Source organism: Condylostylus longicornis, unplaced genomic scaffold (assembly GCF_029603195.1).
Source record: "Condylostylus longicornis isolate FDR11 unplaced genomic scaffold, ASM2960319v2 ptg000048l, whole genome shotgun sequence".
Classification (NCBI taxonomy): Eukaryota; Metazoa; Arthropoda; class Insecta; order Diptera; family Dolichopodidae; genus Condylostylus; species Condylostylus longicornis.
Window position 1 is genome coordinate 10,264,122 of NW_026578017.1, and position 144,179 is coordinate 10,408,300.

At 25.4% G+C, this 144,179-nt stretch overlaps 1 protein-coding gene across 1 annotated transcript; it reads right to left on the minus strand.

Annotated features, from left to right (window-relative positions):
* Nucleotides 1-8,103: 8,103 nt before the first annotated feature.
* LOC129610908 (putative mediator of RNA polymerase II transcription subunit 26) lies at nt 8,104-78,680 on the minus strand. Its single transcript, XM_055523706.1, has 5 exons — nt 78,219-78,680; nt 19,425-19,885; nt 9,502-9,740; nt 8,866-9,410; nt 8,104-8,790 (listed from the first exon to the last, which is right to left on the minus strand). Exons 1-5 carry the CDS (start codon nt 78,310-78,312, stop codon nt 8,384-8,386), a joined length of 1,746 nt encoding a protein of 581 aa, XP_055379681.1. The 5' UTR covers nt 78,313-78,680; the 3' UTR covers nt 8,104-8,383.
* Nucleotides 78,681-144,179: the final 65,499 nt, after the last annotated feature.

Genomic DNA, 144,179 nt, shown 5'->3' on the forward strand with positions numbered 1-144,179 from the left:
ACCTATACTAAATCATTAGTTAATTAATATCACACTATAATAATATGAATATCTACTTAATAATTTTATACAAAATATAGGAAATTATATTATAAAATATAGTTTCCTTTTTATAATTTTCATTTTTTTTTTCAAATTTTTATAAAAAACAAATTTAAATATTAAACAGTAATTAAATAATTACAATCTCATACATAAATAGAATCAATAAATAAAATCAAATAAAATTTTCCTTAATTATTTTTAACATTTTTATATTTTGGTAAAAGAATTAAGAAAATAAAATCTCTTTCATTAACAACTACAAACAAGCAAACAACAACAAAAAAAAACATTGAATATTTTATTAAAACATCAAAGAAACGAGCATAAAATTTAAAGAAAAAATACAAAAACTAAAAAACTTTTTTCTAAAAATCTAAATACAAAAAAAAAAAAATAATGAAGAATTTTCTGTTATAATATTTTCATTTTTATAAATAAATTTAATTAATAAAACTATTTATAGAGAAAAAAAAGCAACACATAAGAAAGTGAAATTCAATAAAACTAAAACCCTTTTTATTATAAATGTATAATTATAATTTTTTTACACCATTTTACCCTATTAAATCATATAATAAATAAAATAATTAAAAAAGTTAAGGAAAAAGAATGCCGTTTAGAACTGAAACTATTTAATAAAAAATTTATATTTCTTAAATAATATCAAAACCTAAAAAAAAAACAAAAAAAAAAATCATTTTATCAAAAATATTGAAAAATTTGAACAAGAATATTTAAAAAAAAAATAAAGTTTATTGTATAAAATTTATATATAAAAATTATATATAAAAGAAAAAGAAAAACACGCCCAAGTCTTATGAAACAATTTTTGTATAAAAAAAATGAAAAAAAAAGTAAATAAAATAAAACTATAAACGATTTAAAAACAAAAAATACAAAAAAAAATTTTTTTTTTTTAAATCAGTTATGAAAGGATAAAACATTTAAAATTAAAAAAAAAAAATCACAAAGTTTATTAGCAAACAACAAAAAAATTTCTAGAAAAAAAAATTAATTTAATTAATAATTTCTAATTTCTAAAAACATGAAAACCAAACACATAAACTCTTTTTTCTTAAAATGCAATTTGACTTTTTCAAGAAAAACAATAAAAAAAAAATCGTAAAATATTTTTTTATAAAAATCATTTTTTTTTACAACTTTGCATTAAATTCTCAGATATCTACATAGTACTTACATACTGATAATATAAAAAGGGACCGATTACTCTGTTACTTAAAATTTTTAATCCTGTAAACACGATTTCATTCACTTCATTAATGAATTAATTTAAAAAAAAAAATTTGAATTAATTTAATTAAATTGAAATTTTGCTCTTCCCCAATTCGAAATCACATACTTATGTCAAATTTAAATGTATTTTTATTCGAGAAATAAATAATTGCGCTAAATGGTAAAGTTTTAAAAATAAAATAATTAAATAAAATATTGCAAAATGTATTTTAATTATGAGACAATGTAAGAAGTTTTGACAAACCTTTGTTTCAAAGTTTTGATCATGGCACATTTTGTATTCAAGACGGAATTTGTTTTAAAATAATTACTGTTTTGTAAGCAATTAATCGTTCTAACTTCTAAAAATAAACAAATGTGTCATAATAAGTTTAAAAAACCCGAAAACGTCTTTTACTCCTTACCAAAGTCGAATTTTGTACTCGTAAAGTATTCTATACAGTTACTGCAAATTTTAAATACCTATATTTCAAATGAAATAAGTTTTAAATTTCAAACTCATATTAAGGTGCTTTTAATTTTCTTGAACTCTTCCGCTTTTATATACTAAATACTTTCCTAAAACAGTATGAGGTCTCTGCGTTTAAAATTTCATTAAATTCACAAATATTTATCTAAAATAAAATTTCAATTATTTAAAAACAAAAAATTACACTTTTTTACTTTTAAAATAAGAACAATATAAGAAATATAAATAACTTTGTATAAGCAAAAAAAAAATGAAAAAAAAAATTATTTCATTTTATTTTTATATTAAAATCTAAATAGAAAATCTAATTAAGGACAAATTATTGCATTATTATATAATTAAATAAAAATAATAAAAAAAAAATACAATTGAAAACTTGGTAAGTTTTTACAGTTTTTCTTTCTTTGTATGTATTGTACGCAAGCTACTTAATTAAAAGAAAAACATTCAAATATAATTTAGAAAAATTTATGAAAGAAAAAATTACAAATGAAAAATAAAATAAAATAAAATAAAAATTTTATTTAATTATAATTTTGTTTCTTTTTTTTTCTATTTTTGTCATTTTAAATAAGTATAAATAATGTTTAATAGCTTTTATAAATAAAAATATTAAAGAAAAAATAAAAATTAAATCAAATCAAGTAATAAATTAAATTTTAATAATGATTTTAGAATCGCTTTTATAGCTAAATTAAAAATATATAAATGTACATATATACAGGTTATATATAAATATATTTAAAATAAAATAGAAAAAAAATTAACGGCATTAAAAAAAAAATTACATAAATAAAATTTTTGTGAGAAGAGAAATGTATAAATTTAGACCGTCCGCTTTTAAATTAATTTGCGCGAAATTTTACAGAATTGTTGTCTTTCTTTTTAATTTTTTTTTTTTTTAAATATAAATATTAAATGCAATCATGTAATAAAAATTTATTAATAAAAAAAAAAAAGCAAAAATATTAAAATAATTGTAATGCCTCTTTAAAACGAAGGTTTCTTACAGCCATCTTTCATAAAAAAAAATCAAAAATAAAGATTCAAGAATTTATTCTTGCTTTTCCAATATATGTACGCTTTTTTATGTGCATAAGACGTTTAAGAAGAACACAACATTATAATTCTACAATCAAAATTTCTATTCTATTAGTAATGCAATAAGATTTAATATCACCTTCTCCTATAAATATGCAATAAATTTATTGTCAGATAAGAAATGAATAGAATATTTTGAGTGAAGGTGCAAAATACCTTTAACATTAATATTGTTATTTAATATTACTTTGTCTTTCTAATCTTCCTTAACTTTATACTATTGCATTCATTACATTCATTATTGGGAAAAGAAACTGCATTTTATTCAAATATAGAATAAAAATTATGAAAAATCTATATTTCAAATCGATAAAGTTTTTAATAAAAAAATGTACTCACAAAAATTTTTAACAATAAATAAAATATTTAAATTTTTTATATGAACAATGGCTGTAAAAATTATTTAAAAAACAAAAATTTTAGCATTTAATTGACACACACCCACATACACACATAGATACACAAACAAGCATTTTAAAGTTTCAACCAACAAAACAAAATATTTTAACTTATAAAATTTCTTTTGCTTGAATTTGCTGCTACTATTCAATAAAGATATAAAAATTATCATTAAGTGGTCTATATACAAATACATTATATATAATTTAAGAATGTAAATCTTCAAGATCTTTATCACATTATGAGAAAACATTAAAAATGAATTTTTATTTAATAATTTTTTCAATAATATCCTAATAAAATATATTTTATATTATCAAGTGCAGTTCCTTATTGCGACCATAGCTTTTACAAATCCCATTTAGTTACGAAAAATTATAATTCTGGTGCAGCATGGATACTTAAACTCTGTTAAAATATGTAGATTCATATTAAGTGTTGAATAAACTACTGTCGTAATGAGGTGCATTTTTTTTTTGTAAATATCCGTGATATTCGATATAATTTGTGTTTCTTAAATTTTTCCCTATTTTACTTAATAAAAAAGGATTAATATAATTAAATGCAAGACAATTTGGTAACCTAAAATTCATTTGTTCAAATATAACAAAAAGCGAAAAAGTTATTTCATGGTTGATTGAAAGAAGATTATCTTGAAGAACCTACGTTATATTATTAAAGATATATGCAACCCAATTAAACAAATTGGTATTAATATTAATTATCTGTATATTGATTGTCAATAATAATTTTTTCAATATTAAAATTATTATTAAAAATAAAAATGCTTACAATATTAAAAAATTTTAAATAACCAAAAACAATAGTTTTTAAACTATTTTGAACAAAATTTCAATTTGTATTAAAACAATTTAACAATTTCCAGGAAAAACAAAATTGCAGGAAAATATTTAAAAAGGAAAACATAATTAAAATCTTTATAATTAATAAGAAAAAAGCAAAAATAGAATACAATAGTAATGATGAAAATATGTTTAGAAAAATAAATGTTTAGAAATTTACCCTTCCCTTCTCCAATATATTGAAAGGATAAAAATTTATAAAAATATTCAAAATAAAATGAAACAAAAATGCTAACTATAAAATTTTAAAAAATTTACAATTGAGAAACTAAAAATTAAAAAAAAGAAACCAACTACGGTTTTCCTTCAACGAATTGTTCAAGTATAATTTTTAAAAACTCTATTTAATTTTCAAGGCAACTGTGAGGCAAGCTGAATTATAAAAGGATTTTGTAATTTTTAATATGGTGAATTCATTTTGAAAATTTTATGCTGAAATGTTGCGTTTTCTATTGAATGAAGGATTATTTAATTAAAAGTGCTATTATAGGCCTATATTATTTTAAATAGTTAAAATTTTTATTATTTTGTATTGATTACTTGAGCTACCAATCATACTTAGTTTACAAATTTTTCTTGAGCACTTCTTAAATCAATCCATAATCAATCACAATGTTTAAAAATTCTCATCCTTTATCAACATAATCAATCCTTTAAATTTTGATCTTAACCAGAAAAATATTGTGTGTGCCTCACAGTTTCTATATAATATTTAAACAAATTTATACATGTGTATATATATTTGTATATACCTGTAGTATTATTCTTGAACATCCTTCAAAAAAAAAAAAAATACTAAAAAAAACACGAACAAAGTATTGTGTGATATGTGATTGTCTTCTTAGAAATAAAAATAAAGTAAATTGAATTAAAAATAAAAATATTTACATAGAATAATGTTGATAAAAAAAAATAAAATTAATTAATTGTTGTACTGAAAGCTTTCATTTAATTCTATAAAAAACAAAAATTAGAAAGTTATTAAAACAAAAAAAAAATCGAAAACTGTTTTTAAATGAAAATTTTTTTTCTTTCTGTTAACTTTATTCTAGATTCTAAAAAAAAACTTTTGTTATCCTTTTAATAAATTCACAAACATTATTAAATTTATTACTGCATATAATAACAAAAAAAAAAAAAAAAACAAAATATAAAAAATAAAATTTTAACCAGCGTGCTATTTTCATTGTTTTATCCTCAATCAAAAATTTTAATTAAAAAAAAAAACAAAAAAATTAAATAAAGAAAAAACCAAAAATTTTGTAACAAAGAAAAAATATAAAATAAATAAAAAAGTATATTTACATAATAATACCGTTAATTGTATATTAAATTTAAATTCTTTAAAGAAAAAAAGAAAAAAAAATAACAAATCCAAAAATTGTTAATGTCGAACAGTTTTTCGATAACAGTATCTAAATAGAACACACTGATAAAGAAATATATAAAAAATAGGAAAAAATTAAAAAAAAAATAAAAATAATTAATAAAATTGGCAAAAAGAAAAATTAATAGATAACAAATGAAATTCACTTTATATAAAAAATATAAAGAACAAAAAAAAAAATAAATGTATGCAAACCCAATAAACAAAAAAAAAAAAAAATAATTTCAAAAAAAAAAATTTAAAATTGCTATAAAAAATTGTATGAATCCCCTAAATGGTGTGAAATAAAGAAAAAAATGAAAAATTTATTTAATGCGTTTCTTTTTCTAGTCCTTGTTATATTAATTGCTTATCCTATAAGGATACATGTGAATATAGAACAATGATTACCATCGAATATTGGGTATTTTGGAAAGTACAATTCCAAATAGATTCAAGGTAAGGTGTAGGCTGCTTATACTTTATTACTTTAGGCTGCTTATACATAACGTACACCATTTTTGGCAATTTATTTTTTGTGTGAAAAAAATGTATTCCAAAACTCACACCCATATTTTTTCACACTAACCATTTTTATGTGATACGTTATTATAACAATATGTATACATTACAGTTTTCAGAATATAATCAATTTCTATCACATTATGTGGTGCACTTTAGAAAATAAAAAGGATTATTCTACAACATAAAAAATCTAGAAAAATTGGTGCATATAATTTCTTAAGAAATTAAATAAGTACTCGTATATCTGTTGCAATACAAATTCTAAATCAAATTACATAAGTTCAATATTATACAAATTTTAAATTTGATTAATTAACATATAATAACAAGTAACCTACAAGCTTAATCTAATCCAAATAGCAGTATAGTATAGTAGATGTGAAAATAAATCGTAATGGAAAACAAATATGACTACTTACACTTAATAAAGAATTACCTTAATTTTTAAGTATTACAATCAAGATTCATCTTATAGACCGAATTTTGTTAAATTTAATATGATATAGGCATTAGTTAATTTGTCATTATATTAGTTTGTTAAAATATAGACAATCAAGTAATAAAATACGGAGACAATAGGTCACACATTTTTATTTTATTAGAACGAAAAATAAATAATTAAAAAATTTTACTACTTACATATTTCTCGTTTAACATATTTAAAATTCCTTTAAATGCCATGTATGTCAAATTATTATGAAGGTTATATGAATTATTAAAATTATAGAAAATGAATTATACAAAAACACAAATTTTTTTTATTATGCATTATTTATTTAAATTTGTTCTGCTTTATTTTTCATAAATGTTTTATATAATTTAATTCTGTTTTTATTTTTTACAATTCTTTATTAGCAATATAGATAGTAATCGTATGTGATTAATTCAATTCACTTTCATTATGTCTTTATAATTTTAACAATGGCTTATATTTAGAATAAAATTATTATTTTTTTTTTCTAATATCTTAAATAAAATTAAAAACAAAAATATTAATGATATACATATTAATATTTAAAATTAAAACCAAAAAAAAATAAAAAAGTGATTTAAATTATTTTATAAAATTTTATCTGTTTTTAAAATACAATAATATTTTTTCACTTTAATTTTTTTTTTAATTGTAAAATATTAATAATTTAAATTAATTAACATTATTATCATTTATATTATATTTTATATTGCAAATTTTATATTTATTACATAATAATTATATTAAACTAGCTTTATCAGTAATATTTTAATTTCTACAAAAAAATACTCATAATTAACGCATTTTTTCTCTCACACTCATATTGTTTTTTATCCTAAAATTAATTTACAAAACAAACGACAACACTATATAATTTTTAGTATCACATTCAACTTCTGAACAACAACGACATGAAAAGGAGGGCATCGTCTCGATCATTTTTTTATCGATCTATGTATATGTATATATATAAAAAAATTATTACGTAGGCACAAAATTATTAAATTTTACATTAAATAAAATAATATAAACATTAATATATATGTGTATATGCGTATGTGTATGTATATTTATTATAATATTAGTTAGTTTATTAATTATTGTTGGTTTGTTAAATATTTCTTATTGTTTCAAGCTTATTTTGTTTTTGGCTTATTAAAAAATTAATTCAAAAATTTACCATGTAGGTAAAAACTTCTGTAATATCTTTATCACCTCACTTTATATTGCGATTAATTAATTTTTGAATGGCTCTTTGCAAGTGAAACAATAAAAATTAACAAATTAATAATTAAATTTTCAGTCAGTAATATTAAAGAATATACATATAAAATAAACATATACACGCATATATATACATGCAATGGAATTTGCTTAAGTTTGAAATAGTGGTTTAATCTAGAAAATTTCAAAAGAAATGTAGCTTGTATAACAATTTCAAAAATCCTACAAATTTACTATTGATAATTTTTAATTTGTTAAAACACTATTCGATTTGAACCAGAAAAAAAAAATACTACATACAAATTTTATTCTCCAATTTCCTTTAATTCTAAATTGAATTGAATTTTTTTTTACAATCCTTAAGCAAATCCAAACTCTACATATTTTTAATATAAGAATAAAATTGTGTCTTTTTTTTTATTATCAAATCATTTAAAATATTTTTACGTTTTTTTTGTTATTTAATTATAAAATTTATTAAATTTGTAAATTAAACATAAAATGTTAAATAATTAAATTGAAATAGAACTTCCTTTTTAATGATGATATTAATAATAATTAATCGTAATAATAATTAGTATAAAACTTATACAATACAGTAGACTATAACTTTGTAAAAAAAAATATGAAAAGTACAACTAAAAATACAAAATTAAAATAAAATTCTAACTGGAGGAAGCTGGCGTCAGGTCACTTGTTGTATTATTATTACTATTATTACTATTATTATTGGAACGTGCACCACCTGGTACTACAACTACAACTGGAACTGTTACTAATGAATCATTTCTAATACCAGTTGTAATTGTAAGTGATGGCGGTGGTGGTGGTGGTGCTGCAGTTGATGTTTGTAATTGTGATGATGATTCAATTCCAGATGTTGTTGCTGCTTTTTGATTTGGAAATAATACTGAATATGCTGGTGGCGGATCTAATTCATCATAGTTTGGTGGTGTTATATTATTTTGATTACGTGATGGTTGTACATCTGTTGAATCTTGAATTGATGGACTACCAACAATTGTACTAGCAGTAATATGAGATTCATTTTTATTATTACGGCAACAACATTCTACAAATTAAAAATATTACATATTACATACAATATTTGTATACAAATTTATAATTTTTAATATTAAAAATTTACCCCATAATCCACATATTAATAATGCACCACCACATAAAAGCATTCCTAACATTAAATAACCCCATGGTCCATATTTTGATAAATCACCAGTTAATGTACTTTTTGATGAATTTTTTCTTGTTGTTGTTGTTGAAGTTGTTGTTACTGTAGATTTTTTATCCTTATCATTATCACTACTATTTGTATTAAATTCATTTTCACCGTTTTGATGAAATGGTCTATTTTCATTTAATATTAGAGGTCTACCATCATGATATTCTTTTTCTGTACCATCATCGTCAAATGTATCACCGAATTCAGATGATGGAGATGATGCTCCAGTTGAAAATGATGTTGAAATATCACCGAATGCATGATGCATCCATAACATTAACTGTTGCTCCCATTCATTGTCAAATATTACCGTTGATGATGGTAATATTGGTGTTGAATGTAATTTTTCACACATTTTTTTATCTTCGTCATCATCATATAAATTACCATTTGGGCAATGTCGTATATTATCACAGATTAAATCTTTTGATATGCAAAATAAGGGAGCGCCACTAAAAAATTTTATATATTTTTTGTAATATTAGTTTTTTTTATTTAAAAATAAAAGTGAATTTTATATAAATTTAAAGATTAAAAATTTACCCTAATGTTAAACAAGGAAATTTATTTAATTTATTGCATCCATCTCCTTTACCCAAAGCGGTTATCATTAATTTCGAATGTATTGAATTAAGATTATGCTCCCAATGAATTTTAATATGACCTTCAAAAAATTTTACTGGCCAATTTATTTCATTACCATTATTCGCTTCATCTCTTTCCATTTCACAAGGATCAATTTGCCAAAGCGCTTGTTGATAGTTGTAATCGTTATTGCTATACTGTAAAGAAAAATAATTTAAATAATATATTAGTAAACGATACAAATTTTTATTTAAAGAGTTAAAAAATTTCTCTGAAAAACTTATTTTGATCATAGTTAAAAGAAGAAGTAAGTGGTTTATAAGTTTTAATTCGTTTCTGACTTTGCTTTAGCATGTTAAAAATTTGTTAGTAATATGTTTAAAAAGTAAGAAAGAAATTTTAATAAAATATGTTCTTAATTTTTTTCCATCTCATCGAAAAATGTAATATCAATATTCGTTCATTCACAAGTGATTTCCAAAAGCTAGAACTTTTCTATAAAATCACGTACTTTGCAAGTCACTTACAACTACAAATGAATACATTTCATTCATAAAACGGCATTAATATTAAATTGAGTTCAAGAGCATTTTAGAATTTTAAAGCACAACAAGATGAGCGTTAAGTTTATTTTTTGTAATTAAATATTCCAAAATATTTTGACAAAAAGCTCGCAGAGTAAATATGTTACACAAGAAGCAAATTTTTGTTTTTTTTCCGGCATGAAAATGTACAGTATTTATTACACGTTATAATAACAAGTTGCCATAAAACAGTTCCATAATATTAATTATACATAAATTGTCTACGTTTTCATATTTACTTAAATTTCACAGACTGTATTTCGTTTGTTTTTACCTAGATAGGTAAATAATTACTTTTAAAGTACGTATACATACACAAACGTAAGAAGGTAAATATACATGAGTACACTTTTGGAATTATTTACCATAATATACAAACAACAGTTTTAATAGTAAATTCAGTAAATTGAAAACTGAAACCATTTTCCAAGTAGTGAACTATGAAATTAAATAAAAATGTATGTATGTATGGTTGTATACGCATTTTGAACAAATATTTAATATTCAACAATTTTTTTTAGTAAATATTTTTTAATTTTTCATGCTTTAAATTTTGAAAGAAGAAAACAAGCTTAATTGTTTGTTTCAAATTGAAAAACATAAACGATCGCTATTATAGCAATCGGTCAAATTTTGTGTGCAAGAAAATTTAAATGAGGTCAAATAGAAGTAAGATAAAAATTCTTGTGTATTTGTTTTCAAAAAAATTTTTTTTACTAATTTTATGGTGCGTACTTGCACAGTCTACAAACATAATTATTACTTTTATCACTCTTTAAAAAGTAATTGTTGTTTAACATCAATTGATATTGAAACAACGGCGTTCTTTTAAATTTAAGAATAATGAAAATTTGTTTTTTTTATTGGTTTTTTAATACCAGAGAAATTATATAATAAACTGAACAATTATGAATATGTATAAGTGATATTATTTCCATATGTATATTAATATGCCCTTTCTGATGATAAAATAAAACAAGTAGAAACGTTTCAGTCGGTATAAACCGATTGAATTATACCCTGCACCTTTCATTGTTGTATAAAGCAATTTCTTGAATCTGTGAAACTATTTTATAGAAGCTTCACGAATATGTCTGAAGCTGATACCTTTATTAGTTTTTGAAATATTTAAAATAAATTCGTTGAGTTCGTTCTTGGCACAAAAGACACAACTCGAGAAAGTTTGGTGTCGATTCCATTATTCGTTTTCAAGTAATTGTGCGATCGGAAGAACGGAAGGACATGTCTAAATCAGTCAGAATTTTACGCTGAGCAAGAATATTATATATATGTCCATACCGCAGATGACTCCTTCAAGTAGTTACAAACTCCATACTAAAGTTAATATGCCCTTCACGAAGTTGCAGGCTATAAAAATGCAATAAACATAAAATGGAGAATATACTTACAGGAAAAATTCTCAAATAAATTATGTGGACAATATTATTCATTATATACAGGGATTTTATTCCGAATTTCGAACTGGTTGGTTAAATTTCCAAAATGGGTGTCAAATCTCAATAGTTTCTGAAACACAAGGATTTTAAGAAAATTTCCTCATGTCGCTCAAGTTTTTGTTCTTATATCTTCTTTCCAAAAGAGATGAATGCCTTAAACAAACAACTTTTAGAGCTAAAAATGATATATCAAAAATATTTGCTTATTTACACGTTCTTTCGCATGATAACACATAAGCATTATTGAGTTTTAGATTTTAAATAAATGTAATATTAAGTGCTAGACTTAAGTATATTTCAAAGAAATTTTTAATAAATTTTTGTCGCACATTCCGAGATTGTTAATTTTGACAAAAACACCCTTACAGAGATACGAGTATTTGTCTAAATATTTTTAATTTTATTATTAAATGAAAATTTTCAATTACATATTCATGTACATACATATTTGTGGATTTATATACAATGTGTACACCAAATTATTTCATTAAAGAAGAAAGGCTGCAATTAATAAACAAATTTTTGTCAAAATTTGTTTGAGAATGTGCTGAAAATTTATTGGAAATGTTGGGAAACTTTTTTTTTTAAATTTGTGAAAAATAAGGTTTTTTTGAGAATATAATCTGGTTGTTGTACACAAAGGCATTGCAAATTGCCCGTATTATTAAAAAAAAAACCGATAATTATTTTCTTTACTCATTGAAATTTTTAACCTCCAGCCAATTAATGACAAAAAACAAAACCATTATTACCATTAACGCATCACTTAAAACACATCTGGTAAAATTTACAGTAGACACTTAATTAGATTTGAATAAATCTCGCTTTTATTTTTATATAATATGTATTTGCTTTTTTATTTTATTTAAGTGCAATTTGAACGCGTAATAAAATCAAAATAATTTTCATTATTATTCAAGAAACGATATTGAATTAATTACCGATTTATTTTATTTTTTATTTTATAATAATAAAATACGAAAATTTTATGATTTAATTCAAAACGGTTAACATTATTACACACACATATTTACAAATGTATATTGGGTTTAAAATCAACAACATGTTGGTTTTCTTTTTTGCGCTTTTTACGTTCAATGACCTAAAAGCAGCAAGAATACACAAATAAATCAAATTATTACAAATTATTTTTCTTTTTTATTTATTTATTGGCATTAATAATCAAAAATATTTTATAAAAGAATTTAAATTCAAAATTTTGATTAACAATATAAAGTTTGAATTCTGTTTACAGTTTGAAAACAGTGAGGAATATGAATAAAGATTCGCTTCAATAGATACTAAAAATTACAAAATATAGAAGAAAATTAAAATTCTTTTTTACACCTGCTCAATAACCATTTCAAAGAACTGCATATTGGGAAAAATTTTCTTTACAATTTAATCGTCCCTTGAAAATTTTCGATCACGGGTTTTTAGTTGTTAACTGGTCAAGAACAAATTTATATTAAACAGAATCTGCAGTTTACATTTGATTAATTTTATTTTAATGTGATGTAGAAGACGAAAACAATAATATTAAATTCTCCTAGGTATGCTTATTGATCTTATAGACGCTCAACATTAGAAAATTATAATCCTACGAAGAATTCCACTCGCAGATTCCTACGAATTATGAACTTAGCTACGATGTAGGCTTTTGATTGATAACAAATTCTTTCGTAGAGATTAGAGATTATGAATCAACAATGGTAACAGCTTTTTTCGGAGTGTCGAAATCAGTATTTTATTTCAAATAAGTTTAAATGTTGCAAAAGTGAAAAAAATTTTGTTTGAAAAAATAAAAATTCATTTGCCTTCATATTTAGCCTTAGAGAAAGAAAACAGAAAATTTTTAACTTCAGAGAAAAACGCAAAACTACTATTCTCTTTGAATTTCTTTGAACGTAATTTATGCTTAGTCTATTACGAATATTTTGATCAGAATTTTAGTAATTCGGAATTGATAACATTACATTCGTATAATTTTCCGAGTTTCAGGGCTACGAACGAAATTCATGATAGGGCTGAATATGTTCACTTCCGTAAACATAATCGTAAATGATTCAGAATATTCGGTACTTATTATCTTACATTTATTAAACTATATTTAGCTGAAAGCTAGACTAGTAATTCGAAGTAGATATCAAAAATTCAAAATAATTTCTTTAGCACAATATAAAGCTTTCGATCTTTATATAATTAAATTGATAAAATTAATTTTATAATAAAAATAAAATCTTAGATCTTTCATATTTCTATATCACTTAGATCTTTCATATCATTTACCCCAGCTTTAATAATAGAAAATAATTCTACAATGAAAATTATAGTTAACAACAATTTTAAATGTTACATAAAACTCAAATATAAACCATTAAAATAATAATGGCTACATCCCTTGTTAATGACTAAATAAAAATTGTTTTTATTTAGTTCAGGGTTAACAAAAAAAGTGACTTCGTCCTAAATAAAAAAAATTTACCTAAACTTATTTCACTGTAAACAAACACGAAATCTTCTCTATAGACGATAATATTAAAACTGCAACATTTTTTTATAATCTTAAACATAATTTTAATATTTCCAAAAGTAATCCATCACTAAATCTCGAAAACAAAGTAAATCTTTTTGAAAATATTAGATCACATCTTAAATTAGATATTCAGTTTTAATAAATTTGCTTAATTCAAATGGAATTCCATAATTTCATACTTTATATTTAAATCCAAAAAGAGCTACAAAACTGTCGGAGTTATTTAAATTCATGAATTAATTTGAAACGTGGCAAATAATTCGTGATTTAAATTTAAAAGAAAAAATATTGTACAATTTTGTTATTTTGACGTTTGAAAACATTGCAAAGTCTTAGAGTACTACCATACATAAACAAATTATCTACAGAATGAGATCGACATTGAAATTTAAATTATGTGAATGAAATTTTAACAAAACTTATAGATGCTTATATAATCATATTATGATTTTTTAGATTTTAATTTCTTTTCTAAATATTTTTTTAATAAAATGCCTAAGTTTTACTGAAGTGTTTAGTAACTAAAAATCAAATAATTTTTACACAAATTTTAAAAGTAAAATTGAAATGAATTGAATGAAAGGTTTTTTAACCTAATCAGATATTAATTTCAGAACTCTATCAACTTCGGAAGCGTGTATAATACATATAATGTTGCAGGTTTTCACATTCAGAAATGTGAGCAAGATGTTCAGTGTTAGTAATGTTTTAACACTAAAATAAATGGAAAATTCGACATTTTTTTCAAACTACGTATTAAAAAATTAAATACACCTTTTTAGAGGAGCCAACAATAAAATCCAATATATTCCTAAAACCAACTTTCCAAGCTTTTGCTTAAATTGTGTTTATTGATAATATTCATTGTGTTTCGCCCTAACCTTTAAAAATTTATTAGAAGGAAATAAGTTCTTGTAAACATAAAAGGACGATCTAAAAATTCGCCTAAACTCTTTGAAATTAAATAATTAGGCTGAAATGTATTTAAATTACATAAAATGCTGAAGTAATTTCTATAATTTCAAGAGAAAGAAATAAATCTGTCGTCTACATTTAACAAAATGTTATAGATGGTATTTTAATCTATAAGAAATTGAACTTTGCGTTATGCGTACAAATTTCTGCTAATTAAATTAAAATTTTTAAAATTTTTTTAATTTTCTGTTATTTTTTTATTCAGAATCAAATTGATTCTTAAAACTTATTCGAAAATATAAAGAGTCAAGGAACAAAAGAAGAAAACAAATCCTAAAAAAAGAAGACAAGAATAGAATGAAATCCGTACAAGAGAACAAAGCAAATTTTATTCAAATTTATAAATTTGGCAGTGGAATTTTTAATATTCGTATTTTTACAACAAAAAAATAACAAAACTAAATATTTAATAGCACTAGAATTTAAAATTTTAGTCACGTTGATTTTAATTTAATTTTTTTTTGTTTTCATTATTATAATTTTTTTTTTGTTCACTTTATTTTTGTAATATTCAAACTTTTTATTTTATAATTGATTGGGTGACGTTTAAATTTTTAATGTGTCGCGTGTATGTCGTGCGCGTATTTACACACAAAAATGACAGATAATGATAAATCATGAATTAAATTTAAAATATTTACGAAAAATTTACAAATTTTTAAAACAAGAATAATGTGGGTGTGTGTATATGTAGAAATTGTGTAAATGGGAAAGTAAAATGATTGTTAAATATACCTACTTTAGTTAAACCAATAATTTTTGGAATGTAATTATATACGAATTATTTTGTTTCAGTAAAGAAGAACATGTGTCACACTAATGGGATGATATTATAATATTGTTTTTACATTTAGAATGAGGGTGGAAAATGAATGTAACATTTCGCATAAATGCCGTATATCGCGATATATAACGGAAACTGCGCTATGCGTATGCTCATAAATAAATGAAATAGCGAATTTAGCATATGAAGAACGCGGTTAAATCAAATATTATCATAATCATAAATAAGTTACATCTTGAATAAAATGTTACAAATTACAACTAATTACTTACAATAATTTCGTAAAATTTTGAAACCCTAATGTCAAATTGTTCTTGGTAATTAAACATATCTTACTCGTATGATAGATTTAATAATCAAGAAGCGGGATAAACAACAGAGCAGATTTCTTTTAATACAGGAAATTAACAGATGTTTTAAAAAAAACTCTTCTCTCTTCATGTTCATAACCTATTCTATTTTCAATTTTTAGGAAACTTCTTTACTCATGATTCAAAGTTATATAATAATGAAGAAAAAGTATGCAAAGAATAGAAGCATAAATAGCGAAAACAAGTTCAATGTTTATTCAAAAAGAATGCAATTAATGTTTTAAGTTTTTAGGTCTACATCATTTTTTTTCTGTTATAAATTAGCAAAACTCTCATTTTAAATCTAATTTTTAAATTTAAATTGATTCTGAATAAATCGAAAACAAGAGAAAGTTTATAAAAGTCAAAATTCAAATACCTTAAAGTTGGTAGTCTTAAACAATATAATTACTTTCTTAACAGTTTTAAAATTAAATTACCGGCATGTAAAACAGACTATTAATACCATGATTTTGTGGTAAAACTGAAGCTGATGTAATCGAAAATATTCATTTTGTATTCAGATTTTCTGTTTTATTTCATTATTATTGTTTTGAGTTTCAGTTAATTGCATTTTAAATGATAAAATAAATAATAATGTCTACCAAAAATTTTCAACAAGTCTCCCATTGTTTCATATATTTTGAAAATCGGAATTTTTTAAATTAAAAAAAGAAAATTAAACAATTAAGTTCTTAATTAGAGGGTTATTACAACATTTTATTGTTTTATGATTTTTCAAATTCAAACCTGTAATTGTATAATATTCCTAAATGTATTATTAAATTTTGATTAGTTATAGTACCTAATATACCATTATTATACTGTCATTGTATAATTTGGGAAAATTTACTTTCACAAATGTTTAATGTTTTAGCAGTCATGTAACTTTATAAATCTAATATCTAAATGTGAGAAAATAAATTCATTTGATTTGAAATTTGCGAAATTAAATTTTTCATACATACATATGTAGCTATTTCTGTTTCAATTTAACATAAATATTATTAAGAATCTATTTTAAATTGGCTAACATTCCGCACACAAAAATTCAGTAAAGCATGTGCGTGGATGAAAAAGACATTGCTCATCAAATGAATCATATTTTATTTGAAGCCATCCAAAAATAATGTATTTATGGGGGATTTCAGACAATAATATTGTTTTAATGAACAACTTATTATAGGCAACAGCAAAACATTCTTTCGTGATCGTTCATAATTCAATTAAAAAAACGTGGTGTGGCCGAGGACACGATTTCCACCTATAATTCGTTGTAATAAAATATATTTTTTTTATTGATGTGATAAATCGACGAAACAAGAAGTAGAAAAACGGCTGTTTGTCAAAATGAGGCATGATTCTTTCTTTTTCGCATTTTGAATTTTTAACTTAGCCCGAAATCATAGAAAATTCCACCAAATTGCAAAATTACTCACAATTCATAATTATATTATGACAATTTTTATTTGTCTTTTAAGGTATTATAACTCATCTCACTTTTCACCCATCAAATTTCATTATAGGTTTATTTAGTTAACCATTTAGAGCTGACAGGTATAGTATGTGACATATCATTGAGAAAGTATTTCCAAGGTATTTGATATATGGTGACTCATATTGTATGTCCATATACCAAATACCATAACATTGCTGCTTTATACCTGTGTCTACTAATGCGGAGGTATACAATAGTATGAAGCAGCGCACTTTGGTACGAGACACCCTGTTTATTAGTGCTTTACTAAAATTTTATGTATGTATGCATGCATTGCTTTACTGTACTATAACTGCCAACTCTCTCTAACAAATTTTTGTGCGACTAATTTGTTGTTATTTAACTCTTACCATATACCTTAAACTAAATTTAGATTTGCTTTTCATTGTTGAAAATTCGAAATAACAACAATAATATTAAAAATATTTATTTACCTCACTATATTTTTAATTTTTAACTAAACGAAAATATTAAATGCGATTTCATTTAATTTTCCATAAACATTGAAAATGAAAGTTCCTTAAAAACAAAATTTTTTAGTTATCTTATCATGAATTAAATTTACTCCATAAATACCTACTGCTGAATTGAAATCAACACTGTTTATGATAAGCGTATAATTTGTTATTCGTCTTTCAAGTATAGAGGATGCAAAATTACAATTTAAAATTTCAGATTTCTAGAAAGTGTAAGTGAAGTGAATTAATTTAAAATTTTATAGCAAAGCATAATCACATCACACTTTATTGCTAACAAGGTATATTGTGTAACTTTTTTGTTGAAATACTCGATTAGATTTTCTATACTAATTCAAGTTGTCAAATTCGTATACAATCAAAAATATTTCAAATTAATTATACTATATAATCAAAGTTATTAACTAAAATTGTTCTTCGCTGAGTAACGAGACTACAATGGGAGAAAATTCGAAAATTAATTTAAACTCAATGTAAAAATGTGTATGAAAGTACATATGTATGTAAAAATATTTTATAAAGGAGAAATAATTATTAATTTATTTTCTTATATTCAATACACAAAAAAAAAACAAAAAAACTTAAGAAAGAGCAATAATTTCAAAGGTTAATGAAACCATCCATTGTCAATGTAATGAACGGTGTGCGTTATCAATGTTCGAAATCAAAAGAATTTCGAATTTTTTTTCGATACGCTCTAAATCGTAGATTCATTAGTAATCAAAATTATTACCACCTTTTGTCATAACTATAGCTTTTGTCATAATATAAAAGTAATAAAATTTTATAATCAGAAAAATAAGGAAATCCCAGTAAATGTTGTAAGCATTTTCGTGAGCTGTAAATTTCTTTTACAACACAAAAATTTTCTCTTTATTATCAGACATGTCTAGGATTATTGCAAAATTTAATACATATGCATGTTAAAATAGTTTGTTAATATTTTATTTAATAATAAAAAACAGACCATGAAAAATTTTTGTATAGAGAGGGATCAATTTTTTGACATTGCAGTATTTTAAACTTGTACAAGAATATCAAATCATGGGAATTATTAAATATTGGGAATATAAATAGGAATTATTATTCAATTTAAGCACTTTTATCTAATAAAAGTAATTTCTTTCATAAAAGACTGAGTTAGATTAATTTTAATGCACACATTGTTAAAAAACAATTCGAAATCGCGAAAAAAATTATAATTATAAAAAAAATACTTACAATGGTTAAAGGACAACTTTTCGTTGTATTAAATTGATTTTTATTTTGATGAGTACTACTACTTAATCCATGATATCTATTTAGAGTATGTTGATCACCAGCAGTATTTTTAAATGTCATTGATTTACTACCATGATTTCGTTGACTATTTATTATTATATCGCTATTAATATTACTAGTGCTGCCACTATTACCGTTATTACCGGTAATGCTACTACTGCTGCTGCTGCTACTACTGCTAACACTATAAAATTTATTTTTAGCTATTATCAGTCGTATTATAAATCCATGAGATTCTGATGTTGTAAAATTTCTTTCACAAAATTTTTTTCTCATCATTGAACTTGATCGTAATTCTAAAAAGAAACTTGATTGTCTACCATCACTTTCTACAAAACGTTCATTATTTGTTTCATTATAACATAATGACTCGAAATATTGATTAGATGATGAAACTACACCTAAAATTAAAAAACAAAAAAATAAAAAATTAATAAAAATTAATTCAAAATTATAAGCTTTAATTCTTTTAATAATATTTTAATTAAATTCTAAATATATTCTAGAAGATGACTAGACAATTTAGAAAGCGAGCTTAATATAAAATATCATAATTATCAAATTCTAACATTTATAGCATTACCAAACTATGACAAAGCTTAATTTACGATTTTAATGTATTTTGTTTTAGATTGTCATTAGCAGATTACAAACATAGTAGAATAAAATCTTATAAAAGCTATAAACTTTCAAGATCCATATAACTATCTAAGTTTCTAGTTACGAAAGTCTATAAGTATTTCTTGAAAATTTATATTGAAAAATAATTGATTACCACATAAAATTAAAAAGTAGAAATAGTTAAACCCTTAACAATTATTCTTACAGATTTAGTTTCTCCCATTAAAATAAAATTGGAACCAATTTTTCATACATACGAAAATACATATGTATACGAGTATTATGTTAACTCATTTACTTAACCATTAATCTCTATTCATCCTAAATGTAGGCAATTAGTTAATAGAGAAATATATAGGTAATAAAAGAATTTAATAAATGTAATGGGATATTTTTAAGAGCAGCTGTTTCACTTGTTCAATTGAAAAGTGCTACTTTACGAACCATAGGCTGGATTCAACTTCATTAATAATATAAGTAACATAAGAATATGTACGAGTAAACGAGAAAAATTTAAAAAAAAGAAGCCTAAAATCGTGAATTTTCTATGTAATGTAAGTATGGTCTGACTAAATAATAAAGTCTTAATATCTTTAACAAAATCAAAGAATCCAAAAACATTGTAATGAGCCTATTGTTCTACATACATGAGCAAATACCTAAATATCTAAATATTCAATCATAAAATGTGGTACAATATACTTAAACTATATTTAGATTTATATATATATGAATAAGAGTGTAATTTTTTGTTAAAATGTAAGCATACCAATTTTCTCATACATACATAATATATATAATTATACATATATATTTACCACAGATACATTGACACATTAATATAGTTTTATTCTTTGAAATTTTATTTTATGCCTAAAAATTACATTTCATTAAATTAACTTAATCAGAGAGTTAATAACCCATATTATTATTTGTTCATTAGTTTAATACTAACCCATATTACAATATATCTGATTTACATGCATACATAATATGTATATAAATTCCTTTATATATACATATGTACATATGCAATCTATGTTTTGTATTACATTATAAGGAAAAATTTCAATGATAAAATTGCTGGAAGTGTTAATGTTTCCCCGTTGAAATATAATAAATTCTTGTAATGCTTGCCTATTATATAAAATTATGTGAAAATTATTTCGGCACTATTTTAAAATAAAATGAGTACGTGCGTATATTCAGTTTCATACAGAATAATTTTGATATTAAATTTCATGCATGTATAGTGCTACACATATATAAGTAGTAGGAACAGAAATTTAATAAAATACAATTATGTATTTATTTTTATATATTATTAATCTTCGCCTCTACATGCATAATAAAAACATGTTGTACAATATTATGTAAAACATTGACATTTTTATCGCGTATATGATAATTAATTGAATGAAAATTTAATATAATTTTCATCCTTATATATTTAACTATTAATTATTATTATATAATAAAAGTTATTCAATGAGCTATATAGCAATATGTGAATTAAAATGTACAACTCTAATAAAATGAGTTAGGGGAGATAAGAAGTAATGCATATTATTATACGATTACCAACACTAGTAGTTATTCCGGGGTAATTGAAAGTAGGTTGTACGTTGGGCACTACTTTGTATAAGAATCTTCTATATTTCGTAATGTTGTATTATATCCCAAGTTTTTTACGTTTAGGTTTAGAGAATGTTTGGTGCTCTTAACTGAAACGCTATAAATCTAAATTTGCATATAAGGACAACGTATAATGAAAAAGAATATTGAAAATAAGGGATTTGTAATTAATATTTCAGCCCTATATATAATTAAAAACTAAAATTAAGTTTAAAATTCGCATACACTAAATCAATAGAAAAAAATTATTTGGTAGTCCTTTCCCAAAAAAATATATATTTGAACATACATTAGATTGCTTGTTCTTCTACACAAAAACTTATATAACTTTTTTTCTCAAAATTGAGCCTTGCACACATTTAGTACATATAGTACATTTCTAATTAAGTTTAACTCATGGAGCTTCAATATTTTTTAAGACAAATTTTTTTTTATTATTAAAGGTACATTGATAATATGGCGCAGCTATTAAAAAAGCTCAAAAAATTTTAGTATTTTACTTGAAACTTGTAATTTTAAATTTACATTGCAAATACGGCGACAAAATTTAAATGAGTTTTTATTAATCATTGTCACATCTCCAAGATTTCAGCACAGCAGTTTAAGTAATTTTTGACGAACAACTGCTGACCACGTGCACAAATTAATTAAAAATGTATGAAAAACTAAAATTCTTCCATTAACTAAAATGAGCAATTGTTGACAAAAATTTATTAATTTTAACTATATCAGCTTTTGTCTTATCACTGCAATGATGAAAATAACATGTGTTAAATCAATTCAGAATTCAATAATACATACACTCATCCACCATTATTTTCCTACTGTTACAAACTGGTTGTAAGTTTGTTTTACCTTCTGAACATATCTCATAAGGGTATAGAACAATTACATATAAAAAGTATTTGGATTTGTAAATTAAATAGTCTCATGTTCTTCAGAATTTCAATATAATTATATACTTTCATATAGACTTACAAAACATAAATCATTGCTTAATACAGAATTAACATGGTTCTATGACAATGTACTTATATAATTCTATGCAACAATTATATAAGTATACGAACAAAAAAAAACACAATGTAATCTGCAGAAGGTCTTCTATATATTCGCTTTGTTTTTTTTAAAGGTTATATTTTCTAAAATGAAAACTATAACATTATTAGAAACTTAATGGAATGAATAAAATATCAAAAATTTATCAATTAAACTCAAAGCAATCAATCTCTCTACTCCCTCTTCTATTCAGTTCGCAATTATTACTATTCCATATTTCATAAAATATTTTCTGATGATTTATAAACCATAAAAGTATACAAAAAACCTTAAATAAAAAAAATTAACTGATTTTAGATTACAAAAATTAATAAAAAAAAATTTTTTGTTTATTGCATTATTAACAGAAAATTTTGAATTGCCTAAAAACTCCTAAAATGTATTTTCAGAACATTGTGTGTAAATGTAATTGCAAAAGAGAAACAATAAAATCAGTAAGGTCAAATCTAACCAAAAAAAAAAAAAACATAAAAAAAAACATTTTGGTTAATCTTCGAATTCAACTATTAATAATAATTTTTCAAATCAAAAATAAATTAATTTCAATAGACGCGCCACAGTCGCACAGCATAATACGAGTAGCAACTTACATTTTTATTTAACCGAGTAATAATTACATTCATTTTAATTAATAAACCATTTTAAAAAATTTATACAATTGATTTTCATAAATGTTAACCCATGTCATGATCGTTATTACTTATCGTATGAAAATAATAAAGAATATTTGATTTATTAAAATTTTAAACTAAAATTAAATTCTTTATTAGAAATTTTCTACATTAAATGCAAAATTAACCTTTTCAATTAATCTTTTTGACAAGTTTTTCTTAAATAATTACTCACATTCATTTACTTGTACCTACATAAACATAAAAAAAATACTATAATAAAGTTGGGTCAAACCAATGGTTTGTAAGGAAGCACTTTTCCCTTTTCCTAGTGAAAATACTGATTATGAAAGCTATCTGCTTTCACAATCTTATTTTAATTAGTTTTATCATATTTATTAGCTTATTTTAATTAGTTTTATCTTATTTTAGCTTATTTTAAATACGTCTACAGAAATATGTTTCTAGTAAAGACCAATTCGAGAATATAATTTCGGCTTTTTATCTTCAAGAGTGTAGAAGTTTTGTAAGCAGCCAAACGGACAAACGAACGGGCGGACGAATAAGCACTTTTTTCAAGATTTTTTTGGAAAATGCTATAAAGGTATAAATAAAATATTTTGTACTACTTATATGAAAAAATTAATTAAAAAAATTAATTTTAAATTAAAAAAGCCAAAATTATGAATAAAATAAACAGAGTAATTTTTTTTCATTTTTGCTCTCTTATCTTTCAATATTTTCTAAATAAAATTTATTGTTAAGACAATAACCTTTTAAGGAGATGATTGTGTCAACATTTTAAACAAAAGCGCAAAAAAGTATACACTTTATTATTTTTAAATTTGACTTTATTCGTGACCTTATATTAAATTTATTTTTGTATTCATAATTATTAATTATATATGAAAATATTGCAATGTTTTTTGAAAATTTTGAAATAAAAAAGTAATAATAATATTAAAAGTGAAATAAAATTGAAAGTTAAAACAAAAAAAAAATAAGAGTAAAATTCCATAATTGTAATAAATATGAAATTATATGGGCTTAATTATTATAAGTGAATTGGAGTTCGATTACAATTTAGTACAGAATTGATAACACACCAATATTGAGGTCTTATTTTGAGAAATTTTAATAATATGTTTTTTGTAAATATTTTAAAAACTTTATGTAAGAACACAAATTATTTGTATGATTCTTTCTATTTGTAATAACAATATCAAACTTTTTGAGATATATTGTAGATTACAGAATTGAGCGATGTTGCACTATGACCTAAAAGATCTATTGTGGCCACACCACGAGCTGTGAAACTCAGTGTCGCACCGCTGTTACTTTTTAAGATAAATACCACTATTGTTTAGTATTAGCATGACTCACTTCCCAGAAAAAACCGTATTGTATAGCAAAGGGGTTCTTTAACTGATAATTTTGTTCTATTATTTTCTATATTTTTGAGGTGCTATAATTAAACGTTTATATACATATACGCACATACAAACATAACATGCAACTTTTAAAAATGTTTTCCTCAAACAATCAAAAACGCTCTTATCTAATATCAATAATAGTTATCATTTATAATTGAAACTTTGATTAAATTTCCTGTTAATTTCGAATTATTTATAGAATTCGGAAAATTTTTAAGTCCTATACTTGGAATTGAACTCAAATTTTAATTAAATTTTTTCATTATTATAAAAATAATACAATTATTTAGAAATTAATATAAATTTAATATTTGAGTGGTTATAGTAAATTATGGACGTCGAATAGTCTTGGGCTTTGCTCACAAGATTAATTTTGATTAATTTCAAATGTAATTGATTATTATAGGCCACAATAACTCATTTGGTATTGTTAAACGAACGATCATTTCTTGAACTCATCTATGGTATTTGATACAAAAAATCTATTTAAAATAAAGTGCTTGCTTATTAAAAGCATTAAAATGAATAAAAATTTAAAATAAAATTTTATAAATTTCCGGGACGTGCAATTTTTACAAAAACACACCACCAAGTTCTTTTTTTTTTAATATTTCAATTATAACATTAAATTATTTGCTAATCATATTCTATTTTAAGAAATTAAATTTTCAAATACTTCTATATTTTCTTCCCTTTAAAAATTCAAATTATTTGTAATTATACACGAAAATTAGGTTAAACAAAATCTTTCGTAAAGAAAAAATTATTCTTTTTGCCTTTCTGTCTCACATTAACCAAATATTTTAACATTTTAACAACAAAATTAATAAGTGTAAATTAAAAAACAAGAACGTAAGAGGTAAACGATGTTTTAAATTGATTTTACATACAAAAACGAAAAAAAAAACAAGTAAAAACGTTTCAGTCGGTATAAACCGATTGAATTATACCCTGCACCTTTCGTTATTGTGTAGCAATTACTTGAACCTCTAAAATCATTCTATAGAAACTTCACGGACATGTCTGACCTATAATTGGACATCCGACTGCCAAGTTTCATGAATCTGTCCTTATAATTTTTCCAAATATTTAAAATTAGCTTTTGGAGTTGTATGGTAAGTACCTGAACCTGCCAAGCAATGCCACCAAAACTTCAGAAATATATGTGACCTATTACTCAACATACAACTGCCAAGTTTCATGAATCTGCCTTTATTATTTTTCCAAATATGTAAAATAAGCTTTTGGAGTTGTATGGCAAGTACCTGAACCTATCAAGCAATTCCATCAAAACTTCACAAATATATCTGATCTATAATCGGACACACAACTGCCAAGTTTCATGGATCTGACTTTATTATTTTTCCAAATATTAAGAATAAGCTTTAAGACTTGCATGGGAGCTACTCGAACCTGTCAAGCAATCCCATTAAAACTTTAGAAATATGTCTGACCTATAATTGGACACACGACTGCCAAGTCTCATGAATCTGACTTTATTATTTTTCCAAATTTTTAAAATAAGCTTTTAGACTTGTATGGGGGCTACTCGAACCTGTCAAGCAATTCCACTAAAACTTCAGAAATATATCTGACTTATAACTCGACACAAAACTGCCAAGTTTCATGAATCTGACTTTATTATTTTTCCAAATATTTAAAATTAGCTTCTGGAGTTGTATGGCAGGTACCCGAACCTGTCAAGCAATTCCTATAAAACTTCACAAATATATCTGATCTATAATCGGACATCCAACTGCCAAGTTTCATGAATCTGACTTTATTATTTTCCCAAATATTTAAAATTAGCTTCTGGAGTTGTATGGCAGGTACCCGAACCTGTAAAGCAATTCCTCTAAAACTTCAGAAGTATATTTGACCTATAATTGGACACATGACTGCCAAGTTTCATGAATCTGACTTTATTATTTTGCCGAATATAAAAAATTTGCTGTTGGAGTTGTATGGCAGCCACCCGAACCGGTGCAGCTATCCCATTATAATTTCTAGAGCATGTGTAGAATATAATTGGACACATGTATACAAAATTTTATATTTATAGCTTTATTAGTTTTTGAAATATTTAAAATAAACTCTTTGAGTTGTATGGCAGCTACCCGAACCCGTTGTCCGAATTAGTCCAATAACAATAGGGCTCGTCCTTGGCACAAAAGAAAAAACTTGTGAAAGTTTGGTGTCGATTGCATTATTCGTTTTTGAGTTATCGTGCGATCGGACGGACGGACGGACGGACGGACGGACGGACGGACGGACGGACGGACAGACGGACATGTCTAAATCGACACAGAATTTTACGCTGAGCAAGAATATATATATATGTCCATACCGCAGATGACTCCTTCAAGTAGTTACAAACTCCATACCAAAGTTAATATACCCTTCACGAAGTGCAGGGTATAACAAGAAATTCATAAAAAAATTATAAAACTGGCTGAACACTTTTTATAAGTAAAAAAAAAATTTTCTCACGTTTTTTATATTTTATACGTTCATTAAAAAAATTTCGTCGCATTTATGTGTATATTATGTATGTACATAAGTACGTCGTCATGAGTAAATAGCTTAAATTAAGAAAAAAAATTAGAAACGATATTCTAATTCATCTGCTAAAATATGAAAATAAATAGAGTTGTTCGTGTCAACTCTATGGTATCTGAAAGAGTTTTGATATTTTTAAAAATACAGTTTCAGGTTAGAAATCTCAAGTTTTCACAGCTTTATGTGCAGATCAGATGTAGATGCTCAAAAACTTTGCATTTCTAGCCTTAAGAGCTGCAAATCCAAAAACCTATAATATTGTCGGAATCATTCTGCTCTTGGCTCTATAATCTTTTTGAAAAGTGATCCTGAGCTCATTTGCTCAAAATTTTAAATATATGAATTTAATGGGATCAGAAAAATTAGCCTAAAAAATTTAGATTATTTTTTTACTTTTTCGAAATTTGAAAATAACTTAATGCTTTAAAACGATTTTTCGTGCTCAATTTGATCACCTCAGAAAAGATAAAATTGAACAGCGAAAATGACAAAGTACTTTGCATCCACAACTATGATAAAGTGCAACGATTGCAAACTCTCTTTCCATGCAAAATATGTTATTTATGTTTGTTTACAGGTATTTAACTTTGTACAGTAATTCTCGTCGATAAATTACGGAGTAACAAATATTATAATACTTTCTGAAGTCAATTCATATTTATACAGCTAATTTGAATCTTCCTCTTTCTAGTATCGGAATAATGAATTATAAACCTACGTGTATTTTGAATAAACTCTTATAATATTTTTGTCAGTGTGCTTAGAATTTTAATTAAAAATAAAATCGCAATAATTTTACAATATGAATAACATAAATATAAATTAGAAAACGTGTTAGACAATTAGAAAAGTTATTTTTGAAACAAAAACAAAAGTGTTTTGATTCTAATTTGTTCATAAATATTTGCAGTTGATAAGCAGTTAATAATATGGGAATTAATTAAAAATATTTTGTTTCAAAAATTAAAAAGATGAATTGTTGAACGTTTTCATTGTATTTTTTCAGTTTCTCTCTCTTTATCACGATTTCCTCTCACTGAGTGAGTAAATATCCATATTCTTATCCACTGAGTGAGTAAATATCTTCTAGTAAGAATTTTACTATATTGTTTGCAAATGTAAAGTGTTTTTTTTTTATTAAGCAGCTATCCCGCTTTTTTAAAAATATGTAAAACGTTGACAATGTTTTTAATTACTTTGTTCTGGAAAGTGAAAAGTCTAGTTGGTAATTTTTAAATTTTTAATTCATATAAATGAAATGATGGTATATGTAGTTGGACAAGGAGAACTTAAATTTGAGTGTGACAAAGATAAGTAGAGAACAAAGCGTTAATTCAATATTTAATAGAAAAAATTTTCTCTACACAAAAACGGTTTTATTTATCAAAACGTTAACACCTAACAAATGTTTTTCGTAACTAATATTTATATATATATACATACATACATATACAAAAAATTGGCCCCTTAACGATAATTAAATCAGAAATCTTAAATCTGATTAAAACTAGGCTAATTATTTACTATTCTCATTTAATAATTTTTTAAAATTGCTTTCTTTAAATTGATAACTTGGCCAAAATAAAAAAAATAATCTAAAATATTTTAAGCTTTGGCATACTTTCTTTCTTGGAAATTTACTTTCTTCTTTATCATTTTTTTTTAATCTGAATTTTTATAATAATGTTTTAAATTATACTAGATTCTTTTAATATAAATACAATTTTCACTTTTACTTATTTATCAATTTCAGTGTATCGTTTCGCTTGATCTTCACTAATTTCCAGCTTTGTTTTATTCACATAATTCAAATAAAATTAACTGCTTTTAATATTTTTCAAAAACATCATTATCAGGGGCGCTTTCTATAACCATTGAATTTGATATTTCTTATAGCTGAATCAAAGTTATTACTTGGACTAAGTATATGAGTTCATATTATACAACATCCAAACAAAACAAATAGATCAAAATTTAATTGAATGTCCGCAAACAATTTGACTCGATTCCGAAACATTATAATAAATTTCTTACACAAAACAAAATTATTTATAACTTTTTCTTTCACCTTAACGATTAATACAAAATTTTAGTTAAAATTAACTACAAATGACTGATGAAACTTCCATAGTTTCGCTATTTCTATTGTTCTACATTATTATTATACACATTCCTATTTAAATGTGAATTTATTTTCCAACATACGTGAACAAAGAATAACAACTCTGAGCTTAGCCTATATAAAATATTTTAGGTTTTCTAAAAATAATAGAAAAATTTTGACTATCAATTGAATTTTGTAACTACTCCGAGTTTCTAATTTCCTAACTAATTCGATAATGACACGTACTTAGCTACACTTTGACATACATATGAGTATATGAAGTATATGCGGAATCCTCTGTCATAAAAAAGAATAAATTCAATTATATACGCATGAATTTTAAGTGACACCTCATAATAAGCACCTAAACACCTTGAAATTTCAAAAAAATTATAATTTCAATTGTGTACTTAACTATCAGATAGATTTATATCTAAAATAATTATAATATATTACGAATAATGAATATTATTATTGAATTTGCCGCCATTTCTTCATAAAAAATAAAAGTTGAAAGGCACTTATAAATTTTATTAATTAATTATAATCGCCTTTTGTAATTTTTTATGCGTCTGCATGATATTTACATGCGTTTCATAAAGTATATCTAATAATTATGGCATAATAGGAATTAATTCTTGTTAATTACTTTATAATTTCTTTCTGTTAACGCACAATATAAAATTAAGTACGTACTATAATAACGTAATTAATATTTTACAATACCACGAACTATATGTAATGTATAATAAAGGTGATGAAATTAGAATTTATTTTCTAGAAAGGTTCTTTATAAATAATGAATTAAAAAGCTCTCAAGAATACGTCTGAATATTAAAATTATTGAATGTATTTACTTTAAAAACAAAATAATTATAAGAAGATGATCGTTAATAAGTTAGTTAGTTAGCATACGACATGCCGATGAAGTCACGTTAATAGCTATGACAATAATATGCAGGACCTGTAACAACTAGTAAACGCGATAAACACACATAGCAAAACGAATAATGTAAAAATGAACAACTTATCCTATAGCGATGCGAAGATATTAATAGATGATTTACCCGTAGAAAGGATGTCCAGTTTTAAATATCTCGGATGTTAGTTGAACCAAAACTAGGACGACGACATAGAAATAAAATTTCGCATAGAAATGGCTAGGGCAACATTCATCAAATATAAAAAACTTTTTACCAATAGGAATATACAACTAGATTAGCGTCTACGTTTCGTAATGTGCTATGTTCGGTCTGTATTATTATATGGGGCAGAAATAAAGTAGCTGAAAACGAAACATTAAAATAAATTAGAAGATTTTGAAATGTGGATCTATAGAAGAATCCTAAAAAGATCCTGGAATCCACAAATTTCAAATGAAGAAGTTCTAAACAAAATACAGACGAAACATGAACTCCTTTCTAAGATAAAAGTCAGCTTACTTTCGTCATATTATGTGTGGGAACAAGTATGAATTACTTCAATTAATTGTGCAAAGTAAAATTGAAGACAGATGTGGCGTCAGAAGAAAGCAGATATTATGATTACAAAATATTCGAAATTACAGATTTATTAACATTAGAGATCAATATACAGAAATAATTCCTAACATCATTTGGATATACAAAACACTATTAAGAAACATTGCTTAACACTTTCACCCAGCTGTGGATTACAGCAAAAAAAGAAGGATAAGTTGACTCAGACTCAATTGGTATGTTTTTAGTATGGCCGCTAATAGCCATTCATTTGGCTAAAAATGAATACATACTAAATACATTAAGTAGAGTAAATCTTATAATTTTTTATTTTTTGAAAAAATTCTTAGATTCTATGGAAGAGGTCTTCTTATCAACAAAAACTTTCGATGCAATTAAAAAATAAAATTTCTTTATAAATGCGATTCTATTGTCAATTATTCTTTCACCGAGTTCATAAGATTTTTTGACTACATTTTTATTTTAATTTATTATTAAGTACTTGTATTCGACCATAAATCAAATAAAGTCAAATAAAAATTCATTCATTGCAAAAAAAAACATTTTTTTCTGTTTTTTTCCTATATATGCATGACATAATTCTTATTCTAACAGCGAAATAATCTATCTATGTATGTGCATGTACATTAATTAATAATAACTAACATTTTCGTTTAATAAATTTAATTAAAAAATTTTTTAACCTTATAACATTTAAAATTTGCACATTTAGCAAAATTAGCATATTTTCAGATTAAAATTAAAATATTTAAAATAAAAGTGCGATGTAAAATTTGCATTTTAAGACGTGCTCTAACATTTCAAAGTATCTATAACTTTATAAAGTAACTACGTTTTGAAATTCTTTTGTCATCTATACAATTTATTTATGCATAAACTAATTTAAAATGTGCATGTTGTTTATTTTTACAGTTTCTGTTTGGAATTTAATCATTTTAATGATCGTTAATTCTTTGTTAATTAATCATGAAATTATGATAATTTGAAATGTTTTTAAAAATTCGAGATTAGAGTTTTGTACATGCAAATAAACAATTATCGAAAACCGTAATTAAATGTAAAATAAAATAATTTTAATGAGTCTATAAATTTGCATTGCCTTATATTTTAAAAATTTAAAAATTATTTGAAATGAGATTGTTTAAGATTTTACTTAATTATCGAATATTCAATTATATAAATCATTGTTTTCAAACTTCGGTTGTAATTTGGAAATTCGAATCTAATAATTTAAGAAAATCAAAAATAGTGCTTGAAGAGTCGTTTCTTCTAAGTCTGCAAAATTTGACATAAAACTAAGAATTTAATACAGCAAGAAGTCAATTATAAATAAATAACTTTATGTTGTAATGTTTTTAACAATTACGTTCCTCACTAAAATTGCAGCCGTAATAGTTTTGAAATTGGGCAACATTCATACGATTCCGGTCCTTTTATTAAAAATTTTAATAAGAATTTATCACGTAGGGGTGTGAACTTTGTATGCCTACCTAGTCGAAATTTGAATATTTATTATACATTTATGAAAAGAAAATTATTCAATAGCTTCTATTGAGTTTCATGTTGTAAACATGAAATGAAAACTTTTGCAAATACCTGCTTTGATTTATGAAATTTCCTTAATCATTATTTCTTTAGCCAAAATGACAATAAAGTAAAAAATCCCATTTATTGTTTCAATATTTTCAATTTTCACGTTCATCTTCATAATTAATTGCAACATATTTCATTTTACTATCATTAATTTCAATTAAGTATTCTTTACTATACATAATATTATAAAGCTATAATATTTCTGTATATAAAATTCTCTAACATTTTTAAATGTTTATAAGAAACAAAGTATACTTACAATATTCTTAATTGCATCGAATTAAATAAAAAGAAAAAAATAAATAACTAAAAAGAAATATTAAAGTACTCACATAACGTAACATATTTAACATCCGCCCCCAGCTCCCAGCCTTCTTCCACCCATTCCACATTATTTCATACACAATAATATTCATAGAGATTTTAGTAAATGCAAGTGGGTACAATAATTTAATTTTTTGTGAATAAAATTTTGTGTTCAAAAACAAAAAAAAGAGCAGAAATTTTCATCTTAGAGTTTTCTTTTTTTCTTGTTATTCTTGTTGTTTTTTATGTGTTTAATAATTCAATTTAGCAAAGGTCAGGATTCATTCAGTACATTCCCACTATTTATATTTAACTATTATATTGTATAAGAATTATATTTATATCAATATATGAATTCTCTCCCATACTTACATACATTAAGGCTTATGATTTATTTATAAATATTTTAAGAATCAATAAATATACAATAAAGTTATTTCGAAACGATGTGTGAAGGTCAATTACACACTTTATATATAAATAAATAATATTGAACAATATATTCACTTAAACATACATATTATATACAATGTAAATAATAATATACATGTATTCACAAGAGAATATGGCTAGACAAGAGGAACATAGGAGCAGTTTATAGTTATGTATACTATTACTTGATTTCGAATTTTATTTTAGTAAAAATTATAAAGAATTTTCAATAAAAACATAGCTGGTTACGTAAATATAAGAAGTTAAATAATAAACTCTTGTACAATTTCTAAATAAAACAAAAGTGTTTTTAATAGTCAGGCTAATAACAATAATAATAAAAATAATATTAATGAACTTTTTATGAATTGTTTAATTAAATAATGACGAAATAAATAATTTTTGACATATGTGGTTAACTAACCGTATAATCTTTACTATACTCTTGTAGTAGGTATCATAGTGCTAAAAATGTAGATATAAGCATACTTATTAGTATAACAAAATACAATATGAATAGGTGCTTATTGCTTGATTTCAAAAATAAAGTAAGTATTTGAAAAAGTTTCAGGAAGCTTAAGAATAATTGAGGAAAATTAAATAAAAATTTTCAATGAAAATTTCATATTAATTTTTGATATACAAACATAAATTTACTATAAATGTAGTACTTATTGTGTACAAATAATTTAAAAATTTAGAAAAATCTGTAATAGCACCTTTTATTAAAAATTAATTTTTGGCAAAAATATGCTAATAACTAAGTACATTTTACAGTAATTCTTAAATGTAATAAAAAATGTTGGGTCAAACAAATGGTTTTGTAATGTAGCACTTTTCCCTTCAACAAGTGAAAGTACTGCTTTTAAAAACAATCTGGCTATGTACTACATTATTTATTTCATTCATACACGAATATTTTTAAAAAATTGCATACGTTTAGGATGAGCAATACAAGCAATCATTGAAATAAAACAAAAAAAAATTGAAAAAGGCGTTAACATAATGCTCGAATTTAAGGGTTAATTGTGTGAGTTAAGAAAAATAGTTATATTTTTTTAAAGCAGGGCATTTACTGTTAGCTTTCTGCATTTATAGAAGATTAGAGAAGCTTGCAGTTTCGGAAATATAAGGTGCTAAAAATTCAAATTTTCCAAATTTCAAGAGGCGATAACTTGAGAAAGTTTGGAGGTGGAAAAAAATTTCTCCTAATGAAATAAACTACTTATCTAAACATCTAAAAACTTTTTAAATTTCAGGCTCCTAAAACACATGGTATTCAGGGGGTGTTCTTGAACAAAACTATAATACCAATACAAAATATCAAATTGTTTACTAATTTGCATTCATAGTTCATATAACAGTTTGAATAAACTATATAATTTGTAAGAGTACAAGATTTATTTAGGGTTAAAACAATATTTTGAACGTTGATGCACTTTTATGATGTACCTTAAAGCTTAAGAGCAAATTTAATTTATTTTCCATATGCTATTATGAATATGTAGATATTTATATAAATGTACAATAAACATTATTTAAACTGATTGTTTGAATTTTTCTAAATATTTAAATTACTAAAATATTTCTTTTGAAAGAATCAAATTTACAGTGCCATAATGATACAAACTGTAAGCCCATGTTATAATATTTTATTAAATTTGATATTTACATACGTGTAACTTTAATTTACATGTAACATGCTAATTTGTATTAGAAAAAAAAATATGAACTTTTAAAAAATTTAATTGAATTAATTTAGAACAAAAAAAGTTTTCAAATGTGAACTCAAAAATTTACAAACATGCACTAAATCTAAGTCGAAATTTATGTTAATTTATCTTGTGTTTTCATGTTCTTGATAACGTTTATCACTAAAGTTAATGAAAGTTGATAAGAGTTCCAGCCTAATATATACCTAATTAAATTTGTTAATAACTTAGCTTATTTAATTAGTAATCAACTACAGCAGCCTTATTGGCCGAATAGTTTTGGAGATATAATCAAATTGTTTTTGAGTTTGTACAGCGCCTATGAAATTTATGAATTCGACAAATCTTATATATTTTTCAATGAAAAACTAAAATACTCCACTTTGAAGATTTTGAATTGAAATCGAAGTACATATTCTTAAAGTGCTATTGCAGCTACTCAAACCACTGTCCCTATTTCGCTCAAATCAAATAGAACTCTGAGATTTAGCAATATAAAAAATTCCTATACAAATTTTTATTACTTTCAGATTCCAATCCAAAATATGAATTTGCAACAATCTATACGATCATTTTTTCCATTAGGGTATCATTAAGCATTCTAGCAAAATAAATAGTTCGTATATCCTATAGAACTTGTTATTTTAAATAAATTTTATGATTATTTCAATGAATGATTCTGAACAGTAATAACAAAATTTTGTGTCATCCTAAAAATAGTATTAAGATGAAAAATAAGTAATTTATAAAATAACTAAAATAAAAAAAACTTGTTATGATTTAAATCTATGATTAACCTGAATATTTTTAATGTGTTAATGATGTATGTACACATACGTATATGATGTATTTACAGTCATAACAAAAGTATTCAGGTAACATTTAAAATTCAAAATAATACTAGTAACAGAACCGCAGCTTAAACCTATAAAGTTTAATTTTTATAAATTAAATTAACATTTAGAATTTTATTAGATTTACACAGTATTTGTTAATTTTAATTTTACTGATTACCGGTATTAAAAAGGTCATCAACATACTCGTGGAAGATAACTTTATATACTCATATTCGTATGTGTGTTCTAATTATTAATGTAATGCTGTATATGTACATCACATATAATATTTATGTATATACTTAAGTGTTATATAATAAAAATCGCAATTTTATAAATCATATTTTAACATTTTATAGTTTTAAACTAATGAACCTTACTTTGAAATTACTTACTAATTGAAAAGCTATTTTACAAAATATATATATAAACGCTATTGAACTTTAAAACTTGATAATTATACATACATTGTACCGAATATATTATTATAAGCTGACGTATAACTGCAGGTACACATTACTTATTTCTTTAACGTATATTGCAGTTATATATACAGGATGTGTGAGACTTGATGGTACTATCGAAGCATGGTGATTGAATGAGTTCAGACCTCCTTCTCAAGTTTTAAGAATTCAATGTCCAATTTTTATATTATTCTTATAATTTGGAAAATAAGACATGCAATCATTTTAGTGTACTCATTTTAAATCTTATTCTCCATTGAACAACTTGAATGTTGTTCAATGCGAAAACAATAACGGCAATTTACAAATGTATTTACATAGTCAGTCTACATAATATATGTATATATTTTACATTTATAATATTGTTACGTAAAAGTTTTATACTGTTTCATTTTCTATCGAGCAATTGTAATTTATTGATTGAATAACGACTATTTCAGCCTAAATTAAAAATCAAAAATTCATAAAAATTAATACCGATTTATACTGTTATATTGCATATTTTTAAAAACTCTATTTTATTATCAATTTTTGCATTTATATATTAAATGAATTGAGTATAAAACATTTAGCTGAATTTAGTTATTGTACACTCTTTTGAAATGTTTTATACTCTTCAAAATTACGAAGCAAATTAATAACAAACATATACCTTTGCATAAAGGAAGTAATCGTGATATAAATCTTGCTAATATATATAAGTAGCTTATTCTTAAACGTTTTGTTTTTATAGAATGGTCAAAAATGTATTGCATATTCATTAGATTATTTTTTTGTAGTATAACTTACGTTTCGCATGTTATTATTTTACAGAATTTTGTTTATGAACATCTCTTACGTATTAATTACTTGAATTAGTGCAATTAGTATACATATATGTACATATAATTATGTTGTTCTACATAATATGCATGTTATTTCGCTATAGGTATACTTAGTTAGTAAACAAATAAGTTTTAAAATATAGATATGACATGAAACTGTTAAAAACACCCGGTTTCCTTAAAAAAATACAATATTCAAACCACATAAAATTTTACCACAATTCATTTTATTTGTTTTTTTTTTTTTGCAATATTATTTTCCTGCAATTCGAACAAAATGAATTTGACCTGTCATTTCGAAATGATATCGTATTTTAATAAATTTTATTAAATATAATTTATGATGCTCGGAATCCTTAATTGACAGGTCTATTGTATATTCAAATTATTATTTTTACATAAGATGTCACTTAAAAAATTTATATTTCGCTGACATGTGTGTATATCAATCAAAATTACTCTTTAATTTATTACCGTAATTTTATAAAATTTAAGGTAGATTTAAGGTTTTCAAAGGAGTAAATTATCACAAATATGACTAGCTAAAATTAAAATCACACAATTTATTATGAGTACTTATAACTTAAAGAAAAATTGAGTTCTATTGCAACTGTGACATTTGTAACTATATTTCTTAAAAAATTTAAAGAATTTTCACGAGCCTTAAAAATTAAGGAAAAAATAAAAATTGACGAAGCTGTAAAACGACAAAGTTATGAGGTCAACAAACAATTTTTTTCAATTTTTAATTACTTATCTCTGAATTATTCTCACAAACACTCACACTTAGTTTGATCGATTCAATATTGATCTATGACCGTTCTTACGTGTACAAAAAGATTTAACTTTCGGGCCCCACTTTTCAGTTTTACAAGTGGATTAGTAGTACTTAATACAATTTGAAGTATCTGTTTTGCGTAAACACAACTAATTAAGTATATTTTCAACAAGTCTATGGGTTTGTGCAAACTTTAAAAAATTTTCCATATTTAAACATATAAACATGTTAATATGCAAACTAATATGAAAATAAACTGAATTTATATTCACATACATACATACTGATTGCCGGTAATTAAACAATAAATATTATTGTGTGTTTGCCTCTATGTATATATATTTTTTTAGAATTAAAGTTCAATTGAACAAACAATATTAATTAGGTAAAACATGTGCTGTATAATTACAAACAAATAGCATATAAAAAAAAATTAATAAAAAAATATGACAAAATTTAGTTCATGTCACAAAACTTTTATTTGGAACACAAGACAACAATTATTCAATTTTTATTAATTAAAAATATTATTCAGAATTTTACACATTTTATTCAAAAAATTAATTTTGTACGTCAAACTTGCGAGAGAATTCTGGTTTACAACAACCATAGCTATCAAAAATGTAGCAGCTATATTAGTGCTACATTATTCTTAAAAATAATAATAGTAATTAATTTTCATTTTATATATTCACGTTCATTTATTATTCACAACTGAATACTATAACTGATTTAAATTAGTGATTTTTAAATAATTTGGGTTTAAAACTGAAAGAAAAATATATTGTTAATTTGCATATCCCTCACAACTGAATTGACAAATCAATTATTGTTATTTACTTCTTTAATAAAAATTTAGGTAAATATTACAAGTATTACAAGGTTTAAGGTGATCCTATTCGAACAGTCTAATCCTGAGCCATTTTTTACATGTTTCAGTTTTCATCTAAAAATTAAGTCTTTAATATTACTCTCAATGCTGTAACCAAAAGTTCTCAATTACATTCTTAATTAATACTTTTTCTAAGTATAATAATTTGAAGGCTTTGCCCGAGTATTAGTTTAAGTAAAGGCGCTAAATGTAGATTTAATATTTAACGTTTTTATTCTTCGAATTAGTTTTTGGAAGATGCTCCAAAATACTAAATTAGTTTTCAATAATTATTTTAAATTGAGAATATTTAAGAAACTTTTATTTACTACTAATAATTTTATAAGCTTGCTTAACTGCATTCTATACTTAGAAATTAATTAGTATTACTAATTTAAGACAGACACCATTTACTTTTAAACAATTTTTTAAACCACATACAACCAAAATTATATTTTGGTTAATTTTTAGCATAAATTTCACATTTATAAATAAAAATTTTTAAAAACAAATCTAAATTTAAAAAAGCGTAAACAAAATTATACAAAATACAATTATAAAATTATTGAACTGGTTTCTAATTTACTCATTTCTATGCCCATATTTTAAGCTTTCAGTAATAAAAAAATTTTAATTGATTAGCTTGATTTCGCCAATTATTGCATAGGCTTTGAGTATTTTTTCATTTATGTATGTATGTTAAGAGAAAACCTGTATTCAACTTTTAATTGCAAATTAAAATCTAAACTAATTTAATATTATAGAATTACAGCTGATTTTATGTTTACGCACGTATCTAACTTTGTTTTTAAAATAAACAATTTTAATTACTTCATTAGTACATCTATTTAACTGACTTAAAAAGATAAGATACATTTTTTTTATTAACAAAAGAGTAATTATAGAAAAGTAAATAAGCATTGCTGAAGAGAAAATATTTTCATTCATAAAAAATGAACGCAATTCATTTTCTTACTTTTGTTTTTATTTTAGACAAAACTCATTCATAAATAGATTTGCAGTACTTTTAAATGTAAGTAGGTTCAGTTTTCTTTTGGCAAAAATTTTCTTAAATAGCAATTATAATAATTTGCTTATATTTAGGGAGTTGGTAAAATACGCACTATTTTTCTAATATTTTTTTGTTTGCAATATAAAATATTGAAAACTTCTCTTACTTTATTAGAAATTTAAATCTAATTTAGAAACAAAGATAAAAGTTTTAACATTGTCTTCAGAAAGAAAAAAATTTTAATTTTAAAAGTTTAGCATAAGCATAAATAATTTTAGAAAATCATTTTCAACTAATAAAGAAAAATAAAAAACTTAAAGTCAGTATACAAGTTGTTCTGGAAAATCATAGGGATAAAATATAGAAATAAGTTTTAAGAAAATTATATAGGGATGGACAAGAATCAGAAGAGAATTCTCAGTGGGGGCTTGTCAGGTTACTTGAGTTTTAGGAGACACCTCACCAGACTGGGCCTGGAAAGTTAAGACAGTTTTAGGTTATGTGAGGAAGATAGGGAGACTTCAGTACACCTTCTGGGAGAGTGTTTTAATCTCGTTCGTAGGAGAAAGAAAATATTGGGGAACTTTACTCTAACGGCGGCGGAGTTGCGGTTTTCAGCGCCTCACAAATTGCTCGAATACATCAAAGCTGCGAATCGCGAGCGGGCGCCGTAGGGCCATGCCCCGCACTCAGGGAAAGGTAAAACAAAATCATCACGGTGCACTATTACCCCAATTTTTCAAATCTACAATCTACAAGTACATATAAGTTAGTTTTGGAGTTTAATCATTAACTTTACTAACACTTACTTAATTTAACACTAGCTTAACCAATATGAATAGAAATGGTTACGCATGCACATCGCTTAGATTAGAACTAGTGTTTTAATTCAAAACCCCTCTAACTTATTTTATTTCATTAAAAAAGTCTATATTTCTTTCTGTGATCCTTTATGTAGACGCTTATACCTTCTTGCTTGCAATCTCCATCATTTTGCGAATTGAATTTCTTAATTGTAATTTTCTTTAAGATTCGAATGTCATCAGTTTTATCTGGATACACCTAAATAAGGCATAACTCGATATTTAAATTTTCTCAGACTGATTGTTTTAAAGCAACAGCACATAAAAGCTACTGCATTTAAAAAGTTGGATATGTATTTCAAAAGTATATTATAAAATTTTTAATTCACATTAATTGAAACATTATATTAAGAGGATCCAGGTAATTTCTATCGATTCCTCTTAGTATATAAGCGCATTTTTGATATAGCGCAGCACTTTAAAGCGAAATTCTAAATTCCACATGATTCCGACGAAATTTTTTCATTACACTAAAAATGTTTTATAAATAGATTCAATTGTTCTTTGCCACAACACACAAATTAGTTTCTTTAGTTCTAGTAAAACGCTCTCCGGAAATACCAGAATTCTAATATTTTGCTAAATTCGTTAAATTTAGTAAGCAAAGCTATTTTCAGCAAACAATCTTTTCTTTAACTTTATCACTGCAAATTATCAACAATCTATAAATAAATATTTTTGAATGTGCTCATTCAACATAATTACAGTGACTACATCATACCTATTTGAAGAAAAATAATAATTAAATTAAATTATTGTTTCAAATAAGTCAATTATGTCATGATAGCAATTGAAGATTACCGTTGCCTCGATAAAATTACATTAATAAGCAAAGATTTCAAGATCAAATACAAAAGAGAAGAGTAAAATAAAAAAAAAAAAAAAAAAATTATAAACTTATAATATGTCAAATAAGTAATTAGTCAACGTCAAAAAGAAAAAACAATAATTAAGTAGGTTAAATCATAATGCAATGTCATGGAACTATTAATTATGAATATTATAATGATACTCGTATCATAAAACTTACAATATTAATATTTATGTGCACACACATATTTACACTATTTTACAAATGTTGCAGTGTATAACATACTCGTATAGTCACTGTATTTTTATTTTAATTGAGTGAAAGATGAAAAATGACAAGAATTTTGTACATAATTAAAACTTCTATATAACTAAGTTCTATACACATACATATTGTATTGCATAATTATTAAGTAATTTTATGGTTTAAGCCGTTGTTGTTGAGATTATTACTGATTATATATATACTTATGCTATTGATAACCATTTACTTAGTAAATAAAAATTATTGTTTTACTGGTGTATTGCAAAACGAAATACTTATAAACAATAAGTATTATAGTGTTCCTACTACATAATCTGTACAAAGTTGAAAAGAATAATACAGTAGAGTCAGAATATTTGGATATAAAAATTATTAGATATTTCGAATAATTGCTTTCTATAGCCATATAGCTTCCTAATAGGTAAGAACAATAAAGCTTTATAATAAGGTTTTATTTAATTTTTCCTAAGAAAATACAAAGTTTAATTACAACTATATACAGCTTAATACTATAATATGGTTGATTTTATCAAATTCTAAATAGCATAACCAATTTCTAACCTAATTTTTGTCAGTCCATTATATTTTACCTACATACCCACACTGGTTGAATGCAAGTTCAAAATTTTCAAAAGTAATGCTCATTATTTAAGAAAATTTTAACTTTTTTATAAAGATTTAGTGTTCTTACCCGTAGCTCTCACAGGAAGTTTGCATAAAAGTATGTAATACGATATATGTATAAAACTTTTTGAAACATTGCACAACATAGTTCGAATTTGATTTTCACTGCATATATAAAATATAATCGTATTTAAATTCATATATACTTTTTTAATTAGTTTCTACTCAATGTCAAATCCTGAGCTCGGTTTTAAATAAATGAAACCTAACAGATGTCGTGTAAGAGTTCGTATAGCTCATATCCATATGTGGGTCAAGGACGTAATAATGCGGTAAAGTTGAAGTTTAAATTCTAAGCTAGTTTTAGCCACATCTCCAGCACAACCTAGGTTGGTATTGAAGATTTATTTAAAAAGAAGAGTTGCACAGCGGATTTTCCTGATAGTCTTGCACAAAATCAAATCCATAAGTGAAAATCCATAAGTGTAAAGTAAATATTTACGTACGCATTATGACCAAATTGTTATTTGTTCTTGCGCTTATTTACAAATTTTAACATTGTATGTAATTTTAAAAATTATTTAAAAAATTAAATTTTGTACTTAAAGAAATTTTATTAAAACTTTAATTTTAAGTGAAATCAATCATGCAACAAATATAACTATGTTGCAATAAAAATTGGATGAAATAAAAATACAAAATTAGTTTTATTTTAATTCATTAAACTCATTCTCTGCTTAACTACTCACTTATGTTTCCATTTCTATGATTTTAAATTTTAAATAATATTACATGTACATTGTGTTTATGTTAATGTGAGTATGAATATACGACTACACGTGCACATGTAAGTTTTTATATGTTATTTTCATATACTGTGTAGGTTACCATCCTTTCATTGTTAGAAAAAAAATTATATGATATTCACTAAATAACAATTGGTGACAAGTGAGTTCAAAAATTTTTGTTTGCATCTATACGTACTATACGCCTATACGTGCTTTAATCTTGAAACATTTAAAAATTTAGGACAACAAACTCTCTATTCCGTGTCGAATATAAATATCAATAATTGCCAAGAAACGCAATAACTTTATTCAAATAAAATCATCTTTCAAAAATCAACATCGAGATACAAATAACCTGCAAGCAACATACAAGTAAGTACAGTTTTTATCGCAGAAAAATCATAAATAAATTTTTTAACAACTTGTGTTGTATAGATAATAAGGTAACCCTAGGCATTATGTTAGTGATTGTATGTGGTACACATTTGAATCAGTGGCGTTCTTCCATTATATTTAAGGAATACTTCTAGTACCTGAGCAATATCGAATAGCATGATCACGTATATGTACACACACAGTTACTTGCCGAAATGACAATATTACTTTTGAAGAAGAGTTCATGTTGGCAAATTTGAGATATAATGCTAGATATTCATATTTTTGGAATAAAATACAATTGAGCACAGTCTTTGAAGTATAATACATAATAATTATAAATTATTTATAGCAAAAATTTCTACAATTTCGATTAGACGTTTGCTAAAATTTATTAAATTGTTTAAGTAGTATCATGATTCTATCAATAAAATTAGACAGCTGTGGAAAAAGAAAGGGAGTAAAATTAATTAACCATCAAGACAGAGAACTGGTGTATATAGTATTCAAGTGAGAGGTATACTTGCACACAATTAAATTTTAAAATTTCATAAAACACGTCACTGAGTTCTGTATAACAGACTAAGCAATGCTTTTTTCTGTTGATAAAAATAATAATCTGATATCTTTACATTATGTACCTACATATATGTATATGTAAAATATGTATGTAGGTACAAATCAGTTTTTGTGTACGTAGCTACATGTATGCAATGCTTGTTACATGAGATAATGTGACAAGAACAGCTTTCAAAAACAATATAATGATTCGAAAATATTATTGTAAGTATGTACAAATGTAAATTAACGTGTATATATATATATATGCGCCAAAGATTTTTTTAACTATTATTTTAAAGTTAAAAACTTTTTAGACCAAGGTTTCACCTTGAATGAGGTTTCGTATTATGTAATTTAGTCATTTAATATAATATACAAATTATAAATGTACAACAATGTGTATATGTATACACATAATATGCTTACAATAAAATATCACCGGGCACAAAATATTATATAGGGGCAATATCGTTTATTGTTTAAGTCAAGCTAATGGTTTCTACTTGTTTTATTTTATTTGTTTGACTATGATTCAAACACAGAAAAAAAAGTTTTTTTACGAGTAGCATTGTCAAAAATTGTTTTTTTTATTTTATTTTCGTCTACTTATATCCGATTTTTGATTTCTGTTATACTTTTCCTATATTATGTTTATTGAACAAGAATAAGTACGTCATGTAATCATTATTTTGTTAATGAAATTTTGAAATACACTATATGAAATCGTAATGGTAATCGTGGGTGGTGATATCAAATTTACAATTTTTAGATTTTATTTAAAGATTTCGAATGCATGTTATTCAAATTTTAATTATTTAATTTTAAAAAGAGGGAAGAAAGAATTAAATTTAATATTTTTTGATAATTGTAAGGGTATTTTCGCTATACTGGTTTGAAATCGAAAGTAATTGTATCCTTCGAATTGTTGTAAACGTCAATGTAAGGTGCTATAGATATTTTATAGAATAAAAACTAATTGTTTATAGTTTGGCCTTTATAAGTGATTTATTGAATTAAAGTATCTTTGATTCAATATTTTTATGTATTAAAATTTAATTTCAACGTTAATCTCATATACATGCAATAATAATTGTTACAGTTATTAACCTTGAGCTATTCAATATTTCAAAATATTTCGTCAATATTTAGGCAAAGTTATTGTGAAGTGGCGAAATTTGAAACATTTGATTACTGTGTAGAGTGGATGTGAAAAATGTTATCTTTTATGTAATTCTGTATGTATACGTATATCTTTTAAGAAATTCTTAAAACGGTAAGTTCCCTTATATTATAAACAAAACTACAAATGTAAAAACTCTGTTTTTAGTAAATATCTTGATATATGTACTTATCAGAAATGGTTGCGAAAATTAGCTGAAACTTAGTACTTTTTCTCATCACTTCACACACATTTTCACTAAAGGCAAAGGCGATCCCCTCAAGCCCACCTACACACATCGAATAGGATTGAAGCTGCTACCGAGACCTTTTCAACGAATTGTCTCCCAGCTTATTAGAATTAGTCCATTATTAACACTTTAAGAATCGGATTGAATAGAGCTTCTTCTAAAACATTTCCGGTTAATTATAATAAAAAAAAAATTAGAAAAATTTTTTGAATACAGTTTTCAACTTTAAACGGCCCTTCGCTTTAAATCAAATTTTTCATTCTTCATTTTAATTTTTACGCCATATTTATTTTTTTTTTAAATTTTCTTTTTAGCATAACAATAATTTTTTAGTTAATCGTTTGCTACCTTTTCAATTAACAACATAACTATTTCCCCCCCAAAAAAATTTATTCAATATTTTAATATTTCTTTCAATTTATAATCGATTTTAACAATTTTTTTAAGGTGTGTGAGTTTTTCCGTGCGTTTCAAAACGTTTTTAGTACGAGTACAGTCTATGAAAATAATCTCAATTTTTTCTTTTCCAGAGCTAGTCAGGCAAGAAGAATAAGCAAGTAAATAATATAAACTTTATATATGTATATATAACATATATATGTATGTCTGTATATAAAATATGAGAAATAACACAAAATAAACTCACTTTTACCATAAATTTATTTTCTTCACTGTTAATTTAAAAAACACATTTTTTGTTTTTGTGTAAAGAAATTATTATTTATAAAATTTCGTGCCCTTATTGCATACAAATAAAATAGTTAGAAAAGGCTACGATAAGATATTAAAAGATAAAATGCTGAATATATTTTTTTCAAATAATAATTAAGTAATTGAAGTCAACTGACGGAAATATATTAGGGCTTTACTGCTATATCTCAAAAAATATAATATGGAAAATAATTATAATGATCTTTGAAATACCTGGAAATTTCATAATTTCGGACTACCTGATATCAAAAGTTGCACAATTCTACATTATTGTAAAACTTAAATTCGGAATTCTATTTAATGTAATAGTTTATATTATAATTTGAAACTCACAGTTCCCATGAAATATTTTTTATAAAACTAAGAAATGTTAAAAAAAACTTCATAAATTGTTCAAGGCAATCGCTAGCAAACTTTTGTGTGTTATGGACTATGTGAGTATGAGTATATGAGCCACTATCTTTATCTATTATCTATGATTGAGTTCTTAAATTTTTTTGAAAAATTTTAATAGTCGCAATCGAATATATTTTTTTTCTTACAAGCAGAATAATGGGCAACATTTCGAAGTTGAATGGGTCGAACTTTGCCGACGGCCGCTTTAAGATATGTGCAAATGCATTTCTGTTCAAAACCTTCAAATTACTTTTTTATTTCCACTTATTTCTGGAAATTATTATTATTTTAATTATTTAACGAACCAGAGCTCTTCTATAAATGCTAATGTTTCCAATATTAAAATTTAGAAATTCCATGGAAGAAACCTGATTCAAATCAACATTATAAACTTAAAACAAGGTTTCAAATTTATACTATAAACTTTTTTGAATAGGTGATAAAAATAAGAAAAATAAGAATAAATATGTAATAAATTACGAAAAATGTTTTCTTAACTTTACCTCTAAGTTAACTATATGGGTACGTATATTATTTTACGGTTCTAAATAATTGAATAAACAGCAAACAAAGGTAGTAACCATTTTTTTCTCACCAACTTTTTTGATAACAATATTCAATTGATGTGAGGTGTAGAAAATAACCTAAATATTAAAATTCACTGTAAATTTTCATAATAGGTTCAAAATTTAATTTAATTCCGTGTTAATATTTTGTTTACTTTCTCAGTTTACAGATTTTGTGTAACTAACTATATTTTTTTTTAGAAAGTGATTATTCTTGGGTAAAAATTATATACTTACTGATATATAATTTGACATTTAAACTCATCTTTATAAAATTTGTGCAAAATACAATGAAAAGAAATTTTACAAATTTGAATACCTTTTACATGCTCCAATAATTTTAGTTTCCCGGTGATCTTTATAATAATCTCAGTAAAGTCTTATAAATTTTGTAATATCTACAGTCAGTTTAAGTTGAATTAAAAATGTCTCAAACTTTTTAATAATGAATTGTATATTGACAAGAATTTGTAAGCTTGAGGTGACACAAAAATGTAAAGTTTATTTTTTCAATTTTATTTAGAATATAATCAAGTATGTATGTTGTATAAGTCCTCACATTAAATAAAATATCCCGTATATATTTCCTATAGATCAAAAATGTACCATTTTAAATAAAATGTTAGAATAATTGCATAAATTACAAAATTGTGTGTTCTTTCATTTATTTAACCCTTAACCCCAATTAACAAAATGTAGATTTTCTGAATTTTATAACCGGACAGTTTGTAATCATTTTACCCATTATAATGTCATTTTATCTTTCATAATTTTTGAGGCTTCTTCAAAGTTAAGGTCTTAAAACAAAAATTTTATTTAAATAACTTTCAAAAGTGTAGAAGCTTTAGCAATTTGAATTAGCAATGTTAAAAACTATTACCATAAGTACACTATTTCAATTGGTAAGAAACTAAGAATACTTTTTTTTCAATTATAAAATCTGTAATAAGTTGAAATCAGACTGCAACCATTATAACGTTCTAAATTTTTTTTTACCATTTTTATTTTCTTTTTAAAATATACATAATTTGGGTTTCTACTAATTTTGAGATGGTCGACTTGTTTTTACTTTCATGGTAATATCAAAATAATTTCATGTAATACAATATCTAAAATTTGGAACAAGAAAACAAAGTAAATCAGCAAAAATACTACAGAAACTTATACGAAATATGCATGTTCATGTTTTTCCAACAAAGAATGATGAAAAAAGAATAATTACTTAGCTCTAATTTGCTTTTTCCCATTTCATTTCATTCATCATTAAAAAGTAATAATTTTTTTTAATGACTTTCAACCGGAACTTTAATACTAATAAACAAATGCGACTAGGACAGAAATACAAACATATAATCGAAATGAAAGAAAAGTTTTTTAAAAACAAAATTTCCCTGAATTTTGATAATAATCATAAATGCATAAGTACACAATACAAGGTAAAGGTGCGATAATTTGCTTACATTTCACACAAATTTCTCTCTAAAAATAGCAGTTAAAAAATACTGTCGGCAATTATCAAAATAATTAAATAATAAATATTTCACTACATGACATGGTGCAAGTTCGTACATTCATAAAAATTTGCATCATAAGTATGATGGAAACTAGATTTAAGCCTAACAATTTTTTGGAATGAATGTTACTTATTTTGTTAATACATATGTAAGTTGGAGAGCAAGTGTAAATTGTTCAGGAAGTACGAATAATTTAATTGCATTTAAAAGCAAATTTGCCTAAACTAGAGTCAGTTAAAGTTAGTAATTACCTATGTTTGCGTCTTTTATCAATACATATACATATGTACATAAAATAAATTACCGTACTTACTGTAAAAATGTAAAACTTTATTCAAGAAATACATACATATACATGTATACATCCAAAGTGATGCTGGTTAACACCTTAATGCTAATGCGACTTAAAATTAATGTGCTCAGAAATTATAATTAAAATAAATGTCAATTAAACTAGGCTTAAACATTTAGAATGCTTCTCTAACTGATGATAAATTAAAAACATACAAGTAAATATAGCTAAATTTTTAGAACTTTGATATTTCAGTTTAAGAAAATAACGTCGGCGTGTAATAAATTAAATGTTTTAGTAGTCAGGAAGTTTCCTATAAGAACATACAATCTGGTTTGCATTGGTTATTAATAGTATATTAATAAGAACTACATTCAAAATTTTTAATATATGTAAAATTATACTTAAAATATGCAAGTAATATAGTGTACAATAAAACCTTTAAGACAATCTATTCTCTAAAAGAAAAGGGCAAGTTCTTCTGCTACATCGGCATTTTCCATAGAACGGGCACGATCAGATCAAGATTCAAATTGGAAGTAGTAAAACAAATTTTTATACTTTTTTTCTCTGATTTAAATCTCTAATAGAAAGTTTTTATCTTTTTCAACATTGCGTTTTTTTAAGCTAAAAGAAAAAGCAATTCGAGAATTTTTTTTATATCTTTCTAACAGAATTATTTCAAAAAATTTTTTTATAATTTTTTATTGCTCTCTTGCTCAATAGATTTTTCTCTTTTTTTCCATTTTAATGTCAACTTTTACTGTTATTATAATAAAATTAAATTGTTCAGTCTACTAAACTGACTTTAATTGGTGAAATTTTAATTTTTTTTAGTTCTGTACCAAATAAGTAACTGTATTATACACAGTATGTCAAAGTCTCATCTTTATTATGTATTTAAAATATAAAATTTCTTTCATATGTAACGTTTACAAATAATAGTTTTAAAAAGTGACAAAGCTTATTCATTTTGATGCTATAAAAACTCATTTAGCTTATTGAATATAATTTTCGACATACTCACATAAAGAGCAAAAGTGAAAAATTAAAAAACACCAATCTGTTTCGAATCAATACTCAACAAAAAAGCACATTTTTAACACATTATGAAAACATAATTTTATTCTATAGAATAATTATTACAAAATGACTATATTTTGGAAATTAAATTGTGTTTGTAATTGAAATTTTGATATTTTGTGAAAAGAAATTAAAATTTTTTCTATATCTATAGTAGATTTGCCGTTCACAAAAACTGGAATTATGAAAAGCACATTTTTTCAATTATGATTTTTTTTTAATGTGCTAATAAATCAAGACCAATTAGTGTTCCACTGTGAATTTATTTTAATTTTTGTTTTTTAAGTTGTATTTTAATTGAACTTATGATAATGTTAACGACGATTACTATGATGATGATTATTATTACTCACAATAATTTTCAAAACCACTTCATACAAATAACTTTACATAATATGTGTATGTGTGCATATACACGGATGGCACAGTTTAATTTTCGGGTTAAAAGGTTTCCTCATTTTTTCTTATTTTTGCGTTTTTTTAATATATAAAATATTACGATTAAGGCAAAAAAAAAAAAACAAATTATCTTTTGAAACAGAAGTGAAAGTTTCAAATAAAACTACTGAAATAAAATTAAAATCTCCTCTTATGTGAAAAAAAAAATAATTTAATATTGAATTGAAAACTCTGATTTATTTTTATACGTAAATATTATACGAGTAATCCTTGAGTATTTCTGTATGGATCATTGAAATTTATTGGAAAAAATTTCCCACTAGACGCCAACGCAAACAAAAATTTTCTTTTCTTCTTCGTCTGTGTTGTAAATTGATTTTTAATCAAGAGAATAAGCAAATACAAAATAAAAGTTATTGGTTATATTTAATGTAAGATTAAAATTAATTTTTGGTCATTTTTATATTATTAAGTTCATTTTAAATTTTTATTTTATATTAAGTATATGGAGGCTTTATTCTGTGGCTGGTTGACAATACATTAATATTAATTATTAATATTATTCAAGAATATTGCGAAAATTTAATTTTAATTTAATGACCGGCAAAGAATATTTAATATACTTAATAATATGCAGTCAAAGGTTGAAGTTATTTTAAAATTATTAATTGCGCATATCAATAAGAAGCTTTCACTAGAAAAAAACAGTTAAATTGTAAGGCCACGGAAACTCCATTAGGGAACCACAAAAATTTTAATTAAAAATAATTTTGGTTTCTTATTTGAACTACAGCAAATACAATACAGACAACACTGTATTTCACTTACTTATAAAAATTTATTACATCCAAAATAAGTTCAATATAGGATTTTAGTAAATTCTATGACATTTTGTCTGATAAATGGAAAATTTACAACTTCTTGTTTACAACTCTGTCAGTAATTGAACAAAAGCACTACAATTTTTAACTTGTCAACTACAAGAATGCTTTTATCATATTAGTTAGACTATAAAACTTTCAAACTATTCAGGGAAAAACATTGAAATTTTGGACAAAAGCAACAAGTTTACTAATATGGCCGACATTCTTAAAAAATTTAAGTCGGAATTGTTTGGACTTTGGACTTTCAAATTTCACGAATTCTTAAAAGTTTTATTTTGACATTTTGATTAAGTAAATAAGTAAATACTTTGTAAACCATATCAACTTAGAATTTTGAACTTTGAGGGTTGAGAATTGATAAAATTTAAATTTTTCTATTTTACTATTTAGGCCAAAATAGTATTAAAAATCCATTTAAAACCAAAAAGTTTAAGGCTTAAACAAAAGGATTTATAAATTAAACTTACATTTTTTTATAGTGTACATTTTACCAACAATAAACTGGAATGTAATGTCGGACAACCAATTATCAAAGACTTTTTTTTATAATAAATCTTTTCTATATTATGAACATATTCTAACTCTATACAACAGACCAGTACCAAATCCATAAATAAAAATCAATTGAAATCGAAAAAATATTGCAAATATTTCAACTGTACTAATTTTAATCTCAATGTAGGCATCTCTTTTATAAATTATAAAACTTACATAGACATTATTTAATTGAAGCCCTTAAAAGATCAAAAGTTATATTGCTACAAAATCCATCAGAATTATTCATTTTACTCATACTCAATATTAAATTTAAATAAGTAATAATAAAATAAATAAAAAATAATCGTCAATTCAATTAGATTTGATTCAATCTTAATAGTAAAACCACAAATTAATTCAATAATGAAGAAAAAGAAAAAAAACAAAACAAATTATTGTGACATAATTGATCGGATATCGTAGCAATACCGTACCGTACCCCAGTATTTTTTTTGAGAATAATAGAAAATTTTCTGTTGTTTTAGATTTTTTCTTTCAATATTTTTTTTTTTTTAGTAATAGACTAACCTAACCTAAGGTCAAATTGATCAAACTTCAAATAAGTAAAATGACATTACTCTATATGTATAGTTATACAAGCAATATATTTGTATATATACGTACACAATATCACACGAATAAATCAATATAATGATAAAAAATATAAAACAAATCAGTAGTGGCAAACCTATGATTAGTTTGGCGTATATTTCATATGCAGAAATTTGTTTTGTAAGATCCGTCTTATACGCATAAGGGAGAGAACGTATGATACAAAATCAACAGGATTTAATGAACAAGAAATGTATAAATAAACTTATTAAAGATAGCTCTTTAAAATTCTTATGCAAACTTATTAAAAAAGCTCTTTAAATTTCTCATTTCTCATACATATTCGATACATCTCTCAAAAAGGTTTTCCACCACTATCTCAAATACCCATATAAGTATATATACAAATAATATGGTATTTATAGGCAAAAGTAATTCATTTATTTATCACTGGGTGGCCGTTATCACAAATAATTTTTATTCGATTTCATAATAAAAATTTCAAATTTGATTTTAACTAAATTACTTTTATAAAAAAAAAATAATATTGTGATTATACGAACAATTTCAATTGATACTTAAGTATTTGAGAAACTTACGTACTTATATAAACATTCAAACACATATTATACATGTACATATACATACATATATACAAATTCATTTGTAGTGGGCAGTAGCAAATTGATATATTTATATACCCAAAATATGACAAAAATTATAGTCATTTATAATTTACAGTATCTTAATAATAACGCTATTGGGGTTATCAATAAATTATGAGCGCCATAAATGAGTGCGAAATATTTTAGACATTTTTGTTAAAACTTATTAGAAATACACATAAGAGGAAATAAAAGTGGACATATATATATGTATGTATGTAAGTATAAATGTACTAAATGCGAACGTGCAAACAAAAATTGAGGAGAAAGTTTTGCAATTATAATATGGCCCGGTATTTAACTAAATATAGTATTAATTTTATTTATCTGTATTATGCCAATAAATATTCAAATTTATTAACTAGTAAAATAATTTGAAAACATAATTTATAACTACTAATTTCGGTACTTTTTTTTATTACATAAAAATGAGTAATAAATGAATGAGTAGGTAAACGTAATTTAACTGTACTTAATGTAAATAGCATACATACATCGAACTGAAATGAAATTAAATAATAAAATGTTCTTATTTCGGCATTATAGGCGCAAGTAATTAATGCAGTTATATTTCAATATTTCTATAGTATAAGTAGATATATTACTTTCTCATCTTCTAATATACATGTATGTACATATATGTACACAGTGTACATTGTCAGTTTTAATTTTTGATTTGGATTCCAATTCTTAAGCATTAAGTTTCAAATTTAACGCTAAGTAATCAAACTTTTTATTAAACTATAAAATCAGGTTAGGATAGGTTTAGATTAACGTGACTAAATAGCCTACGCTCTTAAGTTAACCAATTCGCAATATTCCGCAAAACTCAAAGAGTTGCTGCCTTCTCCTCAACGTTAAGCCTCAAGAGCAGCGTCTTCAGAGTTCTTATTCCAACAAATATAGATTATTTGACATCTTCATTTCATGTATAATTTAGTAGATTTGAAGTAAATATATTATGCTAACAATTTTTCGTTAAAGCATTTAATGACTGAATATACTTTAGCTAAAGTTGATTTTGTAGTAATATGGGCTAATCATTTCCTAATATGGCCTTGACCCCTAGACATATATTACAAAGTCCAAAAATATTTATATTTATGGAAATTATTTAGAATAACAAAACATTTTTATGAAATCATACACAAAATTTGAAATAAGAAAAAAAAATATTTTCTCATTTTTCGGCAACAATTCAATAAATTTTAACTAACTTTTCAATGGAACAACTTTTATACTTCAACTTCTAGATCGTTTTAATAAATTTTATTATTTTAGTTAAGAAAATATTACACAAGATTTCACTTTAATTGCCTAAAATTGAAACAAATCTAGAATTTTTTTTTATATACATATGTACATTCATACTTAGATCTAGTTATGTGTTTTTTTTATTAGAAACTAATTTTACTTAATTTGATATTTTCCTGTAATTTAAAAATATTTTTAAATAGATATTAATTTTCAGTTTCAAAATAGAGTAGGCTGTTTCTTTAACAATTATGAGTTTAAGAAAAATATAATGTAATTTTAGAATGGAAGAAAAAAAATACAAAATATAAGTAATAAAAACCTTGATCAGTGGTTAAAATCAAAGTTGATTGTATAAAAGTATACAAAAGTATAGAAATATATGTGTGTATAAGTGTATGTACTTATATTTCTGCTAAAATATTATATTTTAAGAGAATTAAGAATAGATTTGTTAATAAATTGTAACACGGAAGTTGAAAAATAATGACAAGTGAAACAAATTTATTAACTGTAACTTATAATATAACACTTTTTTTTCATCAAATTTTTAGTATTTTTTTTTGTTCTAATTTTGACTGCTGAATTTTGAATTTTATACGCTTTTTTTCCTTTATACATAAAAAATGTAAAATAAAATAGAAAAACAATGGCAATTATTTCGCAAAGTTTTTGCAAATTTGTCGCTAATTTTATAATAATTAAAAAGCCTTAATTATATATTATCTAATATTTTTTATTATATTAAAGCAAATAAGAAAAAACTTAATGATTCTAATACCATTGAATGTTAAAAGAAATTTTAAAATCACAACTAAATTGAAAATTTGTTAAGTTGCTTTACCGTTTTTATAAAACAAAAACTTTTGTAAAAATTACGTGTTTTGGAGGATTGTTTTTGTTGTCGAGAGTTAAAAAAGAGCAAAAAACAGTGGTTGTATATAAAGTGGTTGTTAGTAAAATTTTGTAAAATATTTTAAATTTATTAAATGTAAGTAATTGTTTTTGCAGTTTTATTTAATCATAAATTTTAATTTCAGTGGCAGAACTTCTTTTCCAGGAAATGAAGAACCATCTTTTCCTAAGAGAATGTAGATAGAAATATTTTGGTTTCCGAATACTTTTAATAACATCTTTTAATTTTATCCGTAAATAAGTGGTTAATAAATAAATAAACATTTTCGCCGGGGTATCAAATTGAAACGAAGTCTTTCTTTTTTCAAAGTCTAAACAAAATACTTGTACAAATTGTGTATTTTTGGAACAAAATTAAGTCGCATCAATTAAGATTAATACGTAATGCTAATAATAAAGTCATTTAAATAATTAGTATTAAAATATTAATACTGGGCTAGTGTAGTTCCACACATTTTGGTAAATACTGAGCTATTATAATTTGAAGTTCAAAATTTTTCTATTGAATAAAGAATTAACTTTAATATGTATATTGAACAGAATTAAATTAAAACATTGTTGATAATTAATAGGCCTTCCATTTAATTTTTTATTTTATATAAGGGCAAAATACCTCAGTACTATCCATTTTTTTTATAATCACTTACTAAATTGTATTATTGAATTGCAGTTTCATTTTGTAAATGACTACTTACACAAGAACATACACTGCGGCGCAATTTGAATATCGATACAAAATTCTTAAGGACACGATAAATGCTTGTTTTGGTAATATCAAACAACAGAAAAATTTCTATAAATCAATGGTATCAAAAGAAAACGAAATATTAATAGTGGCCACACGAAAACTATAGAATATAAAGATTTGCAAAAATCTACAAAGATTATAGATTCGACATTGAGTTTACAAAACTTTTAATTAAATGCGTTAAACTTATTAAAGTATCAGTATATTTAGGTAATTCATTAACATATGGTTAAATGTAGTACTTATGCTTAAGTCTTAAGATTAAATGATTAATAGTAAGTATTTACCTATTTACAATTATTAATTTTGGAATACACAGTTTTATGTTACGAGTATACGAGTAATGCTGCATATAACTTATTCATTGTCATCTGCTTAAAATTTAAAAAAATTTTTTTTTCAAGTATTTACTCAACAAATTTAAGGAAACTATTATATAAATTTATAAATAAGTATACCAGAAACATTAAATTCAAATTTATCTCTTTTTTGAAAATGCAACATTTCATGAAAAATAATTTCCACTTCTCTTCAAAAATAAATTTTATAATATTCCAAATTGCAGATTTTTCATATTGTGTTCATTTGATAAAATCTATTTTCAATAATAAAAAAGAGAAAAAAATTAATGATTCATCTTTTCCAAAATCAACAGGTCAAAGTACATTGTTCATTCATTCAGACAATTTAAAACAATTGAATTTCAAATTTCCCGAAAAAATAATATAAAAAGTGAATGTATGAACGTATCCCCCAACCAAAATTTTAATTTTTTAACAAAAACTGAAACACTTCTCTTCAACAATTTTACTTTCAATAATAAAACAAGTATGTATGTATATATGTTTGTATGTATGTCCACAGGTACTTTTTCGCCTTCTTAAATTTTATCTTCTTATAATTTTTTTATTATTTTTTCCTGTTAATCTTTACACACCTTGATTGCAACAGTTTATGATTCTTTTTTTTTTCTTACCTCGAGTGGAAAAAACATAAGAAAATGATCGTATTAAAAATGTAATCAGCTGCGCTATTATGTATTTTAACATTTTGCCTCAAAAACAACAATAACAACTAGATATACCATAAAAAATACGAGGTAGTTTTTGATGGCCTTTCTGTCATTTTTTAAAAATTCAAACCAACAACTGCAAAGATAAACCTTATTTAAAAAAACAAAAAAAAACGTGATCAAATCAACACAAATAAACTTAGGCTACCTAACCCTTTGCTCTATTCCTTGAATAGCAGTTAATTTACAATTAAGTTTATTATAAACTTTAATATTAGCACATGCTTTGACTACATCTATTGAGCTTACTTCACCTAAAAATCTGGAGCATTTTTTTTCGTTTTTGGAGAAATAAACCATTTTTTCGAAAAAAAAAAAAAACTTCTTTGAGTGCGCGTGACATTTTATATTGATTTTAAAGATTCAAAACGAATAACTTAAATATAAAATGTAAAACTCAGCTTGATCTCAAATTTCAACTTTAAATAAACCTCAAAATTTTATTTTTATACAAAAATTACAATGATAACACCCGAAAGCTTTAATACTTTGTTCATAAACTTTAAAAGGTGTGTGTTTTTTATTTTGATTTTATAAAAACGACCGGAAAATAGTTTTAAAACAATTCTTTTTTTTTTCTTCTTTGCTTTAACCGTATGAATAAAAATTTACATAAAAATGTGACAGTGTGCAAAACCAAAACCTACACGAATCTTTTTTTGATACAGAAAAAAAAACATATAAATATACAAATAGTCAAGAATTAAAACAACTTTTCCATAACATTAAGGTGGGTTAATGACGCCATGTAGGAAATTTGCAATAATGATGAATTTATGTATTTTTATGGACAGGGTTCTGATTTTCCAAACATATACATATATATATAAATATATTGGCACTCAAAAATCTTCTTCTTTGAAAATAGAGTATATTCATACCATGAAGTGCAACATTGGAAAGAGTAGGTGACAAATTCAAAACAAAATGTTAATTTCTTATGCTTATGAGCTCTTAACTTACATAATTTGGAAATTTTTAAAGGCAAGAGGACAGATATACTTAATATTAATTCGAATGGAAAGGTTAGTTGTTAACAAAATCCTTTGCCAACACTTTTTCCAAATTTCTTGCAAAATTTCATATCAACACTTTTTTAAATCATCTGTCCTACATAGAAATTATTTCTTATACACCAGTGATTTAATAACCAAACTTATAGGCTTTAAAAACAAAGTCAAACTAATAAGTATGACCACATCACTATTGAAGCTATAAAAGGTAAAAGACAATGAAGTATAGAGTAAAGAGTTATAAAATTTTAACACGCTAACGGATTCAATAATCGCATACACAGACTATAAAACGATAACTAGTTTTCACATTTTTTGCCTGGTTTCGAAAGGTTAGAAAAACCGAGTAACAGGTTAATAGTTTTTGAATTTCAGTAATATTTTAGAAATCAGAGAGTGAAATGAAAATGACAAAACGTATGTTGATTATTATATTGTTATCAGTCAATTATAATCTACTTTCCACTTTAGGTAAGGATGTAAACCCCAAATAATGTGCTAAAACAAGTTATAAATTTACTATTTCGAATTACCTCAAAAACTCATAAAGCAGAATATTTAATTACTCCGAACCATATTTACTTGCCATTTATTTATACATGTACATATATATGTATTTTACCAGAATTGTAGATGAATTGTAAAATATTTGTGTACAACACTGTAACTGCTTCTAAATCAGTTATAAAACTCATACAAATCTCTTGATTTATTTATCATCCTGATGGATACAACAATTATGATCAAGCTCTCTTAAAACTTTTTCGAACTCAATGAAACTTTTTTGGTTTGGCGGCTACTTTAAAAAATTTTTTTTTGTTAAATGAAAAAAAAAATTAAAAGATTTATTTTAAAAACAACAAAGAAACAAAAAACATTTTTAACTGAACTTTAAGCAAAAATAAAATGAGTCATGATTATATACGAGCTGAAGTCAAGCTAAACACAAAAAAAAGTAATTTTTTTTTTTTATTTTTTCAATACTAGTTTTAAGTATTTCCCCCTTTGTCTCTGATTACTTACGAGTATATACCATCATTTTTTTTTTGCTAAAATTTACAGTTTATTTTTTTCCCTCCTTACTAAGTTTTTGATATAAATTTTATTGCTTTTGAGATCTCTTAAAATAAAATCATTTTATTCCATAAGTTTTGCATCATACTCCAAATAGACAATGAAACAGAGATATTTGTATAGGAAAAAAAAACGGGTATCGTCTTATAGAATCACCAAACCGACCGCTATTAAATGTGAAAAAATTTAAGCCTACATCATTAATAGCTTCAGGCATAAATTTACATTAATTAAACTTTTTGAACTAACCAATAGAACACATAGTATGAACCATATTGTACATATGTATGTACTTACATATATACATGCATACACATGTGTACAATGTGCCAATTTATACTTACCTTAATTACACATAAATATGTCTATGTCTATATGATGATGTTGGAGATAACAATAGTTATTATTGCTGGTAAGAAATAGCGAGGAAGATTTAAAAAACAAAATTTTAGTTACGCCAAGTTTTTATATACGATTAGAAAAAAAAGCTGGATGTAGTGTCAAAAAACTTTTTTGAATTCTGACTGGTTTATTTCTTATTTTTTTCTGCTTTTTCATTAACTAGCCAGCCTTGAGTTTGTTTTTATATACGAGACGGTAAAAATTTTTTTCTTATACGTATTGAAAATGAAAAACATTAGTAATGTACCTATGACGAAAATTTAAAATAAATCAAATTTTGTTAATTGTTCTCTTAAAAATTGTTAATTTAAGAGATTTTAAGACAAGTTAAAGGGACATGGCAATTAAAAATATTTGCAAATAATAAGAATTTGACTGCTTAATTATCTACATAAATATACATACATATGTATGTTGCGCAAGCAAATTTAAGAAAGAGTCTAAAACAAATTACGTGCTGGAGACCCTTAAAAACGGGCTTTTTTTCAGTTTTCCTGGCAATTTGAATATGCATAAAAAATACTTCATTTGAATTTGAAAGGAATTCTACTATAAAAATTAAATTGTAACATTGCTATTAGCATACTAATACAGCCTGTAGTTGCTTATTTTTTTTTATAATTTATTATTAAATATTCTAGCCCACCTAGAAAGCGGTAGGTAGGTCACTGGCTCGAGTCCAGTCGAGGAAAAACTTTTTGATTTTTCTGCCTTTAACTTATTAACCTTATTTAACTTAACCTTACCTAATTATTGTAATTTTTTTTATTTTCTTTAAAAATTAAATTTCAACTACTTAGTTGGATTATACATTTTTTCGATTCACAAAGTATTGAGCAAAACATCTAAATCTTCTTAAGAAAAAAAAATTAATTTAAAATAAAATATTATAAGTCTTCCAATTTAAAATTCAAATATTAAAAAATTCAAAATTGAATTAAAAAATTAGATACTTATTATAAGAAGTCAATTTTAATATCTACTATACGAATTCAGCCGATTAAATTATTATACAAATTTAATAAAACAAATGTTAGAATTTTTAAAAAGTTGGCTCAATAAATGTCTATACGGAAATGAATATAATGTTTAAATTCTATTGTTATTTTAGAGAAATTTGAATTTTATTTTAAGAAATCGAAAAAAGTTAAGATCATAAAATTATAGTTACATTATCTACAAATATATATATACGGAAATGGTATCGTAAAATAGAAAAATCAAAAATTCTAATTCCAAAACTACGGAAATAGTCATTTTTTAGTCAGAATTTATGTGATTTAAGCAAAAATAAAACTGTAAATGTAATTTTCATCACAACATAAAATTTACATATTTGAAATATAAAATTTATTTTTTAATATAAATGTAAAAATTATAAAAATTTTAATTAATTTTTGTAAAAAAAAAATTGCATTTAAATGATAATTTTTGTTGTTCCTCGAAGTAATAGTAAAATTAGTAAGGTAAAGCTTAAAATTTTGTTTTTTAACACACAAATTTTATTAATAGTTTCTAAATTATCCAAGAAAGTTAATTTTACAAATTTTAAGGTTTCAGTTGCATGTCGGTCTAAAATCTTACAATAAATAGGTATGTAAAAATTCATAAAAATATTTAATTGGAAAAAGCATTGGTAATTCGCTCTATTGCAAATTATAATTAACATTAATCATTGAAAACAAATTTGGTAATTTTTTGAGTTTAACACCAATTTTGGGTAATTCATTTTGAATAAGTTAGTCACGATTGAATTTTTAAAGTATAAAAATTTATAAAATTTTTGTAATTTTCACGATTAAAAATTTTTTTGTTTTTAGATTTTTAGATTTTTCTTCTAATAATCAAAATTAAGAGTTCAAAATTTCTAGAAAACCAATAACTATTTTTAATTTATAATAAATTCATTATCACGAAAAATGCTTATACGATTTTATGGTCAAATATAAAATCAAAATAAAACTTTTATTCACTAGAGTAGAAACTTATGTATTTGAATTTTCTATAGAACTACTTACTATAGAAGTAAAGAAAATTTAAATAAATTTTATAAAAGCTGGTTAACTTTGAAATTCAAATTTTTAAAAAAATACCTTAAAAAAGTAATAAAAATGGTTATTTGTTTTTAACTTGCGACGACTGACTCTATTAAATTATAATAAAATAATTTTAAAAAAAAATTTTGAATATGCTTAAGCTTTACGTCAGCATCAAATGATCAAAAGATACACCAGTAAAGTATCAATTTTAAAACTAAAGCAGGTGTTTTTGTTTGTTTGTTTTTTTTTTGTTCTCGAATTCATGACAAAGCAAATACTCAGTTGATTTTCTCAAAAAAAAAAAAAAAAAACGTTTTTACTATTAAAAAATTCTAAAACATTCGAATTATTTCAAGATTTCTACTGGATATTTCTAGTAAAAAAATTTCGAATAAAATTTTGCTTTAATACAAATTGATTTTTTGTTAAATTTTAGTACCACAAATTTCGTAAAGCAACTAACTGACAACGAATTGAATGACGTCTTATAAAAAAATTAGTCGACTATCGATTTAAATTCGAAAAATTTGACCACACAAAATAAATTAGTTAATTCTTCTTTATTTTTTTACTTATTTAAGAGGGTAGCTTTTTTTTGTTTTTAATTAAAGGTGAAAAAAAGTTAAGACTTTACGATATGTACAAAAAAGTTAATCCAAGGTAGCTTAAACGAGCATAGAAACAATTAATATTAATTCTTTTTCTAAATAATTTGCGTTTCTAAAATAAAATCACAAATAGCGTTCCCGGCAGCATAAAATTACCGCCAGTATTTTCAAATCAACTATGAAAATTTGGAATTTCAAAATTAAGTAAAGCAAAGCTTCCTTTGGAATCCTGGCAAAGCTTCCTTTGGAATTATGTTAAAAGAAAGCGTCTGCAGTTGATATTTAAAAGAAAATCTGTATTTAGGTGGTGCAAAAAATCCTCTATTGAAAATGTCTGTTAAGCTGCATAATATTTTTAGAATAGTAGTGATATATAGAAAATGATTTTAAAAAATTCATGCAAAGCAAATGAGAGTTACAGAAATACGAATTTTTCTTTTTTTTGTAGTAAAAAACTAAACTTTACCCCATTAATGTTTAAATAAAATTCTGCTGAACTTAAACAGAGTTGAAGAAGTTTGACTGAATTGAAGAATTTTCATATACTTAAACAATTTTTATAGTTAATTGAGCACAGTTAGTATACTTCTCAGAATAATATAGAGTGCAAAAAGGTAAAAAAATTTTAAAAACGAAATTCTAGTGAACCCATACGATTTTTTGCCAGAAATCAGTCAAATATGTAATCCTGAAGTTATTTGCAACCTTACGCATATAACACCGTGTATATTATAATATGTATTCTTCATTCTGAAATTGGGAAACAGTATAATAATATTAAATGGTTTGGTAGAATAAAAATTGGTAGACAAATTTAGTTCAGAGTACAATATAGCTCTGTATACTTTTGTATATACTAATGTATAAATGCAATATCCTAAATTAAAGATAACATTTTAAAGAGAATAAATTTTTAGTGGAAGAAAAAAATTATTGATGCAACTATTTATCGCATCACAATAATCAAATCTGAAAAACATTAAGAAGTTTCTTAGAAAATGAGTGAAATCATCATTCTTAGAAATACCGGTTTTGTTTTTCAAGTATATAATTAAAGTTTTTTTTAAATGTAACTAGCTATTCAACCATATCGTAATGAAAAACGTAAAAATTCGGTTTTTTGTTACCAAATTAACCTAAAAAACAAACAATGTCGTTATATACTACTGTTGCTCTTTATATTATATAAGAAAACAATATTAGTTATTTAGTCATTTTAGTTAAGATACTTTAACAAATAAAATGCAAAGAGTATGAATGTACATACACATGTACATACTTATGTATATACTAAGATGTTTGTACATATACTAAAATTGAAGAAATTTAATAACTTCTATAAAATTTCATTTTAAAGTTGAAAGTCTCATTTTTATACTTAATTATCAAAAAAAAATAATTTTAATTAATGTATCTGAACGTTCTAAGACAAGGCTAGCTTATTTCTAAACTTATTACCAACCAGCTAACTGTTTAAAATGTATGATTCAAATTAGGTATACTTAAATATTAGGTGAATAACGACTGATGAAAAATTCAAGTATGATAGACGAAAATATTTTGAAATACGAAATTGTGCAACACAGTCAATGGTTTCAAATTGACTGAATATTCACTGTGAAACATTGTTAAATAAAGAATGGCACTTAAAATTAAGTCGATACAAAAATAACATGTTACCACTTTTAAAAGGTGTGTAAAAAATATTCTTCTTTTTCAAGGAAAATCGTATTTGGCCCATTGCACAGCTTTATTTTAAAAAATTTGTTTGAATCGAATTTTTCGAATAAAATCCTGGTATTAATAGAATACGATTATGTAAAAAATATGTTATTATTGTGCAATTACTCAAGTATCAGTTAAAATCTTTTAATTAATCGCGATATATCCGATCGCAATAATGATCTAATTTACTTAAAAAAAATTCCACTTAATATTTGAAAGTATATCAATAACTCACCAATATAACAAGAATTACAAAACACTAAAGAAATTTTCCATCCGAAAAATTGAAATTTAATGGAAATTTTACCGAACAATTATTTAAATGTAGTTACAAGTAATGTATGTATTTATAAAGTCGTGTCATTTTGAGAAAACTTTCAACAAAATTGGAAAAAAATATATTGTCCGTCCATTCGTTCTTCTATTTGTACATGCAACACCGTTACACCTTTTGAATTAGAATAACCATAATTAAGCGATATAATGAAAGTTTTTTTTATATTTTTAATTTTGTAAGATACCGCACATGTTGCATTCTTCTCCGATGTCATCGTTACTCAAAATTAGAAAAACTTAAATTTTCGTCAACTCATTTTTTTAAAACTTTCAGCTTAATCCGATTTTCGAATATTAAAATCAGTAGGTAGTTAGAAATACTGATGTTTCTTTTATTTTTATTATCTAATAAAATTTAAGGGTAGGCTATTGTTGGCTATTATTGAAAGGAAATGTGCTTCCTTGAAAACTTTAAATATATTTCTCGTACACTTATTTTTCAAAATTTTTGTTTTTTTCTTGAGGGGAAGAGAAATATAATTTTAAAAATGCTTTTCTTGTAAGAGTACAAATCAACAGCCTCTCACTTGTTATCAAAAAATTTCCAAGTTTTTCTTTAAAATCAAAACATTTATGCAAGTACATATTGTATATTAATACTCGTATGTATGTACCTATATGTAAGTATGATAATGTAACTTAGTACCAGCATTTGCAATTATAAAAAATATAACTGTTTATAGTTGGACCTGAAAATAAAAATAAAACGGTGAACGTTTTATAATGGTGGTGGTACAACATACATATTATAAGCATTGTAAAGGAAAAGGTGCAATAAATTGTATGACGTTTTGCACTCTAATTTAAAACATACTGTTGTCAAACAAGTTTGTTTTTAATATTTTTTGTTTTGATTATTTTTGCTAGCAAGTTATAACTAGTATCATCAACAACAGTAAGTAGGTAGATTGTAAATCATTTTAATGTTTTTGTTGTTATTTTGTTTTTGACATTCTTCCAACCGGATATTTTTATTACTTTGGTATTTTATTTTGTCTTGATTACGATATTTTTGCAAATCTATACATAAACATAGGTACTTATGTATATGAAACAATATATATTATATACCTTTGTACATACATAACATACGTACAATTTTTTTTATAAAAATACTACTGCATTTGTATAATGTTTAATGTAGCATGTAAACGTTAACTTACTACGCTATTCTATGTACATACATACATCGTACTCTTTCTACATTATTGTATAAAGGTAATTACATGGTGATACATTATATTTTTCGAAATTTAATTGAAATACATACATACTATGAAAAATTTACAATCAAAATAAACAAATCTGACTCGCATATGATCAATAGATAATGAACAATGCATAAAAAATATTATTTTAACCGGTTGCATTTCTATTATTATTTAAATGCAATGAATGTGGGCAGGATGTGGATATTAATTTTAGCCCACGTTTTATTAAATTTTTAATAATTATTTGATTTCCTTAATATGATATTTTGCTACTTTCTTAAGTATCAACTATTGTTTACATTAATTTATTTGTGAAATTTCAGGGTATAACTACATAATTGGGTACATGTGTATGTATTTAAAATTAATGATTTATTTATATACACTGATATAGGTACATGTCCATATGCATTTGTACTTTTTATTCATGTGTAGTGGTACACTTGTACATTTTATTTATAAGTAGGATATAAAAATATTGAAATTCGTATTTAAATTGTTCCATATTTTGCGGTTAATAATATCAATAATTTGTTGAAACATATACATATACCTTTATTCATAACATATGAAAAATTGTCAAATTTCAATTGCAAATCCTTTAATATAAAATAAAGTATATTTTTATAATTGTGTTATATGAACTAGTTCTTAATAAAGTATTACACTTTAAAAGCTTATTTATATTAAGCACTTAACTAAATTTTATTCAAATCATAATTTAGACAAAAAATACTAAAACCAGAATTATATTTTAAGTATTACTTTGACTGTGTGTAATTATAAATATGAATTTTGAAGAAAAAAAAAAAACAATTCGGACAATATTTCAATTATACCTAACACCGGATTATTTAATTACTTTTATTCTATTACATAATTTTACATTACTTCATACATATATTGACACTAATTAAACATTACTAAAAAAATTAACATTTAAAGTTAAAGACGATCACAATGTTAAGTAGTAACTTTATAGAGAACTAATTACAATTTTCTAAAATGACATTTTAATGTTTTGATATTACGTAATAATAAGGTATTTAATAAAGGAATTTAATCTTGTATAAGTAGCCGTTCGTGCCCACCATAACATTTTTGAATTTATCTTAAACGCTAGTTCCTCATAAAAATATATAAGGAAAAATAAGAAGATTCTAATAAATGCTCGTATTTTACAATTTTCTACATGTGTTGGTTGCAACTAATATTAATAAAGTTGGGTCAACCCAATGATTTGTATTGTAGCACTTTTCCCTTCAAGAAGTGAAAATACTGCTTTTAAAAATAATCTGTTTGTATACCTCCTACACTAATCAAATTAATTTCATTCATATACAAAACCATTTTTAGGATTGCATACATTAAGGATGAATGATTTATGCAGTCTTTGAAATAAATTAATTTAAAGAGGGCTTAACATAATGCTCAATTTTGAGGGTTGATTGTACGAGTTAAGAAAAATAATTATATTTTTTAATGGCATGGAATTTACCGTTAGCTTCCTGCGTTTATAGAAATTTTAAAAAGTTTGCGGTTTCGAAAATATAAGGTGCCAAAAAAAAATTTAGAGGAGAGTTTCTAGTAAAAATCTATGTACATATAAAATTTAAGCTCTTTATCTTCAAGGGTATAGAAATTTTGTGAACATGTTCACGAACGGACGGGCAGAATGAAACTGGTTCAAAAGTGCTAAAAATGTAGCTTATAGTAAACAACATAGGCACGTATAAATAACATATATTGTATTCATGTATATATGTATGTACTAGGTTCATAAGTATGTCCTATATCTAGAAACATTCATTTTTGTACAAAAATATAAAAAGAATTTCAGATAAAAATCTTATAATTTGATTCATAGTAGGTCATAGCAAACAAGAATAGTGTATAAAGACGTTCTTTTTATATAAAATATATATACATCATCTCTTCTAACAGATCGTATTTGTGAATTGTACTTGTACATACATATGTACGTGAATATAATATTACTCATTCATACATCCATATAAGATGCATACCAACCTATCGTGTAAGTTTCAAGTTTGCAGTATAAATTTTTTACTACATACTTACTTTTTATTTTTTATTCAAACATATACATACATACATAAATAGATTATATGTACATATACACAATGTTTTTTCTATTGAATAATAAATAAACAAACAAATTAAGAGCAACAGAACTTGTACAACAGGTAAATAGAAGTAATAGTTGTTTAGAACTTGTTACTTATCCATTAACTGTGAAAAAAATATCTGAAACTTTCGAATTCAGTTAGAATTGTAATCAAATCAATTGGTCTTGCTATATTTTACGTTTTCAATAACTTTGTACTTTGAAAATGAGACACACACATAAATACTTAAAAAAAATACGGTTAAAAATTTTACATATTTTTCTCAATTAATATACGTAAGTATAGATATGTTAGCACCTATCTACCTATAAGAATATTGTAAGTACATACATTCAAATTATGTATAAATATACTAGTACAATTTTGTGACTCTATACTTAATTGTTTTTAATAAATATCTTATTATCGTTTAAAATAACGGTAGTCTTTAAAAAATGTACTGCGTAAATATAATTGTGTTCATGCTTTATGGGTAAACTGCACCTGTAATGTGCTTACATATATGACGCATATTAAAAAAGCTTCTTAATAAAGCCAACTTGCATATTTAATAACTGTTGTTAGAAAATTTACTGCTCCTAAAAAAAATGAAATGCTAAATGTAGGGGAAAAATAGCTAATCAACTGAAGTTCCTCCATGAGTAATTTCTGAAGATAAAGGAGGATAGACGATAAGTACATAAGTACTATTAGCTAATAGAAGGGTGAGAGAAGGCGGAAATATCCAAAATCTTGTGTTATTTATTCGTGCCAATGCTATATCTGCTGCTCTTAGTATAAAAAGGACTACGTGCTTAATTCTTTAATAAAGTTAGAACTATAATACTTAAGTGTATTATAGCTCTAATTATTATTTTCCATTTTATGCCCAAAACTAAATAAAATATCGGGGTGCAAGGGTTTTTAATTCCTTGAAAGCTGGTTTAAAATGCAATGTATCTAAAAAATATCAAGCAAGTTTTATGACGGGCTACCGTAAACGATTCACATCACTTTACCTATTTTTCTTTTAAATTATTATCTTCATAGTGAAATATTTCGTGTATAACACCTTATCATTGAAACTGAAATTTATAATTTTTATATTTAATATAAGGATTTTAAGCTATGACTACTTCGTAATCGAAAATCATTTTTTACGACTTACATGAAACTTAACTTCTCATATTTGTAAAGAAAATTTAAATGTGCCCACATTTCTAAAAATTTTCATTTAAGAACTAGTGAAAGTTTACGATATTAGTTCGTTATAAGTACAACCTTTATCTTGCTATATACTATATAGATTATAGGTAATATAATTAATTATTGAATTTAAAAATATTATATTTAAGATTTAAGAAAGCGGAGTATAATTTTTAAGACCTATACATACATATTTGTTTAATTTATAAATTATTAAGAAATTTAACCAGCCGGTTTTGTCCGAAATAAATTTTACAACAAGAACAAAAATCCAGTTATTACTCAGAGAGTATATTTAAATTTATAAATAGTAGTTTTTTCTTAAAAAAGAAAACAAAGACTACCCTTAAGCTTAAAATTAATTAAGTTTCTTTTGTTATTAACAGTAAAAATCGTGCTCATAAATCAAAATAAAAAAAATTATTTTTGTACTGATAATAAACATTTAAATTTTACATTTTGTTTGATAGAAACCTTTACCATAATATGCAGTTAATTAGTTTTTATAAATTTAAATCAAAAAATCACGTACTCATACAATACAATCAATATTTTCTAATTTACTTACTTAGAATCGGTTACTTAATAAGTAAATGTACTTGTATTGTACTCAAGGCACATATAGTTAAAAATACTTAGTTAAAGATCTTTTACGACTTAGTGTTGTTAAAAATGTATTTTTGACGTAGTATAAAATGCACTTTCATGTCATTTGCTTATAATTAAAAATTCAACATCACAATACCGATAATATTTTTGTTTATTTACTAAAGTTACCTAATGTAAAATATTCACGTGTACACAACGATTTTGTTATTGGCTTAAGAATAAATCAATAATAAATTGCATAAGTTACTTATAGGATTATGATAAATTGCATTAGCATATTCGACACAATGTTTTAATAGCTCACAGAACTGAAGCCACAAAAGTGTTATGTAACCGATTTAATATAGCTACCTAACTCAGTTTTCAAATTTATTTTTAAAATTTAAGACGATCATAGTAAAATCATTAACGAATCACTTCAAAATTACTTAAACTGAAATTGTTTTTGTTATTTTTTTATGTTAAAAAAAAAATAAATAAGATTTTTTTTAAATTAAGTACTATTTGATTAACAGAAAATATCATAATATCGAAGTTTAATTATTTAAAGAAGTTAAAAACAACTTATACAATACACAAAAGATCCAAACGCAATTACTCTTTGATGTTTAAGATAAATATTATAATCTGGCAGATTACCATAAATAAATTTACAATCAAATAAGATTACTACAAACTCCAATATTACTTTGAAAATCAGCTGTAAAATCACGCAAATTCTCAACATATTATCGCAAAAGTATGTTCTAAGAGAAACCTCATCACTCATGATAATGATGTGCTTTTATTTATTAAGAAGTATAATTGCAGCAATCTCTTGTTAGGCCAATCTATATACAATAATGTAGAATCCATTATCAAAAACAAAAAAAACAATACACTCGCTGTTCCCTATTATTATACTGGTGGCATATAATCGAATTTAAGTTGAAATCCAATCAATGGAGAGCGTTAACTCAGGGGGTCCATCATTTGTGTTTTTAATTAATTCCCTTCATTTATCGTTCTATAAAAAATTCTGATTAAAATTAAATCTTTCCTATTAGTTTTTTACAATTTCAAATTCTATGGGGCTAAGAATAAACAATTTTTATTAACTTTAACATTCTTAAAAAAAATAATTGTACTTATTTATACTTATATTAAATCATGAGAAATTTCTATTTTAAGTCATTCTAGTATTTAAAATTACTTACTTAAAACATTTTTCAAATTTAAGGTAAGTGTCCCTATTACTGACATATTTCGCAACAAATTCAACTTTGGCGTGAGATATTTTATATGTGGGACACAATAAATGATCGCATTTCCGATTTTTTGAATAATTTGGATAATTGAGAATAATGTTTTTTATAAAATTATTTAATCAAAATATTTTTTAATTCATAATTTTTCGATTATAGACGAAAAGAAAAAATGTTCCTAATATTGACATAACCGCAAATGTTTGTGTCTATTACTGACAGTTTGTGTTCCTAATACTGACAATGTAATTTTATATGCTGTAATCCATATTCTATATATGAATAATGGTTTAAAATGGTTAAAATGATAATATTCAATAAAAATGGAATAATAATTTGGATTTCTACGGATATTTCATTTTATTTAAAAAAAAAATTAAAAATTTATCATATTATAATTCAAACAAAAATAAAAAACATATTTTTTATTGAATTAAAGGTAAAAATATGTGAAATTCAGCTGATTTGAATTTATTATTACTGTAGAATGTACTTTTGCTAGTAGTCTTATTATGCAACAATGAATAAATAAAAATTTTTAAAAGATATTTATGAAAATCTAATTCGAAATTATATAATTTTTTATAAAGTATTATAAGTAATATTTGCTACAGATGTATTCTTATAAATAATACCTAAAATATGATGTACCAATCACACGAAATTATAAGAAATCATATCAATATATTCTAAAGCTGCTAATAAGCCTATTCTAAAGCTGCTTTTTGCTTTAACAAAGACTATTTATGTATTAAGTACGTAACGAGAGCAACCCATTCTTAATTTTTGGAACAACATTTCGGGTTATTAAAAAGGATTCCTTTTCTTATTTAAAGAGAACCATTTCCGTTGTGATATTTGTTATGTCGTTAACGTTTACAGTAATTTCAAAGCATTTTTTTAGAAAGCGAATTGTACTGTTTTATTGACAGTATTGTATACAATATTGACACACAATTTGTTAGACGAATATCACTATTAAAAAGGTAAAAAGGTCGTAGTCAGATATAAGTTTTCACAAATGTAATCGATTTTCATTCGACAGAAATAGTTTAAACAATTTTAAAGTATAAAGAAATTATTTTAATTAATTAAAATGAATATCAAAATTAAAACTTTATACTGACATAATTTTGTTCATAATATTGACCCTCTTTAGATCGTATTACTGACACCAGTTTTTAAAGCTAAAATACTCCGAACCTGTAGTAAATTCTTAGTGTCAGAATTCGGACATAAGAAAGAAAATTCAAATTTGATTTTAATTAAATAAATACGAAAATAAAAATTTAAATATTTTAAAAATGACGGCATTTATAAAAATACGGATTTTTGACGTATTACTGACACATATGTCAGTAATAGAAGCAGGGTCGAATTTTAGATGTTCCTAATACTGATAGAAATTATTTGTTAAAATTCTTATTTATTTAACGTTTTTACTTCGAATTACTTATAAAATAAGATAAAAAATAATCAAAATATTTAATTTAATATAAATACATATATTTTTAACCCTCAAATAAGTCAAAAAACAATAAAAACAAAATCGGAAAAATTAAGCAAAAAGTATAAGAAATTCTCCAATGCAACCCACTTTTGCTATGTCTATGGAAACAAAACTGATTTATGTTCAATATTTTGGAGTTATTTCAAAACTAAATAAAAGGAAGTATTGCGATAATTTGAATTAATCTAGAAATAAAAAAATATATATATGTTGTATAGAGAAAATCTCTTAATAATTATAAAAAACCTCATATATGTCAGTATTACCGCCACTGTCAGTATTAGCTACACTTACCTTATTTGAACGCCCCAATATTAAGTAGGTACAAACTTTATGGAATAGAACAATAAGAATTCAATATAATCGAGATCAAAAAGTAATGAATGCGCATAAATATTTCAAAATGCTTAATAAATATCAATTTAAATATTAATTCAAATTATAATTAAATAATAAAATAAATAAATATTCATTTAATAATACAATTAATCAAACTCAAATTGATCAAACGTGTAAAAAAAAAATTAAAAAAAATAAAATTGTCTGCTTTTAAAAAAATGAATTTTAATAATTTTTTTTTTTATCTTTTCCTTTAACTGAATTTTTATGCTTTAATTGCAGTTCACAATTTTTAATTAAAACCACAAGCAATTGTTATTGTGAACGTTTTATTCTGTATATTGTTTAAATGAATTAACAATTTTTATTTTACCGTTATTACTGTACATCTTTTGTTTTGTTATTTTGCCTGTGTTTTAATTTCCAGAGTAGTAAATCATAACCTAAATACTTGTATGATAATTTAAAATTATATACCGATACTCATAATTATGGCAAAGACCTTAATTTACTTTTAATATTTAAATAATTTTCTTGGTTCTAAATAAGAGTACTAAATAAAAAGTGAGAGTACTATTGCTTATTTGTTATTAAACGAGCCGTAATAAAATAGTTACATATTTGATTAATATAAAAATTTTAAAATTTTAAAAGAAATTTTGAACTAACGTTCTTATAAAGTTCCACTATACCTTTCCTTTCTCTCTCGTAATGGCACCGGGACTTTGTTTATAATTTATTAACCAATATTTAATCATTTTTGGCTCCTTATAATTCATTACAAGAAGTTCAATTATTCTATGAAAAACTAACGGGAATGAAATGAGCTACATGTGTATACTTATGTGTTGAAATACTTATCCCAAGAACCTTAGCACTCAGTACTTATATATAAGTACTAATATACTTATATATTATTATATAATACATTGATTTTCTTATTTCCAGTTTCACTTAAATATCAAGCTTGTAAAATACAATTGGAAATAAGAAAATCAAAAATTTTGGTACTAACGTGCTGGAAATTATAAAATGACGACACTTTACTTGATTAATACATAATTTACTTTATTAAACAAAACCTACAGCAAACTAAATTTTAAGCGCTTCGTTCCAAATAAACAAAATTCAAATATTTATTTAATTTAGCACTATATTTGGGTATATGCTTAGCACACATATTATACACACACTAAAACGCTATGTTTATGACACTTGAGTAAATAATTGACAACTGTTGATGAATTTTATGCCGAATTCGAATATTTCTTTCATATTATTGTAATTCTGTTGAAAAATAAATTATATTTTTCGTAATCAGATTATGAAAAATACAGATTCTGTTTCTAAAAGACAGAGAAATATTAGAATTTTTTTCTAATTTTGCAAGTTGGTATAATTTGAATATATTGTATTATAAAATTGATAAACTTGTCATTATAGTGTCAAACAGTAGATAAGTACTTTGGATCTCAATATTTAAAATAACTTACATTGAAATTTATTATAAATGAAATTCTCTAACAAAAGTTCAAATTTCACTAGCTTATAACAATAATTGCAAAATATAACTGTACTTAGTTATGTGCCTAATATATATAATTTGTGAAAGAAAAGGGTTATTATGTAAAAAGAAATATTAAAATTTGTTTTTCTGAAATAAATTACTCAACTATAGTTGAGTATAAGTAAAGTAAGTACCTTTAATTGTTGATTTTGAAATTAGGAATTGATTTTAATAATGAGCTAGAAACAAAATTTCAATTTTTTTTTGTTCCCATTGCTATCTCATATTGAAGCAAAAAAGTTGTAAAACTTTTTATCTTGAAATTTTAACTTAAAGTACATAAATTATTACTTATGAAATTTTGAATAATGTTTTCTTTGAACACCAATAATTATCATAAAAAAATATTTTATTTGTTGTTCAAGCTGTCGTAAAGAGATATAACCAGATAGAGATTTGATTTATTTGATAGATGAGGAAGATATTTTGTACCTAAGTATCCAATTTTTAATTGTAAACGAACCATTATGGGTCCAACTGAAATTTACAGATATTATTATATTATTTGTAGTTATGCCATATTATTTGTAGTTATGTATAGGAGCAAAAGTGATAATAATTTACGATAATGGTAATATTACTTATTTCTTTAGCATTTTGCTTTATTGTGCATACTTATAAGTATACATAAGTAAAATAATTATGTTGGTATACATAAACATATAGGTATAGTTATATTATAATATTAAATAAATAAAAAACAATTAAAATGTCATGATTATTGCATAGTCTTACTTAAACTGAAAACACAATTGTTTTTACTTAAGATTTAGTAGTAAATTATATAGGCAGCAGCATGTATGAATTTGATATTTAAATACTTATCAGGATTTATTAACAATGTAATAACAATTGTCTAAATTTTAACACAAATTTTCCATAAAACACAATATTATATTGTAACTATTTATTAAATATACATATACCTAAGTGTGTGTGTACATCAAACTATCGATTTTAATGCAATTTCGAATTTATCTAGAAAATCTACAGCAATTAATAACCATTAATAATAATTTAGTAATTTAGTGTTATGTATGAATAAATAAATAACCTGCACTTACGAAATTACAATAGCTGTTATTACATTGTGTTTTATATGACGTTTAGATATATATATTTCTACATTCTAGGACTACATTCAAGGCCAGATTGTGAAATTAATTAATGAAAATTCTATCATCATTACCATGGAGTAAAGATTTTTCAGTACTTTTCATTAAAATATGATAAATTTGTATAATTCCAATAAAACATTTAACTTTAAGTTATAAGTTTGCTTCAATCTACCACAAAAAGTTTTGACAATGTATTACAATCCAGCCAAAAATTATTCTTGTGACTTACTCATGGATTACTTATCCATACTCATAGATTCTAGATATAATAAAGCAATCGCCTATATTATAAACAAATGCGAGGTTTATGTGAGATGATGGTAACTTACAGTTCACCTTGCACATGCATACATCAATGTTTGAATTTTACAGCTGCTAATTTCTGTGTTACAAATGGAAAAGGAAAATCTAAATCATATTACAATAATTGCAAAAATACTTAATATAAAAAATAGTAGAACAGCTTCCACGATGGATGATTGGCCTATTTTAATTCAAATAACTATTTTCGCCTATATACTTATATATGTATTTTACATATACATTTACTTGTGTTTGTGTATACTTTTCATGCATTTATGTAGTATTGACTTGTAACATGTAAGTATGTAGTCTTATCTAGTCTACAGCTTTTATTCCCATTACTGTTAAATAAACAGATATGTAAGAACATACTTACATACATACATATTTGTTTTTCCCATTTTATTCTTCGTTCAACTTTTATTTTATTTTCACTATATATTCGTAATTACTTACAAACTTAGTTATTTTTTACTCGCATAAGAAAAATTTCTACAAAGTTTAATTACTTATAAAGAAATTATTAAAAAAACAAACTCCGCGCATTCTAATTCTATTTTAATTCATTAAATCTATATACCTAATGTATGTAGATAGTTTTCCAGTTTTCCATATCAACATGTCTATCACATTGTATGTATGGATGCACTAATGCGTGCATATTACATATGAACTTGTGTATGCTAATATTGTGCGTATATAGGTACTACATAATATATAATTAATAAATGGAGGCACATATATCCAAGTATAACATGAATTAATCACAGGTATAGATTTTTATATAGATGTACTAAATTAAATACGGTAAAAGTCGAAAAAATGACCAACGCAATGATGTCACAAAAAACTTTTTATTAAGTAAGTGCTAATTGCATACTTTGTTTAGAAATACATTGAAATTAATTGGTTGAGAAGTAAACTTCAATTTAATATGGGAATTTCCCAAAAATTTCACACTAAAATTCTTTAGACCGCATTTTATTAGACATTAATTTTCTATATTTCATATTAAATATTTGCTGGACCTTTGCATTTAACTAGCTTTCAATTGTTTTCTATTGAATATTAGGTATGGTGTTAATTTTACAGTGTTTTACTGTTGTAAGCACATTTTTAACGAGAATTTATGTATGTCTGTATGTATGCTTAAATTAATGTTCTTCGGCAGGTATAATTTTATATAAAAGTAAAACAAGCAATCAAATAATGAATTTTTCTTTTTTTGTTTTTATTTTCTTCTGTTACAGCTGAATATAATTTCCGAATTGGTTATTTTTCTTTAACCTAGATCTAGCCATAACTTTATTTTCTAATAAAGTTTATAATATATAATACATTCATACAATTTTATGCATACTCGTATGTAATCATATGTATGTATATACAGAGTGTTTAAAATGTTCATGTCATTATTTTAGAATTTTTTGTTTTAATTAATCAAATACTTGGAATAAAATAATTTTTTTTTCTACTTATAAAATTTTCTCTTTCAGTTACTTACTTATGTTTTATTTATTTAACAGCACTCATGTGTATAAAAGTTAAAATATTCCAGATATAACTTTATAGGAATTCTGTAAAATCACAATATTGAACAAAACAAATATTGTACATCCTGTATATATACATACATACATATTTATATGCAAAATACATTTATATGTAGCATGTAGATTTGAATATGGTATACAAAAAAATATTTAATTCAACCGGCAAATATTGACTTTCTATTTTTCTCTTCTTTTTTTTTTAGGTATTTTTTAACGAAATGATGCCAAATTTAATGATTAATTATAGTTTTCGATTTAAAAATTAAAAAAATGTCCATATGCATGTTTATATATAGCCACATACCTACATATGTACGTATTTAGGTGACCACACAGTAAATGTATTAATAATTTTACTTCTATATTTACATGAGTACACATATAACTATCAAAAATTAAGTAAGCAGTTGAAGAACTCCAATTTAATGGTTACGGTCTATAAATTATTAATTGTACATGGTGTTTACATAATTACTTATATATTGTATTTTATATTTCCTACCTACTATGTACATATATGTTTTTGTATGTACATATGTATGTACATCTTAAAACACATCCTTATGACACATTTCTTTTTCAATTTTTTTAATTTTGTAATACCGTTATAAATTTTCTGTTTAGTATTTGTGTTTTATATTGTTATGCATATGTGTGTAATAATTTATATGGGATCTTATAATCTGTTTGTGAGTGAGTAATAATGTTACCCATCGTATTATAGTAAGCTGCTAGCATTATGTATGTATGTATAATAAGTCAATACTATACCTATTTATTCTTGAAACAAAAAAAAAGCGGTTCTTCTTCTTTTGTTATGCTTTGATTTAACCTTAATTTCGAGACATGATTTATTTCAAATATCCAAAAACTAAGAAAAATTTTTATGTTATGGTACCTAAATGGCATATGTATGTATATTATGCATTATATATATGAATGTTGTATATAACCTAAAAATTGAAATATGGCTAATTTTCCATAAAAATAAAAGTAGGTTAATTGATTTTTGTTATTTTCATTAGTTGCAAAGATGTTAAAATCAAATCTTAAGATTAAAAAGCCCAAATACGGACAATGTTACTATTAATCATCCCTTTGTAGAAAATTTCTTACTTGGATAAGCTCTTCCAAAACTGCTGGTAAATTGAATAATGGCTATCAAAGCCCAAAATATATAAAATACTCCATTTGATTTCATTTTGGACATCAATTATTAGGGATTTCTTCTTAGCTATTAAAAACCAAAATAAATTTTTAATTGAATTTTTTTTTTTCAATTTTCACTTAGCAATTTTTCGATTTACATTTAAAATATTTTATTAATTTTCAATTAATTTCTTTTATTAAAGAAAAATCACATTAAATAAATTAAATTTAGGCAAATTTAAATTTTAAATCACTTAATTTATTTTTCGATCTTTTTATATTTTTTTTTTTAATTACATTTAAGTATTTTTAAAAATTGTCATAAAAATACTCATTGTAATTTTTAAATTTTCACTTTTTTATTATAAAAATAAAATCAATTTTAATTAATTAAAATCAAATTCAAATTAATTGCAGGAGAAAAAAATTACCAACGCTTAAACGTAAAATTGTTAAAACCGAAATATTTTTTTTTTCGCGACGTCTATTTTCATAAAAACGTTACAAACATTACGGATGAATTTGTTATTAAAACTGAACAAAATAAACTCATACAAATTTATTCAAAGCTCTTTGAGAAACTGGAGGAAAAAAATTAAGATCTTATTATTAAGCTTTTAGCAGAAAAAATAAGAACAGAAAACAAAATTATTTACTTTGAAAAGCTTTCTTTTATTTTTTTTTTGAAAGCTTTTTGTGTACTTTGAATTTAAATAAGAAAATTAAGTGATCATCACCTCACCGGTTTAAAAAACAACTTTAAAGTTCATATTGTTTTATTTGCAGAAAATTACAGTAGATATTTTATTTTTAAAATTTTTTCTTCAGTAAATTATTGCTCAGTATTGCCAGAATGTTGAGTCAAAAAAATATTTCCTTATAATATTACCTGTTGATGACATTATTCTTCTTCGTAATTTGACTATTAAGAAAATGATTTTCATATAAAATTCAACGTCACTAAAAATTTACCAAATACTTTACTAAATACTAAAAATTTTCCAAATAATTTAATATTGCCATTATAATTTCGGTATCATGAAAGTGCTAGAATAAATAAACGTTCCGCATATCAATTCGCTAACAAAAAAATTAAACACGTGGGAAAAGTAAAAATTATGAAATTTTACTTATATACCCACACTTATTAAAACAAGGCACTTCTTGATATTTTATTACACTAAATTTTATTTATTATTGAACTATGAATTATAAAAAAATAATGGCTACATATTTATAAGAAACGACTGATTTAAGGTATTTGCCAATTTTTTTCACTTTTTGCATTAAATTTTTTACGTAAAATATACAAAAATATTCATATTTTATGATTTAAGTGATAAATATGATTATTCCAGCAGAATTTCATTAAGCATATAATTGTTTTCTAAATAGTCATAAATATCTAATTATACATACATTTACACATTATATTTACATATATAAACCGTATTTACACATATAAACCGTAATAGTTTTCATACTACCTTTTCTAAGGCTTGGTGTCTTACTATGTAATTCGATTTTCGTGAAACGATTTTCGTATTCAGAAAAATGGTAAGGTAGTTTAAGTCAATTTTTACGGTATTACCTTTCCATTTCTGCAAATACGATAATGACATTACGAAAATTTAATTAAATAGTAAGGCCCTTCGGAGATTTTCATCTATACTGTAGTAAATTTATTTATCTATTCATATTAATTATTTTATAGAATTTTTTTCATTAAGATTTCTTCTTTATTTATGGAAATGATCATTAATTCTGATATAATTCAAAACGATTCCATAGTGATATTATTTCCCTCTGGTAACAATATTTTATTTAGACAAAAACCAGACCAGACATTATTTGCAGAAAGTTTAAAATGATAACGATTTGATTTGCATATACGTACATTTTGTATATACATAGATAATGTGCACTTACCTTACCATTATTGTTTGTATTTTTATTTTAGTAAAACAAGAATCGCAGGTTAAAGCTTAAAAGCTTACATTTATCAAGTTCAATGCTTTTTTTTTCCTGATCAAAAATCAAAATAAGTTTTTTTTTCTTTGCTATTTTTATTTTTTTGTAACTTTCATTTTTATCTCAGAGTTTTTCCGGGTGTTATCAGTTAGTAGTACTTTGCACAATATTAATTATTCTTTTTGTGTTATTTTTGGCTCATATGATTTTGTAACTAAGATAAATATTCTTTATAGTATGAGTTCATTTGTACGTGTTATTCGAAGAACAATGTTAATTTTCTGTTTTAATTTTAACCTAAATTCTACGAGCAACTTATAGTGAAATATCTGATAAGTATACAAAAAACTTAACCGTTACATTATGATAAGCTCGAAATTCTATAAAGATCGCATTAATTTTAAAGAAGCATAAGTTATAGAATTAATCCCTTAAGTTTTTGAAAATAATATTTTTTTAATAATAACAAAAAAGTATAACAGCCCACTTTGTAGAAAATACATACGTAAGTTGGATGTAGATTGACTTTAAAACAATGAGAAAATTTGTAGCTAATTAGTTGGATTAAGCGTTCAGTGAAATTAAAAGAGATGTTGTATAGAAAGATAACAATGTATTAAATTTTTTGTAATTTTTTGTTAAATTGTCACTTAAATAATTTGGTTCTTAAAGCAAACAAAAAATAAAGCTTTAGAAAAACTCATGTTTTGAAATCTTTACCTGTTTTATTCAATTGTACAAAAATCGAGTAATATATAGATCTATTTTGGGTAATTTTGCATTTCATTTTTAGCAAGGCTGTTCGTGAAACCAATTTTACCATTTGAAAAGAGGGAATATGCATTTCAAATTGAATTTGAAGTTTTGTCTTGATATAAGTGAATGCCTGTTCATTATCGTATACATTGTCAATATTTCAAAATTAGTACATTTTAGAAAAGCGTAAGAATGGCAAGAATGTGGCATTATACATAAATTAGTGTAATTCATTACTCATTCCTTACAACTTTCGTTATAATTCCATATTTTTATTCATAAATAATTTTCATTAATTTATAAATGTTTGCTTCCCGATATTTTCACGAAGAAGTGTACTTACATGTAGCTTTGTGTTTTTTCAGTCCTACACTTTTAATTGCTAAATAAGTATAGAGTCCAGATAATTTTGCATTTAGATAAACGTTTAGTTAGCTTAACTATTTTGTTTTAATTTTGATAGTAATTTCAATGTGGCATCTCAAAAACCTAAAATAACTTCAATAATGCAACGCCCTCAGCTTGCTTTAATTCAGAAAATATTTAATTACGCGAAAGTTATTAAGTATAATCTATATATGTATATAAGTGTGTGAAAATATGTATAACATAATACATACCTAAAGAAATTAATTCAATTTTATATAAAAGTTTTTTGAACTCTTAGTACCTTGTGTTTTCATTACAAAATTTTATTTGTTGCATAATTTCATTCCGCATAATTTAATGAAGATATTATTAATAAATTCTAAGAAATTTAATTCTGAAAGAATAATTAAAAATTATTCAAAATGGTGTTAAAATTATACGAATTTGCCATAGAATATTATCATAATAATTTTCAATAAAAACAATTAATTATAAATCGTGGTGGTGTTCACGTACGATGCATTTATTTTATAATATATTAGATAAGAGTTTGAGGTTTTGCCTAAAAACAAAAACAATAATATTTCATAAATAACGAATTTCAAATTCATTAATATTAAAATTTTTCTGTGTTTGCACTGTGCTTAAGATTAAAAATTAAATTTTACGTTTTAACTATTAATAATAAACTAGAAAAACATTAATCACATATAGGTTTAGGTAAGTATATAGTTTACTAATTACTGGTTTTCTCAATGAAAAACTTGAATTATTTTGGCTAAATATTGAAATTTATTTGATTATTACTCGTAAGTCGAAGCTAAGAAAATAAACGTTTAATTATAAAAAATAAAATGATAATTTTTTAAGAATATTTTTGTTTAGCAGAATGATTTAAATTTTATTTTTTATAAAACAAATGTGATTTAAATATGACCAGATCTGAGAAGAGAGAAAGAGAATGAATATGTTTTAATTTCATCTCGGTAGAGGTTCTACATGCTCCTGACATCTTACTTCCAAGAAAATTTTTTTACATAATTCTCTTGTAGGAAAAAGTTCGAACTAAAAAACTAAATTAATGATTTTTGGCTCCCTTAGAGACAAGAATATAAAACCAGCCCTTAATAAAAGAGTAGTTACAGTACCAAATATGCATTAAAAATTAACTGATTCATCAATTTGATTCACAATCAGTAAATTCACACAAAATTGACTATTCACGTTTATTGACTTCGAGAGAGGGGAGTGCAAAACATTTGAATAATTTGATAAATTTAATGAAAAATCAAAAGTACTAGAACCATGTAAGAATTATAGGGCTGATATTGAATTATATTGAATTACCCTGTATGTTTCATACAGAGATTAAAAAAGGTAAATACATATATAGAATAAACACCTGCAACAAATGGAAATGAAAATAAAACCTAAAATTAAAATATTAGAATTGTACAAGTTCAATGTTAAAATTAATCCCATACAGAGAGTATACATACATGATACATAATATTAAGTGGCGCTCTAAAATAAGTAATTAACTATTCAATTAAAATTAAAATTTCATAATATTTAAAGTTACAAACTAATAACGTAAAAGTAGTTATGAATTTATCAAGTGCCTCAATATAAAAATCAAAAAATTGAAAAAAAAAAAATGTGCCTATTAGCCCGTCTGTCTGTCTCTTTACATAACCCTACACCTTACATAAAATTTTTTACACCTCTCCTTATCTTTAAATTGTCAACATATTTAACTCTACAAAGGTGGGAAAATATAAGTTGTGAACAAAACAAAATACTGTTATCAATCCTTAAATTTTTCGTAAATTCGGAAAATTTAAGACTTATTTAAGACATCAAGAACGCTTGCTCAAAACTCCTGTTGATGCTTAATTTAATAATGTACATATTAATAAGTCTAATATTATAATTTTCTTTAAAATTATCACTCTAGAGTTTCTCCTAAATTTATGCAAAATTATATTGTACTAACAGATATAACTCAATAGAAAGTAATTCTTTCTATACTTTTACAGCTTTGTAAAATATATAAGATCTAAACTTAAATTTTTATAAGGAAATGTGCTATGTTACAAATTATAAATTTGCTCGCAAAAAATTTTTTCAATTGTTTTTTCTTTTGATATTATGAATATACGTATTGTACGTAAATGTATGTATAAAAGTGCAAATCCCACAATAGCTCGTTTTGTAATACAAGTTATTGAGTATAACTGCAGTATAAAATGAAAACCAGATTATTACGCCAGTTATTTCTGTTTTGTTTTTTAAATTTAAATATTATGTGTAGCTATTTTTAAAATTTAATTAATTTTTTTGTTATTTTGCAATGTACATACCTACATATACGTATATAAATTAAAATAAAGCTTCATAATATTTTGTATACATACATATAAAAAGGCCAATGAATTATAATTGATTAATTTGATTTAAACAAACGTGCATTCAATAATAAATTACTACTCATGCATATAATGTGTACATAAATATATATGTATAATGTGTAGGTACGTATATGTATATTGGCAAAATAATGATATATTGGCACTTTTAGATAATATGAAACGTATAAGTGAGGCGTATTGCGAATTAAGAAACTAAACGACGTGAAAATAATTTAAAGCATTTGAAGGATCTTGAGGATATAATTTGTTTGCTGAATCAAGGTATTGTGTTTTAATAGAAAACTAACTTATGTATTACGAGCTATTATAGGGCTAAGTATATAAGTATTGAATCGACCTCATTCGTATAAACCTTAAATGCCTGAAACTTTTTGGACATTCAGCTTTAAACTCAATACTTGACCGTAAATTTTTACACTTCTAATAAAAGCTTAAAGCCATCTTAAAAATTATTTCACAATTAATTTTAATTTATTTTAAGTTACCCCCATAGTATTTATTATATTTATTATATAGTTAGCCCTATTAGTATTAAATCAAAATAGTAAACAATTATTTAAAATATTAAACCAATAACTACCAAAAATAGTTTGATCAAACTTAAAAATCGTGATATTTACTTATATATGTTTATATTTTTATTGCAATACATTTGTTTTACATTTCTAGACCGAAAATTTCAAAAAGTGAGTTCAATAAAATAATTAGAATGGTAGTCTATTATTAATTCTATTATATACAAAGGTATACATAAATATACGTAAAATCTGGGACACTCTATAATATGGTATAGGTATAGGACAGGCCATAGAAGATGGTATAACTTTTGCCGTCGCATCTTTTACCTACACGCATATCTTTTTAATTTTTAACCTATCCCAACAAATATGAATTCAATACGTCCTAGAAAACACTTCTAATATACAAAGCAGAAAAACTTAAAATATACAAACTATTCGTTTTCATATTTATTAACTCCAAAGTCGCATTAACACATTCATATACGATATTTTTATAGATATACGTACACACATATGTATATATTCGAAATTTATATATTTTTACTTAAAATCAAATAAAAATTTTTATAATAAATAAATTAATGCTTAAAATTTAAAAAAGAAAAAAAAAACAACAAAGACTTGATGACCATTACAAAGCCAATTCGAGCATTTTTGTTTATTTTGGAAAATAACCAGCAATTCTTCTTTTTTATTTTCCAGTTTTATGAATGAATTCATGTTTACATTTTCATAATAACAATTTAGTTTTTTTAACTCTGAAAGTATTTGTAAATAGACTCTGTCTCTGCCTCTTACCAGGTTAAATAAATAAATAAAAATAATAATGGAATACTCACATACATATGTATATTTGTTTACAGTAAGATTTGTACAACTAATTAACTATTATGATATGCAAGAATTTTGTTTACAAAACGATTATTTTTATTTATTCTTTTCTAAATGTTATTCTAAAAATGTAAGTGGGTCCCACAGTGTTTTTAACTTATTAAAATCTTATTCACACAAAAGTATAATATTTGCATTGATTTTCTTTTCATAATTAATATTCAAAGCTCTTCAGTACGAGATGAAATATTTTTAATATTAATTTTTAAAATAACTATTAATAAATCGTGTTAAACCATTAGCATGCATACACATATGCTATAATACATTCATGTGGGTATGCACGTATGTAGATACTAAAAATTAGTAATGATGTAATTTTAGTAATATTGATAATAATTCTTTGTTTACAATTTATTTATATTTACCTATTTCTTATGATGTTTTGACCTGTTCTTACTTATTTTTCGTTAAAAACATGTTCGTTGAAAGGTTTGCGTCTTAAATTATTACTTTTTTAAAGTTAAATATCAATTTTAGTACGCACATAATTTCAATATTTTTTCTGAAGATTTAATTTTCGTTTCTATTTTATGATCACAGACACAAACCACAAAAATTAAAAAATTATTGTGAATAATTATAAATTTTTATTTCGTAAATTTTGTTCTAAATCTCATTTTTTATTTGACTTTTATAGAAGAAATTAATTTTTTTTTATTTAAAATTTATAATAATTAATTGATATATTAATTGAAAATTCAAATTTTATTCTTTGGAACTGTCCAGTTGTGTGGAATAATTCAAACAACCATTTAATTTTGAATCATTTCTGGAAAAGCCCGTCAAATCAAATTGAATTATTATTATTAAATATGTTGTAACTGCTGCTATAATCTGAAATAGTAGAAATTATTGTGAATTTTTTTCTCAAAAGAAATTTTTAATACTAGTATCATTATGTGCTTTAATTACATTCAGCTGGAATTATTAACGTTATGATTTTCAGAAAAATACTTTCTTTAATATATGCCATGCATGAGCAGGGTCTTTTATTTAAGTTGTAATAAACACAACTCCCTTCTATTTGAAGTTGCTCCGGTATGGATATATACATATATTCTTACTTATCGTAAAATTCTGCGTTGATTTAGACATGTCCTTCCGTCCGTTCATCCAATAACTCAAAAACGAATAATGCCATTGACACCGAACTTTCACAAGTTTATTATTTTGTGCCAATGAAGGCTGCTATTGTAATTGAACCAATTCGGACAACGGGTTCGGGTAGCTACCATACAACTCAAACGGCTTTTTTTTAAATATTTCAAAAACTAGTAAAGATATTAATATTAAATTTTGTAAAAGTGTGTCCAATTATGTTCTACATATGTGTGTTCTGAAAATTTTAATGGAACGGTTGCGCTAGTTCAGGTAGCTGCCATACAACTCCGAAAGTTAATTTTGAATATTTGGAAAAATAATAAAGGTAGATTCATGAAAATCGGCAAACGTGTGTCCAATTTTAGGTCAGATTTAACACTCAAGTTTTGATGAAATAGCTTGACAGGTTTGGGTAGCTGCCATACAACTCCGAAGGTTAATTTTCAATATTTGGAAAAATATTAAAGCTAGGTTCATTAAACTTGGCAGTCGTGTGTCCAATTTCAGGTCAGATATATTTCTCAAGTTTTGGTGGAATGACTTGACAGGTTTGGGTAGCTGCCATACAACTACAAAGGAAAATTTTAAATATTGTGGAAAATATTGAATATAGATTCATGCAACTCGGCAGTTGTGTGTCCACTTATACGTCAGACATAATATCAGTTTCAGTGAAGTGTCTATTGAGTGGTTTGTCTGGTTCAAGTAATTGCCATTTAGCAATTAAAGTTAATTCTAAATATTTCAAAAACAAATTTTTAAACTCAGATTATCAAAGTGCAGGGTATTATTCAGTCGGTTTATACCGACTGAAACGTTTTTGCTTGTTTTAAATTTGCTTTAACTAATTTTACTAATATTATAAATTTATTATAAATTATAAAATTATTATAAATTTGTCATTTTGTTGAACAGCATTGAATTCTGAGCCGATTAAAATTTTCTGTCCGTCTGTCAGTTCGTCTGTCTCAGCGATAATTCAAAAACTAAATGAATTAAATTAAAAAATTTTTGTAACACTTTTTTACTTTGAAAATATTTGGTGTACATTGTATAAGATATTGCGTGCTACCGAGCTTCATTTAAGATTCACTTACAAAAAATAAGATGGTAAATTACATCAATATGAACATGCATGTATATTTCGGTACTTACGGAAGTTATCAATGTATAATCTAAATTGAAAAAACCAGCTGCAGTGAAATTGGTACTGCGATGAAGAGTTTTCAGTGAAAATATTTGAACCTAGAATAAAATTTTTTTCAATTTTTTTAAATTATAAAATTTAATAAATATATATTGTCCATATACCACTTGAAATATTTTACTGTTTTCCACATTTGCCTCAACGGAATGCAAAATTGTTCCGGTTTCAGTCATCTAAATTTAAAAAAAAGTTGAAATTAATATTTAAAATGTAGATTGTAGAGTCAAAAAAATTTGAAATCTTTAACATGCTTTGATGTAAAGTTTCTGTAATATTATTCTATAGATCTTCTAAATTAGGGAATTCGTTGCAGAAAGGGCCATATCTGTAAGGCATATTCTATAAAATAATTTTTTCGGAGATCGATCTTTAAGATTTAAGATCATGAAATCTTCTGTCGAATATGCCAAAGGTGTTGGTTTGATTGAGAAATACGTACATAGAACTTGATACTCCAAAATCAAAATATTTTAATAAAATGCCCTATAAAAAGTTTTAAACCCTAAGATTCATTACATATTTCAGAAAAATCGAGCAAACAAAAATGTGTGCTATTATTTGTCCGAATATATTAAGTTTTTTCCGATCTTAGGACCAATAACTAAAAATGTTTCAAGCCCCTCCATATTCACAGAGTTTTGTTTCGAAGTACGGTAAAGCTTATTGTTCTGATTTTCAGACTGGATTAAGAAATCAGAGTATAAATTTATTAAAAATTATTTTCCGTAAAATTTTTAAAAATTAGAGAAAAACCGTATGTATTGCTTCTCAGTGCTTGTTTCTTAAACTTTCTTAAGATCGGAGGATTTACTAGTTGATTTAAGGCAATAGCATGAGGAAATAAAATATGCAAATCATTAATTTGGAACTACAAATTCCGAATGCATATGCAAGTTAAGAAATTATCGTTCAATTTCTTGTAAAAAAATATTTTCGTGGACTAATGTCCGTTTTATTGAGTTAATGTGTTTAATTGTAATAACAAAACTTAACTGGACTTAATTACTAATTTTGAACATATTTATAGTAAATAATTGATTATTAAGCAAAATATTACATTTATAAAGTTAAAAATGCTTATTAGGCATTTATTGTGGGAATTATAAAAATAGAGTTTTCACAGGTAAATTGCTAAACAATATTCTCATGAAAATTATGCTGACCTCAGCGTCTGATGTTATGCGCGTGTATCATAATGTCTTAACTCTTCCCTCCTTTAAGATCCGCGTCCACGTGGATCAGAAGCTCAATTTTACTGGTTGGAGTTTTGATTCCAGTTCTCCTAGTTCTGACGTTTTTAGAGAGATGTTAATTTTTTTCCGGTTTTGGTATTTGTAGATAGCTGCTGCTAGTAAAATGGCGATGATAATTAAGGTAAATGCGGCATTGAATGTTATGCTAACTGCTGAAGTTGTAGTGAGCTCGCTCAGTTGTTTGACGTTACCCAAGTGCAAATTATGCAGATAATCGAGGTTGAGTTTCATTTTTCCTGAGGAATGGTTGTCGCTCATTATAGGTGGCAAAATGATTTGAGACGATTGGAATTCTTTGTTGGTATAGGTCTCGTTTTTAATTTGGATTGTTTCATTGTAAAATTCTATGACGAAGTTACCGTTTAGGTTTTTTGTTTTGTTGTTAGCTTTGACTGCTCCGTTGAAATTATTGAGAAATATCGTATTTTCATTGATTACTTCGACTGATTCCCTTCTGTTGAACTCGTACTCGCAAGTATTGTTGCTGTTTCTCAGAATTTGGGTGATGCAGTGGTCATCATGTAATTCTTCTATTTGATCCATTTTGCAGATAAAGGTGTTTTTATACTTATTACACTCGTTGCTAATGCCAAAAATTTGTTTGAGGTTTGTTAGTAGACTTTTGTAGGTTAGATGCAACTGCTTATTATTTTTAGTGGTGGCTCTGATTTTAATATAGTTATATTCGACACCGCTGGTTTTGGGTAGTGATAATATGTAGAGTAGAGTCATGTTTTTGACTACTACTGTTGGTGTAGCGTACTCAATTGCATCAATAACATTGAAATATGGTAATGTTTGCATTTCAGAAATCAATTGGTTGATTTCCTCTTTATTTAATAAGTTGGTGTTCACTATTTTCCCTTTGGCTAATTGGACTGCTCTTACGATTTCTTTTATTTCTTCCTTTATCGTATTAATTTGGTTGAAAAGCGTTTGGTAATTAGCTTCTTTTGAATTTTCATCGAACCTTTGAATAATTCTATTATATTGCATCAGAATATGCTTTGTTGTATTTGTTAGAACTTGATTTATATGATATTGCTCATTATTGTTCCGGATCAAATTGTTATTGCTTCTAAGTATTTCATCCCAATCGGTTGCATCAGGGTTACCTGCTAACCATTTCCAGGCGCTGCCAATCCAATTTATCGATCGTTTTCTTATGGCGGAGTGTTCCGTCAGCTCTTTAATCAAATCTTCGGCTTGTTGAATTTGGAAGGTGAGTTGCGTTTTGGTGAACTTGCTGAAATTTAACTGGTTTGCTTCTACTTTTGATCTCTGTAGCACGTCCTCGTAATTGGTGAGGTCGATCCTGTGAACTAATTTTAGATTTCCATTTAATATTCGTCCCACGCCTTCCTTTATAGTCATGATAGGTGACTTGAACTCATATATTTGTAAGCTGTTGAAACCCTAAATAATAGGCTGAAAAGAAAAAAATGTTTTGTTAGTTGGGAGAATTCTTTATGTGTGCCTTGTGAATTCTTCTTCCGCTTTCGGTTGTGACTGTAACATTGTTATTCCTAGCTATTATTTCCTTTTTATAAAGAGGTTTGTTCTTGCTCTTTATTTGTTTATCGGCAACGAAGATAGCTTTTCCAGGCTCATATGATTTAGGTTGTTTCCTTTTATTCTTTTCTCTATTTATTTTGTCCTTTTGGCTTTTACGAATTCTTTCAGCGAGATCTTCATGAACCTTGTCTTGAAAGTTGGTTAGATTTTGGTAATTGATTCGTTGCGTTCTTCCATAAAAAATGTCTGATGGTTTCTTTCCTGTAACGGAGTGAATGCTGTTGTTGTAGCGATCGACGGCAATGTTAATTATTTCTTTAAATGGTAAATTCCGATGTTCCTGTTGTAGGCATCTGGATATTTCCTCTATTGTTGAGTGGACTCGCTCTACAGCACCATTTGCTTCGCTTCTTTGCGTTGGAGTGAGGTATACCTCGATTCCCAATGTCCTCAAATAATCGACTATAACAGGGCTTGAAAAGCTAGGTTCTCTATCCATTACTATCATTCGAGGTACTGTGTAGTAATGTACAATTTTCACCAATTTTTGTCGTAAGTGCAAGGCTGATCTGTTTCTTATTTTGAAGAATTTTGCAAATTTACTGAATTTATCGATACAAGTGATGAATTTTTCCTTATTTATTTGTATGAGATCTATGTGAAGGATTTCAGATGGATAGGTGGGTACAGGTGTTTCTGATAGCCATGGATTGTTGGGATGGCGGTCATATTTACTGGTGTTACATGTTTCACATTCGGATGTGTATTTCTTAATGAGGCTAGCCATTTGCGGAAAGTAGTATTTCTCCATTATTTGTTCCTTATTTTCCTTCCAGTTCCTGTGTGCTCGTTTGTGTTCATGGCTGATGATTTGGTACTTATTCTCCTCATTGTTGATATCCTGCACGATTCGTTGTGTTATGCGAATTTTGTATCCTTGCAGATGGTTCTTATATAAGTCCTGCAGCAACTGAATTCGATTTTCGGGTATTTTAATGCCATTGATGATTGAAGGTGATAGTGTTCTCTTTAATGCTTCTAATAGACTCGTATTGTTGATATCTTGAAGACCAATATAATGGCGGTGGTAATTTGGATGAGGATTTTCATAGGCAGAAGGTATTGGTCCTTGTGAAACGATGATCTGATTTTTGAACACGTTAAGCGGAGCTTCGCAATGTGGTATTAAGTCGCTGCTGTCCTCTTCCGCGCTGTGCACTGTTACTGTAGTTTCTGTGTTGTTGAGTTCTTGTTTTAGTCTTGAAAGTGCATCGGCAACCTTGTTAGTGACCCCCGGTTTGTATATTAACTCGTAGTTGTATTCCTCTATTCGTGATTTCCATCTCTTAAGCTTGGCGTTGTTGTTTCTGTTGCCTAGGCTGAACGTTAAAGGTTGGTGGTCTGTTAAAATCTTTACCTTTTTTGCTCCATAGAGGTAACACCTGAACTTGTCTAGAGCCCAGACTATTGCTAATAGTTCTCGCTCGTTGGTTGCGTATGCTTCTTCTGTCTTGTTGAGCGCTCGTGACGCATATGATATCGGACGATCTTTGCCTATGTCGCCTTGCGACAGCACTGCACCAAGTGCTATATTCGAAGCGTCGGTCGTTAGGATAAAAGGTTGTTCAAAATCGGGGAATACTAATAACTCTGTTGATGATAAGGCCTGTTTCAACTCCTTGAATGCTCTGAGTTCTTCTTCGTTGAATGTGATGGCTATTTTCCTTGATTGATTAGCCCTTACTTGGGCATTTTTACCTCGAGTAAGGTTGGTAAGTGGTTTAGCTAATTGTGAGAAATCCCTGATAAACCTTCTGTAATATGATGCTAACCCCAGGAAGCCTTTTAACTCCTTCAAATTTTCTGGAATCTTCATTTTTTGTATTGCTGCGATTTTTTCAGGATCTGTTTTTATGCCTTCACTTGTGATAATGAAGCCTAAAAATTTCGTTTCTGCCCTCATAAATTCAGTTTTATCTAAATTCACTTTCAAATTGGCCTTCTCTAGTGTGTCGAAAATTTTCTCAACGTTTCTCAGATGTTCGTCCTCAGTCTTTCCTCCGAATATTATTATATCATCGATGTAAACGTAGCATATTTTCCCAATATATTCTTTTAATACGTCATCGATCATTCTCTGGAAGATCGAGGGTGCATTTTTGAGCCCAAAGGGTAGGCGCAAAAATTCAAATTTACCGTTCAATGTGGAGAAGGCGGTTTTCATTATATCTTCGTCCTTCATCTTGATCTGGTGGAAGCCGGAAGTTAGGTCTATCGTGGTGTAATATTTAGAGCTTCCTAAACTCGCTATTGTTTGAGTAATATCCGGTATTGGATATGCGTCGGATATGGTAACAGCGTTGAGTCTTTTGAAATCTACGACCATTCTGTACTTTCTTGTTCCTGTGGAGTCCCTTTTCTTTTCGACGACCCAAATTGGTGCGTTGTATGGACTTTTTGAAGGCCTGATGATTCCGTTCTCTAAAAGACTCTGGATTTGGTTGTTCACCTCGTTCCTCATGTTTACTGGGTATGGGTAAATTTTTGAATAGATTGGTTCGCTAGTCGACGTTTTAATTTCTGCTCGAACTTGAGTGTCGATAGTTTCTTGATCGTTGAGAGGACCGAAGAGTTTCTGGTACTTGCTAAGAAGACTGATGACCTTGTTCCTGGATTCTTGGTTTAGATGATCCATCCTTGTTTCGATATTGTTTACTTGGATCAATTTTTTGCCTCTTAGCGGTATCGTGATGTTCGGCGATATTTTCAGCGTGTTTTCTTTGCGATCGATGATTGCCTCCAGTTGTTTTAAAGTATCGTCGCCGATGATCCCATCGAAGGACTTTAGTCCTGGTAGTAGGAAGAAGTCTAATTTTGTGTTGTTACCGTACGGTTTAAAAAGTCTCGCACTGACTTTTTGTGTAATAGTAATATCTCCTCCAGCTGATCGTATTGTAAATGGGCGTACTGTCGGCCTTGGTCTCTTGGCGTGTTCTGGCTTTATGAAGTTTTTGTTTGCCCCCGTGTCTACAAGAAACTTGAGCATTTTATTGTCGGCTGTGTTGTATACTATGTATGGAATGCTCGAGAGGCTGGGAGTATAAAATTTAATTCGTCTTCTTCTTCGCATTCTGATCCCTCTGATTCGTGCTCGTAATTTGCTCTTAATTGTTCTTCGTATTGTGCTGCGTCTTCAGAAGTTTCCAAGTTATAAAATCTCTGCTGCTTGCGATTCAGGTAACTTGTGTCGCTTGGTCTTTTGAAATTTTGACTGGGCCGGTTTGTATAGTCCACCTGTTTGGTTTGTACCGAATGATCCACTTCCATCGGGACAGGCGGTTTCGGTTGGCTTGGTCTGGCTGGTGCCTCTTCGTTCGTTCCCCTGAATGCGTATCTATTACCGTTGTATGGCTGCTGGTAGTAAGTGCTTATTGGCTGTGGTTGGTTAAATGACGGTTTTTTCCTTGAAAGAGCATTGATTGGAGCTACCACTCTATTGGTTGAGCCCTTATTGTGTATTGGTATGCTACGTACGCTGGCATTCTGGATTTCGAGGCAAGAAGAATACGCCTCTGGTAAGGATTGAGGTCGCTGAATGATGAGCATTCTTGATAGATCTCTGTTTAGCCCTCTTATGAACACATCTAGGGCAGTGTTCCGATACGTTTCGCTTAGTGCTTGTAATGTGTCGATAGTATAATTTTCGGTTTTAATTTTATTGATTATTAGCGACAGCTGATGATTGACGTTGGCGTAGAATTCGTCAATTGTGAGGTTCTTCTGAGTTAGATTGGACAGTTGGTGTACCAGTGTCCTGACATCTCGTTTATCAGCATAATGAAGGGATAAACATGCCTTTATTTCATCCCAACTGTTGTCGAAAATATTGTGCGATATTAGAGCACCATTCGCATTGCCTCGAATCTTCTGGCGAATGTTTTGTAGTATTGCTCTATATATGGGTTTGTGCTTTACGATTGCGTAATCTGCCAGTATGCTCTCGACGCTATGAACCCATGATACGTACTGCGTCGGGTTTCCATCGAACACTTGCAGTTCCTTTACTGCGTCTGGCAATTTACAAATGTCTTTTAGGTCCTGCTCTGTCTTTGGCCCTACTGGTCCTGACGAGGAGGGTTGTGACGTTGATTTGCTCGAATTTTCTAATGATTCTATTTTTATTTGCAATGCTTTGATCATGTTGAGTTGAGCGTTAATAGCCCCAGTCATCTCTCTCATTGCATTTTGTATTTCTTCGATTTTTTCCTCCATATTTAATATTATTGTATTTTATTTATTTTATTTTATTATTTTTTTTATTTTTGTAAATAATGCTTCGCTACTTTTTAGCTTAAAAAATGTTTGTCACTCGTAAAGGTTTAATGAAGAATTCTTATTCTTGTGTTTTGTTGTACTCACGTTATGAGTAGAATGCTTCGCATTGGGTTCTTTGGATACTTCGTAGTGGTCCTTTTTAGCTTAGAGCGTTGATAATTGCGGTAAGCCTACTGCGGTACGATTGGTATCACTTTTATATGGTCTGCAACTAACTCGTTATGTTCCCACGGTGATAACGTTCTTGTAGTTCCAGGTCCCTGCTACTCGGGCGCCAGTTAAGAAATTATCGTTCAATTTCTTGTAAAAAAATATTTTCGTGGACTAATGTCCGTTTTATTGAGTTAATGTGTTTAATTGTAATAACAAAACTTAACTGGACTTAATTACTAATTTTGAACATATTTATAGTAAATAATTGATTATTAAGCAAAATATTACATTTATAAAGTTAAAAATGCTTATTAGGCATTTATTGTGGGAATTATAAAAATAGAGTTTTCACAGGTAAATTGCTAAACAATATTCTCATGAAAATTATGCTGACCTCAGCGTCTGATGTTATGCGCGTGTATCATAATGTCTTAACTTGCATGTTTTAAGACTTGCAATTATGCAAAGAAAACAATTAATTTATTTATACAATAACATATTGTACTTACCGTCTCTAAAACTTTACTACATACGGATACGTTTATATACACAACACCACCCTGTATTAAAATCCATGAAAATACTCCTAAAATTTTGAAACTGCTAAATTTCATTGTATGTCCAACAAATGTTGCATAAACATTATATGTTTGTATCGTAAGAACACAAAAACAAATTATAGTCACAAATAATAAATGCCAATCAAATATTTTCATTACAATTCTTGCTGTACTATTGACCTCGGTATAAATATTTGATAATTTTTTTAAAATATTTAAAATCTCATTTTCAAAAATTAATATTCCCTCTTCTATAACACTTAATGAATCATATCCTTTAAATTTTTCCACCATTTCAATATTTTGATATTTAATATTTTCACAAGAAATATCTTCCAATTTCTTATTAATCGCTTGTAATTTTAAACGCAATAGCTTCATAATATTATAAAATTGAAATTCTTTTATTGTAACCAATGATATCGGAAAGAAGCAGATGAACCAAAAGCATCCTGAGAGTAAAGTCGTAAAATTTTTATTCAATACAATACAATTAATCATAGAACAGAATAATGGTACTATGGTTAATATACTAATTTGTATTGTTAAATATCTTTTTAATGTTTTATATGAGATTTTAATATCAAGTTCTGATAATAAATTGTCAATATGTTGTAATTTATTAATTAATTCTTTTTGATATTGTAATTTTGTCCATGATGTTATTACACATATTAAGCCCAATAAAAAGAATCCAAATATTTGTGCCCATGCGCAAATAAACGATATTGTAGAGAATTCAATTACTTTTATTCGACTTTCTTCATGAAGATTGATAGCAGCAATTATGAAACCACCTAAAATTAAAATTAATTTGAATTTCAATAAAAGTTCCTGATAAGACAACAGAAGTATTGTTATTCTTAATGTATATGGTAACACTATATAAATATTAAATTATCGCTAATTTTACTTTGATTTATTGTTAATTAAATTTTTAATTATACTGTTAATTAGTACGATTTGTAATTTTTTAATATTTATGTTTAGTAAAAAACAGTTACCGAAATAACCTACCGTTGTTTAACGAATGTATGTCTATAATCTATAATATTATAACTTCCAACATAGTTCACAATTTAAAAATTTTGAGTTCTCTGCATTTGAACTTGCGAAATAAAATTTTAACAAAATCCTCTCTCTTCTTAGGATTACTGAATTGAAAGAAAAATTTTACAAAGAAAAATTTAATAAGAACCATTTTTTGAAAAAAAAAATTTAATTATGGGTTAATCTTGATTCCAGTCGTGTAAAAAAACAATTTCTTTAACATTTTAAAAATATCTTAATTCTATTTTAATATTTTTAAAGCCAACAACAAACTATAAAGATTTAGAAATTAAGCAAAATATAAAATATTTAAAAAATATTAACTTAAAACTCTTTAATTTCAGTTTATTCCGGAGCACAATAATTTTGACTGAAAAAGTTTTGAAATTTCGTGGAAGTTCTAATTTTAATGTAAAACGATTCTCAGTTGTACAAGTCAAAATGTGTCATATAAGCAATAATTTCGTTATTTACCGGGATTTTTTTTATACCCACTAAGGGATTTATGAGGATATAGAACTTAGTTTAGCAGTAAAATTATTTTTAATAGCATATTAACAATAAATCCTTTATATGATGTGGTCATAAAATCGAATAAAATATAATTTTTTTTTTATATAGTTAAGTGAACAAACCATTTCATTCCCGCCACATTCTTATATCAAAATAATTTTACATTCTTATTATGCAGATTGTCATGTACATATCACACCTATGAATAGAAAACTACCAAATTTTACGATGGGACTATTTGTTATACTTAAAATATATCGTTGTCCCAGAATTGTTTTCTTATATATCTATACCTTGTTTATTTTTGGAAATCGAGTTTTAAGCAAATTTTTCGAGGTTCTAAGCAAATATTTTAATAATGATCTGACAAACTAGGTGTATTTGCTTTCGCTAACATATTGAATGTATCTTCAAACATTTTTTAATGTAAAATCTTCTGTATAGTGGTATAAAACATATTTTCGAAAGAAACTTTTGGATCTTTAAACATGTACGACAGTATGAATACAGTTAAATAAAATAAATAATCCGATTATAATCCAATTGAATATCGCAACGAAATATGTATAACATTATGCTAATTTTAAACCTAAAGCCAATATGCAAAACGGCAGTATTATTATGTTAACATATAACATTTAAAATTGTTGCATACAAATATAATTCAGTTTATTAAATTTTCTTCTTAATCATAACATATTATAACAATTTACTTAAAAATGTTCCAGCACATTAATCACGTTGAAGAAACCCGGTAAAACAATCAGATATGCCACATATACATATGATATCACATGTACTATAGTAATACATATGAATTAATAAATGGATTTTACGTCTAATCAAATAAAATTTATAACATATGAAAAAGAAAACAATTATAAAATCTCATCAATAGAAGAAATTTACTAAAAAGACAACCGAAATAATAGTAACATAAAAAAAATTATACCAATGTATCTGGCGGTAAGAGAAAAGATCTCAATCTAATCTAAAAAATATAAATTTACCTAGCCTCTTTAAGCTCAGATGGTGACTTAATGTAAAATTTTGAACCAGCACTCAGTGATAATAAAACGGTACCAGCCCAAAGTACGACAGTATTATTCCTATATCTGATGTTAATATCATGACAATCACATCATCGGCGTCTGTTGGAATTGCCAATTAATTTACGCATGTAATATGCTGATATCCCTTAATTTTGTTTAAAGCCAATAGTTTTATATGGAGAGGAATTGTAAAAAATTTGTTAAAATCTAACTATTGGTTCAAAACAAAACAGTTGCAGATTCCGCGTTGCAATTATCTCAATTTTTTTATTATTTTTACATATGTATTCTATTTTGAGGCATACGGGTGCTATATTATATAGTATTATAGACACGTACATAAATTTGGAACTATGTACTATTCTTAAAATAATTTAATTGAATTTACATTAGCAAAACTTTTTTTCCATTTGCTAATTTCAAAAAATTCGGTTCAATGCATTTCCTTCATCAAGAATTATGTCGCCTCTACAAATTTAATTTCATTATTCATTTGATATTTCACTTTTTAGAGAGTATGTTTTTTCGGAAAGTGGGAGTGTAAATACATCCTAGTTTTATAGGTAATAAATTTATTATTACCATATTTACATTTCAATTTATTAATTAAAAACTACGAGTATACTGTTACACTTTAATACACAATTATTTATTATTAAGGATAAGGTTATGAATATTTTTAAAGTATAACATAAACAAGTTGTATAACACTTTTTAATTAAATACTTACAAATATAACAAAATAATCCAAATGCTGATATTAGAAAACTAATTAAATGAAATTCAAAATAAAAATTTTCATTATCCTTTTTTGTCTTAACCGGATAAAAACCAAAACATTTAAATAATTTAAAAAATGGATATATAATGTATAAAATATTATTATCAGGAAATGAATCAATAAAAAAATATTCAAATGATTTTGTTAAAATTTTTAAAGTTGACATTTTTTCTTCCTTTAAACTCGTAGAAATTATTGAATTGCGACTCAATTTCAGAAAAACGAAAAAAAATTAATTCATATCCTTTATTTAGGATAAGAGCAAAAACTTGTTGCACGAGTCATTGTTCGAATACTACTGAAAGGATTAAATTATATTTTATTACATTACTCTTATATAAAAACAAAAAAAAAATAAAACGAAAAAAATTAAAAAAAATTTCCCAATTTTCTCTATACTTGATATTAAAAAATCATTTTCTTCTACACAATTTAACATTTTTTCAAATAAATACGCTTGAGACACATACACATATATATACATCTGTAGTTATATTTTTGTATATATGGGTATGTATATGCAATATGGAAATACTTGTCTTAATTAAAGTAATTCAACACCAACTATGGTTTGATATTCTATTTTTCTCATTTAAATTTGCTGTAATTTTTTATTGTGTTTGTGTTTGTTCTAATTTTTCCGGTTATAAAACTGAAAATTCTTATAAATGATAAATAAATGTCTTGGAAATGAAATATTAAAGGAATTATTCAAGGGTATCCCTTAGTTAAAGTGAAATTTAATTTTAAATTTTAGAAATAGTGTTAAACAAATCGTCTTTTGATGAAAGTTTTAAAAAAACTTTGGGTGCTTTGTTGAAACTTTAGAGGATTTTGAATATTTTGTTGCATTTTACAAACAAAAGGTTTAAAAAATGAATTACAACAAGAAAGTTAAAATTGTTAAAGTACTCTGTGTTACCTCGGCAACTACTAATAATTTAATAAATTAATATTAAAATCTAAGTTACAAGTATGTATTAAAGTTGTTTTCAAGTGCGTAATTCAATTAAAAAAACCAATTTAAAATATTGTGGATTGTAGATTTTAAGGGAACCGAGTGTGGAAGGAGTATTTCTGTGGCTACAGAAGCCATTCGCGACTTATTATAGCCTAGCCAAGCCCCCACCTGCAATATTGCCGTTTCAAGTATGAAAACGGAGACATCCCTAAGCGAGTAAGACAGCAGTTCCCGATTTAAAATATGGAATTCTTAAGTGTGAACTTAACTTAGGTTACTAAGGTAATTTAAGCTTTTTGCGATTAGTACCAAAAGGACGAAAAAAATCTTCAAATCTTAAAATGTATAATAGTTTTTGAATTAAGGTTCTTAAGACCCTCTGACGTTAATTCAGCTAAAACAGGAAATTTATATTTCATATGATTTTAATCCAGTTTTACTATGGTATTAAGGCTTTAGCATGGAATTATAGATATCTGAAAAATTAGATAAACTTACTAACTACTAGTATAGTTGATTCGGGCTGCTTTTACTTGATATATGTGTAAAGATATTCTCTGTTTTTGCGGGCGAATAGTTACAGTATCTATTTTTAAATGTGGCAACAATGTAAATTTTAGCACACAAAATAGACTGTAGTTCTAACGCGAAAAGCAAAAGGGCATAGACCGAAACAATGTCTTCATAATGCTCCGACACAGAATCCTATACTTGTTGTACGCAACTTGATTAATAGAAGTCTAGGAAAATTTGTATTTGTAGTTAAAGCAAATTTTAAGAAAATTTCAATAAGCCGGGAAACTTACGAAATTTAGTCAATTAATTTTTCCATGTTGTTGCTGACAATTTTACGAGTATATACAATTTGCTTTACATAGAGGTCACATCTTTTTGACACTAAAATATCAATACAGATAACTGCTCATGTTTGTATAAGGATTTATATGTACCAGTAATAGTAAGCATTCTAAATATAAAAAAGTCACAACATGTTTTAGTGATTTAGCTAGGAATCGCTAAATTTTAATTAAAGAGTATTGAAAAATGTGTTTAAATAGACATGTTAACAACAATTTTATGCATGTATTAGTGAGAAGAATATATATATTTTGTAAGGATCAGGTGAAAATAATAAATTTATAAATGTTATCCTAATTAGTTTACTATAGAAATTTTTTGGAAATTTTAAATTGAATTTTGGCTTAATTGAATTCTCAAAATATTTACAATTCATGGTGGTACTCGTAAATTACCATTAATAGAAGCAATACAAGCTAAATTAATTAGAAATAGCTAAAAAAATTCAAAAAATTTTAATTTTTAATAGATTTGAAAAAAAAATCGGAAAGGTAAATTTATGCCAATTGTTTGTATATACAAACAGATAAAAGGAAAATGTTTGGCGATTTTTGAAATGAGTTAGACAGGATGCATTTATTCATTCGGATACATCGGTGCATAGATATTGTACTTTTAAAATTTAAGTTTATTAAGCTTCAATCAAGTTTCTTAAAGATTGAAAATTTTGGAAATTTGAAAAAAATTTCGAACTTTGATACCAACAATTATACATCGAAAATTAAGTTAGTCCCTTTCCGACAAAATATTAAAATAAGTCGTAGCAGTGAATTTAACTTTATGAATCGCCACTTTTAATATTACTTTTTCGCCTAAAATATTACACGCCTAAACATATGCATTTTTTCTATGTGATAAATTTCTGTACTCATTTAATATAATAATAATCAGACCCATTAAATTTGGGCTAAGTACCTCAAAATATTTTAAGGGTTGTAGTATAATGAGTGCCAATTCCATTCATGCAACTTCAAGTTGTATTAACATGTGGAAGCTTTTTAAATTTATTTTATTCACCATTATATTAATTGAATTCAAAGTTTGAACCAATAAGGTAAGTGTATTATATATAACACGCAGATACACGTGTAAGCAAGTCTTCCTTAACCCCATTTTGCAGCGTATGTAAAATGGTTATTGCTTTTAATTGTTCATTATGCGTGAAATAAATTCTATTTAATCAAATATATAAAAAGTTTTTTGAACTTATTAATAAATTGAGAATGTGGCATTTACATACTATATAAAATAAATAAATATGAAATGTTGGTTATTGCTTTTTAACAAAAATAATTCTATAATACTCGTATATTATTATGGTTATTGATAAGATAATTTATCAATATTTTTCTCTAGTAATAGAAATTAATTAAAAAAAATATTTGCTTAGTGAATTACAATGGAAATGGCATATTTTTCAATGAATTAGAATGAAACTGTTATATAAATAAATATTTTGTTTCTCAATACCGATAACTAAAATTTTATTGTCAAGGATGTCGAAAATTTATTCACAACTGAATTATTCAATAAAACATAATATAAAATTTTTATTTTTGTGTTCGAATTTCAGTGGAGCGTTAAATTAATCGATTGAATTCTATAATTTATTTAAAGTTTATTTTCCAATTCTGATTGAAGTATCGTAAGAATAAGTAAACTAAAAAATTTGTAAGTGTAATAAAATATTTATTGTTCGATTTCTGCAATAACAGGGTCATATAATATTTTATTTAATAAATAAGACTAAAAACTGATAACAAATACAATATTGATATTCCCGAAATTTTCCTAGGAAAACTTTTCAACGTCATTTATTTTTATTAGTTTTAGATTATAAGTGAAATTGGAAACTATTTGAACAAATTCTTTTACAATAAATTCGCTTTTTTGCATATTTAAAATTTTTTTTTGAAAAAACGTGCAAACTTTCACTCAGTTTGTATCCCTTCTGAATAACATGTTCTAGCTACTCGTATGCCTTTGTGAAGACTTTCAATTTAATATTTGTGGTGAAAAATGATGACGTGGTATAGTAAAATTTTCACTGCTAATATTGAGCTTATTAAAATTTTTTAAATTTTTATAAAATCTTTTAAAATATTGTATACGATTAATATTCAGTTCGTACAAGGCTCCAATATCAAACAGAATATAAACTTAGTATAATTTAGTATACTAAATTAAAACTAAATTATGAAAAATGTCCTCATATCGTAAATAAGAATTGCTGGAAAAAAATAATAGAAACTTAATGAGAATTATAAAAATTAATATATTTTGTTTGTTTGTTAATTCTTTTTATTTACAAATTTATTATAAATATTTTAGGTTTCAATATACATTTATGTTTAGTATAGGTCAAAATACATAGAGATACAGAAACTTTGTAAAATATCCTTATTAATATTATCGGCTTTTTCTAACCTTTTTCGATGGTTTTTAAAAATTTTTTTATGATTATATTGTACTTATAATAGAAAAACAAATTCAAGGAAATGACACAGAAACAAAGGGGGACTTATACTATAATAATTTTATAACCTTGTGTGAATGTCCCAAATGCGATGACATAGCATTAAAATTATTACATTTTGAGTTAAAAAAGAAGTCAAAAATATTTTTCTTATTTTTTGAAATTTTTCATTTTTACCGTATTGTGTATACAATAGGTAGGTTATGTGATGGCAACAAATTTTGCATATCGAGTTTTCGGTGGGAACGCACTTTTCCATTGTGGGAAGTGTAAATAAACTATTTTTAGGAACCTGTCGGACTGTGGGTCTGTGTGTGCACGCGTGTATCTCAAGTTCGACTATGACACGGATTGATAGACTTTTAGGGATATATAAGGCCTCGGGAACTGCACATTTTAGCGGGCTTATTTTACATTTTTGAACATTTTGAAGAAAACATTCAACCGATTTACTTGAAATTTCATATTATTACTTCGCTCGACCGTCCGCGGAACCTTTTGGAAGAAATCAGGTGTCAGCATAATCAATCGATTTTCTTTAAATTTATTATTTAATATCTTCGTATTAAAATAAAGAACTAAATTATAGTACATATAAATTTTTTGGAAAGATCACAACTTGGAAACTGATCTGAGGGACGATTTTACATTTTTTACCATATCTACGGAAAGAATTAATGGAATTTCTTGAAATTTGATATTTGAGTTCTGCTTGTTATAGAAACTAACTGACGGGCATTTCAGAGAATTTGGGAAGCACAAAGCGAAACTCTGCTAAGAGCCAAATTAATACTTTTCTAGGTATGTTAACTATAAGTTTACTAATGCACATCGCGGTCGGTTATTTGCTGACCAGATCAGATTTTTTCTATATTGAATTTTGGTTACATTAATATTGATTGGGATATAACAAAAATATTCAAGAAAGACCGAAACCAATAAGGAAGGTACCGGTTTGATTTAAAGTAAGAAATTTAATTTTGTAAGCACTTCACCGATAGCAATGTTTATTTTTCGTGAAATAGTTATAGACAAGATTGAGAAAATGCCCTTTATATATTTTTATTAAAAACCGGGAGTCGACATTAATTTCTTTCAAAATTTATTTTTGGAAATTTGATTTTCCTAAAAGAAAAGTCGAATTCCGTTTTCCTCTACTTAGTTCGACCTTCTTCAAGTTAATTAGTTTAACAAATAATGTGTAAGATAAATATCAGGAAATTCGGAATGTGTGGTCAGTCTATATTTTTAATATACAGAATATAGCAATATAAGATTTCAGTTGTTAATATTTAGTTTACGATGAAAAACTTATTGTCACTTTATCTTGTTAGGTAGAGCCTATAGACATATTGATTATTGAGAAATTTTAATTGCTTTGTTAATTATTTTTTTTATAATAAACAAAACATCAAATTGCCTCGAAATAAATAAAACTTCAATTGCCCAGAAATAAAACATCAAATCAGTAAATCTCTAAAATAAATTGAGATAAAAATTTTTATTTAAATTATTTCTTCCAAAATTACAATCTTTAGAGAATTTTATGAATGACTATTTACTACTCGTAAAACTAGTTTCTTGGGGTGTTCTTCTATCATTGAGAACTATTACACAATAGTTCTGTCCAAGATAGATAATTCATTAAAATACATAATAATTCATTATAATGAAACCTGTTCAAGATAGAAATGTGACAGCATAAAATTGAGAGAAATATTATATGAGTTAATAATGATTTTTTTACAAAAGAAAAATATACAACGTAAAAAATTTACAGGAGAATTTTATTTTGGATAATGGAGAAACCTAATATTGAAAATTCGAAATGTTTGAAAGTTATTGCCATTAACTAATGTTTGAATATTTTCTGAAAGAAACGAAAGTTTAAAACATGTAGAATGCCTTTGTAGTTTTCCGTATTTCTATTACGTACTGCAGATTTTTACCGTACATTTAGTGTCATCATTGTATTGAATGTTACTCTCTATTGAGCACTTCTTGAATAAACTCATATTTCAAAGGACTTATCGTTTAATATAACTGAACTAAACTGAACAACTAAAATTTATTAATATCAAATTTTAAATAAAAAAAAATGTTTATTATTTTATTAAAAATTTATTCTTATAAAATTTTATACAATTATTTATTTACTAAAGTTTTTCTTTTCATATAAAGTAATTATTATAATAATTACAATTTATTTTTTTTTCTCGTTAATTATTCAAAACGTAATAATAAAAAAAAATATCAACAAAATGGCCAAAAACAATTATTCATTTTATTATTTTTTTTTTTTTGTTTTTTCGAAGTGAATTTATTTATTAATAATTTAATCTGCCATTTTTATAAAAATTAAAAATTTCTTTAACATAAAATAGTTTTTAATTTTTAAATGCTTTATTTTGAATACGATATTTATACGATATTTATACATACATACATAGATATACATATGTCCTTATTTACAATAATATTTTTAATGAAATTATAAGAAATATACAAATTACTTTAAAAGGTTATAATGCATAATGCACTTTTACATACATTTTATTATATGTAATGCACAAGGCAGAAAATAGAGTGTTTAATGATAAACCATAATGTAAACGATTAATTATACTAAAATAAGAATGAATTTTAATAAATGAATAAAGTTTTATTGAACGTAAATTATGGTTGAACTCTGCTGTTATTTAAAGATCATTGATACAATATTATTAGATTGCGTTAATAAAGTAATTGGATGTTTTGTGTGACAGTGAGAAATTAGGGTAATTTTTTTGAAATTACACACAGTCGTTAATATTAGTGACTTTCAAAATATTTAAAAATCGATTTTTAATACCTAAGGTCTAATAACTATAAGGCTTTGTTAAAATAATATTTAGAATTTAATTTTTTTTTTTTGAGTTTAGAATTTTATGCAAAGTGTTTAGAATTTTACGTAAAATAGTGGTGGTATCGCGATTAGATAAGACTTGCCACATTTCAATAAACGATTACGTTTACATGCATCGTATTGTCGTGTAATACAGGGAATATAATATTTTTTAAGTTACTAAGCTATATACTAATTCAAAGAGTGTAATTTAATTGGAATCGTAATACAACATAATGACCAACCATTTTCAAATATTTTTAGGAATAAAATTCATTTACAACGAATCCGTGACACAATATAGAATTTTAATGTTTCGGAATAGAATTGGAAAACTTAAGCAACAGAAAGCAGAGTTCTTTTTTTAAATTTATTTCGCGGAGCTTGATGATGAAGTTAGAATTTGAAAAATTATTTTAATTGGTTTTGTTTTTGTAATTTAATTACAGATTTTCTAACTTTACATTTTATATTCTTATAAATATTATGTAAATTTTTTTATTAATTTTCTTTGTTCAGTAGTTTTCTTTAATAAAATGAACCTAACTAAAGTTCTAAATACAATATTATATAGAATGTCGATTATATACTTAAATTTTCTTCGTATAGGAATTTTATTATTTTTTATACATTTTTTTTTTAATTTCATATATTTTATATTTATAATTTTAATATCAATTAATATTCATATTTAATTTTAATTTTTAAAATCAATATTATTGATAATGTATGCCACATTGCCACTAACATAATTTATAACAATAAAAAATTCCTCCAAAATATATGCAATATAAATGGAATTATTTTTAAGTCGGAAATTTACTCCGAACAAAATTTAAAATCAATAGTTTTCATTGCTATAGAAGTTTCATATTATTTGAAGAGAAATCATTTAATATCAACATTTAAACAAAAAAAAAATTAACATTTAAATTTGAAATTAATAAAAAATTTTTAATACAATATTTAACAAAAGCTTATTATTATTGACTATACAAAAATCATAATAAAAGTGCCAGCATTACTTTACGAAAATGTCAAAGTATGAATGTGTATTATAGCTATGTAAATATTTTTTCAACAAACAAAATTCATGGGCATTTATAGACTACAGTCAAACTTCCTTATCTCGTTCTCTTTAGATTTTTTTAACTCGAACTACAAACAAAAATATTCCATTTACTTAACATTTTGAATTATTTTTTTCATACAATTGCAGCTGTATTGAATGTAGAAATTCATGATATAGAAGTTTCCATTGTATTAATATCAAAAAAGTAGGAATAAAACTTTAAAAGAGTTTACAAGCTAGTTTACAGTTAAAATAATTTTTTAAAAAATCTCTAACTCTCAATATTATTAATGACTGGCACTTACAAAAAAAAAAATCTATTAGAATTTTTTAAACAGAAAAAAAATTTATAAAACATCTAAAACAAGTGATAATTCCTAATTTTTAATATTACTATAACCAGATTTTATATCAACTTTCCTTCGTATTCTTTCAACTTGGGCTGATTGTTCTAAATTTTCGTGTACAGGACTAAATTTTACTACAGTTTCATGTATTTCAGATGCCGACGAGCTTTGATCTTCAAGATTTTTATTTGAATTATTATTTGATGATGATGCTGCGGCTGCTGGTGGTTCCATCATATCTACAATACCGATATCACTAATTTGAACATTTTCTAAGTCTTCAGAACTAGCATTTTCTTCAGCTACATTAACGAATGCTGTTGACAATTCACCATTTAATCTGTTAATAACTTTTGTACCAATATCATACATATAAATTTCTTGTTCGTCATTTGAGTTCCTAAAATTTGTATTAAAATATTAGATTTACAAAATTTTGTTATTTATTGGTATACAAACCTTGTAACAAGTAGAACGACACTTTGTAAATCAATTTCAGTTTTTGATTCTTTTTCTAACCATTTTTTAAAATTTTCTTTTGTAGGTTTTTTCAACAGTTGTTTTAGACTGTCACCAGCAATAAATTTGATCTGCTTTGTATCTAAAATATCTCTTTCTTCTCTATCACCTTTTTGAGATAGTTTTTCTTCTTGCTGTTGTTGTTGTTGTGGATCAACTGGTGCTAAAACTACAACACTTGAAATTTTTTTGCCTTTTAATTCGTCGGATTCTGGAATTGGAAATTGTGATCCACTAATTTTTAAAGGTAAATAACGGTTATATTGTTTGTCACCAATACTCATAGTTGGTAGAACTGATGAATCAGATTTAATATATTTGTCTGTAACACTTTTTTGATTAGCTGAATCGAATCTAACAACTTTTAAATCGACATTTTGCCGTTTGGGTAATGTTTGAGTTTCTTTAATTCTTTCAAGTTCCTTCTCAGTAAATTGAACTTTGTCGCCATTTGGTTTGACAACACTCAAAACGTTATGAGATCCAGCAATTTGTGCACCACCACCATTACTATAAAAATGTTCTAAATGTTCTGGGGGAAGATTTTCCAATGCAATGTCCCCAACCTTATCATAATCTAAGACACTTATATCGGCATTAGCTAAAATTCCAGAAGAAAGTAGTTGCTGGCGCAAATCATCTGGAACTTCTTCAGGTAATTGTAATTCATTCTTTTTTGCAGCTGTATTCAATGTTGAAGGACGTAAGGTTGTGGTAGTTAATTTTGTTGTTGTGGAATGTGAGTTACCGCCATTTTGTGAAGAGGATCCTTCATTATACTTATTCCGCGCTTGAATGGAAACATAATTATTTTGTTGGTTATGTTGACTATGTTCTAAGTTTTGTAATGTTTCTTGTGACGTTGATAATCCATGATTATTAAAGCTGTTGGCAGTAGTAGCAGTTGGGTTATAATTATGATTTTGATGGCTTGGGGCTGTTGGGGTGTATGAATGTTGCGGTCTCGGTTCAGAATTTGGAATTATTTGAGGTTGGGCACCACTCGCTTGTATTTGATTCGACTGTCCATTGTAATCAACTTGAACATTTGGAACCGGCGTTACAATTTGAATTTGTTGCCCGTCGTTATTTTGAATATATTGTGGCGTAGATGAAGGGAAGTATTTCGTAGTTGAACTTACAAAATAATTTTGTTGGTGATGCTGTGGTGAAGAATTTTCATATTGTGGAGTAGAGCTTGGGAAAATATATTGGCCACTATACTGTTGCTGAGCTGGTGAAGTTGCTGTGTGTTCACGTTGATAAGGATTAGGACTGGTACCTAAATTAGGAGCAGGAATGTCATGAATTACATCATTCTTATTTGTAAAAGAGAATTCATTGTAGTGTTGATGGTTATGTTGATTAATTTGTTGATTTTGCGTAAAAAGTTGTTGCTGTTGATTAAAGTGATGAGCAGCATGTTGGCTTTGAGCGGTTTGAAGAGGTGGTCCTTGTGGAGCATTAATATATTCAGTAATATGTTGCTCAAATTTAGGAACTGATGAAACGAGTTCTGATTGCGAACTTCCAAAGAGAGCTTGAATTTGTGATACTTCTGGTGGATGTTCATGTTGATTTGATGTCCTTGGGGGTTGTAAAGGTTTTGTTTGAACAAGTTGGTGCTGTTGTTGGTAGTGTTGTTGTTGTTGATGTTGCTGTTGTTGTTGTAGATGATGTTGTTGTTGAGCTTGTTGTTGTTGAGCTTGTTGTTGTTGAGCTTGTTGTTGTTGAGCTGCATGATGTTGTGGTGGCGCAGAACTGAATTGTTTTATTTGAGTCGGTTTAGTAGTTATATGAGTTGGTCTGGATGATTGATCATGCCCGAAGCGATTCTCTTGTACAAAATCAAATGCAAAATTTTGGAGTGCAGACGGTTTTTGTTGGAATTGTTGATCGTTTTTAAATGGATTTTGTAACAAATGTTGTGGTGCACCGGATGGGCCAGCAGGGATGTTAATAGGCCTTGATAAATCTGGTCGATCTGGGCGGAATCTTACAGCCTGATATTGTGGTAATTCTTGATGCTTTGAAAGTTTAAAGGAGTTATTTGGCGGAAACTTGTTGTTTTTGGTTGGTAAAGTGGTTAGTTTTGTTGTAACTTGCTTATTGTGTTGACCTACTGGTTCTACAGGTCGTGGTGAATCATGAATAAAGTGATGTTGAAATGTGGGATGCGCTTGCTGATGAATTTCCTGTTGTTGATTTAGTTGAAAATTTGGTCTAGGTAGTGGTGGTGGCTTAGAGTTTTGTTGTTGACTTTGATAATGTTGACTTTGAAGCGGTCGTTGATTAAATTGAACTTGTTGTTGAATTTGCTGTTGTTGTTGTTGAGGATGGGGAAACTGAGGCTTTGGACGAGGCTGTAATAGTGGTTGCTCTGAAGGATGAGCATTATATTGTTGTGTATTTGGTCTCTGAACAAATTGTGGGAAAAATGGAGGTTTAGAAGGTTGGTTGTTGGGTTGATTATGAATTTGTTGAGTATGAGTTACTTGATATTGATTTACAAAATCTCTAAATGGTTGATTAGAATGGCTTACTGGTAATTGTAAGTGCTGAGAAACGAAATGTTTTGCAGGAGGTAAATCGGGGCCATTTGGTCTTTGGAATAGGGGTTGGTGAAGATGCTCATCTGGGTGAGGATTGTGAATATGAGGCTCTGGAGTAGCCTGTAATTGGGGTGGTATCACAATTGGATGCGTTTGAGGAGCAGGTGGTGGCGGAGGTGGACCTTGATATTCTGTGTGACTTCCTGTATTAATTACCCTTGGCTGCCCATTGTTGTTTGAAGAGAAAAATTTTGGAAAAGGTATTTCAGGAAAAGCTCGTTGATGGAACTGACTATTTTCTTGACGTCGTTGATCTTGCCCTTGTTCCTGCTCTAAATCATTATGTGGTGGTTTCGATGGACTTGTACGAATATAATTATTTTGATTTGGTAATGCAATTACTGAACGCACAATACTTTCCTCATTATGCTCTTGTAACTGATGACCTTCTTGACTTTTATCTTCAGTTCCGAATGTAACATGGATACCACTATTACTATGAAATTTTTCAGATTCTGGATGTATTACAGTCCTCAATGTTGTTGTTTTTAATGGTGTTTGAGGTGTTACTATGGGATAATGAATTATTTCTTCTTCTTCTTCTTCATTTTGGGTGTCGTGTGGCTCAAGAGATTTAATTGGTGTTTCTAAATGGAGTTTATTGTTTTTATCTTTTTTGTAATTCACATAGTAAACATGAACTTTCTCTTTTTTCTTTTTTTGAATGATAGGTTGCGGGGGTGGTGTACTAACTGTTTCATTTGATTCTTTTATAATAATTTCAATAATTGGTTCTGGCGGCTCAAGGAAATGTTGATGACCATAGTATCCAGGATGTATTGATGGATGATGGTGTGAATCTGATGGTAAATGATTGGATGGCTCTGATATATAGTTTGGTACTTGATCTAAAGAAAACATTAACATAAAAAGATTTAAATAATTAAATAAATAAAATTTTAAATAATTTATTTGTTTATACAATATGATCCAGGATATTCATTATCTGACTGATAATATGCCCTTGATTCTGGGTAACCACCAATCCTCCGATCAACTCCTTGATGAGGGTTTAAATGTGGATATGTTCCCAAATTATAAAGTGTTCGCTTTCCTCGTGCTTCACCAGGAAATTTGGTGGAGACGGGAAGTGTTGTTGTTGTAATTTTTGATGGTTTTTTTGTTGCTAAAGTTGTAGTAGTTGTTATAGACGAAGTTTTAGTTTTATTTTCCACTGCTAAACAACCAACTATCAAAGTCAGAAACTGAAAAGATCAGAAAAAAATAAAATAAATTAAAAATAGTTTTCAAAAATTAAGTTATTCGTTTTTAAAATAAATTTAATTAATATTTTAATGGAATCGATAAGAATAACCTTGACCTCATTCAATAGAATAAAAACTCCATTATCACAAATTATCATAAAATTTCGTAACAATTGAGTGTTTAATCTTAGTGGGTTCAAGTGATTAAGATTTTGTTATTTAATAAAATTATCATAAGAAATTTACATTTAAATCTCGAAATCTTAAATCTTCTTTTGTCACGCATACATTTTTTATCATTATTTAACACAAAAAAAAACGCTTGCATTTTAAAAGATACATAATATTTTTATTGGTCAACAACTAAATATACAAAAGCATAGTGAACACAAAATAAATATGAAAAATAACTCACTCTGAATTAATTTTCGTTTAAGAGATTAAGACAAATGGTTGTCGATAATAAAGACAAAAATTCGAAGATACCATCATATTATATCCACTAAAGAGTGAAAGTATCACTTCCGAAAAATGAAGCAAAAAAAAAATTAATGATTTATGCAAGAGTTTTAACCTTTTTTTTTCTCATTTTTTTAATTAATTAAATATTTTATGTTAAAGGCATATAAAGTGAGGGCTTATACTTAAATAAAATAAGTTTTATTGCTTAAAACAGTAAACCGATTATTTAATAGATTTCATATTACCTAGTTGCACAATAAAAATCTCATTTACAGGTGTATTTGTAAATAATGTAATTCTGTGAATTTTGCTAATGGAATACTTAATTTGCATTCAGATATTCTAATTTACTATGGTTACGTAAATGCTAATAAAAATGTGTCTTGTCCATAAACTCTCTTGGAATAAATATGGGAAAATTTTGTTATTTATTTTTCTTAGAGGGTTAACCGCCGTTCAAGATATGTTTAAGATTTCATTTGAGTAGATACGAAAGATTCGCTTTTACTTTTTGAAATACATTTTTAGGAATCTAATTTTAATTTGACTTTCAAATTATAAATTATTAATCGAATATGACATGATATTAAAACAACGACTAAGAAATACTAAAATATTCAAAATGTTGATGCGTGAAAGAAAAAATTTTCAATGTGGTATGCTTGAAATGAAATACTAAAAATTTGTTTGGACTAGCAAATTCTCTACTTGTTAAATTTAATTTGCATTCTGGTAACTTTTGTATAGTAAAACATGTTTATATATGTACTTGTCATAAATATGTTTTACTATATCAATAGTATCCGCGGATATAATGATCAACGACAGTAATTCTGTGTTCAATTTTCTTAACACGATGCTACAAAACGCACATGGGCACATAATCTGCTAGAGATATATTATTAAGTCTTATTATTTGATATTAAATTAGCAAATTTTGAGAATTAAAGAATATTACATATACTTATAACATTAAATCAGCCCACAAAATCTAGTTTACAATTTAATTTAAGAGATCAAATGTAATAATAAGAAATTTCGATTAACAACATCAACATTATCTGCACACTAGATACTTGAGTGATTATTAATCTTTTGAATACTGAGTCATTACACTTTAAAGCAGTAAGGATTAAAATGTTGTAGATACGTTCCCAAAACATTTGAATTGGTCAATTTTAAATAATTTTTGGTTAAAAATTCTTTGATTGGTAGCTTGATTCCTATTTAATAGCTCCAGCAATAGACTAACTCACATTGCAACACAAAAACATTGTTCTAATATAATTTTAAAATAAATTTTTAAAATAACATTTTTAATATTTTTAATATTGAAATTAAAATGTAAAGAAAATAATCATTATGATTTTTTAATAAAAATCGCCGCCATAATTTTGTATAACAGATAACAATATTAAATTGCATATCTTTTGTTGAAGCTGCACACATGTTGAAGATAAAATTACATAAGAACAAAATTTTTTAATATTAAAAAAATGAAAGTGGATTTTTGAAAAGAAAAACCAAAAAGGCTTTATAAACGTATAACAATTAAGCCCAATGCAGAAAGTTGTTGCAGAAAAAAAACAAATTCCAGGAAAACGCAAGTACTTAAATGCAGAATTTTAACAATTGCACATTATTAAAATAAAAGAGGAAGTTTCACTTTACATGTTTTGCGTTTGTTGATACGGGCAAACATAATAAAAATATTGTTAAACAAAAGATCGTATACTTACAGCACTTTAGTTATAACATTTAAATACAAAATTTAAGTATATTTTTATTAACACGCGATGATTAATGTTATAAATGCATAAAAAAGACGATTTTCTTTAAAACTGCGTTTTAATAATAATTGTGTTTAGTTATGTCATTGTTAGCACTTTTCCAAAAAGTTTTTGAAATAAAGTTTTTATTAGTTTAACTCTGTTCGTCCGTCCGTCCGTAGACATGTTTACAAACCTTTTACACCCTTGAAAATAGAAAGCTCAAATTTCATACGTACATAGATTTTTACTAGAAACTTCATTCCGTAGAACAAAATTTTTATCTATGCGCTCCACTCTAAAAGTTATAAGCGTTCCAACCCTTAAAGATGCCATTTTTTAACTATTTATTACAGCGAAACCATATGCATTTTTCAAATTTTTTAAACGTAAAAATATAGTGGCTGGCTTCTACTATCGCGGCATACCATACTTGAACTTTAAAAAAGCAAAGTAGCTGTCAAAATTTACCGTTATGTAAGATCCGTTTTTTCCAAATTTTTTATGTCGTTTTTCTTTTAGAACCCAAATTGTAAAAGTCTGAAATTTTAAGCTTTTTGATACTAATAAAAAGTTCATTTCGTTTGAAGAAAACTCCATCTCCACCCCCTCTCAAGTTATCGCCCTTTGAAATTTGTAAAATTTGAGTTTTTGGCACCTTATAATTGCAAAAACACAATTTTTTTCAAATTTCGGTTAACGCAGAAAGCTAGTGGTAAATTCTATCCCATTAAAAAATATAATTATTTTTCTTAACCCACACAATTAACCCTTAGAATCGAGCATTATGTACCCCTCTTTAATTTATTTTTGCTTATTTTTAACCTTGCTAAGTGTATGCAACCATAGAAATAGTTTCGAATATGAATGAAAATAATTTTAATATTGTGCTTGGTATACATCTATTGTTTTTCAAAGCAGTATTTTCACTTGTTGAAGGGAAAAATGCTACAATACAAACCATTAGTTTGACCCAACTTTATTAATATTTGATATACATACTGTATAATGAATTCCGCTTATGTTTTAAATATGCAGCTGAGAGCGTTTCTATATTAAACTATATTTTTACTAAATTGTTTTTATTGCAGTAAGAAGAAAATAGTATGGAAATAACAGGATTAATAGAATTTTAAAATACATTATTAAAATTTTAAAATTTGGCTTGAAAATTTATTTTGACAAACTAATTTAAGCCAACTTTAAAGTTAAGCTTCTTGTAAGTAGAACAATGTAGTATAATTATAAAGAATTTGTATTTTATTTTCCTGCTGTAATTGCTAACACCGCAAAATTTTGGACCGCAAAATTTTTTTATTTGTTTTATTAAGCTCTTATAAATTACTCAAATTAATCAAATATAGAAACTAACATTAAACCTAATCGAAAACTTAGAAATAGGAAACAAATTTTAATTATATCGCAAAAGGACATTATAGCTATAATCACACAAAAATCCCTTAGTATGAAACATAAAATTTCAATTCAAATTTTTTTATACTAAATATCTACCCATAAAGTATAACTTTTTAACTAATCTATAAAACCTTTATTACATGTGTTCAATATACCTACATACATACATATGCATATTAGAAATGCAAATATACCCAGCCCTAATTCAGAAAATTAGAAATAATTTAATTACAATAATCGAAAATTAAACAATCACCAAATCCCATTAAAATGATTAAAAAACAAAAGTTTTTTTTTTAACAAAAAATACACCGCTGTTTTATGTACGCAAATTTATTCAAAACAAATTTTTTTTAATTACCCAAAAAACTAGACCACAAACTCCGTAGGAGTTTTAAAATTATACAAAATTATTTGACGACTACAAAATTTAAAATTATTCATGTAATGACCGGCGACCGCAATCTAATTTTCAGCACCTAATTAAAGCTAAAGATTTATTGGGTTCTGAATTGTTATAGAATGAATGAAAAAAAAGACAAGAAATAAATCATATGCAAAGCAATGGGAAAATTCCAAAATTTATTTTTTTTTATTTAAGCAAAATAAAAATATTTTCTTATATTGCATTATTGAATCAAAGTTTTTTTATAATAAGCTGTTTGGCACCTTACATATTACCTACTTTTATTTTAGCAGCTTCAAATTCATGCATGTGTGTATGTAATATAAGGATATGTATTTATGCAAACTACATAATAAATGGTCTGTTATGATCAACGCATAATCAACAGCATTCGTTTTTGAAAGTTCGATTTTCCGAAACAGAAACGAACAGTTAAATTAACAAGTAAAACTCAAACAAACAGAAAATATCACTAGTAGAGTCTACAATATGTAAAACTTCGGTGATAGGCCCGTATACAATGGTTCTCTAGGGGATATCTGTGGCATCCGAAAAATCGATTAGGCGTAGAATTAAAACAATAAAGTATGTTTTACAGGAATTCTCGTGAAAGTCATATCAGCTGAACTTTAGATACAGGATTACGTAAACTGAAACGAAAAATGTCGATACCTTGTGTTTCATTGGGTGCTCGGTATGAACATTGATGTGATAATCACATAATTATTGATTTCATTGGTTATCTGAACAATATTACAAATTTTCCAATTAACAAATCTTGTTTTATTCAAATGAATGGCTTACGTAAGATTATGAAGACTTTGAGTTATTAAAAATTTTCATTTTCATCAAAACACACTTATTTGAAGTTTCTACGAATGAAATGGGTCTCACTTAAAATATCTCTAGGAATATCTCTAGATGAGCTTTTCTTATTTTATTAGCTCTTATTTTCAGAAAAAGCTGGTTGGTTCATCACATTGTCATAGACTGAGCATTTTCTGAAGAAAATCTGGTGGTTATTTTCTTAGACGTAATGGTGGATATTTCCTGCTTTATTTTAACATTCTCTAAAGGTTAGTTTACGCATCCCTCATATTCACTAAATAAATTATGACACATTAATGTTTTAGTGCAAATCGGTTTAGTTGAACCAGAAATAAATAAGTACAAATGCCGAAAAAAACTATTCACAATAATAAATCTTCATTAAACCTTGCTATTCGAGTGCTCAAATATTATTCAAACATTTTTTTTGAAAAGTAATCTTGAATGACCTTGAATTCTTTCTGCACAAAATCAAGTGAGAATAAATTGAAATTTCGTCTTTAATTCGCATGTAAGCTTAAAAATTAATTTAATTCTTAGTGAATTGTAAAAACGTTTGTTACCACGAAATGAAAAGAGAATAAAATGAAAGTTTCATTTTAGTACTTTGCATAACAAGATGTTTGATTTCCGAAATATTTTCCTGTTTAAATAAAAACATTCACTATTCATTATAAAAATTTTATGAAACCAACCCTAAATTTTTATTTTCCTAAATTTTCTCTCAGATATCCGTCGCTTTTGTATTTCAATCACCAACACAGCAGCACTGCACTGTAACTCGAATCAAACAAAATGTTTTACGATTTATCCAAGTCATTATCATTCATTTAAAATATTTATCTTGTAAAATAGCTTCTGAAATTCAGTAACCCATGTTATTCATGTAAAATTTTTTGGTGCATGGCATTACAAAACCTTAAAAATGTTTCTCCTATTCTCTATACATTATGTATGTAAAATTTTACAAGAAAAATAAAAACAAAATTAGGTATAAAATGTTGGCCTCCCTGCGGTGAAAAAGTACAAAACAATTAAAAAATAAAAGTTGTAACTTTTAAACTTTAGGTTTATTTTATTTTCGTTATTTTTCTTGACTGGGTCGGGTTGGACTGTTAATTTTTATGAATTTAATTTCATTAGGTTTCTGTTGTGATGCTATACGCAGATGCGTATATATACATAATTTGTATACGGTCGCCATTAACATATTAAATATTAAAATTTTTAATGATTTTGAATTTTTTTATTAACATTTTAAAATAAATTCGAAATAAATTTTTTAGAAAAATTTGATTTGTTTTTGAATTTTTTCACAATATTTTAATACGTTAAATTTGTTAATCTGCATGGTTTCTTTATTATACATACTACAAAGTGGAACCGAAACAAAACTGTTCCAATCATTTGAATATTATAATTAACCACTCGAAAGTATAATAATTTATTACAGTTATTTTGCCCTAATTATAACTTATTTATGTTCGTACATTTGTATTTTCCTAGGCATCTGTATGAAGTAATAGCACGAAAATTTAAGATCCTTTAAAGGATACTAAAAATTAAAATTCGAATTTTGATAATGTTGGAATTTATTGAGTTTCAAATATTTTTGAAATAATTCAATGTAATGGAGAAATCGACATGCAAATATTTTTGATTAATAAAACAATTAAAATTCCTGTTATAATTTTATACGTAGCACATAAAGTTGTGATTAAATAAATTGCAATAATTTTTAGAAAATTAAAATAGATCACATCGATATTGGAATATCTCTACATACAGATTCAATTTACTGGCATATAGAATATTTTCACTTGAATTTTCTATACTTATACCCCAATATAAATTACATCAAAATGGGCAAATATATACTATGTGAGTATGAATATGAGCCATTCGAGATTCTTATATTACCTACTTACAAGAAAAATAAATATTTTCAACTGATTTTATTGATTGTTTTGTTTTGACAAATAATCAATTTGTATTGAATTTTATGTTCCTATATCTATTATCTCTGATTGAATTCTCAAAATTTTCTCTCTTGGAAGCAGTATGACCCTCATGCTGCCTATGGGACACACTTTGACAACAGTTCTTCTACAATATCATGTTTTTTAAAATGCTAAACACTTATTTCTCAGAATTAAAATTCTAAAAAATTGAAATATGAAGCATTAAATACTATCGAAAAACAAAAAATCCCTTAAAAACAAGTACGGTCCATTAACTCTCAATTATATGATTCTTTGTGATATAATAATGTTGCAATTCAATTTATGCTTCCTTCGTAATTTTATAAAAATTTAGCAATATGAATTTTAAATCACCTACTGTACCATCAATATTACCACATCTCATATACAAACAGCTTATTATTTAATAATGAAAAAAATTTGCCTTTCCGGAACATATAATATCATAGTTTCCTTCCGTATAACGAAACATTTATATTTTAATTTTTTTTATCATTATTTAATAACGAAATCTTGGATAATATTTTCACTTAATACCCTTTAAAGAATAATTAATAAGCAATAAATCAAGTATATTTTTTTAACACTTTTTATTACTCAATTAATTTTAGTGAATTCCTCTTATTAAAAATATAGTGTAGACATCCATACATATATAAATTATAAATTCACAGTTAAAATATACCAATCATATAATAATTATTAAATAATAATTTTGTTTTTTGTTTCACTATACAGAAATTTTTACTGCAATATGCCATTCGAAGCGGTAACAATATTCAGACGATTAATTTTAGACAATGCATACAGAAACAAAACAAAAGTATTGCCGTTTTCAAAAGTACAAAACATAAAAAATAATTTTTTAAAATTTCTTTTTCTGTTTCAATAAAAATATTTAAAATTTTTTTATAAATTTCAGATTATTCAAGGTTTAGAAATTGATTCCATTTCTCTTATTTAACAGCAATATTTTTCAATAGCAAAACGATTTTAATCCTCTTACAGTAATAAATCAACAAAATATTTAAATTTTAAGACGGTTTGAGAGAAAAAAAATGCATCAATCTTTAATAGCGGTACGACCTTGCACTGTAAAAGCATTTTTTGTGGTTATTAGAGAAAAATTTTTTTTTATAAAATGTCATTTTTGTTCGCTTCTTTTTCGTTGTTTCTTTTTTTTTGCGGTTCATATCGAATTTTCACGGTTTTTCATTATTGCCATGTTTTCCTTTATATTGTTATATTTTTTGAAAATATTTCATTGGAAAATTTGCTATGTGTTATAGGGTTAGCCAATAATTTTAAATTGGAAAATGCGACACAAATTTATTGTTTTAAATTTATGTGGCGATAATATACTGATTTGGATCAAGAAGGTATTAAAAATAACTAGGACAAACGAGCGGTTTTTTAGTACCATATTTAGTTTATGAAAAGGCAAGGCTTGAATAAGGTAAAATAATTCCCTGTAATGCAATATGATATTTATTTTCTACAAATTTTCGAAGCGGAGATAACATTTAGAATGGATTTAAAGTTTTATAACAAACTCAAAAATTTGAGACCCCAAACTTACTGCACAACTAATTTTGAGAGAACTTTGCATGCAAAAACCCTTTTTACTGTAATAATAAATTATTACTATCTAGTTACCATAACTAAAAAGTGTTTTTTGCAAAATTATTAATTGTAAAATCAAAAACTTTTAATAGAGGACTGAATGAGAGCCATCTAGCATATGAGGAGGCCATTTAAAAATTTACAAAATTAAGTCAATCGAACCAACAACATTGATTACGAGCAACAGCACCTTATAATAAATTTCTTGAAAAACCCTTTACATTCCATATTTGTATAAAACACAGGTATTTGAAAATCTCATTTAATTAGACAAAACTAATAAAACACAAAAACATTTTTTCCTTCTTATATATTATTATGTACTTGCTCATCAGTACATTGTTTTTTTTCTTGTTATCTACCACTAAAATCACTTGTAATGAGTCGCGTGAAAATATTTATATAGCTAGCATATTTTCTTTAACATAAAAAACTATAAAAAATAATAATCTTAATAATACGCGTGATATACGGTAGACGTTATAGTTTATGCAATGTTAAAAAAATATAAGAGAATGAATGTATGCACAAATGTACGTAACTACGTACATAATAGGAAAATGAATGAATAATAAAACAGAAGCGTCACGATTCAAAACGTTAATGACGATCACAGCAGACTAGACAATTGAAGTGTGTATGTGTATGTATATCATTTTAAAATATGTAGGTATTAATATAGAAGCTTTTCCTCTATGTAAAATAAAAGTATTATGTATATACATAAGACTACAGTCATAACAATAATATGGTTGATGTGCTTATGTTTATTTAGTTCAAGTTATGGTATAAGGGTTTTTATTTAAAAGAAAAACTCGCGAATAATATAAAAGTGTTGAATTATTAATGTTATATTTTTCATGAAAATTTAATGAATTTAACAATAACAGAATAATATTTACTTTTGCATGTATGTAATAACGCCAAAATGGAAAAATGGAAAATACTATGGATGAAAATTTCAATATATTCAATTAAAATGCGAATGCCAAATCATGGTGTTTAAGGAATTTAACAAAATTAATGCAGAATGCATAAAAATTTTCACTGCTTTTTTCTAAAAGGATGCAAAAGAACAACATTAGGGCATAGCTTTCAGATGAATATAAAAGGACAGATCAAACTACTCCAGATTACTTGGAAATAATTTCTAAATGGAACCGATTTACAGAGATTAATGTGTGCCGCTTCTCCTTCCAACTATTTCTCTGTATCGGTTGGTTATTGTTGAGTTAAGAGTTTTACAAAACTAGAGTGTTATATATCGAAAGTGTTATTCGTTTAGAGTATTATATGCCCTTAAATAGAGCATTACATAATTAAGAAAATTTTGATGATAAAATTTGCATTCACTAAAATTTGAATGTTTTTTCTAAATCATTAAGACGCATAATATTTGACTCGATTTGGTTTTGAAAATCAATTAACACTTCAGATATTAATTTTATTTTTAATAAATGAAATTAATTAAATTCGAAAAAAAATTACAAATATAGCTTTTACTTTCATTTCTACAAAATTATACATGCTAAATAAATCTCTACTAATAAGTAGCCAAAAAAAAAAAAACAAAAGATTAGATAAAGAAGAGGAAATAAAAAAATAGCAGAAAGCAAAAATTATGTTATGCGAGCTTTTCTTTTAGCACTTATATTCAAATTTAGCATACATACGTATATAATATGCATAACTTATTAGCATCCGCGAATACTATACTTCCACTTTGTAATTTGCAATATTAAATAACAATTTTAAGATTTTTAGATGTTCAAATTTCGAAAGATTAACTAGATAAAGATAGTTCAACACTTTTAGCGCTTATATAACTTTTAAAGCATCTGAAATTAGAATATATTCCTACTGTTTGTTAATCAAACATACGCTTATAAATGGGCAAGGCCGAAATGAATTTTGAGGCATCTTCGAAATTTTTGGAAATACATTTGGCTAAGGTTTCAGACGAAAAGAATTTTTTGTTCTTGTTTTAACCTTTCGTCAAAGGGTTTCAAGTACTAATATCTCTAGACGCAAACTCATAAATAAAGAAAGTAAATTGGAAAAATTGTGAAACATTTGAGGTATTCGACGCAGGATCCAAGCAAATTTGCGGGCTTTAAAGTTCTAATAATTAGCCGAAAACTCCAAGTTTTCGTTGAAAATTCTTTTCAATTTAAAATAGGCAACTTTCCTTTATGTCAACCTTCTATAATATGTGAACCTTAAATGCCGTGTATAATTGAAATATTTAATGTGTAAATTAAAGCATGTCCTTCATTCCTTTTTTAGTTATTAATTTTCTTTTCAATATTATATTTGTTGACATTTAATTTTTCCGCCGACACGTTTTTCTTTATTCAAACATTTCAATATTTTTTGACATTTATATTTTATTTGCACAATTGCACTAAGCAATATTATTTGTTTAAATTTCCCTTTTTTCATCGTTCATCAAATTTTAATATTATACATTCATATAGAGACCGACATCAAGGCCAATTACAGTGGTATTCATGAGAATTTAGAGGAAAGGGAGGAAATAAAAATAATTTTAATCCATCAGAATTGATTGGCTATGTTTACTTTGTTTCGTATGTTTGTTTTCATACATTTTGCAAAAAATATTCTTTGATATCAATTTAAATAGTATTTGCTTTCTTTTAATCAAAAATAAATTTGTAGTGTAAGCTAAGTGCCATAGGTAATATTAGAACTAATTTTAATATAAATACTGGCACGAAAATTCTTTATGCAAACAATTTTACAGCAAGGGCAAAAGATAGAAAAAAAAAATTAATAGGAATTATTCGAAATCCTATTTGACTTACGCTAAAATAGATTTAAATAGAGTATTTTTAATGGGAGTTAACATAACATGTACAAGTGCTTACTAATTGCTTGCATTATGTTTGATAGAAAACATCGTCCCGAAAAAGCATAAATTTACAAAGTTGTAGGTTTCAGATAAATTATATTTAATCATACATATACGTACCTCATGAGACTCGTGATTGATATTTTACGTAATTAATTTCGAGAATTAGATTGTGGTAGTGACTTGTATTACTGTCTGACTGTAATTAAACTGAAATTATACAAAAGCAATTCATTATTGTCAGAGGGGGAAATTAGTTCTGATAAAGAGACTCAAATTACCAATAACATACAGAGGAGAATAATATTAATTTTATAATGTATTATACATTGTGTATAAATGATTGAATGTTATAATTTACTTATTAATTGGAAAAGTAAATGGTGTCACTTGAACTGAGAAATTTTCTAACATGCAAATTCATTTTTCTAACATAACAGGAGATTTTTAGCTTCAAGAGCGCTGTATCGAATTGCATATTGTTACTAATTTATTATTAAAATGAGTGAAATTGAGAAGAAAAAAAATTAAATCTTCCGTAAATAAATTGAGAGCAAAATTTATTTTAACAGTTAGTTAATTTATGACGTAAATTCGAAGTGATGTATAGTGCAAAAACTTATTTAATTTGGCTAAAAAAATAAATATTTTTTTTATTCATTATTCTACAAAGTGTTTGTCATTGTATTTGAATTATTTTTTCTATATTTCACTTTTTACTTAATATTAATTTTATAATTTCTCATTGTCTTCATTAAAGACTTGTTTCTATTCAGATGATAGTTATCATTTCTGCTTTTTTGTCTGCCATATTCACCTGATGTTAAAGTACTTTTTAACAAATTAACAAAAATTATGAATGCTTTAACAAATTTTAAATAATAGAAAAACAACAACAAATATTCAGAAAAAAAGTTTACACAACTCTTGTCTTTTTCATTCATTTTGTTGCTGTCTCATTCCTGATTAAGATCTGCATGTCTTTATATTTTAAATATTTTCTTATTTATTATTATTGTTACTTTATTAATGTTATTATCAAAAGCGTTTTATTATATTTTTTAGGTATTATACCGTTAAATTAGGCAATTATATAGTTTTAAGTCTTTGTATGTTACAAATGACCAACTAATGGTTTAAAATTGATTTTTCACTAAAATGAATTTTTTTTATTTTCATCACATTTCTTAAATATGTCTACATACATACATTGTTCCCCTATGCATAATATCGTATTAAAAACATACTACATACATAAGCTGAACATTTTAATATTCATAATTTTGTTATAAAGAAAAACAAAAAAAAAAAAAAAAACAGACAATTTACATTACAATAGAAGATTAAAAAAAAAGGGTTAATTTTTAATGAATTGCTTTTCATGTTAATTATATACGAAATGTGGTAATAACAATAACGGTAACAATAACAATATAATGTACAGTTAAAATAATCTTTTGTTTTCAAGACAAGCTTAAATTGTATGAGGTTAAAGCTTATTTTTTTTTTCTGTAATGTTATGGCTAAAGAGATTTTTTAATCAATTAAAAATTATTACCTATGTGCTTATACTTATTTGTAAACGGTGAATATAATTGAAGTTGACATCTTCATTTTAATAATTAAAATTAGTTACACCAAATCAGATAGAGAAATATTTGAAAATTGTCATAAAGCTTGTTATTAAAGTGCCGGTAATTTGCGGTAAGATGCTACTTGGTTATAATAAAAATTTAATTAAAGGTATCAAATTATTGGGAATTTGTTAATGTTAACAGAATTACAAAAGTCAAGGCTTCAATGTCATTAATGAGAAAAACAACAAAAAAATTTTTAGTCTTACGCTTTCTATATCGTGTAGAACACGTCACTTGCACTTTTCAATCTTCAATATTTTAATTTGTAGATTGTTTTTCTTTCTCCTGTGTTTCTCCTGTGTAAAAAATTTTGTTCAATCTACTCAGCAAAATTGTTATTGTTATTGTTATTGTCATATCCGATATCATTTTATTGCATATATTGTACATTACATATATGTAGTTACATATAGTAATAAGATTCGAAAACCACTTGTTAACCAAATTCGAAGAACGCAAACAAATATGTTGTTTTTCTGTACTTAATGTTCGTTTTTTATTCATATAAAAAGTAGAAAAATGAGGGACCGACAATATTAAATTACGTTAAATTTCTAAGCATATAAAACAATTAGAAAGGTTTATTTACTTAGAGAAAGGGTGTTAAATATGTTGTAAAATGAAAAAAAAAAATTAATGAAACTTACATGAAAAAAATTAATTTTAGACATAGGAAATCCAATTCAATATAATCTTATTAAGTGATTACGACCATAAAATACAAAAATAAATTCTTATAACATTTTTTCATGTTCACTTAGCAAAAAATGCCGATTCTTAATTGTTTTATGCTTTCTAATTAACCAAAACTCAAAACATGAATGCAAAAATTGCCAAAAATTCAAATTTATTGTTAATTCGAATTAATTTTATAATATTTATTTAGTTTTCTATCTACATGAAGTACGTCATGAAATTATCAAGAAATCCCAAAATATACACACTTGTGTTCTATTATGCAGGTTGTCTGATTTTCTTTGACAAATTTTTGTAAGGTAAATATTATTATATTGCATATTTATAAAAACTTGATTGTTAATGGCATTCAAAAAAAAATTGCATAAGTTTAGGAGTCACTGAAAGTAATTTTTATTTAAAATCATGAAAGTTCTGATTTACAAATTCTAGCATTTGATCCAGACTGGGTGCCAAATCTCAAGGGTTTCCGAGTTCCAGGGATTTTGACGAATTTTCACAAAATTTTCACCTATCCAAGTTTTTTTGACTTCCGTTCTGAAAAAGATGGGGGCTTCAAACAAACAGTTTCTGGAAGGTCTAATAAGGAGCTTAAAATAAAGATGTTGCTTGATTCTGTATTTTTTGTATCTTCGGAATACAAAGCATTCGAACTTTAGGCAAAATCAAATTTTTCCCTTGTTTTATTTATTCAGTTTTTTCTAACTGAATAAATAAAACAAGGTAATTAGATAATTTCGTAAGAAATTTTTTAAAACCTTGAATTTTTTTTTAGAATATAAATGGAATGTTGCTCAGCTGCTTAAGCTTTAATTTAAGTCATCAAACATTAAAAAACTTTTTATGGTACAGTAGATATAGCACAAAAACCATTTCTGTGACAAGATTTTAAAGGCCCTATTTTTGATTTTTATTGATTTTAAGCTCTGTAATTGTCAACTATCATTAATTTAGGATGGCAAGAATCACTAGAAAAAATAGTTGACATTTTTAAGGAGCTGTTATTTTGACAAAAAATCTGAATTTTTATTGAAATGTAACAAATATAATAACAAAATTAAAACGAAATTTTATACAAACTTTTTAAATGAAATACAAAAATTGAATTTAAAAAATTTGAAATTTTTGAAACGAAAATCTAGAGTTTTGTATTAGGAAAAACAAAAAAAAAATCTAGTGATCAAAAATTTTTTTTCGAAACTTTTCTTGGTAAAGAAAATTGATAGGTTTTTTATTTTTCCCAATTTTTATAAGAAATGGTACCTATATGGTTTGAAAATTTTAAATGCATTTTTCTCACATTGGGTGCAATTTAAAAATTTGAAAAAAATATTTTCGAAATCTAGACACCATTTGCCATCTGAAGTTACTAAAATTATCCAGCTGGAGCGAATTTTTACAGACATGCCATACAAATTTTGACTTTATTCTAATAGAAATTTTTTTTTTCAATAGGAAAATTTAATTTTTTTGAAGAAAATGGAGTTTGTAAATGAAATGGTATTAGCATTATTGAGCTAATAAATAATTAATGGCATTAATAAATTTTTAACATATTTCTAGAAAAACTAAAATTGATATACGGTTGATGCAACTAAATTAATTTAAAATATGCGATTGAAGAGAAATAAATTTGATAGAAGAAAAACATAAATTTTTGCCGAATTAGATGAATTTCATAAGAAATTTTGGTGTTTATTTTGAGAAATTTCTAAAATTTTTGGATAAAGGAAGATCTAATTGAATTTATTTTTCAATTTATCAACATGTGGTTTGAATTAATTTTTAGCTCACAATATTTGGGGTTTTTATGCTATATCTTCTGTACCGTGAACATTTTTTTAATGTTTGAGGACTCAAATTAAAGCGTAAATTGCTGGGCTATAATTCTATTAAAAAATTTTCAATATTTTAAGACATTTCTTACGAAATTATCTAGTTAGAAAAAACTGAAAAAATAAAACAATGAAGGAAAAAAATTGATTTTGCCTAAAGTTCAAATGCTTTGTATTCCGAGGAATCAAGCAACATGTTTATTTTAAGCCCTTTACTAGACCTTTCAAAAACTGTTTGTTTGAAGTCTCCATCGCTGGGACTCAGAAACCATTGAGATTTGTCACCCAGTTCGAAACAAATGTTTTACCCATTTTCGACCCTCTAACCAATGAAATATGTTGTCGCATACCTTTCAGGATCACCCTGTATAAATAATATTTTCTATAAAAAAATGTAGGTACCAAATACTAAAAAATAAATTTCAAACAAAATGAAATATTTTTTTACTCCAAAAACACATTCTGCAATTCCATATAAAACCATTTAACATTAAAATTTTCCTATTTAATGTACGTTAATAATTGAATAGACCTTAGGCTTGAACCGAATTGTTCCATTCACAATATTTTAACGGAACTATAAATTATTTCTTATTAATTTTTATATTTTACAATTATTAATATTTTTTTACACTGAATTTCATAAGGTAATTTTAAAACTCACTGATTATATGCAGATAGCGCAATATAAATTTCCATAAAAGATTATGGCTTAATTATTACCAAAAATAAAATGAATCGTAACTAAAATTTAAAATGGAAAACAATTTCCTATTCTGGAAGATGATGAAATCTCATTGGTGAATGATTCATAACCTGATTAATTGCAAAATTTCTTGAAGCGATAGCAGTTTTGTATTCATCTGGCAATAAGATTTTTCATATATGAGTGAAATACAAAATATACTTAAATATGAACTAATTTTCATAAGGAAACACAAAATATTTAAAAATTTTGGAATTCAAGACATTTAGAAAATTGATAATTACTCAATGTTATTACAAAAATTTTGAATTAGTGAAGGTTTTAAAATTTAATATTTTAATAACGGTTAAAAATTATTTGACCAAAAAATAAACTTAAGTTGATTTTACTCCCACAATTTTATTACTCTAAAACAAAAGATAGAAATAAAGCGGAAGCATCGATTTAATTTTAAAGTTTTAAATATAAAAAATTTCTGATAGTGACAAATGAAGCAATTGTAAGTATTATTAAAAAATAAATTAAATTGAATTTTTTTCGAAGCACAAATTTTGTAAAAAATTATAATTAAATGGTGTGACTTCTCTTTCGCAATCATGTGACATTAAGTAAATTTTGTATGTTATACATAGCCAGGAATGATAAACGTTTCCGTATAGACAGTTATAAGAGAGCTAATGATCTCGCCCGAAGGAGGGTGACAATTTCTTTCATTGCGCCCAAACAAAAAAGTTTACATCTCCTTGGGGATACTAGTTACACTTGATCGTCTACATTTAAGGGTATTGGTGGGTGCGCCCACTAAACCTTGCTTCTCGGTTATCTACCTGGAAAGGATTATCAAGGCGGAGAATGAGGTTTGCGTTGCCGCCTGTGACTAGAGGAAGGTGGAGCTTTTATTCTGTGAATGCAAGGTGGTGGCTCGCTTACGACTGAAGTACTTCGGAAGAGGCTTTGCAAATATACTGCAATTTGCAGTTTAGATAGCATGGGAATGAAAAAACACTTTTAAAATTAAAAGTTGAAGTACCTATTTCAGTTTTGAGATACAATTGTTCTCAATTTTTTCTTGTCAGATTCAATTGTGCACACTGTAATTTATAGTCAGGAAAATAATAAATTTTAGCACAAATTTTCGAAATCCTATATACGTGTATGAATAGGCTCCGTCTTACAATAGTATGAGTGTAAGTTAATAAAGTTTTTCGTGGAAATCAAGGACGCTAAAATTGAAGGGTTGAACTTTACTAAAGGAAATAAATTAATATTAATTAATTAAAATTTGTTTCAAAGTACGTTTGCTGCGTTATTCCGATACGTTGTGCAGTTGTATTAAGAAAATTTTCTTTATTTTTAAGTAATTTTTAAAATTAATGCACGTTGTTATTGCCAATTTGTACTTTTATATATAGAACTTATAACAAAGATGTGTTTTAGATTATTTAAGGTATATTTAACAAATCCAGTTTTGTAGACTAAAATTTTGCGATAATATTAAACAAAGAAAATCTAGTTATTCCCATATTATCTTTATGGTTTACAAAGACTTGTTGGTATATTTTTATTGCATTGCACCAATATTCCAAATCAAATATTTTTAAAGTATAATTTCATATTTATCTATATTTTATATTAAATTTATATATTTTTATTTTCTTAAATATATTTTATCATACATAGCCCTTTAATATCAGTGCTTAGCCACTTTGCATATAAATAAACTTAACATAAACTTAAAATTCATGTAATTTAAAAACGTGATGATTTCAATATCGTGATCTTAAAGTTTTTTTGTTTGTTCCGATTGCCAAATGCTTTTCTACTCGTATATGTACTACTTATGATCCAACAGAGTAAATTGTAACAAAGGGAAACCAAAACAACATTTTTGCTTGTGAATTTTAATAAAAGATTTTATTTATACGAGTATATTAAAAATTTGCATTGCGATCACTCCAATTTTCTGTATATATATGCTTTTATTTTTCAGCTTTTTAAAATTTTCAAGTTGAAAACTCATAAAATCATCATCATGAATGCAAAAATTTATCTTTAAAACAATTTATTAAAGTGCTTCATCTTCTTATTCTTATTTTTAGTTTATGAAAATATGCATAAAATATGTATATGTAGATATATATAACAGTTTCGATGGTGGTCCAGTCCAAGTGAAAATTATAGTTCAATACAAAAACGTTTAATGAATAGCTTCAGTGAAAAATCTAATAATACTTAGGGGCAAAATGTTATTTTGGTTTAATAAATAGACTGTTATGCAAATGAATAGGTTAAATTTAATTTTTTGTAAAAAATTTTTGTATAATATACTTATTGCACTTTTATCTATTTCTATACAAAGTATTGTAGACTTAACTTTTATAATTGATACACAGGCATATTTACTTATTGCCTAGAAAAATGTTCTTGTGCTTCGAGTTTGGAAGTTGCACAGGTTTTACTTGTGTAAAAGAATAATTAAATTCAGAATCTTAAAAGTTATTCTAATGAATGCAATAAAATATGTAGAAACTGCGAGTAGCTTATTAGATTCTTACATAATAATTCAGTTACAACTGTAATATTAAATTAGAATATCAGATCATAACTGAAAAATTATATCGAAAAATTTTTTGAAGTTTCGAAAATTTCTCTGAAAATTACTGAAACTTATCAAAAATAGTGACTTTCCATTAAATTTAGATGAATTGCTCTAATAAATTAAGAAAAATTATTAAAAACATTTCGTTCACCCATTTTTTGTTGGCTGCCCAATACAATCAAAACACCAATTATTGCACACCTTGTATCCACAACCATGTCGTAATGTATTAATAAAAAATCTAAAAAATTGAATTAAAATTGATCACTTAATTTTAATTTACACTTAATTCAACTTTTTTAAATCAATTGTCGATAAGAAAATGAGCTCGCCTAAAGAAAAATTTTTCCAATAGTAAAATAAAAAATACAATCAAATAATATGGTGCTGGTTAATTTTAGTACCATACACTTGATATACGATTATAGAAAATTACATGGGAAAAATTTACAAACTTTTTTTATTGTTTTATTAACTTTTTTTAGTACATAGTTAACAAACACTCTGTATTGAATATATTTCAATAACTCGATGTTTTAAATATTGCATAACTCAGGTAGCGAATTTGAAATTAAAAAAAAAAAAATTACACATGTAGGTGCATAAAGAAAAAAATTGACTTTTAAAGATTTTTGAAATGGGAAAACTTTAAAATTTTTCAATTGAAAAAAATATTAATTTGTAATTTTTTGACAATAATACAAAACGAGAAAAAATAGAGTTGAACGTGTCATTCCTGTGATACCCGCACTAAATAATATAACTTAGATACCAAATTGTTAAAACAGTGACCCTATCATCGCTATTATTCACGAAAAATTTGGAACGCTGCAATTTTAATTATTTCCGAGTTATGGCACAATTGTTTAAATAACTGTAAGACAGCTCTATTCGAACCACTGCTTTGATTAAAATCAAATTAAATAGGGTGAAATTAAATAGACGGTAACCACTTTTGGTAAACGATGAATTTTAGCATAACTAATTTTGTTTTTGAGTTGTGGCTGGGAAAGACGGACTATGTCTGTCTAAATCGACTCAGAAATCGACGCTAAGTAAGAATATAGATATATGTGTGTATTTCAAACTACTTTTTGTGAGTGTAACAAAAGGAATGTAAAATTTATAATACCCTTCGAAAATTCGTTTGTACGGGTATAAAGAACTATAAAATTTTAAAATAATTTTGTTATGGTGCCCAATGGGGAAATTGAATGAACTGGATCACAAGAATTTTGAATGTGTAAAGTTTAAACTTGATACTATAATAGTTTATTTATTCTATTGGATTTGCGGTTAAATTTGAAATAAATCTTTTATGCTACAAATTTTGTAAATTAGATTATAAAAATTTCAATTTTTTTAATTTATCAAATTTAATGCAAAAGACAAGAAGTTTTTCAAGTTTCAAAACTATTCTAAATACTTTATGCACTAATAAATTCATAAATTACATTATTTTTTCACCGCACAGATTTTTTAAGTACCAAAACTTCCTTTATTTCAAATTATTTTACTTAATATCTTAAATATTATGCATGAGCATTTCAAAATAAGTTCCACTTCAATTAATTAAATAGACAATTAGTAGAGTAACTAATTTGCAATTTAGTTATGGAACAAAAGATGCGTTTATGTGATAAAATCATAAAATTATAAAATAATGTTAAACTGTAAGGTGGAAACCCCTATACCTTAAAAAATTAGTATATAATCTTTAAAATATATGTATTATGAATCTCTTTCATTTTTGTTGCAACTACAGCATTCCGGATTGCGAGTTAGTATATAAAGTTATCTCTTTAAACCAAAAAAATTCTGTTCGAAAAATGGGGTTCCATTTGAGTTTTATACAAAATGAAATCGAGAAAAATAGTTCTTTAAAGAAAATTGTCAATATAACGTGAGTATGCAGAACCACTTATAATTATCAGAGAATTGTCATAATTATTCTTCTGACAAATAATGTTCCCTTTTCATCACACTGGTTATATAATGAAATGTTGTATACAATATTAAAGTAGAACGTGATGTATGCCTATAACCTGATTCTGTTTTCAAAAATTAATGTATAAACAGTAAACTTCAAAGCTCCAACCATTATGCATACAGTTGTCGTCGTGTTTTTAAATAAAAAACCAAATGAAGTGTGAATTAAAGTGAATTTTAATTTACACCAAAATTAATTGCTAGAAATTCAGAAATTTTTATTTAAAGAATGCGAAGAGCTTAAGAGCAATTCTGTGACATAAAATTTTTAAAAAATGCATGAAAATAAAAATTCAAAGCGAGTTAGATGATTCATTTTCTATTATGAAAATTTATAAAACCCGATTCTGTTGAAAATAATCAATCGCTAATATGAAAAATCACAAATAAAACTATTCAAAAAGTAAACAATGTCGGCACACAATATAAAAAAAAAATTACCTATACGTTCAATAACATTGGCATGATGTCTTTCTAGCGGCTCTTCAGGTATATTTTCAAGTAAAAAGACTATGCCGTCTTATACTAGAAATAAATAAAATCCAACAATGTTCCAACAAAGTTTAGATGACTAAGTACAGGGTGCACATGCCATAGTGTTTATTGAATAATCAATTTAAAAATAATCAAATATCGTATTTGTTTCAATATTCTATGATCAAGTACATACATACTTAAAAAGTGAGAAATCATGTACATGAAACTCACCAATAAGTGATTTTTTACCTACCTACTCACAATTCCATTATTCACATACCAAAATAAAGAGGAAAGAATAGCCAATTGTACAAAATAATTGATGGTACCTTACTACGGTATTGTGTGGCCTATCGTCGTATATTTTATTAATTTGAAATTTTTTTTGTTGGTTATTTTTATAAAAATTTTTTGTTTTTGTACGAAAGCAATCATTTATATAAATAATTAAATTGAAAAGAAAGTAAATATAGAAATTTTTCAGGTAGTTGGAATGACAACTATGGGTACATTATAAATTTATTAAATATTATATTTGCATTAAATTCGAATTTGAAAGTTTTAATATATTCGGATATAAGATATTTAAATAATTTTAATATTTATTAGAACTCATGCAAGAAGCGTATTCGTAATTTTCGAGGCGTAGCGGATTTGAAATAGCTTGCGATTTTGATGAGATTATGCGATTGCAAACGAACTCCTTTGCACAAAATATAAACTCAAAGTAATTTGAAAATTGAAGCACTCATTTTAATTCTCCTAAGACTAGAGACTACCTAATTTTTACAACCATTAAACTTTTAAACAAAAATTCTGAAAATGCAAAACGTTACTGCATTTTTTAAATACCTTGGATATCAAATTTATTTTATTTAATTCCGGCTTTTCAAAGAAATAAAAAATATAAAACATAAAGAGAAATACAAACAATTTTGTTTTTTTTTTTTAAATTCATCTTCACCACATTGGTACATTTTTTATACTTATAAAATTGATTCATCGGTCTACAATACCAAAACACTAAATAAAAAAACAACAGCATATAAAAACTTATCGCAAATAACAATATGATTGACCAAAAACAAAATAACCAAAAAGACGTGTTCATAAAGATTCACTTTCACCGTGAGCAGTTTTTTTCTCTCTAAAATAATATATGTAGTAAGTTATGCTAATATTTTAGTGGTTGGTGTTGATTAAAGAAAATAATAATGTAAAGAGATGATGATGCGATCGTTACGACTATAATAGGACCACGTTATGAGTGTACAATTTTAAAATAAGAAAAAACAAAAAACAATATTTTTATGTTCGACACAATATTTCTGTCACTGAAATTGGAAATTATTGCTTTTAAGACAACAAAAAAAACAGCTGATGTGATCAGCACATAACCGAACGCAAGGTGTATTGTCTAGTTTAGCGAAAATGTTGAATAAGATTATGAAAATTCAATTTAAATACATTTTTTTTCAAATTTGAAGAACACTAGTTAGCTTTTAGTTAACATACCTACAAAAATTTAAATAGTAAGAAATGTAAAATTGGCCCCTAGATTAGCATCAGTTGTAATATTTCCAAAACTTTTATAAATTCAATTTTTTAATACCCCGAGTTCATATATTATATTATATTTCAAAGTAATTATGGTTGAATATACATCTTTATATGCGCGAAAATGTATATTATTTGGTCTGTTGTAAACGACCAGTTACTGGCATCTGATTTCTTCCAAAAGTTAGGTGATTTCGCGTACTGTGAGACGAAGCTCACATATAAGATTTCAAATTAATCTGTTGAATATTTTCTTCAATCCCCGTTATAGCCAAAATAAACTCAGATATAAAATTTCATCAATATTGGTCCAGTGTATATTGATACACGCGAGCATACACAGGCCGACACATCGACAGACAGAAATCTTGCTTAAAATAAAATAATACGGTCAGTAGATACATATATAGACGCCGTGAGGTATGCTTTTATTAATACTTATTCTAAATATATTTTTAGATAAATTTAACGAAAAGCAAAATTGATTGAGTTTTACATATACATATAAAATTATATTGTTATAATACAAATAAAGTTCTAAGAATAACAATTCTAAAAATTAAATAAATTAATCAATGATTTAATTAAACATTTTTTACTTTAATTCAGAATAATTAAATTAGGTGACATTAAAATTGGAGCCGTATACAAAATTTCATTTTATTCTTTGTCAAAAATGAATACTGGCCCTTGTTAACTTTACCCTTATTAAGTTCATTCGAAACCTTAAAACTTTTACACTTGGCAAGGAACCTCATGGAATTTAATTTTATCCTCATGGAAGTCGATATTAATCAAAAACCTTCTTCCTTTAAATCATTAAATTTGTCAGATGACCAAGTTTAAAAATTTGTTCCAAAAACTCAATTTTTATTTAAAAAATCAGAAATATTTTGTTACATCAAAAAAAGTTGATCACGTATGGTGATCCAGCATAAAAACCGTAATATTTTCTTTAGTTCATAGAAAATTCTTTTACTCTTATTGGAAATTTTATTATTTGGTTGACTTTGTCTTCTTATAATCCAAACTTATATTGGATCATACAAACACTTAATCGAAATTCACAAACTATTTTAATTCTTCAACAATAACAGTTCTTATGTAACATTTATAAATTTAATTAAAATTTTTTAACATTTTTATTTTTATAAAAAACAGAAATAGGAGAATTAGTAAATAAATCAATCTCTTTTTAAATTTTAATTATTTAATTGTAAATTTGTAACGTTTACGTATACAAAAAAAAAATTTCATATATAAATGTACAAAGATTTTAATTGCAACAATTTTATGATCTCATATCAACTTACATACATACATACATACACTTTTATTGAATTTAATTTTTCTCACCAACATTGGTGTTGCCTTGTTGTTTCATTGTTTTACAACTCATATTGTTATACAGTGTACTTCCATATGTTAACAATGACATACAAAAATAAATGCGGAAACGAAATTAAAGCAAGAGGATAGTGCAAAATCTCAATATGTAGTAGTAGTATAACAATATGTAGTTAAAATCTTATTATACTACAATATATAATTATGCCGCAATTTATACAACGTTTTTGCGATGGCACATTTTTTTATAATACGCGAACCTACGAGTATAAAAAAAAACATTAAAGTGGAATTTTAAAATTTGAAAAAGGAAAATTTTTTTCTAATTTTTTTCATTTTTCTATTAAAGTGTAACTTTTCTTATAATTTAATAATTTCCCATAATATTTTTAATATTATACAATATGAAAAAAAAACACGTTTGCGGTATTTTCTGTTAGTTAATTATAGTGAACTTTATATGACAATTACACATGTACATACAAGTATTACATACATATGTATTATGTGTTCCTATACAATATTCATGTACATGAAGTTCGCACGAGTTCATATAAACCGAATTTAAACCATTAAAAAATACGAAATTCAACCTAGTAACTTCAAAAGAAATCTAATTAAATTCTTTGAGTACATGCGAGTACTTAAAAATTAAAAATTATAAAGTATGTTTGGCATTTATACCGGTATTAAGAATTTTTAATTTTTATGTTTTAATTAAAAAATCAACCCATATATATTTAAATAGAATAAATAAAATGCAGACCTTATACTCCTTTATAGAACATGGAAGATTTAAAAAAAAAATATTTAGAAAACTGCGTTATTTAACATTTTTAGAAAACGAAGCTAACAATTCTATGGAAATCCGTAGGTATGTTATTGGTGCTTAATTTTAGAAAAGCTGCAATGTTAAATCACATAAATATTTGACGTTCTTTTAAAAATGAAAATTTAAAAATTGAAGTTTTTCGAAATTTAAATTCACGTGAATTGTGAGATAATGTAGATATTTTAAAGAAGATATTTATTCTTATCAATATAGGCTTCCAAATCTTATTTAATCATGCGCCTAGGAATAGGCTATACTTAAATTTATTGATTTCAAGCACTGTAACTCGAAACCTGTTGATCTCTTAACCCTGTCTCCATAAAAAAGTTTTCCTATTCATGATAATGTATATCGTTTTGTGCTTAGGTACGAATAGCATCTATACCCTATATAACAGCTTCTTTACGAATCTTGCGCCACTAGTGATGAGGAAAATTTTTCAGCGCCTGTGTCTGCCTTTGGAAGTAGGGAAATGGAGATCCAACTGCGACCCATACAAGGCTTACAATGCACTTCCCCACCCTACTTAATATATAAAATCTAAACTATATCATATTTTAAAAAACAATTATTACAAATATCACTAACATTGTCCCGAAATCTCTTTCGACATCTTTTATTCAATCAAATAAGAATCAAAAGACAGCAATTTAACGAAAATTTACGTGAACTTCATCATTAACTATGAAGATATTTCCATTACAGTTTATTTTTATTATTTTCTCACTTAATTAAAATGTTATCCGTCTATTATTCTTGTATACTATACTCATTAAAAATTTTTTTGTTCAATCGCATGTCTTCCGATTCCGATACAAAAATAAAACACGAAAAATTAAATCTCAATTTCATACTTTAATCTTCATATACGTTAAAAAACAAAAGTCTTTAAAACAAAAATAATTTTATTTTTCAAAAATCATTCCAATGAAATGAAAGTTTTTTTATTTCAATAACAGTCAATATTCGAGAAACGTTTTTTAAAAACAATACTTAAGTGAAAATATTATCAACTCTTATGTTTACCTTGAATTGTAGAGCAAATAAATATTAAGAAAATTTACCAAAATTTACAGGTGAATTGATCAAGTAAGACACTTAATATTATTTGAAGAGAACGTAAAGTACTAAAATATCAGTAAATATTAACAATAATTATGGGCGAACAAAAACATATCTCTAAAATATATGCAAAGAAAAGGTTATAGAAGATATTAAAAACCAAAAGTTCAAAAATAAACACCTTGATGAGACAATAATCAGGTGAAAAATTTACAAGTGTACAAGAATAATGACAATTTCAAAAATTAAAAGTAGTTTTCAAAAATCACGAAAATTATAAAAAAAAAAAAATTTTTAATAAAAATCATTTTTTATTTTGTAATGAGCCTATAAAGAATATGTAGATCAGTAGTTCCGTATTATGATTTACGAGTAATGAATGAGTTTTCCCAAATAAGCTAACTAAATTGTAGTTATGGAATATTAAACGGCAAAATTGCTTCGAATTGGTAGAAATTTGTAGAGTTATATTTTTTTTCATAAATTTTGGAATAGCGCTTTGTATTGGTATTTTAATTTCGTCTACAAATCGGATTTTGGAAACTGTAGATCAAATTTAGTATATGTAGCATTTTAAGTTCTTCTATAAACAAGAAAGAAATTATTACTATTAAAAATTCAGACGAAAAATTCAGCTTCTTCCTAGCTAATACACAAAATTTGCCGTCATTTTTAAAACTTTCTTTTTTAATTGTCATAATTATTTTTGTTCCAACTAGAAGTTCTGAGCTTTCAAAAACATCCTGATTCACTTAGTTATTTTGCTTGGTGTATTAGAAAGTCATTTTGTAAGAACTAATTAGAAGAGACATTAGCAATTAATAATTTATTTACTATTATAAAAAACAAGAAGTAGGTGTTAAATTCCCAAATCCGGAGAAAGAAGACTTTTTGAAGAAAATTAAGATCTATGAGGATTTTTTAATGAAGAAAAATAGCTTATCACGTAGGTAGGCTTATCAAAATAGCTAGGCCCTAGAATGAAACAATTTAAGATCTATAATAAATCGTAACACTTTGTGTGTCTTACATGATGATAAAAAAATTATCGAAGAGACAAAAAATTTGTTCCAAAAGGCACACATCTTTATCCGAAAGTTGTCCTGTGTAAAAATCAAAAAAATTTTTCTTATTTTTCTTGGTAAGTATAGTTTCTTAATTTAAAAATATTTTTTTACAATCCTACTTGTAATTTCATATTCACTTAATATAAAGGAAGGGTTATTCAAGTGCCGTTTCATACAAAAATGAAAGGAAAAACGAACACAACATCATTACATGAGTATTACAACATGTACCTACTTGAATTATTTTTGCTGGATCATGTATTAATCTCATTTACCTAGTCTGTTTGTTAAAACAGAAACAAATAAAAAAACAGGTGAGTTTTTGGCAACTTTAAATCGATTAATCATTTTTTTTTTTTTTTGGTTATTTTTTTGATTTTTGTTTTTAATTTTATAATATTTATAAATGAAAATCTCCAACATGGGTGTGATCCAATTTCAATTTTTCCATGATTCTGAATGAAATTTTATACATAATATGCACAGCATGGGTGGTAAAACTTAAAGCAACCTGAGCTGCTATACAATTTTGCAATTTATGGTAAATTTTATATTTACTATTATTAAAAATATAATTAGTTGTTATGTACTCATTTCATATTGAGTGAAAGAAATGCAATATTACTGCATTTTCAAATATGATATAAGATAGAATTTTAAAGTGGAATATTAAAATGAGCTACATATATTGCGATAATTTATTAGGTGTTGTGTAAATCGATTATTAACTAGATTAAAGAAATACAGAATAATAAGAAAACTGTAATTTACAGCATGGTCCCTATATCTTATTTAAAATAGCCTTATTGTTGAAAATCTTGAAGGCTTAAGGAACCGATTTTACGGTCCAAATAGAAGCTTGTTATGAAACTTTATTTATCCTTATAAATGAAGAACTATACCATCATAGGAAACACCCTTTAGGGTCATGAACAGAAGGAATTTTGAAAGATTAATGACAATTATCGTTCAAATAACATAATATAAAAATGAAGAACTGGCTGTTAGTTTGGCAGACATCTATAACAAGTAGTTCGATTATAATGATATTTCACAGGTTAAATACGCCCTGAAAATAATTTGTAATAATAAAAAATTAAATAGCTAAGTCGAATACATTGTTGGCCGCATAATTTAAAACCTAGTGCAAAACTATTGTCAATTTAAAGAAAGTTTACTCTTCTTATTAAAATCAGTAATTTTTGTTAAAGCAAAATAATTGCCGAAATTTAATCTGAAAAAATATAGCGTAGTGAAAACTCTCATAACTTTCCTAATTATATCGACAATAGATCTAATTTAACCGCAAACTTCAATATTAACATTTACAATTAATACTAAAAATAAATCATACGATATTTCAAGGCCTCCGTATAAGTGAAAATTCGCAATGCTATTCTTAATCCGCCCCTGATATATGTTCATTATTTTTTTTTCTGACGGTGGGTATGTGGTTAAGTGTTAAGATCTTTTACCGATTGAAGTGGTACTGCTTTTATTCGTTTCAATTCAATCAATTATAATTCGTTGGTTAATTTGTATTTAGTCCATCGCGTTGTACTGCTTTGTATTCTTAAAACAACCGCAAATTGCTATTTAATTAAAATTTGCCACACTTAACTAGAAGCTAGCCACAAATTAATTACAATTCAGCTAAATAAATTCCTTAACATTCTTTAAATTTTAATAATTATCATCTCTTATTTAAAATTCTTCCGCAATATTTGATTCTTAAATTTTCTCTACCTCGTGTAACAGATTTAGTGACGACGCCTTTTTTATAGCTATCTGGTAAGAAATTCAAATAAAACATGTTTAATTTCAAAATATTTGTTATGTGCTCCCATTTCAATATGATTTATTATAGTTTTTATTATATGACACGACTTTTTAATATTCGTGAGTTTATTAGACGTTTACTTAAAATTTTAAAAATGAGAGAAGCAAAAAAAAAACCCATAACCTAATGTCACGAGTTTAAAACCCTAAGAGTAACTTTCATGTTGTATGCATACATGGTAGTTTTTTTTTTGACTAATTAAAAATCTAAAATTTATAATAAAAAGCACATTCATATATAACAGAAATGTATGTATTTATACATGTACTAAACATAAGTCAACAAGAGAAGTGCTAAAACTACAGGTGAGCCAATATTAATTATTTATAAAAAATTTTATATAGTGCTCAGTGGTTTTTAAATGGGAATATTTTTTGAGAAACACTTGTACGAATCTTATCTGATATTATAGAAGGAAATATTCAATTGGAAAGAGGTACGAATGAATGTTTCAATGTAGTTGTATACGAGAACCTCTACTTCAATTATGTATTTTAAATATTGGCTTTGCTATTAAAATATTTTGTATTAAATTTGAGTATTAAAGTTTCTTGAATAATTTCTGAAATATTGTCAAACTATAATTTTGAATGTTTATGGCAGCTCTCGGAAGGATTAATAGAACCTTTATTTTAAACTTTTAAATGAAACCTAACAAAATGTTTGTGCGAAATTTTAGTAGACTAAGTTGAATTGTTAACACAGACATGGTAAAATTACTTTTGAACCCATGAAGAATTTCAATTAAAAAATAAAATTGTCGCTGCTACAAATCCCGGTAAATGGTAAGATAAATTAATGGATAAGGTGGAACAAGATTGTATTGAGTAAAGTTGTGTCGCAAGTATTGTAAGGGCGCATGAGATTTCCTCTATTTCTTTTTTAAAAAGTTCACATTTCCATAAGAAGTTTCAGAATACAATGCAGAATGTATGCAAATTTGTGTGTCTAACCCACATTTCTTATAGCGTTACAAACAAAGTGGTAAATTTATAATATCTTAGGTAAGCAATTTCCGCATCGAGTATATTTTAATAAAAACGAAACTCAGTAAATACATTTAAAATTAATTTTAAATAGTTCACAACGATTTGAACTTTATTTTTGACTCGAAAACTGCCTAGATGCACACCTATTATTTTATGATTAGGTTTATGAAGGAAGAGTTTCCTTGACTCATAATGAAAATAAACTGACCTCTTAAAATATGGGTCAAATTGAGGCAATAATTATCTTTTGCGTTTTTCTATTTTTATTCTCAGTTTTAGTATTAGTATTAAAATATTTTAATTAAAGGAATTCATTTAAGCCGAATTATTATTGTTGTTTCAATTAAAACAAAAGCTCATTTATATTTGAAATTAAGGAAGAAGTAAGACAATATTGAAACTAAAAAAAATACCGAAAAAGAAACGCTTACGTGTGTAGCATTGTGGTTTAATGTAATGACAATATATACATATGTTATTAAATTATCGAAATTATGAAGAATTATATGAAGCGAACGTGTATTTTTACTCAGTAAGGTTGGTTTCAATGTGCACTTTTTTTTCAGTATCAAACTTTAAATCGATTTGGCCACTATTCCTAAGGAGCTGATTTAAGAACAGAAAGAGCTGCATCAAACTATTTTGCATCAACGCTTATCTCAATTGAACATCAATTGGTAGTGTCGGAACGGAATCGGTTTAATGGAACAGAAAAATTAAATTTACATTTCTGGAAGTAAAAACAGCATTTTTACAATTCTGTACAACTTTTATCATACACAATATGAATTGATTAATTGATTTGTTATACAATTCGAAAAGTGTTCATTGTTATTGATTATGCACTGATCACATCAGATTTATTTTAAGTAATTTACTGTGATGGACAAAATTATTGCTGTATATTATCAATGCAGCACTATTTGACATATTTTCCTTCAAATAATTTCTCACATAAATCAAATCTCAAAATTTATGTTTTCTACTATTAAAAGACCTTTAAATTGCAATTTTCTTCATTTTTAATTTAAATTCAAATATCGTTAAAATATTGGTAATAAAATAGCAATAATATTTTAATCAGTTTCGGGAAATTTAATGAATCATTCAATTTCAATTTCTATAAATTATTTTTTAACATATTAATCAATTATATTTGTCTCTATATTAAAATTAACTTTGAAGCACAAAGCAGCAAGATTGTGGACAAGATGAATTGCTTTCTAAATCAAAATTATTATCCAGCACAAAATATGCAAGTAAATAAATAAAATAAATTAATTTAATTTTTTTTTCTATTTAAGATTTCACTTGAAAATTTATGCGATAAAAGTAAAAGAAAAAAAGTATTATGAACTTTAGATTTCAACGATATTAATTTGAACTTTTATTATACACAGGGTGTCTCCTGTAGTTCCCAAATTTCCCAAGTTGAAAGAAAAGGACATTGCTGTTTGCACTTTATTGTTGATTTATTTGTTTTTCAAGAATTCATTCTCATATATTCCACAAACCATCACCAGCAATTAACAGGCTTCTTGGAAAATTTTCGATAACTGCCATTATAACACTAAATGGAAACGAATTGTCGTTTAGAAAAAATAAGCACTTTTCTTGAAAATTTTTTTGGAAGACTGCTAAAAAAACGAAAAAATTTTCAAAAATTCACTTTTAGCCGATAGTGGTATTTGTACTGAAAGCGCACTAATATACCTCTATAATGAATAGGTCATAATACCTCGTTTTTAGCCAATATCTAAAAGTAACGTTATATCTAATATAGCCAGAATTGTAGCCTGTTTTCAATAAAGTCAAAAATTTTGTTTTCTAGACTCACTGCCTTCTAAATAGTTCCCGATATATTCCTTACAAACGATAACCTACATACACGCTTGTATATGTCATTGAACCACTGTAGGGAACACTCTATATGCATATGTATACAAAAAATTTTATTAAACATTGAAGAGAGATGGACTTGTGCATTAATATTTTTTACATACATACATAAAATGATTTTGCGAGATGTTAAAGATCCGGATCACATATGTTCACTTTTTTCTATTTAAAAAAAATTTTTTGTTTTATTAAAAATGTCATATAATAAACTTTTATACTTATAACACTTTATAACACATATTAAAATTTTGTATTCGTATCATGACATGTTACGATTTTACATGAATTTTAATAAATCGTAAGATTAAAGAAAAAAAAATTCAAATGCAAATTAACAGCTTTAATTTTTTTTGTTTTTTAAATTCATACGCGACTCTCTTAATATAGTTTAATATTTGAAACGCATAAAATAATATTTTTCATTTCTCTCTAATACTTTCATAGAGAAATACGCACGCTAAGTTGTGTGTGGTGCACTCTAGCGCTATTAACATAAACACTAAAATTATAAATGAAAACAACACTAAAATTCCAGTCACATCACACTATTAAAACATTTCGGATTTTTCTCTTACTGCAAAGGCACTAGAAATACATTCATAAGTCGCTTATTCACGTTTTATTTGAAAAATTGGAAACTG

Bases quoted from the DNA above. Each gene is read 5' to 3' on its own strand.
- LOC129610908 (XM_055523706.1), bottom strand. From the start codon at position 78,312: ATGTCCAAAATGAAATCAAATGGAGTATTTTATATATTTTGGGCTTTG. The intron at 19,886-78,218 runs GTAAGAAATTTT...TTTTAATTTTAG, and splicing joins TTTTGGAAGAGCTTATCCAA to GTGTAGTTTCATCATCTAAT. The intron at 9,741-19,424 runs GTAAGTATTTTT...TTTTCTTTACAG, and splicing joins AAAGTTGTCCTTTAACCATT to TATAGCAATAACGATTACAA.